General features: G+C 39.2%; 12 protein-coding genes and 1 long non-coding RNA gene across 21 annotated transcripts; 4 read left to right on the top strand and 9 right to left on the bottom strand.

Moving 5' to 3' along the window:
• Nucleotides 1-281: 281 nt before the first annotated feature.
• Nucleotides 282-3550, bottom strand: LOC108024837 (cell cycle control protein 50A). Of its 3 annotated transcripts, XR_001768185.3 has the most exons (7): nt 3367-3550; nt 2863-3131; nt 1639-1834; nt 1250-1585; nt 1025-1190; nt 840-930; nt 282-707 (listed from the first exon to the last, which is right to left on the bottom strand). XR_001768185.3 is itself a non-coding variant. In XM_017094973.3 (6 exons), exons 1-6 carry the CDS (start codon nt 3425-3427, stop codon nt 662-664), a joined length of 1074 nt encoding a protein of 357 aa, XP_016950462.1. In that variant the 5' UTR covers nt 3428-3549; the 3' UTR covers nt 282-661. The 3 variants fall into 3 exon arrangements, 2 of the variants coding, with proteins under 2 accessions (XP_016950462.1, XP_016950460.1); XM_017094973.3 differs by lacking the exon at nt 840-930 and having other exon boundaries at nt 3367-3549; XM_017094971.3 differs by lacking the exon at nt 840-930 and having other exon boundaries at nt 282-710; nt 3367-3548.
• Nucleotides 3551-4374: 824 nt separating this feature from the next.
• LOC108024610 (integrin alpha-PS2) lies at nt 4375-41291 on the bottom strand. 4 transcript variants are annotated; one of them, XM_050884881.1, is made up of 12 exons: nt 41124-41291; nt 37452-37800; nt 26406-26536; nt 24793-24890; nt 19082-19208; nt 15210-15271; nt 14605-14653; nt 12833-12907; nt 9758-11036; nt 9455-9698; nt 6252-8138; nt 4375-5872 (listed from the first exon to the last, which is right to left on the bottom strand). In XM_050884881.1, exons 2-12 carry the CDS (start codon nt 37652-37654, stop codon nt 5783-5785), a joined length of 4245 nt encoding a protein of 1414 aa, XP_050740838.1. In that variant the 5' UTR covers nt 37655-37800; nt 41124-41291; the 3' UTR covers nt 4375-5782. The 4 variants fall into 4 exon arrangements, with proteins under 4 accessions (XP_050740838.1, XP_050740855.1, XP_050740849.1 ...); XM_050884898.1 differs by lacking the exon at nt 41124-41291 and adding an exon at nt 40102-40480; XM_050884892.1 differs by lacking the exon at nt 41124-41291 and adding an exon at nt 40150-40480.
• A 615-nt stretch (nt 41292-41906) lies between these two features.
• On the top strand, nt 41907-43382 carry LOC108024827 (39S ribosomal protein L22, mitochondrial). Its single transcript, XM_017094958.3, has 3 exons — nt 41907-42280; nt 42344-42557; nt 43020-43382. The coding sequence occupies exons 1-3, from the start codon at nt 42017-42019 to the stop codon at nt 43235-43237; spliced, it is 696 nt and encodes a 231-aa protein (XP_016950447.1). The 5' UTR covers nt 41907-42016; the 3' UTR covers nt 43238-43382.
• A 55-nt stretch (nt 43383-43437) lies between these two features.
• On the bottom strand, nt 43438-49639 carry LOC108024826 (zinc finger protein 184). Of its 2 annotated transcripts, XM_050888321.1 has the most exons (3): nt 49510-49639; nt 45016-45273; nt 43438-44957 (listed from the first exon to the last, which is right to left on the bottom strand). In XM_050888321.1, the coding sequence occupies exons 2-3, from the start codon at nt 45199-45201 to the stop codon at nt 43971-43973; spliced, it is 1173 nt and encodes a 390-aa protein (XP_050744278.1). In that variant the 5' UTR covers nt 45202-45273; nt 49510-49639; the 3' UTR covers nt 43438-43970. The 2 variants fall into 2 exon arrangements, with proteins under 2 accessions (XP_050744278.1, XP_016950446.1); XM_017094957.3 differs by lacking the exon at nt 49510-49639 and having other exon boundaries at nt 45016-45276.
• LOC108024287 (zinc finger protein 177) lies at nt 45959-47790 on the top strand. The gene is made up of 2 exons (XM_017094186.3): nt 45959-46041; nt 46100-47790. The coding sequence occupies exon 2, from the start codon at nt 46104-46106 to the stop codon at nt 47343-47345; it is 1242 nt and encodes a 413-aa protein (XP_016949675.1). The 5' UTR covers nt 45959-46041; nt 46100-46103; the 3' UTR covers nt 47346-47790.
• Nucleotides 49640-52518: 2879 nt separating the features above from the next.
• Nucleotides 52519-72307, bottom strand: LOC108024841 (uncharacterized). The gene is made up of 6 exons (XM_017094977.2): nt 71494-72307; nt 57399-57697; nt 56573-56751; nt 54954-55917; nt 53437-54060; nt 52519-53136 (listed from the first exon to the last, which is right to left on the bottom strand). The coding sequence occupies exons 1-6, from the start codon at nt 71870-71872 to the stop codon at nt 53008-53010; spliced, it is 2574 nt and encodes an 857-aa protein (XP_016950466.1). The 5' UTR covers nt 71873-72307; the 3' UTR covers nt 52519-53007.
• Nucleotides 64155-71540, top strand: LOC122818628 (uncharacterized). Its single transcript, XR_006368107.2, has 3 exons — nt 64155-65277; nt 70310-70375; nt 71486-71540. It is a non-coding gene; the product is annotated as an uncharacterized LOC122818628 (long non-coding RNA).
• Nucleotides 72308-78852: 6545 nt separating the features above from the next.
• On the bottom strand, nt 78853-84540 carry LOC108024802 (putative inorganic phosphate cotransporter). Its single transcript, XM_017094922.3, has 2 exons — nt 83901-84540; nt 78853-80747 (listed from the first exon to the last, which is right to left on the bottom strand). Exons 1-2 carry the CDS (start codon nt 84100-84102, stop codon nt 79225-79227), a joined length of 1725 nt encoding a protein of 574 aa, XP_016950411.1. The 5' UTR covers nt 84103-84540; the 3' UTR covers nt 78853-79224.
• On the bottom strand, nt 82020-82726 carry LOC108024803 (mpv17-like protein). Its single transcript, XM_017094925.3, has one exon. The coding sequence runs from the start codon at nt 82600-82602 to the stop codon at nt 82096-82098; it is 507 nt and encodes a 168-aa protein (XP_016950414.1). The 5' UTR covers nt 82603-82726; the 3' UTR covers nt 82020-82095.
• Nucleotides 84541-86094: 1554 nt separating the features above from the next.
• Nucleotides 86095-87753, bottom strand: LOC108024355 (uncharacterized). Its single transcript, XM_017094258.3, has 2 exons — nt 87493-87753; nt 86095-87125 (listed from the first exon to the last, which is right to left on the bottom strand). The coding sequence occupies exons 1-2, from the start codon at nt 87586-87588 to the stop codon at nt 86454-86456; spliced, it is 768 nt and encodes a 255-aa protein (XP_016949747.1). The 5' UTR covers nt 87589-87753; the 3' UTR covers nt 86095-86453.
• Nucleotides 87754-88488: 735 nt separating this feature from the next.
• LOC108024351 (uncharacterized) lies at nt 88489-89934 on the bottom strand. Its single transcript, XM_017094253.3, has one exon. It carries the CDS (start codon nt 89843-89845, stop codon nt 88688-88690), a length of 1158 nt encoding a protein of 385 aa, XP_016949742.1. The 5' UTR covers nt 89846-89934; the 3' UTR covers nt 88489-88687.
• Nucleotides 89935-90019: 85 nt separating this feature from the next.
• Nucleotides 90020-93329, top strand: LOC108024744 (ras-related protein Rab-35). The gene is made up of 3 exons (XM_017094844.3): nt 90020-90973; nt 92285-92584; nt 92668-93329. Exons 1-3 carry the CDS (start codon nt 90922-90924, stop codon nt 92919-92921), a joined length of 606 nt encoding a protein of 201 aa, XP_016950333.1. The 5' UTR covers nt 90020-90921; the 3' UTR covers nt 92922-93329.
• A 1673-nt stretch (nt 93330-95002) lies between these two features.
• Nucleotides 95003-105427, bottom strand: LOC108024761 (protein jagged-1). 3 transcript variants are annotated; one of them, XM_017094870.3, is made up of 6 exons: nt 105314-105427; nt 102597-102771; nt 102118-102356; nt 101933-102014; nt 96062-96678; nt 95003-95472 (listed from the first exon to the last, which is right to left on the bottom strand). In XM_017094870.3, the coding sequence occupies exons 1-6, from the start codon at nt 105314-105316 to the stop codon at nt 95263-95265; spliced, it is 1326 nt and encodes a 441-aa protein (XP_016950359.1). In that variant the 5' UTR covers nt 105317-105427; the 3' UTR covers nt 95003-95262. The 3 variants fall into 3 exon arrangements, with proteins under 3 accessions (XP_016950359.1, XP_016950363.1, XP_016950361.1); XM_017094874.3 differs by having other exon boundaries at nt 102708-102771; XM_017094872.3 differs by having other exon boundaries at nt 102597-102768; nt 105314-105424.
• Nucleotides 105428-108186: the final 2759 nt, after the last annotated feature.

Raw genomic sequence — 108186 nt, 5'->3', positions numbered from 1 at the left:
AATTCCTTAATAAACAAAGAATATATAGTGTTGCTTACAGCACTGTTTTAATATTTAACCAGTAAATTCCTGATTGAAGAAATAATTTAGTACTGAGTTCTGGTTTTCAGTTACCCAAAACAGTAAAACAAGATGGTTCTGCCATTAACAGTGTTGTTAATAACACTAATTTAATATTTTTTCAAAAAAGCTATGATTTAATATAGAATATGGTAATGAGTTCTGGCTTTCGGTTCTCCAAAACACCAAATAGACGCAGAGTTTCCAGTAAAACAAGGCGGTTCTGCCATTAACAGTGTTTATTTGCACGTATAAACGTAGTAAAAGGCAATACAGATTAGGTCAGGCACAAAGTACTATACTTCTTTGCGGTTTGTAAAGCGATGGTGGAATTTCGTGTGGCTCTACGCAGGGCGCCCCACTCGGTGTCGGATGTGCAGAATAAGTTATACAAAAAACAATCACAAGTCACAAGCAAATAGAATCAACCAGAGGCATGGGGCCGAGGCCTGCGCTCGCCCGGCCAAATGCACACAGCTAGGTAACACAAAGAGCAGAGCAGTCGATAACACAGAGCCAGTTGGTCGATAGAAACTATTTTATGCTGATAAGGCTTAAACAGATGGATCTACTAGAGCTAAGTGAAGCAGCCCGGCCCGGCCTAGGAGTACTGCGTGTGCGGGTTCACATTGATCATCTCCATGTTGCTGCTGGGGGAACAGAAATAAAACGTTGATTAGTTCGAGGGCCCTTAAGACAGTCAATCACATCCCCCGATAAGGACTACGGCTACCACTACCATCAATCGCTACTTTAAATGTGAAATACTTATCGCGCACCGAGCAAAGCTAAATTGGCCATGGGAGGGAATGCTGCTTCAATGGGCTATGAGGTATTCCCGGCACTTAGCGCACCTAGTGCACTACTATGCTGTGGAGGCGGAAGTGGATAAGGCGGGAAGGTATCGATGGTAATGAGGGTGAAATGGGGTTGGGCCAATGGGCTCTCGGCGAGCGGAGCTCACCTGCGGTTGCATCGCATGTGGATGAAGAGCAGGGCCAGGCCCAGGGTGATGCAAATGGCGCCGACCACAATGTACGCGATGCCCAGGAAGGGATTCTTGCCGCCGAGCACCGAGGTGGTGGACAGGATCATGCGCTTGGTGCCGTCGAACGAGACCACCGGATACTCTGCAAGGTCAGAGACAGGAATGATGGAAGGCACTAACCACAATGTCATCCCAACTCACGGTAGGTGATGTTCAGCGTGTAGTTTCCGGCCTTCAGGCCATTCGCATATTGGGTGTTCGTCTGGTCAAGACGACGATAGAGCTTCCGGAAGCTGGGCAGAGCGGCGGTGCGCATCCACACGATCAGATCCTCGTTCTGGAAGCCGTTGTTCTCCGGATTCTCCGGGTCCAGCTCGGCCAAGCTCTTCTGCCAGAAGATTGGCTTGGCAAAGTCCTCGAGGGAGACGTTGAGGTTGCCCTCCGGGTTGCGGAACTTCACCCGCTTGTCCGACGGCCAGGCGATGCCCGTCTTCAGCAGCTTGATCTCGTTGCCCGCCTGCAGCAGGGTGAGCGTGTCTGGAAGGGATCAGGGTTAGTGGGGGTTCAAGCGAGTTGGCGAGTTGCCGTACCATTGAACAGTGAGTTGGCGATGGCGCCGCAGGGCGCAATGGGCTTCCGCGACTCCGGATCGTAGGAGAAGGGGTCGCAGTCCGAGCTGGGCGTTTGCGACAGGTGACCCAGCAGCTGCTCGTCGTCCCGTGACTTCACATAGCGCCGATGGTTCTGGTAGTAGTTGGTGAGCCCGTAGTACATGTACACCACGCCCTGCGGAAGTCAGGAGAATAGTGGAATTATTAATGCTACTGCGTATGTTGTTTGTGGCAGTAAAACTTAGTAGGATTAGCTTACGATTTATAAAATTATTACAGTTTAACAATGAAATAGGTTATAATCAAATCAAAATAATATTAAAAAAAAATATTTATTTTTTATATTTACAAGATTAATTCAATTAAACTTAAAATTGGCCTAAAATTAAAATCTAGAGGACAAATTGCTTACTGAGTTTGAGTTTGATAAACCATTTATTTTACCTTTTATTATTTTTATTATTATTATTATGATCAAAAGCTGTTTCTGATTTATTATAGTAAACACAAATAATGGTATTGAAACCCATTTTAAAGGGTGTTGCCTAAAAAACGCAAATTTGTTGCAATGTGAAACTTTGTAGGAAAGTCTTTTAGATAAGAATTTGTATGCATAATTTTTGTAGCACATAAAAAACTTCAAAATAAAGTATACAAAAGATTGTTATCAAACATTAAAAATTAGAAATTGGGCACATATCGCTCTGTATGTATTGCATATTATACAAATTTTACAAATTTGATGTTGTAAAAGGTAAGAACAGGTTGTTAAAAACTTTATAGATTGTAAAACTAACTATGGTGTATGGAAAAAAGTCTAGCTGATCAGGATAGTTGAGTAATAAATAGGTGACATATCTGGGCTCAAAATCCCTTTTAATAATAGAAGCTATAAAGATATTATTTAAAGAAGTACAAGGCTACCTTTTCTGGATTATAGCGTATGAAAAACTGGTCTAAAAGATCAGGATATTTCAGTTAGGATAGGTTATATACTTGGACTGTAAAATCGCTTTTAAGTAAGTGATAGCCATGAAGCCATGATTATATTATTAGTTTTATGGAATATGCTGCATGGAAGTGATCTAACTTAGGATATTCAAGGAATGAAGAATCCCTTTGCTATGATGAAAGCCATGATGATACTATTGGACAAACTGCTGGGTTAGCTGCTCAAACTACTTCCGGCTACCCCCAACTCACATTGAAGTCCTTGGGGAGGACGAAGGGCACCTGGCAGGTGCACTTGCCGCCGGCGTTGGCCTCCAGGTACTCCGCGCAGGTGGCGTTCCCGCCCGTCGGCCGGCACTTGGTGTAGTCGATGATCAGCTCGTTGGCGGTGTTGCTCAGGTGCAGCAGGACGACGCCGATGGGTATGAAGAGCACCCCGATCACGAAGAAGGTGGGCAGGACGGTGCGGGCGGTGAGGACGGGCTGCCAGGCGGGCAGGCGCTGCTGCTTGAAGGCCGAATCTGTGGACGGCAGTGGGTGGTGGGAGCAGGCGGAGAGTGTCAGTGCTAGGGCGGGCAGGCGTGACCTCATGGCCTGTGCAGGGCCCCCAGGATGGGCCCCGCAATCGATTGGCCCCTCATTGGACATTAGTCACTCCCCTTATCACTTGTTACGCTCGCCAGTGTGCGTGCGCGCGAGTGCGCGCTGGCGAGGGAGTGGGCGGGGGAGTGTACTCGAGTCAAACTGGGTTTTCACCTGAAGGTCGCTTGGACTTGGCCGCCGCGCTCTCCTCGTTCTCCGCTGGCTGCGTGGACATGGCGGCTGCTCTGGTTTCTCTCTGGGATCGGCTGGCTCCTTGGAAAGCTCTCTTGCTCGTCCACTCGCTGCAGGTACGTCCAATTGAATAAAGTAAATACAATAAATTTTCGGATCAGCGATGGCACCACATGAGTCATCGATACACATCGATAGGTGGTATCGGTGGAATATTCGCAGTTCTTATCAATATTTTATTTACTTACAAAAACGGCTATTAAAAGCTTACAACTATAATCTAATTGGCAAATAGCGCACTTATGTAAGTAAATTTTAATATTTTTAATTTTTTAATTTTTTTTATAATTTAATTGAGATGGGTAATCGCTCGATAGCTTTTTAAATTATCGATTATATTTGGTGTTGCCAGATCATTTTCAAACGACCGTTACAAAGCCACAGTTTCATTCATTTATTTATTTTACAACATTTTCCTTAAAAAGTTAATTTTTTTGTAAAAGTCATGGTACATGTTGGAAGTTAATAACAAAAATATATGCAACTTATAATGGTGCTCAATGGACATTTTATTGTAAGAACGAATCGGACAAAAGCAACTCGTAGTTAGAGCCTAAAAATATAAAAGTATCCGGAATATTCTTAAATTATAGGAAGTCGAGTTCTTTATCCTTTTTTGTTGCTAAAATTTATATTTTTAATTTAGAAAGGTTTTAAGCACTATTAAAAAGGAAATACTTTTGGGAACCAGTTGGTTGGTTGCGAACTTCGGTGAAATCTAGCAATGTTAAGAACCGGAAACAGAGCTGCCAGATAAGAAGATTTTGAATTATTTGTTCTTTTCTTACCTAAAAGAAATATTTCAGGAACAACCATTTTAAGGTGTCTGATTTAAATTTATAGCAAAAATATAGCAATTCAAGTGGAAACAGAAAAACAAACATTTTTCCAGGTCCTCCATCCAAAGCTTTAAAACACAAGCCACAGCGGTTTTATTTTTACAACTCGATCGTCATTTTTATTTGTAATTTTATGGTAAATCATTAAATGTAATACAGAAATTAGCAAAAAAAAAAATATATAGGCTGCAATCAATATTTAATAAGTACAGTTAATAAATTAATCAGTAGCGTATAATTGAACTAAACTAAATGTGAACTGCGGGGGAGACTAATTTTTAGTAGGGGGATTACGTGGTACAGACAGGGGTTTTATTTCAAGAGTACACTGCAAGAAGTCGGTGAGCGCTTCTCCCACTGTAATTAGGAAATAAATGCATTATTAATTTAAATATAACAATTTAACTTTTCTCCTCTTAACGTTGCTTCTTTTTTTTAATTTTTAGTATTTACACAGAGTTTACATTCAAGAATTACATAGATTATTATGTTTTTAATAATTTCTTTTGCATTTTTCAACACATTTTGGCGTTGTAACTTTTCCTCCAACCGGCAAACTTTGAGTTTGGCAAACAATTGTCCACAACATAAAATAAATGGGGTTTCGCTGTAGGAAAACGCCAGATATTCCGCGGAGACTTTATAATAGATTTAAAAAAAAATTTGAGTAGCACCTAATAAGTGTGGATTTTCTCTGTATTTATTTCCATGCCTCGGCTGCTGCCCAAAATGGGGGTGTGGCAGTATGGGGCAGCATTTGCTTCACTTTCTCTCCGTTTCGCGTCTCGATTCTGAACTTATAACTTTGATATTTCCATACTGGCTATCACTCACATTCGCTCATCGTCTGCATTCAGTCAATATATTTCCATACATTCGGCTCATTCACTCACTTAGCCTAGGTTCCTTTCGACTCCGCTCATTCGCTCCCTTCTTTAGTACAGATTAATATAGCACTTGTTCAACTTTCCTCGACATTTTTGCAATAAAACAAAAACACAAAAGTCTAAAAAATTGCAAAAAAAAAAATATAGGTTTTGGGGTTGCCACCGAAATCGCCAGGCGCTGAATTCGGGTGGGGTTTTTATAGTAGTTATTTAGTAACGCTTAGCGATTTCCGTAGCATCCCCGAATATGTTTGTTAAAGTTAAAAAACCTTTACGCGTTAGAAAGTTCTTCGTGACGTGACTAGGCAAGTTTAAATGTATTGTTGTTTTGTTTTAACAATGTTGTCCCTCTTGTTCTCCAGATTTGTAGCTCTCAAGCAGCAGGAATATCACTTGAAAGTGATATATTTTTAGGGAATTATCATCCACTGGCACCTCCCGTCGACATCGCCTCAACTAAGCGCTCGATTTTAGTACGTCTTAGAGCCGTTTCGTTGTTTTAGTACGTTTGAATTTGGTTTAGTGCGATGTTAGAAGTATTTCGCGGTTTTGTTAATTCTCTGGATGTTTTCGCTGCGTTTTCGTGTTAAACTCGAGGACTTCGTGGGTCGTCTACAGATGCTCGTCGCCGTGGTATCCGTTCCGAAGAGGCTGCCGCTCCTGCGAGTGATCCGTGGGTCGGTTGCGGTTGAAGAAGCCGCACTGTAGTGGTTAAAAAATGGGAGATTTTTAATTAGAAAAGTGTGTATTATTTTTTTTGAATTTTCAGAAATGTAATAATTAAAAAAAAAATAGGGTTTAGAAATTAAAATCAAACTCAGTCTTTAAAATAAAAAAAATATATTAATGGTTTTTTTCGCTTTTAAAAATTTTTCTTTGAGGAAAGTAATTCAGAAATATAGATTTTAATATAATTTATAAGAACTGACAATTTGATGAGGTTTAGTATCTTTCTAAGTTAATATCAGTTGATAAACAGGAAAAATTGTTTCATTATCACTCTAATATTATTCAATGTTCAACTTTTACAAGTAAATTTAACTATGAATATCAATTTAATAAGCAAGCGTCTATAACCCACCTTGTAGAGCAGCCAGACGAGCAGCAGGAAGATGAGTGCTCCCGCGCAGGCGGCCAGGACGACGACCCACAGGGGCACCAATTCGGGCTGCTGCAGGGGCTCCGGCTCCGCCTTGTAGAAGATCTCGTGCGTCTTGACGATCGGATCCTTCGGGGCTCCGATGAAGGGCAGCAGCACGACATTGGCCACCGCCAAGGTGGACACATTGAGTGGCACATTCGAGGCCAGCTTCTCCATGGTCTTGGCCACCATGCGCGCCCGGATGGCCACGAAGGCGGCGTCGCCGTCCTCGGTGCCCAGGTTGGTGACCACACACCGGATGGTCTTGCACTTGGCCGACTTGCACGGCGAGTTCAGATCGATCTGCTGGCGCTGGCCCTCTTCGGCCTCCTCGGCCGCCTCATTGGATCTCCGCAGGCGACGTTGACCACCGGAGCTGCTCGAACTGGAGCTACTGCTGCTGCTGCTGCTGCTCCACTGGCCCGGGGTGGCCTGCTGCAGGTTGTCCTCGTCGTAGAAGTCCTCGTTCTCGCGGCCATAGTAGGGCTTGCTGCCCGAGGAAAAGGTCACATGGTGGGTCTGATAGCCACCGGGTGCTCCACTGCCGCTGTACTGGGTCTGGCCCTGGTAGGATGTCTGCAGCGGGTGTCCCGCTTGGAACTGGGCCTGGTTCTGACCCTGGTAGTGCCCCTGGCTGCCGCTGGCGAACTGGCCCTGGCTTTGGCCCAGACTCTGGCTGGGATTCTGGTACTGCTGCTGACTCCTGTACAGCTCGTTGTCCACATTGCCCCGGTTGAGGGTGCCCAGATCGAAGCCACCGGCATGGAAGTTGCCATTGCGACCGCCAAACTGGGACTTATCACTGAAGGTAACGGGGGAACCCAGTCCGCCAGAGCCGCCGGAACCCGCCAAGAGGATCTGCTGGCGCTGCTGCTGCTGTTGCTGCTGCTGCTGACTTGGCCAAGTGCGGTAGTTGGAGGAGCCGCTGGAGCTGCTGGAGCTACTGGACTGCTCCACGGGTCTGGCCATCTGGATGTGGCCCTGGGTGCTGTGACCACGCAGTTGAGCGGATGGAGCACCCAATCCGGAAGAGGAGCTGCTGGTGGAGAAGGTGGTGAAGCTGCTCTGATTCATCCTGGGCTCCTGCACCGCCTGACTGGCGCGATCTCGATGAATGATGGAGGCATCTCCAATCGACTCCAGCTTATCCTCATCCAAACGCTCCTGCACCTGTTTGGGTGTCAATCTGTTGCCCGCATCCGTGGTGTTGCCAACAATGACACCCTGCACGAATCCCTGGCCCTGGGCCTTCTCCACATGACCGCCAGCGGCTTCAGATTCGGCGCTGGCCCATCCCGATGAGTTGACAGATTGCCCAGACACCTGAACCGAATTCGAAATGGCACCCTGGGCCTGCAGATACGATTTCCTTACCAGCTTCTCGTCCAGCTGCAGATTGTACTCGTTGACCGCCACCTGTTCGCATTGGATCTTGCCACCGGTCTCCGGCTGATTTAGCAGGTACATCAGGGCGTCGCCATTGATGGTCTCGTAGGGCAGATGGATGTTGACCTCCGCCTCCTCGATGATCGAGGGGCGATTGTTGCGGATCTCGTAGATGTGCACCACCTGTGGTCCGATATCGTCCTCCTTGGTGGCGTTGCTCAGCACCTTGTAGTCGTCGGCCTTGTACAGCTGGTAGTCGGGCAGCGAGGTGCCCTTGATGTCCAGGTCGGTGTCCACCCAGATGCCCACGCTCTGGCGGATCTTGTTGTCGTAGTCGGAGCCGGGCTTTTCCAGATTCGTGGAGTTGGCCTCCCAGTAGAAGTCGTAACTGGAGGAGCTGCCATATTTTTTCTCCGGCGCCAAAATTATCTTGAAATTTGCCTAAAAGGGAATGAAAAATAAGGATTAGATGGGTTTTATAAATTGGAATGTGTCACAGAAAGCGAAAGGGATCTTAAAATACTTTTGAAGGTGTTTAAAAATAAGCTTTTTAGTTCTTTGGAAATTTTTCATCATTTGTTGCACCCTTTTGGGCACCTTATTTAAATTTTATAAAAGGTGTCTAATAGTATACTTTCTCATGTTTTTTGTCTAATGCGTCTTTGGTATATAAATTATTTTTAAATTATTTTAATTTTACTGGAAACTCAACCTACGACAACAGCAAAATGCTGCTGGCCAGCTTCGCTGACGACGTCTGCTTTCTCAGCTCCTCGAACAGTGAGACCGAGTCTTCACAAACGCTGCAAACCTACCTCAACGAATTCGAGAAATGGGCCACGGCGAACAATATCAAAATCAACGAAAGCAAATGCGTAAACGTTTGCTTTACGTTACGCCGAAAAACAACTCCGGTGGTCCACATTAATAATGTGGACATAGAGCAAGCGACTAAGGCGAAATACCTAGGCCTCACACTGGACAAACGCCTAACCTTCCGAGAACATATTGCCAGAGTCGTCAAAATGTGCAACCTAAAGCGGAACCAATTATTCTGGATGCTAAACAAGAAAAGCAAACTATCTCTAAGATGCAAGCGGCACATTTATCAACAAATCATCGCACCAACTTGGAGATATGGAATCCAAATTTGGGGAGTGGCGGCTGCGTCCCACCGAAAACGTTTCCAAACCGTCCAGAACAAAACATTAAGACAAATCACTGGCTGTGAGTGGTTCGTTAGCGGCCAAACGCTTCACAATGACCTAAACCTGAGTCTTGTTGAAGACCAAATATCGTTCTTCTCAAGCAGGTACAACGACCGTCTAACTGCCCACCGTAATCGTCTAGCCCGGAGATTACAGGGGGCTATCCCAATTCGCAGGCTCAAAAGAAGACATTTTGGGCTGCTCCTAAGAGACTAATATGAATATATTATTTACTTGAAACTAGTCGTAATTTGATCTACTCCTATATACCAAGTTGAAAACTAATTATAATTTATAATTAAGAGATTATTTACTTAAGAAAACATTTAGGTTAAAGGCTTTAATTAGATCTGTTCCTGGATTATATTAAATAAAGATGTTAATTAAAAAAAAAAAAAAAAAAAAAAAAAAACTGGAAACTCAGAAAGGTGTCTAAAAGTATGCTTTGTCACTTTTGCTGCCTACTTTTAAGCACACCAATAAGTGATTTCAAAGCCCTAGAGGTTTTTAAGTCTAAACATATTTTTATTTCACTAAAGCTTCACTCACAATTTTGTTCGACTCCAGGGGATTTCCAATGTCGCACTTGAGCGTGTGGTTGTTCTCCGGAGTGGGGGCTGAGCAGGAGATGGGCGTGTCCTTCTTCTCGCCCAGCTGCTCCACCTTCCTGTACTGAAGATCCGGCGGGGTGACCATGTAGAAGGCGGCCTCGAAGGCATCCTCGTTGGTGTTCGAGATGAGGACTTCGATGACCAAGGGTTCGAGTGATCCAAAGAGATACTTGTCCACGGTTCTGGAAATCAGATCAGAAAATTAACGAGGAATTCTAGAGGAGATCAAAATAATACCCACTTGACTTCGAGCTTGAGATCTGGTTCGCAGATGTTGTCGGGGCCACAGTTCTTCTGAATGTTGATGGCATCCCTGAGGACGATCTCCCGGTTCTGATCGATAACGGGTTCCAGAAGGCTGCGCCTTTGCCGGACCATGGGATTCAAGGGACGACTGCTGCGCAGATTGTAGCGGGCCTCGACCTCCAGCGGGGTCAACTTATCCTGCACCTTGTCCAGCAGATAGACGGTCTCATTCAGGCAGTACCTCTGGCCATAGTTTAGCCGGATGGTTTGATTCCTGATATTCTTGCCCTCGTCCCGCAGGAAGAACATGCGCGGATTGGGCAGCTTCTTGGCGTCCAGCAGCCAGGACACATCGAAGTCCAGTTGCTCGGGGAGATAGCGACCGGTGTAGCTCCAGCAGGTGGTCAGGAGCATGCAAGGCACCTTCTTGTGGTCCCTGAACAGCTGGCAGCTCCGATCGTCCAGGCTGATCAACTTGGAGTTGCTGGCAAAACTGGTCTCGGCATTGACGGCGGCCACTGGCCGGGATTTGAAGATGAACACCTGGCCGGAACTGTAGGCACCGACGGCCAGATCTGGATAGGTATTGCCGTCCATGTCAAGGCCACCGGAGAGGGCGAATCCAAAGGTTTTCGGGTAGGGAGCTCCCTCCACAATCTCTTCCGATCTGATGATCTGCGATGGCTTGGCCAGCGGACCCAGTGGCGACCCGTGGAAGATGTAGACCACGCCGCGGCCCTCGGGTCCGTCGTAGGGAGCACCCACTGCAAAGTCCCCGTAGCCATCGCCATTCACATCGCCCAGGGTGGTCAGGGCCAGGCCGAATCTTCCCTTGCTGTGCAGACCATCGCGAATGTGCTCCGTGGTCCAGCGCTTCTCCTCGCTGGGTCCTCCCTGCAGCAGGATGTACACCCTGCCCACATCGTACTTGCCCTCCACATTGTCGGGATCCGTGTACATGGGTGCGCCGATGAGCAGATCGTCCAGGCCATCGCCATCCACATCGCTGGTGGCCAGGGAGTAGCCAAAGTATTCGCCAATCTGGCGACCCGTGATATTGAAGATATTCGCCATGTTCCAGCGATTCACGACGATCCGTCCCACGAGATTACCACCTCGGGGCATGCCGATGGCCACATCCTCGCTGCGATCCCCATCGAAATCGCCGGTGACCATGGAGTAACCCAAGTAGGAGTCGTCATTCTTCGAGGCGCTTTCCGAGGTGGAGAACACCTGGTTCTCCGGCCTGGTCACATCGTGGGAACTGGCCATACCTGGGGATGTGGTAAAGAACTAGGGTTACAAACACTGGCCAGGGCGTCGGGATATCATCTCTATTGAAACGTTTGTTTTATTTTTTGGGTGAGTTTGGTTTGCTTCAGTTGCGGTGGAAAAATAGGGCTACACATAGTTTTTAAATATAAATTCTTATTAAAAGAATACCAGAATAACAATCAAATCACTATGTTTAAGAAATCTCTTTAAAATGTAATTTTTGGTGTCTAAAAGTAGGCAGTGCTAAGTTTTAAATATTTTGCTGCCTACTTTTAGACACCTATAATGGTTTTTATAATAATTTGACTATTCTTGTGATTCGCGTAGTATCTGAATATCATTTTTAATTTTTAAAAAATAGTTTTAAATTTGTGTTCTTAAACTCCTATTTTTCTGACCGCAACTGTTCTGGCGCATATGGCTAAATGGGCATGCTGGGCAAGAACAAACAACGATATCAACGATGATGGGCACATGGTGAGATGGCACATGGAACTATTAACTACTCCCAGCCAAGGAAGCCACAACAACAATTACCACAAGATACTACACTACGTTTTTGGATGATTACGTGTATATGTCTGATTACAGGGGCACTACAACAAACATGCTGGGGAAACGAGCTGAGATTATGATTAGTTTGCATTCCAGTTAGTACAGTCAAGGCCCGAAATAAGCGACATGCTCTTAAGAATATAAACTAAGCAGATTTTGAGGGCAGACGAAAGGTACGGTACAACTGGGGCAGCAAGAGAAAATTTATGTATTTCATTTTATTCAAAAATATTTCACTTCCTATAATTAGTTAAAAAAAATGTTGGCTAACTCCCTAATACTCCCCAAAAAACCATTGCCCTTTAGCCTTATCAATTTTATAAATAGCTGAACTATAAATGTAGAGAATAGACATTTTACAGCTTGTTAGTAAAATTATATTGTAACTTCTATAATTCTTGTAATTCTTGTAATTCTTGAAATGTAAAACAAATTGTTTAGAAATTTGTTTACTCTTCTTAAGAACAGAAAATATAAAATCCCTTAATATTTCCGAATTTTGTTCCAATTTTCATAATAGTAAAACCGTGTTCCGAACTAAGAACCCCTCTTTTGAATAGTTCAGCTTTTTGAAATAAAATATATTGTTGCATACTTTGTGACAGCTTTCAAAAGAAAGTAAAATATTTTGAATACAACCATAAGATCTCTCTCTCTGCCGTTCCGTGACACCTTTGTCAAAGCCACCCCTTTGGGGATAACCCAGGATCAGACGAAGAAGAAATCAATTACATACATAGCATTCTTAAAACCATTTCTTTTTCATCGAGTTGATCCTAAAATGAGAAAAGCGGTTAGGCCAACAACCATTAAAGCACATTTTGGCAAAGCGGGAGGTACGTAGTTTTTTTTTAACCCTCTGTAACCATAGATATTAATAGGCAAAGCTTTCTAGAGACTTCTGTTGGGCCCCATCGAACAAATCTATATAGTTTGCTTTTTTTCGATGGGTGGTCCAGGGTGTTTTCTTATATCGATGGATGATGTTGGATAGAGTTTTCATGAGGTTTGATTTGATGTTTTATTTTTGATCGTCAGACACCGTTAATGGGACTCTCAATGGCGTTTGTGTTTATGTGGGTGGGTGTTGGTGTTTAGGTACTTTTTTTGAGCTGGGTTAATTTTCGTAGGTACAGTTTCGGTTGAGTTTTGATTTTTGAGGCAGTGGGTGAGAAGCATAGTTGCTGTTTCTTTTTTGTTTATTTTAATTTACGTTTTTTTGCGTTTTTATTATTATTACCTCCAGTGCCGAAGGGCTGATAAAGAGGCGGCTTAAATGGAAACTCGGCATCGGGCGGTATCGAGTAGGTTTGTCCTTTTTATGGTTTTTGTTTTCGGTATATCGGGGTTTTCGATTTTTTTTGATAGCAACAAAAGTTGTAGGGAAGAATGTTGATTGGGATTCGGTATTGGTTTTCGGGTTCGGGTGATCGAGTGGTGCGGTTCGGTTTTTTGGGAATCGGTACAGAATGCATTACACATTTTCATTTGAAGTTCGGTACAAAATCACATGCATTTTGCCCCGACACACGGGATATTGATTGAGTGTAGAGTGAGACAGAAGGTGGAGGAGGGAGCAAAAAATATAAAGAGAAAGAGAGAACATAATTTTGATTAATCAGATCAGGAAGAACATTACGCGTTATACGGTACAGGTACAGTTACGATTACAGTTAAAGATACGATTACAGTTACAGTTAACGTTACAGTTACAGTAGAAAGTCGTGTATCAGGTACGGTACAGTAAATGCAGCTAACTTCAATAGGGTTAACATTAACATTAAGTTACGATTAACAAAAGTCACGATTTACGGTTATATTGCTGACTCCTGCTGTCGAGTTGTGAATGATATTGGAGTTAGCAAAATACAGTATTTTTTTAATTTTAATTTTCTGTGTACTACTCAGGTATTGGGTACAATTTTGAAAGGTACAATATTGTTAGCTTTTGGCAGCGACAATGGTGCGACGTTAGGCCAATTGGGGTTAAACGATTCGGAGACAACAACTCGACAACACAATATATATAAATCGACGTCACGAAACTTAGTCAACTCTACTTATTCGATAACTGTGCATTTGGAAATTGTAGCTTTGGGATACAAAATTGTACCTAACTTTTAAAATTGTATATCTTTGTTTATAATAAAAAACACAATTATCGATTTTTAAAAATATTTTTCATGTAAGAAAACAACTTTACAAATGTACCTTAAAATTGGTAGATTTTAGTGTAAAATTGCTTTGACTCCACTTTTCAAGTGTTTCTACAATCTACCTAAGAATTTTTTATCGACTAGACGAAGTTACAATGCGACATGCACTCTAAATACTTCTTAGTTTTTAGCTTAATCTAGCATTCCATCTTCTACAGATGCATATTCTATGATACCCACTTAGAACTACCGATTAAGTGTTAGAGACTGGAAAACCTTATTGTAGAGGATCGGTATTACGATACAAACATATAACTAGACCCATATTATGTGGATTATATCCACTGAATTACGTATCCATTAAGTTACTTAGGTTAAGGACTATCAATGGAGAAAAAAATTAAACACACGAGGGGATAAATAAGATAAACTTAGCTAGGGAAAACTAGGTTAATGCAATCACTTTGATTTTGTACATCGGAGGGCAATCAAAATTCAATATTTTCGTGGGCTTTATAGCTAGAGGAAGGACGAGGACAAATGCTAAATGAAAACGGGGATAACGAAATTCAAATTTCAAACCAGACTACGTGTGCGTGGGTGTGTGTTCTTGTGTTCGATCGGGATCGTCTAGGGTTTAAGGATATTACTTATAGTTCTAGCTATGACTAAATACATTGGATAAATTTCGATGGTCTCGATGAGACACGAGGTACTAGAAAGAGCAGCAACTTCAAAATACATACAGTAAAAGTAACTCGTCTCAAGAGACAAAAAGGTATTGAGGTACGGATAAATAAATAAATCAGAAGTAGAACAACGGTACACGGTACATGTGGGAAAAACGTGCACTTACCTTGCCAGTACCAACTGCCAGGTGCGCCAATAAACAAGCGCGATCCATTCTGCAACGGGAGAAAAAAAGGTTACAGACATATAAACATGTGTAGGTATATAATAGTCAAATCGAATGCTGGGGATGCAATTGTGAATGCAAATGTTATGCCACGATCCCAACGAGGTGCCAACTAAACGTGCCCATGTCTGTCCACCCGTCTGCCTCTTCCGAGCCATTCCATGCATATAATAACTCAATGAAACCCAAAAAAAGAGAGGAAAAAAGGGGACCTTTTGGAGGTCTAGAGATCGGATTTTAGTCTTCTCGACGCAGATAGAACTTGGAATGCTCTTGGTTTGATTGAGCATATGTAGTAGAGTCAAGCTTTTCCTTGAAATAATTTGAACTTTTAAAAATTTTTAAGCATAAAATGACATTTTACCACATTCTAAATTCCTCAATAGTTATAAATAGAGTTCCGAAATCACTTGAAAAATAATCTAAAAGTATGCTGCAGTATATTTCTTGTTTCATAGTTTTTCACTTCATACTTTTCGACGTTTTACCCACTCATGAATATCCATAGTCCCCTATTTTATAGGGTATACCCACTGAGTACTTACCCCGTTGATCGCTGCACTAAATCCAGCCTGACACGAGCCCTGGCGATGATAACCCCAGTTGTCTGCAAAGAGAGATGGAAATGCATAGCATAAGTGAGTGATTGGGCAAAAAAAAGAATGTAAAAGGGAGGCTGAGGCGAGGGAATGTCAGTCACACACAGTAGACCATTTAGGCATTGTGCGACTGGGATTGCGTTTGCGACTGCGATTTCATCATAAATGTTCGCAGGGCCCCGGGGTTTACGAAAAGGGAACGGTGTGTGGGACAATAAATTGCAAATAATTACCGATGCAATGCAATAAATTGCGCTGCTATTTGTCAGTCTAGAGCTGGACGAGAGTTGGACGAGCGTTGGAGCAACATAAAAGGATTAGAGCGCGCCTTTGGGGCAAGATCTTCGCCTGCCAAAGCGATGGACATTGAAATGAAAACACAACAATAAAAGCAGCCCCAACTGCCGAGCGGCAAACAAAAAGATCAAGACGAGGCCCAAAGTGGAGACGGCATCCGCAACTACATATATCCACATCCACATCCACGACCATTGCCGCACATCCTTTTGTTGGCCCCGCCTTTTGTTTGTTTGTTTGTTTGTCCGGCAAAGTGTCTGGCGAATGTTGCCTTGCTACCAAATACGAAATCACGTAACATCAGCTAAGAGATCAACAAAAAAGAGAGGAAGTCGAGCCCTAAGATACCCTTTTAGAACACTAACTTAGTCAAAAGTACTTTAATAAAGCAAAGTCTATTTGCGATTCAAGATATAATACGGCGAAAAGTATAGAACACAACCAAGGGAATTTAAGTGATTGATGTACAAAGTTTATGGCGCCCCCGGTGGGGCTTTTAGTTATATATTTGTTTTCGGCACCCCCGGTTGGACCCAAGATTTTTTTAAGCTATAATTTGCTAAACTGATGATGTCCTCTACCAAAGAAAAGGGTATTACCCGCGACAACAACAACTTTATGTCGCATGTGCGGATAAAAGCCAGGCCTCCAGTACAGAAAAAAAAGGAGTAGGAAAAGGGGGACTTGGACTTGGAGCAAAAACAACAGAGAAATCAACAGGCAGATCGTGCGTTTGATCAAATTAAACGATAACAATTTGTCTCGAAGTGTTTCAATTTGAGCGCAGCGACAGCAGCGACGGCAGCAACATGTTGCTGCTGGCACCGGCAATCGCATAAGTCAACTCTTTTACTCGGTTTTTTCTTCTTTTTTGATTTTTTCGTAACTCGTAACTCGCACACAGGTCCTCCTCTCGTACGTGAGCATACCCATGGCATTGTCTTCGCAGTTGTGTGTAGTAATTCCCATAATAAAATCGCCCCGTCTTGAATTACAATTAGTTTTTAGCAAGGGCACGCCGAGATCTCCGCTCCTTTGTCGACATTTCAACTTGGCTGTTGGTCACTCGATTGTTTTGTACTCTTCTTTGATTTACCCATGCCTTTTTTATGCCCCGTCCTGTGTTTCCTTTAACTATTTACTTTGGCATTTTGTGCGTTAAGTTGGTATTTATTGCTTTCAGTGATGTCGGAATGTGCTGAGCGGACTGTCAGGATGAGTTGCTGCCGATGTTGCTGCTAATCATTTCACAACAACAGCACTATGTCAGCATTAATAACGCAACAACGAGACCACTGGGAATCGAGTTGGCCCATTCGAATGTGCTTAGAATATATAAGTCGCCAGGTGGATTGAGCAATCGCCTCATAAAAGGGGCCTAAACTAACATCAAAATGCAACTAGTTCGACGAAACCGTCAGAAAAGGTTAGAGAAATATAATAAATTATTTAAATGGGTAACATCTTAAGATTTTTAAATATGACAAATGTTAATAAAAATATAAATTTAACTAGGTCAATATAATATATAATATTTTACATATTGTCTCACATAGCTCTGTGTTTATTTTATACAAAACGTGTTCTATCCGTAGAACAAAAATCCCATTACAATTTAATTACCCAAAAAGTTTGAAATATTTTCCAGAATGAATCAGTTCATTACAGCCACTTCAATTGACTCAGAGTTTTAGGCAAATCCAACGTACATCGCCATAATTTCCTTAGTCATTCCACGAACCAATAAGCAAACAAGTAATAAAAGAGCAAAAGCAAAAGCAAAAGCAAGAGCAATTCTTCCGTATGATAAACTAGTTCAAGAGTCACAACCCCAACTAATGGCCATATGCCAGCCCCCATGGAGAAAGACTCATACGTAAACACACATCTCTACGGATATAGCTCCTTAAAAATCCGAAAGATATATGCAGATGTACAGCCACTACATACGTAAGCTGAATGCTTTGCATCTGCGAGGCGAGGCTAAAAATAATCACACCTTCTCCCAACTTTGCGGAGGAGAAGGACGCGAATGCCCCATGTGTGCTCGATTTTATATGTACGCCCATTTATATAGACCTAGATATAGTCGGTATAAAGCGATGACTAACCAAACAAATTTGGCAGGCTGTCCCAAAGGCAAAAAAAAAAATGAAAAAGAAAAACACTGAATAATCGGAAAAGCAGGGAAAGTAATGTGAGGTAAAAGCGGGAAAAACAAATGCATCACAACGAAGAAAATAAAACTTTGAACATCGTATTAAATATTTTTAAATACACAAACATCGGAGGAGCAGCACTACAAACTACACAGAATGGATATGTTTTTCAAGTTTTCGTCGGCCCGTATTTGTCGGCTGTCAAGTCGCATAAATCTCTCATTCGATCCAGGTGGGTGGAGATCTTCTGGGTTGCAAAGGTTTACGATATAATCTGCCGCTGTTGGTTTATGCTTCCAAATTAATCACTTAGGGCTGAGATGGGTTGGGAAAATGAGCGAACATCAAAAACGGACAACTAAGTGGAATGTGTTCTTTCGAACAGCTGCAGAGTAAGATTTTACAGGAAGCTCTATTTCCATCGCGACCGAGCAATAAACTTTTCACGCCAAATAGGGTCTTGAGAAACTGTTCGAAATTCAAATTCTATTAAAAAGTAGGTGTGTCCGAGGTTAAATCTAGGGCTTAAGAAACATTTGTTTCTAATTCAAACTGATTTTGATGTTCCTTATTTCGAAAGGACGAAAATTAAATTTCTTGCCTACTAGATACAAATATATATCGAAAAAGTTAGGTTTTCCCGAATTCAAATCGCAGATATGGAATTTTTTTCTTATTTTAAATATTAATTGAATTTTTTTCTTTCTGAAAGCATTTTAATAACCGGCCCAAATTTATTTCTTTAAGCAAATACGTTCGAGTTCAAATCCTGTCCAAATCTAATAAAAAATGAATATGTCCGAGTTCAAATCCAGGGCTTAAGAAATATTTTTTTCTAATTCAAACTGATTTTGATTAATCTTAGAGTGAAGAAATAATAACACCACTTTTTTTTGCTACATACAAATTTTGGTTTGTTTGGTTCAAATCAAAGATATGTAATTTTTTTTGTAAGAAATATTGAAATTTTTTTAAATTTTTCTTAAAACGAAAATATTTGTAATCTGCCCAAAAAATCAGATCTTGTGCCGTAACTTGTACCATTCACCTCAATTGCTCCCCCACCGATTGTGGAGCGTTCTTGACACTTTTCACTTTCCCTCAAGTTGCCGTTATTCGATACTGGGGCACTACCAAAAAAATGAAAGAAAATAAAGCTAAGGAGAAAAAAGTGAAGCAACAAAAGCCGAAGGAATGCCAGCGACTGACAGTTTGAATTTCGCTTTTCAAGGGATTCCCTGCCGCTCGAATTACAGAATCACACCGAATCGGAGGTCGAATTAGGCCTGTGGTGTGGGTTAATGTTAATGTTAATCCCGGCCAGGGATTCCCGGTCCCTGCGATGCACGAATGGGTACTCACTTGTCCGGCAGGGGGAGACCTCGTAGAACTGCTCGAAGTTGTGCGAGGTGAAGCAGGTGCCCACGGGATCAATGCGGAACGCCTTCGATGGCGTCATCGTGTGGAACACATAGCGCGGTGCACAGGCCTGCAATGAGAAATGGAAATGGAAATCAATGGAGATGCAGTCAAGTGCACGTTGAGAAAATGTTTTAGCCCTCCCACGACATATACAACCATATATTTCAAGCTAAAAACTGCAATGAATTCATGTAGGAATACGAGTTTTCTGTTTTTACTGCATACTTTTGGACACCTTATTCTTTTTATATCATATATCTTATTTTTGAAAATGGTTTAAATTATTTTATATTTAAAAAACAGAGTCATATGTATAATTATTTATTTTTAAATTTCAAATATTTATTTTGATATTATTATAGCCTTAAATATTTTTTTCAGGTGCAAATGAAAGAGGCAGGGGCAGGCATGGAAATTATTTGGTGAAGATGTGAGACAATGGCAGGCCAGCAGCAACGGCAAAGTCATGGAGCTCTGCGGCCCTCCTAAAATGGCCAAAGCGAATTAACAGACCCCATATCCACCAAGCACAGTGGGGCTAAACAACTGGAAAAATTCTCAGCCCTTGGTTAAAGGTAATGTCCTAAAAAATCAGCAGTACTTTTAAGTTTAAATAAATGTTATGAAGAGAAGGGAATTTTCAAAATTTTCATTTCTAATTCTCATTCTTTTATATATTATAATTATTATATATAAATATATTTATTTTAAAAAAATATTTTTTAATAATTTATAAATAATATTTGTATACCAAGTAATAAAGTTACACTTTTTAAGAATAAACAACGATTTCTCTGAAACAAATAACCTTAGGTACCGACCCACTGTGCGTGGGGAGTGAGTTAGCCTCGTCGCATTGGATCGCCTCGCATCCCAGCCGATCTGTGTGTTTATATAGTTTTATAATGTATAAATGGCTGGCAGTTGGACATAAAACACGCACGGGACTCGGGGTCTCAGCCATCTCTGTCGCAGTGCCGTTCCAAATATGGTCAGCGGTTGGAGTTTTGTGGCATGAGGCATGGGGCATGGGGCAGGAACAGCCGAAGCGGCCGCAGCAGCAGGCATCAGCATCAGCGTCAAGATCTTAGGCCGGGCCATTGTCTCCGCACTGCAATTACTTTTACAAATTTATACATATTGTGCCATTTATGGCAACCAGTGGCTCTCTGTATCTGTCGCTTTTCCGCCCAGCCCCCATCCTTTTGGCAACTCTGACATAAACTCAAAATGACGCGCTATCGCCAAAAATGCATGCTGATCGGATATCGGATGGGAGCGGATGGCGGGGCCGTACCATTCAAATGCCCCATTGAATCACAAATCTATGGGCCAGGCCATATTATGCAAGCTGGCGCAGAATCGGGCAACGAAAATCACAGTCCAGCTAGCCCTACACTCTAAGAAACATAAGACCATATATGAAACCCACTTAAAGCTAAAGTGAACACATATATCATCACTGAATTCACGGAAAATATAAAGGATTTTACAAGTACTTATAAAAATGTCTAAAAGTATGCATCTATATATTTATAAAAATATTATTGCATACTTTTGAACACCTTGATAGATTTTTAATAGATTTCTAAAACATCTCTCTATACAAGCCATTATTATTTGATTTCTAAGATATATGATCCAGTAAAAATCAGTTAAAGAAACGGTTTAAAAACTGTGTTTTATAATGCCTAGAAAATGTTTATAATTCCCAAGTCGTTTTTTCACTACCACTGTTAGAATGAATCTTTGTATGTTTAGCCTTATGGCTCATATCTAAATAAACTACCTTCCAATACCTTGATGTTTTCCCTAGTGTATCCCCAAGAAATGGATAAATAATAAAAACAAGAGCCTGAGAGTGGGTCCAGACAATCGACTTGCCGCTGGGCACTCGGGGGAGCGATGAACAATTCAATTGAAATTCCCAACAATTGCCCGCGTGGACCATTGTCCATGCCATGATCAATAAGTTAATAGCAATTTCCTATTAAAAACTTTATTATCAGTTGCCCGGCAGACAGATTCTTTTGCGGACTTTGCGGCCCACAGTCTGCAGTTCGCGGTAAAATAGTTAGATATGCAAATGAGGAGCGGCCTGAGGAGAATGGATCCCGAAAACAGGTCCGCAGTTGCTCCTCACACCGAGCATTGAAATCAAAAATTATGGTTATGAATATGGGCTTTGACCAAGAGTGGGGAGTGATGTATACCAAAGCGCTACCATTTCGAGATGTACTTTTTATAGTTCAGGCATTTTAAACAAGATTGGAAAGTTATTTACCGGGTAGATTTATAGGATTCATTGGACAACCTACTTTAAAAGTTGTTAGCATTCACAATCTTTTCCTGCCTTCAACCCAAATGAAAAGTAATAAACAAATAAAGGAATTATTTATAAATCAACCCCGGCAAGATACGACTTCAACGATTGTGAAAGTATTTATGATATTGGGTCAGCCTTTATTGCCGCGAATTTGGGCCAAGGATCAGACAACAATTGGATGCTGTGATCAAAAAAGTTGGTGTGAGATCACAGAGCGACTGTAGCCCCAATCAACAACTTGTCGCCGAGTGGGCGGGGTGGTCATCGCCACCGCCCACAATGGCCATGATCGGCAATCAGCGGCACAACACCAAGGTGACATCACTGTGAACTCACTCACTCACTCACTCACTCACTCACTCACTAGCGCCTCACCCGTCTCTTTCTGCCCGCATATAGCCGTCTCTTTCGCAGCTGCCCTCGCCCGGGGGCATGTGCCGCATGTCGTGCGGTCTCGTTTCGCTACGTTTTTATTTCCATACCCAGTAATTGTAAGTTATGGGGTATACCAGAGTGGGTCAGGTGCATATGGGCGTACAAATTTATAAACAATGGTGTGGTAAGACAGAACAAGGGTTTCGAAATCTTTTGAGGAAGGTGTCAAAAAGTATGCAATAAAACCTGAAAAGTTTGTTTTTATGAATGAATCCGTAGAAGTTTCGGATATAAAAGTTATTTCTGCATAATTTTGGCTGGACTTCTAAACAAAATTGGTAACTAGGGTTCTGAAATCACTTATCAAGGTGCCAAAAAGTATGCAATAAAATCAGAAACTTTGTTTTGATTTTGAAATAATTCCCCATTAAAAACCAAATTAGTTTATTTAGGTATCTCGGTGTCGGTTAAGATGCATATTCTCTTCGAGAGATGCTGTTTGGTTTGCAGTGCTTCGATTGCGACATGATCATCGACACGATCTACGAAATTGCCAGCGCTATTGAACTCAAATATGGCCTGGGCACCCGCACACAGATATATATCGCTATATATATAAAGTATATATGGGGATGGAAGGCATCCGGAGTTGGCCATGGGCCTAGCCGATTCGGCATCTGCATCTGCATTCGGCTCGGGGGCCCCCAGATATTCCTCGGCATTCGCAATGGTAACGTCTGCATGTCGACCATGTCAAACGTGTTGACTTCTGACTTCAGCTGTTGTTTTGCCTTTTTACTCCATTGCTCCCACAACAACAAGGAAAAGAACAGGAGGAACCGACGGCGTCTGCAAAAGTGCAGTTTAATGTCTCAAAAATTTATCGTTGGCGTTTTGGTATGCACTCTGCTCCAAACATGGGCAATAAACCACATAAACAAAAAAAAAAGAACAAGAAAATCGGCCAAAAACAAAAGACCAAATACAGACAGAGAGCTCAAAACTACTAAAACCAAGCGAGAAGAAAGCCCAAACAAAGCCAACGAAAATCGTTCAAAATATGTTAAGCTCCGAGGAAATAAGCCGGGAACACGACAAAACAATTTGGCTTCAAAGAATGGAAACGGTTGACATGCCTAAAAAATGAGCCGGGCCAAAGGTGACTTCGAGGCACTTAGGGTTATGAAATTGATTACGATTGTTATTTGTCTTTAGTTACCTCATAGCTTAGTAAAATATTATTAAAATGCATTTAAATTAACATTTAATTTCATTCAAAACATTCGAAACAATTCTCTTATAAAAGAGTTCAAAAGTATGCAATGATTTTTTGAACTAAAAATATTAATGCATACTTCTAGACACCGTGAACCCCATTAAAATACTAAAAATCACGTAAGTAAGAATGACTAACAGTAAATTTTAAAGCCACCTGATGATATAATTCCTTTAAGCCCACGGCAATAACCAACAGACTGATGTAATGCGGATTGATGAGGTGGCCCAGTAATTCTGTAGGGCACTTGGCGCAGCCAAAACCAATCGATGGATAACCTGCTCCCCCCAACCGGATCCGGTTAATGGGCATTTGAAGGCCAGTCCCAGTCCCAGACCCAGATCCAGGTTCCCATTTCACGCTTCCAGCTCGGCGGAAGTGACCTGACCTGGCCACAACAACAACGAAAAGGAGGAAGACATACGAGAGTAGGACGCACTGGCCATCAATGTTAACGGCTCTTGGTGCGCCAGGGCCAAAATCAAATGGGCCAAATCAAAGTTAATTGAGAACTAAAGTGAAAATCAAATGTTTATGGTGGGTGGGCGGTCAACAAGCGGGCAACAAAAGAAGCCAACGCCAACGCAATTAACAAAAGTTGCGAGACATGGCGCACCTTAAAGACTCCGCGCTGCCAAAGCAGAAAAGCATGCAAGCACTGTGGCAGCAAAGCGCAAAGCACACTTGCACAAAGAAAAATTTGTCATCATACGACACAATATATAAAAGGCAATGATTTCTTAAAAATCTTTATAAAAGGGGTATTGTTATGGTTTAAATAAAATGAGCAAAATATAAAACAAAAAAAATGTATAAATTTAGAATTTTTTTTTAAATATCTGTTACAAAAATTAATTTATAATTTTATTTCTGTAGTAGCAATGCAATTCGTGTATTTTAAAAGGCACAAATAAATTTATTTAACCAAAAGAAAAATATATTTTTTAATAAATTCACAAAATACCTTGATGATTTCTCTCTGTGCATGGCACTGTATGTGAGCATTGGTATCTTATTATAGTTTTCTATCTGCCTCGGTTTTCTTTTGTGGTTTACTTGACGCAATCCGCCGGTGAACCGCAATGATGACAAAATCATAGAAATCGAAAACCAAACCAAAGCCCAAACACAAATCCAAATCCCAAAGCCCATTGAGAACACAGTCTTTCCAAACACCCACTGACATCTAACGGTAAGACACAGTGAATACCCAGAGACAGCCATAAAAAAGGCAATTTTCCTCACAGATTTTCTTGGCATATGATGGAAAAGGTGTCGGTTACACGGCGAGGTGGGCGAATGCCATTAGTTCCCTTGCACTTTCAATGCAATTTGACATTTTAACGAGCGGATGATGATGCCATCATCGATGAACTATAAAATCGGAACGGCTAGTAGGTCGTCTTGGGGTCCGGGGAAAATGAAAGTATCTCAGTGTTTGGTCCTCACCTTGTGGGCCCCATAAAACAGGGTTCTAAAGGGCTGCGTACTTTCTAAAGCTCACTAAAAGGCAACCATTAAAACCTTAACCAAAACCAAAAATGAAAGTAAAGCTTGCTTTCTTATAGCCATGATCTAGTTAGTTTCAAGGTAAAAATGATTTCCTTTTGTAATTAAATTGGAATTCCCTTATTTCTTGTATAAAATATTCTTATTTCTTAACTTAAAACTTACCACAACCAAGTCACTGTCCCGGCCAGTGGCCACCGTAGCGCCCAACCACTGGTAGGATTTCCTGTCCACGACCTCCTTGTCCACATTCCGATTGTTGCCTGGTTTAAATAAAAGAAACACATTATTAACTCTGCAAATAAACAACCTACATCTTTATTTCGCAAATCAAAACTGAGATGGCAGATAATAAAACTAATTTCCAAATATACACCGAAAGCGGTTTAAAATTAAGATGTGGGGATGGCGAAGGCAAAGACGAAGAAATAATTCAGAGAAAATGTGGACGGAAATGAACAATTTAGTGAAATTAATATGTATTATGTGTTTTTTGAGGGGGAGAAAGGCAAACTAATTAAGCCACACCGAGAACACAAGACACTTGAGCACAACGTGGACAACGATGACGGCCACTTCCTTCTGTCGGTGATTTATGGCATGATTTCAGGGGTGCAGTGAGGTGCTTTAGGATTTTTGCAATAGGGGTGTGCGGACTGTACAAATTTCGGGCGGGCGCCTAATGAGGGATCAGGGGCCCAAGGCTGATGGTAATCAAAGGTGATGGATGATGGGAAACGGTGGAAAATAAGGGAAACTACAATTGAACGGTAGGTAAGCATGAGGTCGAAAAAAGGATCTTTGATGTATCATATTATTGCTCCTTATAGAGCTGAATCACCAGTAAATATTCAAATAATAACCATTAATCACTGCGTATGGAGGCAAAACGGATTTCCTTCCGCTGTATTTATGAATATGTGGTCATGAAGACCGAGATAAAGGTGACTAAGATCTAACAACTAATGGATGGGTGAATCACGGGGCTGAAACACTTAAGTAGATGACCAAACCCAACGAACCTGCGAGCTGAATGAAGCACCTGTTACCTCCTTTTTGTGTTATTTGTTATGTTTTTTTAGCCACATTAAGCATGAGTTTGAGCAGAGATTTATATATTATTTTAGCGGCATTGAAGGGGGGCTGGGGATCAGCGTATATTTATGGGACACACCCCCCGTGAGCTGTGCGGTTCGCCAACATCCATTATCGAGTCTGCCGCCTGATGGGGCACGTGTCAATAACTTTTACCCGAGGTGTATTCCTTTTTTCCCCTCGTCTGGCGTTGCAAAATCAAATTGCAAATTTATGGCAGACAAACGCAGAGTGCAGGGCCGTCGGTTAATGGGAAAAATATGCAAAAACTTTGCAGCCACAGGAGGAAGTGCACTGGGGAGGTTGGCTGAGTAAGTTTATCATTTCCGTTTTATGCCCAGGATGTTGCCGGCAATTGTCTAAAAATATATTATTGCACTTTTGCATTTTTCGCATGTGTTTTCTTCTGTTTTTGTTCTCTGTCTCTGTTTTTTGCCACTGCACATTGCGCATTCCGCGCATTTTGCATACTAAAAGGTTGCGCATGCGCGTAGGCCATAAATAAACTAATTGCGATTTGTGCTTCCCTGGCGCCAGTTTCTGGCGGGGATTGGCGCCGAGTGCGCCGCTAGAGAGCTCCCAACTTCTCACGAGGAGCCCACAGACACAGACTCGACAAGGGTACCCGAATTAAGTGTTATTTTTTGTGGATTTTTGTTTTTCTTTCGCCTCGATTAACTTACCTTTGGAGTCGAATGGCACCAATTTGCAGTCGTCATCGTTCAGGCTGCATTTGAAAACACCGCCGGCCTCCGACACGCCCTGCTGGTAATGGGATGTATCGAATTTGGGGGCTCCAACGATCAAACTGACACTGAAAGGGGAAAAAAAGGATCAAAATTGGTTAGAGATGTGGCTTAAATTATGATAATTACCTAGCATGATCGATATAAAAGCCATCGATTTTAAGTGAATTAAATTGGAATGTAATGTTTATAAAAAGCCTCAAAAAATGCTAACGAATATATTATATTTAAATATATTTTCTTTTATAAAAGATTTAGATTTCGGTCGGAAGTAAAAATTAATTTGTTATCGATGTTATAGATGTTGAATAGCCTCAACATTGAAACTGTTATCGATCTTGTAGATGTTGAACACCCATAATATTGATGCAAGTGCTTGTCTTAATTAGAAACTGAGCAATTTGTTTAATCATCTTCTTCAGAGCTCACCCCTGCCCAAGGTCTTTTATGATCCATCAATGTGTTCCTCCTTTAACACTTTAAATTGAATTCTTGAAATGCCCCTGGCTAAGCCGATAAAACCTCCCTATTTGCCTTTTGGCAACCCTCTTCTTAGGGCCCGCACCCTCGATCCGTTCCTCCCCCGTGACTCCGATTTCCCGGGAGTCAGTGGCTCTGGTATTTCTGGTGGTTCTAGTGGTTCCCCATGCGATCTGCTCCAGGGCCGGCAGTTCATCATGGCACACACATTGACAGCTGTCATTAGCTTCGAATGCGGAAGTGCGGCGAGCAGAAAAGAAAAGGGTGCCCAGCCAGCCGCTGGTCGTCGGCTTTACTTTAACCCTAGGGTGCACTAAATGGGCCTTCATAAAAATTGAAAATAATAAAACGGAAAGTGAATGTGTGCACAGCAAAAATTAAGCCATCAGGTTGGCTTTCAATTGCATACAAAAAATATTTAAAATATTAAATTTTTCCGCCTTAAAAAATCAGTTTTTTGGATGACAAAATAAAATTAAAAGGCGAAATTAAAAATGTTATACCTCGTCAGACTCGTAGTTTAATTTTCAATCCAATGGCATTCACACTAAAAAATGTTTAATTTTGGCAATTTTTCACATAATGGAAAAATTTCAAAAAATGCGAAAATGGGTCAAAAAATAAATGTTCCTTAAAGTGATGGGAATCGTTAGCAATGGAAGCCAGCTGTTGGTCTTTTGGCTATGCGACTTAATTTGGCTAAACTACGCTTAAATAACCAAATTCGGAGTTAGAAAAAATCATAAAATTTTTTTTCAAATTTGCAAATATATATATTCCTTATTTTTCTCTGTGCAGACCAACTTCTGCGGATGCTACACGAGGCACGCCGCAAACGGTCCAAATCAAACACTTGAGAGTTGATTAAACAACCCCATCCCTGACCTGCCCCGCCCCTGCGCCACCCCCTTATTGGCCGACCTGCTCGGCCCACATGCAACAATTTGACGCTAAAGCAAAAATTGCACAGATGCGTGAAACTTGAGAGGGAGCGACCCAAAGAAGATGGAACTTCCTATGAATGAACGAGCCGTGCACTGGGCGAAAAGTCCGCAGCAGAAACTTATTTGCAACATTTTTACAGGCTTTTGGAACTAGTCTGGCAAAGGTAGCAGTATCTCATTCTGACTCATTCATCTTCTTTATTCATTAATTAAGATACAGATACTTAAGATACTGAAAAGGCCATTAATTGTAATTCGATTGTAATTATTTTAGTATTGCCTTAAATTTTATTTCATCTGATTTTGCTTTGATATTTAAGAATGTAATATATTTTAATGATAAATCCATTAAATCTATCTATTCAACTTTTTTTTAAATTGATTTTTACAATATTACATAATTATTTCTCCCACTGCACCTCAATAATGGGAGGGTTCGAACGACTGAATGAAGCGGGTCTTTGGAAGTTGGCAAGCTGTTGTTTTGGCATTTGCAACGTATTTAAAAAAGATTTAAATTACACAAATAGGCAGCTGCACTTTTTTACTGGGCGAGGCAAGTACGTTGGGTTTTTACTACTACTAAAAAAAAGCTCTATTTAGTGCCCTGGCTAGACTTTTCTCTCTCAACCCCAAGTCGAGTATCTTTGTATCTTTGTAGCTTGTAAGCGAGTGCTGTTCTCAGTGCTGACATCATTGGCATTCATCGATCGGCGTCGATTCGATCATTCTCTCGCTCCCCCTTGAAAATAATTAATATTAATTTATGGACAGACAGCAGAAGTGACACAAAACTCAAACAGGTTCCCCCGGCCGCCACGTCCAATCTCCGTTTGAGGGGGCGCCTGGCCGAACGCATTTGCATCTCATTTAAATGAATCAATGAATAACCAAAATTCTCAATAAGAAACCTTTCTCCACCCGATGATTAATGCATATTGGTTTATTTGCCTCATTTCAATTGATCTCCCAGTATGGCACAACCACAAATTCTCTAGAGTAAATAAATAAATATTTTTGAACGAAATCTAGTTATTGACCCATATTCATTGGTTATTTTTATATGTTATAATAGACACTATTAATGGTTATTCCCCCGATTTTATGATATCATATGCTGCCAGTCAGGCGTTGTGGCTTACGTAATTCAATTTTGTTTTTTAATTCCCAAATTGTAGAGCACGCGTCAGCCCGGAATGCGACGACATTGTTCTGGTGGCCAGTGGACCTTAGCAAGATCAAAACCCCCGACCAGCCTCAAAATCGATCGAAATCAAAGCGAGTCAATTGAAAAGGGAAAAAAACAGAAATAGAAAAATGAAAACACGGCACCAGGCGCCGAACCAACAAAGGCGATTGTTCGATTTTTAATTTCGATGCAGTTCAATGTCTCAATTGGTGGAAAGGCTAGATCCAAAACCAATTTTCCGCACACATGTCTTGAACACAAAATTCAGGGAAGAAAGGAGGGACAACACGATACAATACAATACAATAAAATAAAATAAAAACCTTCTGTTGCTTCGCGCCTTGAATGCCAAATTGAGATGGCCCGGCGCGGGCCCGGCGAAGACCCGTCTTCAATTACATACCTTCGACGTCGCGTGCAGCAGCCGCAATAAAAATAATGTTTTAAAAATAACATTTTCGAAAATTGCCGCCTCTCCCGAGCCCCCGACTTCCGAGTCATCCGCCGAACACATGCTCGCAGGATGTGGCTGCCGCACGGGCATACACATGAGTGCGCACCAATGTCTGGGCAGATTCGCTGGCAGGGCCGTTTCTAGACCTTCTCCAGTTCACTCCTCGAGTGACGTGGGTGCGGGGCTCGTGTGAAGCTGCGCATGCTTCCTGCCACACATCCTCCTCGCCTCTTGAATGAATTGACTGCCCTACAGTCCCGCGGGAAAGTCAGCGGACCAGGGCCTAATATCCCCACAGACAGCTGCGGGAACGGCTATATTTAGGATCCTCTATGGTCATGAAATGGTTCAATTTGGCTGACCGTCAGTCTGCTCTAGATGCCAACAGCAACATTACTTATTGAAAATAAATGTGACAACTTCCACTTAGTTATTTTATAAAATGAAATAAAAAACATTAAAACATTTCAAACCTATTTTTAATATTAAGTAAAGGATCCTTATTCTTAAAAAAATACATTCCATATCAAAACAAGATATATTTTAACTTTAACAACATTTTTTCTATATTAAGGAAATCAGAAAATTGTTGAAAAAAATAGCAAAAAATATTTGTTGATCTAATGGAAACCTAAATGGACAACGTACCCTCAATGTAACAGCAATTTTATCATTTAAAATACTTAAATATTTCATAAAATGAAAGAAAAATTATTTTTAATATTGTTGAATACAAAAGGTAAACGGATTCTTACTCTTAAAAAAAATACCATGGCGTAAGAAAATATATTTTTAGCTAAGCAAATAATGTTTTACATTAGGAAACTTTTTTTTTGCTTTGTTTTTTCAAAAAAAAAAAAAAAAAAAAACAATTATAATACCCAATGAATTTCCCAATTTAAAGGTCTTGCACTTTTCAAGTCTTTCCCTTGGTCTTTCAACTCTGAACCCAACTTCCGCTGATCGAGACTGACTTTTGGGGGACACTGTGGCCAGCCACCTTTGAGTAATGCACATTGTGGATAAAAGAGAACCCATTTCGTTTCGGAAAACAGCCAACTCACTTGCGGAGTCAGGCCGCGTTAAGGAACCGAAACGATCGGCTCGGCGAGCTGCGACATGAGGGTGTGAGGTTCGAGGCCGAGGATTCGGGGAAAATTGGAAAAAGTGGGCTGCGGCGAGGGCGTGTCGGCGCTAAACATGTGTGCGCCCCCCGGAGGCAGGGGAAAAGTGGGAAAACTGAAACCCTTGCACACGTGACAGGCCCCGGCGTTTGTTTTGTCCATTGAGCGATTTAGTATTTACCATCTACCATTTATCAGCTTTCCATTTTCAATTTTCCATTTCCATTTCCACGTACCTAAGTGCGTGTGTGCGCCCGTGCGGTTTCCCAGCACCTTTTTTACACATTGACACTTCCGTTTTTCCCCGAGGGCCCCGTATGGCCAGCTGATCGGCGATCACCATTCAAAGATCTCCGATCTGCGATGGGTATCTACTTCAGCACTCGAGGCCTGCAATCAAGCGGCAATTAAGGGGCTTCGACCAAAACAAACGAAAATGCCAAAGTAAAAACGTACAGAGAGAAAAATATAATCACTGAAAGACTTTCTTAACCACCAAAACGTTAAAAAAATATTTTCGAAAATTTTAATTAATCCCATTGAACCCAAGAATCATAATATATCAACTATGGTAATACATCAAACATACTCTTCTTGCAAAAATGTTGTTAACTTGGTTAATTGACTGGGGATACAAAATAGACCCTTAAAGATAAGTCTTAATATTAAGAAAATGTATATAATATTTTTATAAACCCTTAAATAACTCAATGAAGTCTAAAGACGTGGAATATATAAAATTTAATATTTAGAAACTTTCCCATTTTGTAAAAATATTTTATTTTAGAAGCTAGTAACCGCTTAGAAAAAACTCACAAAGGCTATTTTTAATTTTTTAACAAATAAAATATTAAGTTTGAGCATTTTAAACTAGTTCTCTGAATCCTAAAAACTTTAAATATATGAAATATATCCATTCGCTTTTTATAATTATACAAAAGATATTTTTATTTTACTTTAAAAGCTACTAAATTGTGTTGTAATTGTATTATGCTGTAAGAAAATGGAAATATTTTTCTCGGTGCACGCACGACATAAATATTTGAAATCAATTACAGTTCTCATTGCCCGCCGCCGTTTTTGCCATTTCATAACCACAACAAAAAGGCCGAGAGACAAGCGATCGATACGATCTCAGCTGCAGCTGACAGTAGTTTATTTGAGTTTATGCAATAGATAGATTGCCCAGACCCACTTACTGGCCTGCCGAGGGAGGACTGAATAGACTCCGAGACGAGAGACGAGAGACGCAATGGAGACCAGACCCTAAATGAACTCCTCAAGTGATCTGCCGTCGATGTTGGTGGGCTACCGGAGAAGTGGCTAAAAATAGTCCAGGGGTGACTTTAGAGATGCTATCTTCAAGATTCGATTACTAAATGTCTGTGGAATAAGGTTGCACAAATATTTGATTCAGTTAAGTTAATAACTTGTCCGAAAAAATCTTAAAAAAGTCACAAACTGAATTGAATTTAGTTTTTTTATAAAACAATTCCATATATTGGCAACGGGCGGTCTTACCTACTATAAAAATATTTAACAGATAAGCTTTGCAATTTATTTATAATATATATTAGGTACATTTTAATTTATAATCTTCTGTCTATTTATAACTCCGAAAAACTATTAAAAGACTAAAGCTGAAACAGTCACTTATCTGTGAATAATAAATTCTTTGAACTATAAAATATTTGTAAAACACTTGTCATATAAATATTTAACAGATAGCGTTTATAAAGATTTTCAGACAAAACTTTTTGAATAAGACATTACAAAACAAAATCTCAATAAAAACATATATTAGACAGAAAAACCATTTAAAAGATTACAGCTTGGCCGATTACTAATCTTAACAAGACAGACAGTTCTATGTTTAATATGTATTTAATCAATAATAAATTCCTTCAACTATTAAATAAGTATAGAACCTATAAAGTATATATATAAAACAAATGAAACAGTGCAATAAAGGGAAATTCTGGTAAAAAAAATCAAGAGTTCACAAGGAAATAGCAGCACAATTTCGGACTAAAACATTAGAGTATCACTTTTTGAATTTAAAAAAATTTATAGAAATTATAAAAATATTTTAGAAATATTTTAGTCAAGGGAAATATAGCAGCTACAACTAGAGATCAGTATAAAAAGATGAAATGACCATTCTTTAAATTCTAAAATATGTATGGAATTTATGGTAATATTTAGGATTATACTACTTTTTAGAATTATTTTAGTTAAGGAAAACACAGCGGCTACACCTAGAGCTCATTACTTGGAAAATGTGCTATGTTCTCCACGATTTCACCTCGCATTCAGGCTGGGCGGCTGAGCCAGATGGAACATTAAAGGATCCCCAAAGCAGGCAAGGCACGAGGAACGGGGTCAGGCTAATGAGTTGGCCCGGCCATTATCCGTCTATAAGGAAACTTGCGGCCAGTGGTCGACTCTCGTTCTGGATAACGGACGAAACGACTTTATTTGGCCAATTGGGTGAAGCGCGACAACAACCTTGCCGCTGGCCAGCACACTCATAGATCTCAGAACACTTGACCGTAAATAGAACGCGCATAGAAAACGGTGTCGCACCGCGAGATACTGTGCTGCACGTACATTTAAAGAGATACAGCAGCAGAAACAGATACAGATACTGTTGGCATCCACGAGATACAGGTATGAAGTGCCTGCGCAGATACGGATACAGTGTATTAATTGCCGACGAAGCGACGATTCTGCCGTTCTCAGGGCAAACCACATATTGGCCAACGACGTTGCCTTATAAACAATAACCACAACGTGTTACTTACTTAGCCACCTTGTGTTTACCACTTTCATCACTTCGTTGTCTTGTGTCGCTTTTGTCTTCTGAGTTTAGCACACAATTATCTCATGGGTCCGCAGAATGGAGCCGGGTAATTTTAAGCTTTTAACGTAGGGGCAGAGCCCCTGGCCATGGAGCCCAAAAGCAATGCCCTTCGGCAGTGGGTAGCACTCTATTCGGAGAGCCAAGATCGTAGTTATAAGATTGGCGACTCTTCGGAACGGACTCCCTGAGGCGGTGGTTACCACAAAACCAACCTAATTAATATATAAAAAGTGCTTTCTTTTAAACAGATTTAGTTTTTTAAAGTTGTCATACAAGCAATCAATTTATACCTTTTAAAGATGCAGCACGTGTTAAAAACTTTGAGATACTTTTCAGAGATACTTTCCGAAGAGCATTCAGAGTTGAGCCAACGATTTATTTTTTTTATGGGATATCGTACCCTAAAAATGTATATAATACATATAAAAAGTGTTTTCTTTTTAATAGATTTTGTTTCAGAAAGTTGTCATAGTCAACCTAAAGATCTTTTTCTCTTAACTCTCTACAAGCATTCAATATATATATATATTCTTTAAAGATGCAGCACGTCCTAAACACTTGGAGATTCTTTTCAGATATACTTTACAGAGATACTTTTCACAGATACTTTTCTTAGAGCATTCAGAGTTCAGGCAGCGCGGGTCAAAAGTCGCTTGGTGCTAACTTATTGTTCTATTTTCCCTATCTACGTATCTGTATCTTCGGTTGTCGCCTCTTCTGGGGCAGGGTCTAACCAAATTCCGTGTGTGTTTGCGTCTGTTTATTGAATTGTAAACATTTTTAACGCTGCATTTAAATAATTTTCGTTGCTCTTAAGTGCACTTAGCGCTGGGCATCTAGTTTTTTTTTTGCTTTTGTATTGTTTTTTGTATCTTCAGCCCGGCGTGTGTTGTGTGTATATGGATTATAGAGACTTATGGCGAGGAAAGAAGTGCAAACGGCTAAAAAGGCCATTCACACACGTAGCCAGATGCTGTTGCCCCGATAGCCTGTGGCCTGGTCGCCACTCTTTCACCCAGCCACTCTCTCTATCGAGGGTACGTATCTTCGGTTCTCTAGCGACTTCGTCTCGGGCACCCGGTCCTCGAACGCTCCCTGGAAGACCCCAAAAGCAGCTCCTCTTCTATGCGGATTGTCCGAAGAGCTAACGTGCGAAAAGTCTAAGGAGACTGGCGCGGAACCCCACTCTACACGGAAATTATAGCCCACTTATCTTTGAATATTTAAAATATATATATATATAATAATAATAATCTACTTAACTCACCATTTTCATGGAAAGAAAAATAAGAATACGAAATACTTTCATAACAACAATGATTTTCGATTTTAAAAATCAAATTTTTTTAGAATTTTAGTTTTTGTAAAATAGGAAATTGTAAAATGTATTTATATTTATATTTTGAAACTGTCTACATCGAATAATATCGCCCCGAATATTTAGAATAACAATAATCTATTTAATTCACTGTATTCATGGAAAGGAAATTAAAAATTCTTTATTATTTTACAACAACAACGACTTTAATTTAAAACATTAAATTTTTAACAGGGGTTAAAACAAAATTTTAAATATATATTCAATATATTATAAATCTGTCTACATCGAAAATGAAAATAAAATATATAAAATTTTAAGTTTTAATTTTAAAGTTTAAAAGTATATACTATATATAGGTTTTAAAATGCCTTTTAGAATCTAAAGATTTACTTTAAATATTAATACGCTTTTAATAAAATAAGTCATTTACTGTAAGCAAAAAATGTATAAATCTCCCACATATTTTGAAATTTATTTCAAAGCCCTTCCTATGCAAATTTACTTTTCTCCCAGTGCAGAGCTGGGACCATGCGATTAACACGGTCCATCAAGCTGAACTTTGTGGGTTCAGAAAGGCTATCGCGCCAATCGAACGGCTCACATGAATAGCTGGAGAGTTATTGGGTGAATTGTATGGGCGGGAAATATGTTTTCGCCATTTGTCAAGGGGTCAGGCTCTCGGGAAGACCCCAAATAAACTTTCCGCTCGAAAGGCGCGGAGTCAAGAGTGTCCCAGATAGATTTAGATGGCACTGGGATGCCGTGGGGACACCCTGCGCCACACTCGTAAATTTATCAATGGATCTCCTCCGACTGCGGATGCTATCTGGGGGCGATTGAAACTAATGGGCGTTTAGCATTCTGGATGCATATTTTCACGCTCGTCGAGATAGGAGAAGTCGTTGCGTGCTGGGATGCAGATAGCGGGAATCTCTGCCCACAGATTAACATGTCACTGGATTATCTCCACCAACGACCGGCTGCGAAAAAAAGAATAATCTAGTGGTCCGTCAAGACCAAAGTTTTGCCAATTGATAGCACTTACAGTTGATGGAATCTTGAAGCCCTAAAAGAGCTATTTAATATTTTCTGGGAGAAAATACATTTTATTATTCCTTTAAATCCTATAAAAAATATTAAATAATTTTGCGATTAATGAGTAATATTTTTTCAAGGCAAATACATTTGCTTCTCATTTGAATTCTATAACAAATAATACAAATTGCTTTCCTTTTTTTTAACGAAATCTTTGTTTGCCTAGCGCCTAAGAAACTCATTCGTTTTTAGGCATGATGCAGCAATTACAACATTTTTCAAAGGAGATACATTTTTTATACATTTTAATTCTAAAAAAAATAAAATAATCATTTTTGAAATATTTTTAAAAATACAGTCCCAGTTTGCAAAATGCCCGAGCAACTCATTCGATTTCTCTAGACTTTTAATAAAATATTACGACGTGAATCACTTCTGTAAAAGGAAATGAAAGCGTAAAAGCCCAGAAATATTAAGACATTTAATGAATTCTTTTATCTCTCGGAAACGACGTATTTCCGATTTTAACACTGCACTGTGCTCTCTTTTTTCGTTTCCACCATATCGTAAAATGATTTTGGGAACTATGAAATTATCATAAAAGAGCTCTAATTGCAGAGAGAACAAAAGTTGGCTCTAGTTCCCATATTTAAAAACAATAAGAAAATAATAATTAATGGTACATTTATGATCTCATTTTAAAAATGCAACAGCTCCTAAGCAAGTTCTTAAAATGCTATTTATCATAATGTAAGTGCACCAGCATCTTTTAAGTATTTTAGTGAGGAAGAAGAAAAGAGTATCCGATAGCAGCTCTCTTCCGATAATATGCCTACAGACTGCATAAAATATAAAGCGTGCTTAACTCTCGTACGATTTACTTATCTTATGTGAGGCATGAGTTTAAAGCCCATTGCTACAAATGGAGATAGTCCGGAGAAAAGAAATGTCAAGAGGGTCGTTTAGAGATAGAGGCAAATAAATGACCCTATTCGGATGTTGTAATGCACGTAGCATGATTAAGGGATCATAAGATCTATGTAACCTTAGTCATTAAGTGTTGCTAGATATAATAGTTTGGGATCTGCTTGTATAATATTAAAAGGTAATGATATAAATTGAATTTTGCATCATGATTTTGGGATCACAAGATCTATGTAAACTATGTTCATTAAGTGTTACTAGACATAAAACTTTAGGATCCGAATATACTACATTAAGTGGAATTGAAATAAACCAAATTTTGCATCAAGGTTTAGAGATCACAAGATCTATGTAAACTATACTCCTCAAGCGTTGTTAGATATAATAGCTTGGGATCTGCATGTATTCTATTAAAAGGTAATGATATAGACCGAATTTTGAATTATAATTTAGGGATCAGAAGATAATAGTTTGGGATCTGAATATACTTCATCGAGTGCTTATGATATAGACCGAATATTGCATCCTGATTTAGGGATCCCAAGATCTGTGTAAACTATAGTAGCCAAGTGTTGCTAGACATAATAGTTTGGGATCTGCATGTATTCTGCTAAGTGCTAATGATATAGATTGAATTTTGATGACTTACTTGTTCTGATTGCCGTAGAATACACTCCGAGCCTTGTGCATCGCAATGCTGAAGCCGAACATCGAGTTGGGGGACTGTCGGAATCGCACGTAGCTGGGCAGGTCGATGTTATATCCTTGGGTGGACATGGCGATGGTGATCAGGATCAGGATCGTTATCAGGGACTGACCCATCCATCTTCGGTGGAATAGGTTTCCACTCATCTTGCACTATTTTCTTCTTGCTTTCTATCGGAGCTTTCTTTTCTTTTCGTCGGTGAGTTCTTTTTGCTGAATTTTACACTCTTTCTAATCGATTTCGTTGGTCTGGCATCCAAGAAGTTGGCACTTTCACGCTTGCATCTTCACAGCTGTCGATCGAGATCGAGAATTATTATAACATATGGTCAAAAGAGACAAACACACACGCACACTCGCGGGCTTTTTTTATTTGTAGTCTAAAACCTTGGCCCGAAATGAGTTAAGATTCCAAAAGTAAAAAAAAACACAAAAAATAAAAGAGAGCATAAAACACGAAAGATACATAAAAGTACTATGGAACCCAGTGTTTTCCTCGACTCAGCAAATAGCGAGTGTCTCCACATCTTTATCACTCTATGGTCGTCTTGTCTGCGCTCTCGCTCAACACACTAAAAATCAAGATCTCTGGCCTTGGGGAATCGCGAGGTGGGCGGAGTGGTTCGGGCTGGCTGGGTATCTAATATCTAATCTCGGATGTCGGGGCAACTACGGGCACTCCAAATAGGTCTTTATTACACGGTTCAGTTTGGGTTTTCAATGCCAAAAACTGAATATACTACATTTCGAGTTTATTTGGTTAGGTATTTTATAGATTTTAAATTATATTTAATAATGTGAAGACTTCCATAAGTTATAAATTATATTTTCATTATTTTAGGTCTTCCAATAAGTATTAATTATATTTATTTATGTTCCATTTCATTATTTTTTATTGAAAATATTTGTTTATGTATTTATACATTTTTATATTTATTTATTTATTAATTTTTAACAAATTTGTATTATTTTTTTATGTATTTGGTTCAATTCATTCTATATTTTTTTTAGTTTTCAATGTAAGTTTAAATAACTATCTAACTATTTATTATATTTTTTATAAATACACTTTTATTTTTATATTTTTTGTTTTTACTTGTATTTATTTCTTTTTCAAAATTATTTATCTTTATCACTTTATATTTTTAATTTTCCACTAGTTTACAAATCTATCTTCCATATTTTTCTTATGTTTTTTTTATGTCCCTGTTAGCCCCTTAGCCAAATTCTAGGGTATCCGTGAGGTCGCTTGTTAATCTCAGGCTAATTTTAAAATCAGATTTGTTGTCTTAAGGCATTTTTGACGGTTTCTCGTTTGAGTTTCGGCGCTGAGCAAAGATCTTTGCGGCTTTTCGTTTGCCTTTCAGCTAGGAGCAGAGATTTTGCCGAGTTCTGCCATCAGCGTTTGGCTGGTGACGTAACTTGCCGTCAAACAGGTTGGCCAAAATAACAAAATAGCCGCAAGAAGCATTGGGAAGGTGGAAACCAGGCAGCCCTTCCCACACAAATTAAATTTAATAAGCCACTTTTTGAAAATTACTTTCAAAGAAATATGAAAAGTTCTACATAACAAAAGAGACGGGAAAGCAGCACCCATTTTTCTACATGTATTTCAGTGACCAAGAAAAAAACAGAGTTGTGGGCGTTGTGCAGGTGACATTTGAAACATTTTTCACTACACATAATGCCCTGTTTTTCCGCCGAGTGTGGGCGACTCGAGTTCATTGATGGGCGGCTGCCATTCATAGACAAGCAAATGAATTATAATTAAAAGTAAAACAAAAAAAACGAAGGAAAATTCGCTGTAGAACGCCATATGGTGTAAGCAGTTTAACGTTCTACAAATTGATCATGCCGCTCACACCCGCAAATGTGCCAATATAAATACGTCGTCGGTTAATTTACAGTCTAAAAATGTATATTCGCTGCCGGGCCAACTCCATTGTAAGCCGAAAGTTGGCCACTTTGCATTAAGGCAGAGGCAAATAAAGTAGTGCTAAGCAATTTTTAACAGCACTTTTGTGAAAGTTTCCAAAAATATGTGGCCAAAATTTGTGAAATTTTATTTCTAGCACATTTTGAAAGCATTCTGTAAGCACTTTTCCGTTTTTTGCTCATCATTTGTAGCTAACTAGTGGCAGTCCTACAGTCCCTATAATATTGCCCAGATGGTGGAGATATGAATTCGAAAAAAACACATCAAATTAGTGGAAAAAAAACGCACACACCCGATCATTTATCTAAAAATAAATCTAAAAAGTTGGATGCTGGGCGCTACACCAATCAGAGTCCGCCTATATCTGGGTATATATGCACATGTATATATAGACGTGCATATACAGATCGTCTACACTGCACAAAAATGCGGCAAACACAGCTGGCACGCCGTCAGTGCGCTGCTTCACTTTATTGATTTTGGCTATTTGCGTTTTTGTTTTTTCCTTTTTTATATTTATAAAGTATATTTATTTTGTGAGTGCACTTTTCACTGGTGCTGCATCACTTGAAAAAAATGTTAAAACAAATTTAGCGCGTCGCGTGTTTCTATTGTATCTTCTTCGCTGACAACTAACGTAGTTCACTTTTATTTTTACTTGTTATTTGTTATTTTTTTATAGGTTTTTTGTTGATTTTTGCTCTACCTCGGCAGCGATCGATGCAAGATTTAAACCACGACTATCTGCTAAATACACCTCGGCACAGCAATAGTCGTGTAAGATCGCCTACTCAGGGGAGACTCTGGGCACAGGTCTCTAGCCTCGGGAGAGCAGCTCGCAGCTCTCTAACAACCGAAATGATAGCATAGGTTTATTTTTTCATTATCTATGAGCGAGCATCCCACTCGAAAAAATGTTCATAGGTGAGTTTCGTGTGGGAAGACTGTAATTTCCGTTAGCAAAAGTTTCGACCAGTGGATTTTGGTTGCTTTAAATGCGAGAAAGGTCGGTCAAGGGTTACTTTGGACCTGGTTAAAATTCTAACAACTGAGTAACTGTAAGATTTTTCTTAAATTTTAAATTTTTTAGCCTTTAAAAATCTACACAATAAAATTTATTGAATATTATTTACATTTTAAACTAAAATTTATTATAATTCCAATGCTGTTTACATTTTTAAGAATAATATTTACCTAACAAATAATATCTTTTTTAAAAGGATACCCAAAAAAGTCAAAAAAATTTACAATGATTACCATAAAAAATTCTTTTAGATAATTAAATTTTTTCAAGCTCAGTTGGGTGAATTTTAACCTTTCCTTTGTACAATTTTTTTTTTTTTTTAAACTTTGCGGTATTTTAAAAAATTCTGTTTTAATATTATTTCAAAATAACCCGATTTTCCAGTGCGCTTTGAGCCTATTTATTTATTTTTCCTCGAAACTAGAACGCTGGAGTGAAAATAGGTTCCACTCATTTATCCAGATGGTTTAGATTTGCAATCACGAGATCTCGGAATGCCTGGCAATCCGACTATTCATGCATTTTGTGTCGGCCATCGGAGGCAGAGCAAAGCGGCAATGCAAATTGATATAAACAAACGCCGAGCCCTCGGACTCCACCGCATTAGATAGCCAGCTGTATCGGGTGTCACACAAACAGTTTCGCCTCTCAATTACCATCAATTGACCGTGCATACGCGAATTTGTATCTTCGAAATTTTAATTTTAAACCGAATCGAGTCTGGCGCCCTTCAGGTTTCCGTTTCGACCGCTGGCGCTCCGCACACCACAATCACATCAGCCAAGAACCGCTTCACGCGACCGAATGCAGTGAGTGGTTGGCCGGCAATCTTTCAGATACAATTTCAAACCCGCTGGAAAGCGCCGGTGATACCGGACAGTCGTGGGATTTGAACGTGGGCGCGAAATGAGTTTTGGTATCGAATGAGTATTCAGTATTCAGTTCTACTGTTTTATATTTAACTCTATGTATATTAAAAACCTTAAACCAACATGTTAAGGAAAATTATCGATTTTTATTACTCTAAACCAAAGAATAATAAATAATTTTTAACTAGCATTTATATTTTAAATATGAATAAGAATAAGAAAGATACGTTAAGGCAAACCTTTAGGGAATACATCTCCGATATTAGATTTAAGTTGATAATAAATAAATAAATACATTTTTTTCATATTCGTTCATATTTGTATATTCAATATATATACAATTTCAACTCAATTCTTTTTATAAACTAACTGAATAATGAATTTTTAATAAAAATAAATTTGCTAACAGTACTGAAAGGGATGCCAGATGGAGTTGCGAACTGAACAGGTGCTGCCGGACCTCCCGCAAGTCAGCTGGTCGTTCGTAGCACACGTTACATATCGATATTCAAAGTGTTCCAATTGGAATGCGACCACTTCCCAAAAGCCAGACAATCGATAGCTCGAAGCTATCGGATATCGATACACAGCTGGCAGATTACGCGACCGAACGAGAAGTCTGCGTTTTCCTTTCCCCATCGAAATTGCCTGGTTTTTTGTGATAGAACAACAGACCTACCATGCACAAGGTGATCCGGCAGATGGGCCAGCTGCGCCTGCAGGCGTCGCAGGGAGCCGCGCTCCTCAGATCGGGGGAAACCGGCCAGCCGGCCGTCGCATCAACAGCACCACCTGCCCTCCAAGCGAAATCCCTGCACACGGGCGCCTCCGCCGGACCCTTGTGTGCCAAGTGGAACAAGTACAACTACGGACCACGGAAGTGGCTGGAGTACAACAAGACGGTGCATCCGCCGCAGGAAGCGGACGAGGAGCCCAGGAAGGCGGTAGGAGGGCCGTGATACCATCCTGGTAGCCCGGTAGTAATCCCCAATCTCAACCACTTTCAGTACGTCTGCCATATGCGCAACCACATCAAATACAGTCCGGACAAGATGTGGTACATCGCCGCCTTCGTGCGCGGCATGTCCGTCGATGAGGCCCTCAAGCAGCTGAACTTCGTGCTCAAAAAGGGAGCCACCGACGTCAAGGAGACCATCCTGGAGGCCCAGCAAATGGCCGTGGAGCGTCACAACGTGGAGTACAAGAGCAATCTGTGGATCGGTGAGTGGGGGAACCGGAACTTGGTTGAAAGTATGGCATTCTTTCAGTGGATAGGGCATTAGAAGTGGATTTTACCCGCAAAAATATTAAATATTTCCACAAATGGTCTATTTTAACTGATGTTCTGTATAAGCTAAAAACATCCTAACTATAAAGAATTTTTATAAATTTCTTTCCTACTTTTACCTATTTTTGAATACCAACTTCTTTCCAAAACAGAGTGATTAATAGTTTTATAAATTAAAAATAAATTAATATGCTCACTTTTTCTTTGACAATGAGTAAAAAAAAAAGAGATAAGTTCTATAAAAACATGAAAACCTGGTAAAGCTTCAATTTGTAACTTATAAAATGAGCAAGGGCCGTAAAAATAGTTTTTAATACATGTTCTAAAATACTTACTGCCATATTCTCCCAGTCATATTGAAGTCTTATTATATTCCTGCTCCTTTTGCCCTCCAGCCGAATCCTTTGTGGGCAAGGGACGCGTCTACAAGGGCGTGAGGCGCCACGCCCGCGGGCGCTTCGGCAAGGTGGAGTACAAGCACTGCCACTACTTCGTGAGGCTGGAGGAGGGCGAGCCGCCGCAGCACTACTACCAGGAGCCGCAGACGCCGGAGCAGCAGTACGAGCACTGGCTGGAGCAGATGCGCAGCCGGAAGGTCATCAACTCTCTGTAGCCCCCCCTGACGACGCTCTTCCACTTCCAATCCTCCTCTGCCATCGCGTCCACACATTAAGCATTTTGTTTTGTTTTTAGAATATTGTTTAATAAAAAACAAAAGAAAATATCTAAATAATACGGACACCGTATGACTGCTTAAATCACCAGTGATTGATTTTGTTAAACTAAGTCATGGAAACATAGGTAAGGTTTAAATATATCTCATAAATTATATTAACTTAGTTCCACGTGTGCGGCTCTTACTTCGCATATTTACAAAGACGTTTGGTTGTCAAAGATTTAAAAAAATACTTAAAAATCAATATTATCCGCTCCAGGCGGCGACAAAAGATAATTTTAGATAAAGAGCTAAACTGAAGCTTAATTTAAACGATTGACTAATAAGGAAAGCGAAGTCTTAATATATTTTCTTTACTTTTTATAGTCTGCTTTTGATAATTACATTTAAAAATATGTAAAAGGTAGTTTCATTCGCTTACTGATCTTCTGAAGTTTCTTGTTATTTATCATATAGCAGTTTCTTGACTTGAAATCAGGGAGAATTCTGGTGGGTTTAAGTGGTAAGTTTTACATAGCTAGCATTTACCTTGGTATTTCAGTGGCCTAACGTCTTTTCTGCTCCATTTTCTTCTTGATTTGTAGAATCAGTGTCCTTTTTTGAAAGTACTCTTAATTATTCCAAATTTTCATAGTGTTGATCTTCCTTCCCCTTCTCTGAAGTGTTTGTCTCACTCGTTATCCATTTCCTCCATATCTTGAAGGGCGCGTGCCAGCAGCTCCTCGACGGGATCCTCCGCCAGCGATTGTTTGACCTTCTCCAGGGCCAAGGGCTTTCGTTCCCGCACCGCCTCCTCGTCGTCCTTGTCCAGTTGCAGGCAGGCCAGCTTGGAGAGCTGCGAGTGCTTGCTGCGCCCGGCGTCGCGCCTCCTCTTGCGGGGATTGGCCTCTTTGGCCTTCGGTTTCTTGTCCTTCTTCACCTTACCATCCTTGTGATCCCTGAGCAGATGTTTCGCCAGATTCTGGGCACTGCTGAAGCAGCGTCCGCAGTCCGCGGTCTGGCACTCGAAACGCCTGCCCGAATGGGCGGTCAGCATGTGCTGGCGGAGATTCCTCAGGTACGCGTAGCTCTTGCCGCAGCCCTCCTCTGTGCAGGTGAAGGCGTGCTCCTCCTTCTGGCTCGCCTCCTTGTGCTTCACCTCGATGTGCTGCTTCAGGTCGCTGGGCTTGTCGAAGGCGCACTCACAGCGCTCGCATTTGTGGCGATTCTTGCCGTGCAACGTGTCACGACAGTGTTTCGTGTAGAGCGACCACTTGTCGAACTTCTGCGGACAGCCGGGACACTCGTACTGCTTGCAGCTGGGCTCGTGGCTCTGGCACTGCCACTCCTGGTAGAAGCCGCGCGAGCACTTCGAGCAGCTGAAGGGGTACTCCTGCGTGTGCTCCCTGATCTCGTGGCGCTTCAGCTTGAGTTTCTGCGAGAACTTGGCGCTGCAGTGGCTGCACGGATAGACGCGCGGGCTCTCGTGCGTTTCGCGCATGTGGCGCGTCATGTTGCTGACCGATATGAACATCTTGCTGCACTCCTCGAGGGCGCACTTCACGGTCTTCTTGACCGCCGACTCCGGGCGCTCGTGGGTGCTACGCAGGTGCCGCTTCAAGTGCGTCACTATGGAGTAGGTTTTGTCGCAGCCCTCGTAGGCACAGGCGTGCTTCTTCTGCAGGGTTTGGGCGTTATTATCGGTGGTTTATAGTATGTTAGGGCAATATAATTACGATTCCCGTGTGGTGATATTCATGCCGGTCCAACTGGTCAAGGCGCTTGAAGGTGGCGCCGCATTCGGGCACGCTGCAGGCGTACTTGGCGGATCCCGTGCTGTTCCGGCGCTCATGGCGCTGCTTGAACTCCTCCAGAACGGTCTCCATGTCGCTGTCGCTCGTAATTTGCGTACCAGGCGGCATTTTTAAATTAATTTCTTAAAAACTCCAAGCTCGCTTGGACACAGGGTTGCCAGATGGTATAGTGGAACTAGACTGAAATCGATTGGCTGTCAACTGATAGTGGGTATCGATAGCAGATACCGATAGACCCACAATTCACTTATGCCTGGTTCTTACTAAATATAACCAATTACTTAAAACTTATAATGTTGTTCAACAGTCAACTAAAAATGTTCTACTAAACATAATATAATTTTTTAATACATTAGAAGGCATAAGTATTTTGACTACACAAAAGTTAAATATACTCGTAACTTAACTTTTGGCATCAATGGAAAGGTAATTTACCCATTCTTTCTTCTTAATCATTTCTTAACCCATTATTGAAAATTACAAATTTGTGTAAAAATATACTTTTGAATTTTTTTTTTTGTCTTGAAAACTTAAATTTCTTGATTCAAAATGTTTTTCCAAACCAAAATAATAGTAATGGCAAAAACAATTTTTCAAAAATTTTGATGCCAAAAGTTAAATGAAGCAAGTTCAAGTTGCGAGTATTTTTAACTTTTGTTCCGTCAAAAAATATATATATATATATAGTATATATATATAGTATATATATATAGTATATATATATAGTATATATATATAGTATATATATATAGTATATATATACAGTATATATATATACTGTACAAAAAAACAATTAAAATAATATTCCGATGACACAAGGCATTTGCAAGAATCCCCCTAGCACACTGCTACAAACGCGATCGTTATCGATAGCGCGCACACAATTCCCGGTTCTTCTATCTGTAAACAAACTATCAAACTATCTAGTTGCCGTAGAAAAAGACGCCAGTGAGCAAGTGTATCTGCTATAACTTGGCTTCCTCTCACCGAAGTTGTTCCTTTTCAGAGCCATGGAGGCGGCCATATGTCGTGTTTGCCTGGATAACAACGAGAGCATGCTCAATATCTTCGGACGGTCGCACGAGTCTGGGACTTGCATTGCGAACATACTCTCCCAGTGGAGTGGCTATCCCGTCGAGATGCACGATCCCTTCCCCAAGACCATTTGCACGTCCTGCCTGCAGGACGCAGAGAATGCCTACAACCTAGATATGGAACAAAAATTTGATCAGATCACGACGCCCCTGTTGGAGAACCTGGACAAGGACAAGGAGCAGGTGTCCAAAGCGAAGGAATCCGAGCTGGCAGAAACAGTCCACCAGGAGATCCACATCAAGGAAGAAGTCCCCGACTTCTGGGCCACAAAGGAACCCGAAGTGATCAACGAGCCTCTGGTAGAGGACATTTTCGAGGAAGAACCGTGCCATAATATCTCACACCTGGACTCTGGCCCAGCGATTAAGGAAAATGTACAGAGGAAATTCCATGGCCCTAACGATAGAGATGTTGGAATGCAGGATGATGCTTCTTACTATAATTTCTTGGGCTTGGGCTCTGGCCCAGAGACTAAGGAAAATGTACAGGGGAAATTCCATGGGCCCAACGATAGAGATGTTAGAGTACATGATGAAGATCTTTTGCATAGCATCTCTGACTCGGATTTTGGATCAGTGACAAAGGAAGATGCACAGGGGAAATTCTATGGCCCCAACGATAGAGCTGTTGAATTGCGGGATGATGCTCCTTACCATATAACCACAGACTCGGACTCTGAACTGGTGAATAGGGAAAATGCACAGGGGAAATTCTATGGCCCCAACGATAGAGATGTTGAGACACATGATGATGCTCCATGCCATAACCTCTCTGACTCGGGTTTTGCACCTGTGACAAAGAAAAATGTACAGGGAAAATTCAGTGGCCCTAAGGATAAAGCTGTCAAAGAGCAGGATGAGGCTCCTTTCAAGTGTTCGCAGTGTCCAAAGACCTTTTCGGCGAAGGCAAGTTACCAACAACACTTGAGGGTGCACAAGGGGCGAACCTTCAAGTGTCACCTCTGTATGGCCACCTTCAAAGTGGCCAATATCCTCAAGGTTCACATGCGCATCCACACCGGAGAACGGCCGTACCACTGTGGCCTCTGCAACATGACCTTTACAACCAATTCCAATCTCAATCGGCACATGCGAACGGTCCATTCCACAACCGAGCGCAGGCGTTACAGACTGCGAATGCCGCCAACGACCGCCTAAACTCCTGGCAAGCTTCCCAATGCATACAGAAGTAAGTGTCAAATTTAAGGACGACTCCCACTCAAAGACTTTCAACGTGATATCGAAATAAGACAAATTACCGGCTAAGGAACTCTTATAAGAAAGGAAAACGTACCTTTACATATTAGTTTAGCATCAAGATTATTTTATAAATGATATTTATATTAATGTTACACCAAATTACTACATTGTAGCTAATGTAGACAGAAAAGAATGGGTTTCCATATTATTTTTTTTTTTACTAAGGGTTGACTGGAGACGGGACAACCGACAGAATAATTTATATAGTACCTTTATGTAATATGTATTAATTAATCATTCAAGTAAATAAATAAAAATAAATTCAAGTAAATATATTTATAAAAGGAGGAAGTGAAAGAGCAAACCGTTTTTGTATGAAATATATTGATATTTTGAAAGACAAGACTTCGGCAACAACTTGTAATTAATTGTATCATGTATTTTATGGTGTGTTTAGGCTTAGATATCTTAAAGAATCAAAAGGAATACAATTGTTTGAAGATCTCGAAAAAAAGTGTATGTAATCCCATAAAAATATCATTACAAACCATATACCTGAAATATTTGAACTCATCTAAAAAGTACAAAATGTAGTTAGAATATTTTATATTTTATTTAATTAAATACCAAGTAAAGGCAGATATAACTCTTCGACGCCCTTCGCCTTTGTGTAAAAACCATGAAAAAATATTTAATATCATCTAAAAAATCCAAAAATATAGGTAGTGTATCTTATATATGAAATTAAGACTCTAAATACCAAGAAAAGAAAGAAATAAAAAAATAATATGGAGACAGGAAAAATGTGGGGATCGAAGCGGTTAGTACAGGTTGTCTTAGGAATCCCCCTAATATTAAATTTGTTAGTAGAGCCAAGACATAATTATTTAAATTTAGAGCCATGTCGTGTTTGCACGTTGAGTGACGACAACATGCTCCACATCTTCGCCGACGAGGAATCGCCTGCCAAAATTTCCAAGTGGAGGTGGGCCGACCCTGTCTGCAGGATGCCCAAGAGGCAGACGAAAGGAGTCCCGAGGTTATGGCTGACTTAAGAGGGAACTAGTTGGAGATGAGGAGGAGCCACCGGAAAACCAGTACTGCTTTCGAATGCGACTTTAACCGACAGTTCGATATCCAGGTAAGGAAGGAGATCAGCCGGCTGCCAATGATGGTGATAATGACGAAGACTAGGCCTATGAACCGGCTATCAATAACTGTCATGATGAGGACCACGATCCTGGTACCCATGAGGACTCCGAGCCGAGTGGTGATAATGATCAAATCCGTCCGCACAAGTGTCCCCATTGTCCAAAGAGTTCCACAACTAAATGAGGACTGCGGCCACACCTGAAGACCCACACTCATTGCCCATCAACTTTCACACACAGTACCAACCTACGACGCCATCTGCTAACGCACTCCGCAGAACGATCCTTCAGGTTTTCGCTCTGCTTGAAGAGATCTTAGGGATCATATTCGAATCCACTCGGATTAACGACCCCACCAGTGTGAAAAGCTCCAGAGACATTTAGTACTCTATTTTTATAAAAATAACTGAATTTCTTTATTTAGCATGTTAGAAAAAATAAGAGTTATAAAAATCGAAGGGGAATCATCAGATCTGGATAGTCCAGAACAATCATCTTTATTTTAAGCTTAAAATATATATATATTTATTATTGTTAATTTTTTATAAATATTATATGTTTTTAAACATATCTTTATAATATTAACTGTGTCTGACTTGTTAAGATTTAAATAAAAGATTTTATAAAATATAAAAAAATGCTATTATATTATATTTAAGTATGTCTTAAGTTTTTTTAAATTTTGCTAATAGACGCCCTTTTGTGCTTTTTTGTTTGTATATATTTAATACTTTTACAAAATCTAAATCTAAAATATATACTACTAAAACACATCCTAAGCTAAATGTATTATATATAACTATATATATTATATATAATATATAATTATCTCCCCAAAGACAACAAAAAATAAGCCAGTATATATAAGGATTTTCAACTGAAATTGTTCTGATTTAAGGCTCTTCTGATTCAAAACACTTGGCTTATCTTACTAAACTAACTCAGAATACTTAATTCACTAAGGTACATACCTGAAGAAGTTTTCGATGCTCTGGAGTCTTGAATGACCACATCTCCATTTATATAAATCCAGAAACCAATGCAAAATCTGCATACCTATCCATACATATCCAGTGATCTGTCCACAATCGCCAATACACACACACAATCATTCAATGGAACTTCCGGTCAACTCGTTCTTCGATTGACCATAGCATTCATTCTTAGCTAGAAGTAGAAGAAGAGATCACTTTGTTATTAAAGTTTTCAATGACGTGGCCAATTGTAAAATGCATTAGTATTACACAATAATTACATGTTGAAGGTTATTTATACAACATACAACATTCAACATGTCTTAAGTTGTTAGTTGGATGTTTCATGTTGGATGTTACATGTTGATTATAGATTTATGAATTGAAAGTCGCTTAAGAACACCTTAACTAACACCTAAATAAGGTTCATACCTGGTGATGCACTGCATCCTGGAGTCCAGGTCCACCTCCATATACATCCAGTGATCTGTCTAAGAGCACTAACACACACACACAAACACTCGGCGGAACTTCCGGTCAACTGATTTTGGGAGTGACCATGCCCATAGGTCATGCATTTTTGAGCTAGAACCAATTGGGAATTATAAGCTCCCACAGAAAAAATTAATTTGTAATCAACATTTTCGATGACGTGGTAAAATTTAAATATTACTTAATAATTGAATAATTTAATGTTATTTTTACAACAGACAACATTCAACATGTTGAAGTTGTTAGTTGAATGTTTTATGTTGGATGTTACATGTTGAAAATAAATTATTGAATTTTGCATGTAAAAATTACCTAATATTTGCATAATTTAAGGTTTTTTTCATCATCAAACATTTAACATGTCCTCAGTTGTAAGTTGGATGTTTTTTGTTGAATGTTACATGTTGAATATAAATTTTTGAAATACTAATTTTTTGGGGTATTTCGTTCGTAGCTTGGCGAAATCAAGTCGTACAGTGAAAAGACCGACTGTCCCGAGCTGCTGGCGACGTCTGCTATCAATCCTAATCACTTTTAGAAAAAATTATTAAGGGGTGCATCATATTTTTTAAAAATCCAAATGTAGAAAAAGTACAGCAGCTATGGCTGTCATCACTACTGTAGCTTAGTTTTTATAAGTAAGCCTACAGTGTACAAATAATAATAATAATAATAATAATAATAAAATTAATAAATATTTCATAAGAAATAGATGTTAAAGGTATTTATACAACGTAAAACATTGAACATGTCTTAAGTTGTTAGTTGGATGTTATATGTGGGATATTGTTTGTTGAATGTTGATTAAAGATTTATGAAGTTTTGTAGATTTAATGTTTCTTAAGTACACTATAAGAGGTGACTGTAAATATTTAATAAACACCTAAATAAGGTACACACCTGGAAAGGTCTTCGATGCACTGCATCCTGGACTCCAGTTCCAACTCCTTCCAGTGATCTGTCCAAGAGCACCAACACACACACACACACACAATCACTCGCCGGAACTTCCGATCAACTCATTTTTCGAGTGACCATAGCCCATAGGTCATGCATTTCGAGCTAGAACTAGTTGGGAATTATAAGCGCCCACAGAAGAAATTCATTTATAATTAACGTTACCAATGACGTGACCAAGAATAAAATGCATAAATATGACATAATTATTATCAATATAAAACATTCAACATGTCTTACGTCGATAGTTGGATTTTTTACGTTGAATGTTGCACATTAGAAGTTGATTGAGTCTATCTTAAGTGCTGCCTACAAATATGTAATTAACATATAAATAATTAAGTACAGTCCTAGAAAGGTTTTCGATGCGTCCTGATGCATCCTGACGTATAGATCCTTCTCTATGTATATCCGGTGATCTGTGCACAAGCACCAAAACACACACACAATCACTCGCCGGAACTTCCGGTCAACTCATTTTTCGAGTGACCATAGCCCATAGGTCATGCATTTCGAGCTAGAACTAGTTGGGAATTATAAGCACCCACATAAGAAATTAATTTATAATTAACGTTACCAATGACGTGGCCAAGAATAAAATGCATAAATATGACATAATTATTATCAATATCAATATCAAACATTCAACATGTCTTACGTCGATAGTTGGATTTTTTACGTTGAATGTTGCATGTTGGTTAAACATTTTTTAATGTTGCACATTAGAAGTTGATTGAGTCTATCTTAAGTGCTGCCTACAAATATGTAATTAACATATAAATATTTAAGTACAGTCCTAGACAGGTTTTCGATGCGTCCTGATGCATCCTGACGTATAGATCCTTCTCCATGTATATCCGGTGATCTGTGCACAAGCACCAACACACACACACACAATCACTCGCCGGAACTTCCGGTAAACACATTTTTCGAGTGACCATAGCCCATAGGTCATGCATTTCGAGCTAGAACTAGTTGGGAATTATAAGCACCCACAGAATAAATTAATTTGTAATTACCATTTTCAATGACGTGGCCATTGTAAAATCTAAATAATACTTTTTAATTGTATAATTTAAGGTTATTTTTACAACTTCAAACACTTAACATGTCTTAAGTAGGTAGTTGGATGATTTATGTTGAGTTTTACATGTTGAATGTCACATTTGACTGAAATCTGAATATCGTACTTTGACTAAAATATTTCGACCTAAAAATCAGTTATTTCGCTGCTGTAAAAATTTAAAAGAGATCAATAAATGTCATACCTCGTTGCGTTCATTACTTAATTTTCATCCTATTGGCATTCAAACCTTAAAATTTTTAATATTTCACAAAAAACCGAAAAAATTTCTCAAAAAATAAATTTTCCTAAAAATGATTAGGATTGATTAGCAGACGAAGCTAGCTGCTCAGAACAGTCGGTCAATATTATTATATTCTTCAACAATAATTTTGAAATTAAGCGAATATAGCTTTTTTATTTTCTATTATTTTCTGAAAACAATCTCTTTTTAAAAATGACTTAAAATCCCATTTAAACTCCCTCACTTTGTATTTGGTAGCAGTTTTTATTTAAAGATTTATGTATAACAATATACAGCATATAGTATATACAACATGATTTCATAAAATTAGGTACTAGAGTTTCATATAATTATAACTATTAAGTACTATGTATAACTCTTTCTCTTCGTCACGCGCAAATTTCCAAACCTTTGGAATAAATTAAAGGACTAAAATGTACACATTATGAAACAAAAATATGACAAAAAATAGTTTGAATTGATTTGCACGCTTCAAGTTGCACGTCGTGATTTCCTCGTTTTTGATTTTTAATTTGTTGTTTTTTAACTGGAACACATGTGAGTGGAAAATGTGGTGCAGAGTAAGAAGAATATAGATATGTAAACGATCGAGGGGAGTCGTGTGTGCAGATGAGTCGATGCTATAAATATGTGGGCATTGCCTGGTAGACAAGAAATAGATAACATGACAAAATGGGGGTATAAATAATCGGAAATGGGCGGATCGGGGGCGTGGGACTTAGGCGAGACGTTTCTTTCGACTGGGGGACAGGATCTTCAGCATTGTGACGACGGGCGCCTCGAAGGACATGGACACCACGAAGGACAGGAAGTAGGAGGCCACCGTGAGGCCGAAGAACATGACAACCTGTAAGTAGAAGAAAAATATTCAATTAGCCTTAAAAAGAAAGAAACCTTTGTGGGTGTCTAAAAGTATGCAACATTTTATAGTTAACTTATTAGTACAATAAATTCATAAAGAGGGGAAAATAGGGGGTACCTACAAAACATTTTTAAAGAGATTTTAGAAAAGAGGGGTCAAAGAAAAATAAATTTTTAAAAATATAAAACCTGCAGTAAATCATTGCATACTTTTGGACACTACAAAAAAAGACCTTTCTGTAGCTCTGATTTTTCTAGTTTCTCGGGGAGCAATTTCCCAACTCACCATCAGATCCCCACCCAGATGCAGTGGCGCGTCCGAGTTGAGCGCCATGGAGCGGATGACGATCGGGTGGACGAGGTAGGCGCAGTAGGTGACGCGGGAGAAGGGATAGAGGCAGGGCGCCGAGAGCAGCGAGTTGATGTAGCCGCCGTAGCCCGTGGAGCAGGCGATGGTGATCCAGGCGAGGGACAGCGCCCAGGCCGAGTGGCTCAGCGAGCTGTAGGCGGCGGCGGTGAACTGCGACAGGTCGGCCTTGTACAGTCCAAAGACCAGGACGAACAGGTTGAGCATGGCCAGGGTCCAGGCGGTGGCCACCGTCAGCTTGGGCAGCCGTATCTTGCAGTTGGTCCTGAACAGGATCCAGCCCACGGCCATGCCGATGAGGTAGGGTCCCAGTCGGGTCCACGGCTTGTCGTAGATCTTGTCGAACAGCGCCAGAGGATCGTCCGTGTTGGGTCGATGGTTGTTGGTGAAGGCAATCACCGCCGTGGTGATCCATGAGAGAACCAGGAATACCAGGGTCGTGATCGCCGACAGCTTGAAGTGGCGCACGCCCACGATGAGGATGATGGCGCCAATCATGTAGAACTGAGTGTCATTCGCCAGGTACCAACTCCAGAGCATGCACTGCGCATTGGAAAGATTGGATTGATATGGTAAGCATTATTTATATAGACCAAGCAACACACAAAAATAAAAAAAAACTAAAAATTAAAATACTTTAAAGTTAAAAGTAAAAAAGTCCTAGGTTATAAATCTTTTTATTAGTTTCTCTATCGACGTATAAATAATACAAAAAAGCCCTAAAGTATATTATAATAACCTACAAATCTGTTAAGTTAGGGAAAATCCTGTAAAACTGTATATTAACATTTTATTTCTTTTTAAATAAACAAAATAGTTAAAATTATAGAACTCTTTCTATAGATTTTTCAAGCATTTTATTAGGTTCAAAATATGATTTGGTTAACACTGCATATGAGTTATATAAATATAAAATGATTAATATAAAAATCTATACAAGTTCAAAATTAAAATTTAAAATGTTCCTTAGAGAGCTTTTATAAACCTACTATATTTTTCACATTTCAATACTTTTTACTTTCCTATTATTTTGCATTTAAACAGAGATCCTAAGCCTAAGTTATTAATTTTAAGAGAAGAATAGCTTACAAAACTTTATATCACAATTTTCTTTTTAAATATAATCAAAACAGTAGTAATTATAGATCTCTATCTATAGTTTTTTAAATCATTTCTTAATGTTCAAAATATGCATTGGTTAACACTGCGTATGAGTAATATAAATCAAAATGAAATATGAAATGCAAAATTAAATTTTAGATTATTTTCAAGAGAATATATAGCCCCTATCCTAAGCCTAAGTTATCATTTTCAAGAGATCCATTTTTTGATGATCTTAAAAAAATGCTGTAAATTATTTATAATAATTATACAATTAAATAGTATATAATTTTATATTTTTATATTTTATGTTCATATTTTTTTGAACCACTCACCATCTCATCCACAGGGAACAGCGTGTTGATGTAGAGGATGTTGCGCCACCAGTAGTCCGGGCAGGTGATGTGGTCCATGGTCGGGGGGTCGAAGATCGAGTAGGTGGCCAGGTACTTCATGGTCACCTGGACCACGCCCAGGACGAACAGATAGGGGGCGGTGAGGCGCATGAATCGGTAGGCGACCAGGCCGAGGAAGTGGGCGGTGCCGGCGGTGAACTCATTGGCTCCCTTGCTCAGCTTGTTCAGCTTGCCCTTGGCATTGGTCCGGAAGTAGATGTACGAGATGAGGAAGCCGCTGATGAAGAAGAACGTGTCCACACTGAAGGGGCCATTGGTGATGGCCTGGAAGAAGAAGTTCTGCTCCACCTCCTTGCGCATCTCCATGTTGTCCGAGTACTTGAAGACCACGATGCACGTGTGGCCCAGGATCACCCAGGCCATGCTGAAGGCGCGCAGGCCATGGATACACGGTATGGTATCGGCGCCCACATTCCGATCGCAGATCGCATTGAAGTTCGTTATCGCCGAGAAGGAGAGCAGCAGTTCCGAGTAGATGCTCAGCTTCTCCGGCTCGTGCAGATGCCCCTCCAGGTGCTCATCCGAGTTGCTGTTGTTGCTGCCACCCCGATGATGATCATGATGGTCATGGTGATCCGCATCGTGGTCGTGGTGGTGGCCATTGCCGCTGTCGTTGTCGTTGGGCGGCAGGTTCAGCACCAAGGCGTCCAGTTGCTTCAGCGAACCGGAGGACTGCGAGTGACTCGATTGCTTGAGGGGATCATCGTGGGCCGTCATCGTGTCGCTGTAGTCCGACGAGGCACAGCCAATGCCCGAGCTCGTCTCGCTGTTGTTCATCATCTCCTTGTCCTGGCGACGCAGTGCCTCCTTCAGCTTGCCCCGCAGGTAGATCTCGTACAGGGTGCCACAGCAAATCAGAGCCAGCACAATGCTGGATACCACGCTATAAGATGAGTAAATAAATTCCATTAGTGACGAGATCTTAAACTGTTGAAAACATAAATAATTAGGGATTTGAAATCACTTTAATACGTGTCTAGAAGTATGCAACAGTATTTTTAGAGCTTCTTAAAGTTTCAAATAAAAGTTACTTCAAATCCGTAACCTGGTTAAATTTCGAAAATAATATATTTAAGTTTTTTAATGGGTTACATTTTAAAAAACATTTTACTTTTAGTACTCAAATACAAATTAAATAATTAATAAAAAACATAATTGTTTGGTAAACATATAAAACTTTGCCTAAATCAAAATTCAAAAAATCTATATTAAAACATAAAATAAAAAATACCCATGAAATAAATGCATTTTTTTTTAGTAATTATTCTCCGTGTACTTTCTGCAGCTATGGGGAAGCTTATAATCATATTACCCGCTAATATTCCGAGCAAACAAAGGGAATTTCGCTTTTTATTATAATTCGATTTGGGGGAAACAAAATTTCACACAAATCGTCTGACTCAACGCTAATGGCCAAAACCAACTGGCCAAAAGCTCCGCATTATGTTTGATCAATTGTTTAACGCACTCTGGCATTTTTGAAAGTGAACTTTTGATTGGATTTTTGTTTGCGCATTGTTTCTTCTTCAACCACTTACAGCAGCAGGCAGAAGGTCTTATCCGCCCAGATGTTGAACTCCTTGTCGGTGGGCACACGAATGTCCAGCACTCGAAGATCCCGCGAAGGCAGCTCCACGTGAGCCTTGGAGCTCATCTGACCAATGTCCGCGATGGAACAGCTGGAGGGCAGGCACATGCCCACGTAAATGGTGCGAAGCTGGGGTAAAAGTAATTTTTAATAAATTAATAAGTAAATAATAATTTATAATTCAATCGTTTTATTCTGGCTATATAAACTTGGTAACGCATTTCAAAATATATCTTATTAATTTTTAGTATTATTTATGAATAATATTCAATTTTTGAAAGTGAGAAAAATGTATATCTCTATAAATTTGTTTATCATCTTCATGTATACATAGATAAAAAGTTATACGGAATTATTTGATATTTTTTTATTTGATATATTTAAGATATTATCAATTTTAACAATAAATTGTGTAAACTTGGTATAATGAAATGGTATTTATGGTATTTTCTCTCTTTAAAAACTCTCTCAAAACAAAAATGAGTAGGTAAGAGAGAGAAAGTCATACAGAAAACTCTCCGAAATAGAAAAAGAGAGCAAAAAGCAAGATGGCAAAAACATGTAGTGATAATTTATACTGCATTTCCATTTCACACCTTTCATCAATGTTTCTCTCTGTGTATACACTATAAAAAGCTCATCTTTTTGAATATTATTTTAAACAAAAAAATTTTTATAAGCTAACAACCAATCACATGACCTATTTTTCACAGTATTATACATTTATTACAGCCCAGTTTTAATTTTCTTTACATTTTGTCACTCCCTTTTCTTACCACTTGGGTTGGTATCGTCTCGTTGAGCTGCATCTTGATCACGTAGAATCCGGGCAGAAAGGGCGGCGGGGCGTTGTACACACTGCTGTACCCTTGGGTGTGAGCCGCGGCGAAGGGCAGCCCGCTGTTCTTGGTCTCGATTTCTGGCTGGGATGCGGAGGCGGAGGACGAGGAGCTGTTGTCCTTGCCGGGAGCGGCGATCAGGCCATCGTCAATGGCATCGCAGAGGGCCAACGAACCCATCCAGTAGTTGTTGCCGTAGAAGAAACCGGATGTGTAGTGACCGGAAGCATCGTCCACTGCGCGAAACAGGAAAAAGGGGAAGAAAAGGGAAGAAAAGAGAAGGGAAGGGCATCAGAAGCGTTCGAAATGCAACATACCGACTGCACAGCGGACAGTGTATGCAATATATAAAAAACTGGCCATTATGCAATTGCAGCGCAGCCGTCGAGCTGCCAAGTTAAAAATGCAGCCATCATCTTGATGATATTACGGCTGAGCGACACATGAAATGCCCTACAAAGTTTGAAATTAATTTTTAAATTAAAAAATATACAAAAATACTATTTTCCTTCAGTTTGAGAGAATAAATGTGGTATTTTGTGTACCATTACATTTATGTTTTTTAGGTAAAGATTTCAAAATATGGTTTCATTTGTTATTAAAATTAAATGTATATAAATGAGGAATGCTTAACTTTGTAAGATTTAATTTTTTTATTTTTATATTTGATGTTTTCAAAAATGTTATCATTATTATTTTGGTATAAAACACAGTTACATGAACTATTTAAAGCCATATTGATCTATATTTTAAAGACTCCACCCTAAACATTTTACATTATTATTAAAACTATTCTAAACTTTTTAAAATAATAAATCTTAAAAAAGTATAATAAATAAAATCCAGTTTCTGATTACTTTCTTGGTTTATTTATAGGCTTAAGAAATGCATATACCTACATATTTTACTTTAAAGTCTTTTAAACTACAATGAATATCTCAATGTCCAGGTGACTGAAGTATTTCAGAGCCCATTCCTTTCAAATTTAAAGTGCCTGCCATCTCAGATCAATGGAATGGCATTAATGGGTGAAATATCCACCCAAAAAGAAACTGCAGTGGACTCAGATTCAATCCGTGGCCGATGTAAGTCTTCTGATTTATTTGCACAAAGCTGAGGCTGTTATGCTATTTCGTTTTCGTTTTCTTGCAACCAGTTGCCAAAGAGATCGGGGACCTGAGGCGGCGACTGGAACTGGGACTGTGTCCAACCAGTTTTTGTTTTTCTCTTCTTTTTGGGTTGGAAATGGAAACAAAAGTCATGCAATGGTCTTTTGTTCGGTTGCGTGGTGACACGAGGAAAATGGCAACTCTTACATGAGCATCCAGCAGCCACCATCCACCATCCACCACTTCCACTTCCCCGAAGCCTTGGCCAAAAGCAGGAACTATCCGGTAATCTCTGGGTTACACAAGACCCGGCCATGACCGTGAGGTGCCGTCAAACGGAAATGTTTGCCAGCATTTGCATGTGCCGAAATCAGAAGTGTTAACCAATTTTAACAGCGTTTAACAAGAGTCAACTCTGCAGAGTTGTTGAATGCGGAAGGAAAATGGCTTTTAATTGCTTGGCTCTAGGGGTAAGTTTTTTTTTAATTAAAAAAATGGCTAAGAAATGAACTAAGATAACATGTAAAAATACCCACTTATTTCTCTTAAAACATTGAAAACCAAAGACTGTAGTGTTGGAAAAACACAAAATATGCATTTTGATGTTGTTCTCCAACACTGTTTACCACGATATACAACCCTGTTTTGAAATCACTTCTTTAAAAAACCTTCATTTAATCAGTTTGCAATGGTTTTTTTTATTTTACTGGGCATATAACAAAATTTACTGCACAAAATTCCTGAACTAATCGCCAAAAAGATACATTTGCCAACACAAAATGCAGCCGTGATAAAATCTTTATCTCCTCCACACTCCCTCATCCGATCTGTGTGTAATGTTTAAACATGTTTTCAATTTAATTTAGCGATTGAGGTCATTTGATTGGCTGGTAGTCAGCATTTCATCACCAAAAACCTCCATCGATACGCCAGTACATGGCAAATGGGTCGGCATTTAAACACGCCGATGTGATATATGTACTTCTTCAATTGAACGTGTCATTCAGGCGTTCAACGCTCTTGGTAAATGGTAGATTTTAAATGGAAGCTGAATCTGAAGCCAGAGCCGATGTCGAACTCAAGCGAAGTCGGAGCCCCAAACAAGATCAACAGATGGGACAGACAATGGGGGTTATCAAGGTGACATGACCACCAAAAGCTCACCCAATCCCCGAGTCAGATGAACTTGGTAGCGGCTACCGAAAGTCGATTCAAAGCAGATTTCATCGGGTATTCTTGTCCGGCGCTTGGGAAGGTCGTTCGGCATGTGATCGTGCATATAGGTCGGGGGAAAGCGGTCCAGCAGGTAGGGAAATCAATATTCACGAGAGTGCACCCTAAAGGCACAGCCAATTTTCCATATATTTTTAAAAACTGCCTTAAAAGTATGTCAAAAATAATTGAAATGCTCGAATTCCAATTAAAGTTTATAGTAAATAATAAAGTTTATGGTAATGACTTGAGTTCTCATTCGTTTCCATTAGCTAGATGTTGAGTTAAAATATATAAAAAAAAATCTGGAAAAACTATTTAATATTTATTTATCAATATTTTTATATTTTAAGCATAAATATCATTGAACGTTTATAATAAATATTCAAGTTTATGGCAATGTTCTCATTTGTTTCCATTAGCTAGATTTTGAGTTGAAATTAAAAAAAAAAACTGAAAAAATTATTTAATATTTATTTAAGTAAATTTTAAATACGAAATCAATTTTTGTTATATTTTAAGCATAAACATAATTAAAAGTAATGGACTTCAGATGTCATTCGTTTCCATTAGCTAGATGTTAAGTTTATGGTTATTATTGCAAGCTAATACGTTTAAATTAGAAAAAAAAAATCTGGAAAAATTATTTAATATTTATTGAGGCAAATTTAAACTAAGAAATCAAGTTTTCAAGCATAATTATCATTAAAAGCCCACACAAAATGTATAATACCCCCGAGCTCATTAACTTATCCAATTAAACACCAGCCCGCAAAGGTTATTTACAATTTCGCTTAATTTCATTGAAAGCCTGGCCAAGATCAAACTGTGCTCTTGAATCGCACAAAGTGTTTGCAAGAAGATCGAGATACATGTGTGTTCAGCCGAAGGTAAGGACATGGGCGGGGCAGGCAAATGTGTTAACACACTGAAAACCGATTGCAGTCGACCATAATGAGTGGCGAAAAAACAATGAGGGCGGGGCCCGAAGAGCCGGGCCAAAACCCGGTGACAAAGCTGTTGAAATCCATTTGATTGATGAAACGATTGTATAAATATAATGGCAATAAATAATGTGCTCTGCGCCGTCAAATAGTTGCCATTATACAAAGGTATCTTTGTTTGCCTCGCTATTTTCATAAACATTTTTTCGCCACTCTCCAGTTGCGAAACGACGCCAAATCAAAAGCTGGTAAAATGAATAAAACAAAAACGAAATGAGATGGCAGCAACGCGTCTCAACTGCTAACAGTTCAATTAGGGCCGGGAAGGCAATAAAAATATTAAATCAAATGACCTGCGTCACAAGAACCAAAAATATGAGCCATTGCAATTCATAAAAAATAAATAAATAACATTGCAAAGTTTCAAACTACAAAAAATAAAATGGAAATCGTAAAAAAAATAAGATACTTTAAGTCTTAAGTATGAATAACTTTTCTGAAGTTAGACCAAATAGCTTTTTGTTTAAGGAGTAGATTTTCGCTTTAAAAACTTTCACTAAAAATGTTTTTTTTTTTTAAATATAAATCGGTCCAAATTTTTTAAGAAATGAAAATAGTGATATATATATTATAAAAGTCATTTTTACAGGTGCATTAATTACTTTCTATTTATGTAACAAAGCATTTAAAACGTTTATTAAATATTTTTTCAACAAAGCATTTAAAACTCATTTTTAATATATATTTTTTTTTTGTTTTAGAACTTAGCTTAATTTGTTGTTATGTTTAAAGAATTATATTTTTGATTTAATGGCAATGTCTACATGAGTTATGTTTGGCCTGCTCTTGAAACGTATATAAATCAATCTCTTAAAACTGGGTTCTGTGTATTGTTTTGTCCCAGAAAATGTAGTTTTCAGTGCAGACAAGCGTCTAAATTCTACCTGCTTCAAATGACTGTGTCAAAGGTTTGAATCTGCGAGTTCAAACAAGCGTTTTGGGCGGCTAAATTTGGCAATGGCTCGGTACTGTTTGGCTCCGTCATTAGAACCCCGCAGTCAAGACTCAGGTAATGTGGGGACATTAGAGGCGTGTGTTGTGGATTTAAGGTCCACTCGTTTGTCTTGGCCAAATAAATTTCCTGTCATTTTACACGCAGCTTGGCCATAAAGCTGGCGAAGTCTTTGAACTTGGGTGAAGCGCTCTGTGTACTTGTTGCCGAGGTGTGTCTACTAGATCGCCGAAGGAATTTTTGGTTATTATTAACATTAAATTGGCTTGTGGTGGTGCTAATTCCACGTTTTTGTTCTAGAGATGCTTATCTATTCATCTTCAATATTTTATTAAATAATATTAGGAAAAATTAGATTTGGCTATATTTTATTAAAAATGTTTAGATATATATTTACTTTAGCTTAATGTAAAAAATAGAAAGTTTTAGATATTGTCAATTAATAAATAACTCAAAAAATAAATTTATTTATTAGAAAATTGATTAAGAATTTAGGAAATATTGTACTATTTTATAACTATACATTTAATATGATTTTATGAATTTTATATTGCACCCTTTTTAAAATGATATATACTTTTAAACGAAACTCCTGTAATTTCCCTTAATATTTCATAATTAATTTGAAATTTACAAGAACTCAGTTAAAATAAAGCATTTATTTATAGTTTAGTTACACTACCAAATAAAAGGTATTTTTATAACCACATTTTAATTCGCTATAAACATTACTTATATTTTTGTGCAAATATTTATATATTCCTATATGAATGCTTATTATTTTGCCTATTTTGTTGTTTTAAAAGTGTCTATTTTGTTTTTCTTGCTCAAGATACCCAATATTTCCCTGAAAACACAACTATGAAACGCACTTTTAACTGCCTGCTGTCACAGAGATGATCACAGTTTATGGGCTGGCTAAGTTCTCCGTCGTCAGTCGGCTTATAGTGCATAATTACCCGTACCATTTCTGCGTTTTTCTGCCGTGTAATAATTACACCTTGCCGTTGCCTAATTGAGTCACATAATAAAACGCGATTCGTTTGGCAATTTATGCTCGCAGATGCGCGAAGCGAGATGCCCCAGGGCAGCTGATCCCCTCGAGCGCCTCGGATTCGGTCCTATAAACTGGGGCTCAGACACTTCCTGAGTGCCTGGCACTATGTGCCCATACCCACCGCCCGAGGCTACTGAGGTATCACATCGTATTCGTATTCAGGTCTCGTTGGCCCACAGCCAAAGTCTTTCTTTCTTTCCTCTCTTTTCAATGTCAATGCTGTGGGACCGGGGGCCCCACACACTCGTATATCTTATCAAAGACCTCCCCTCGGGGCCTTTCGACGCCCACGAAGAGGAGGTAGCGAAGCACACAGCCAGACGAAAGTGAGAGTCCAAATAAAAAATTGGTAAGAAAAATAAACGAAAAAGAGCCAAAGAGTTGGCCTGTCTTTTTGGGGCTTGGGTTTTTTCTCGGCGCAGATTCGGCACAAGGTCAGCTGCATCTTCGGCTGTGGCTATTTCGCCTGACTAACTGGTATTCCAATAGTCCGATATTTCGGATTTCGGATCTCGGATCTCGAACTTTGGGACTTGGTCGATGACACGTGGCAATGCCATCATTTGCGCAATCCATTGAATTATTTCTGCGCATTTCTTTGCCACGGATGGCCGGTGAAACTGGTCTGGGGCCACCAGTTTGGGTCCACAAAAACTCAGGGCCTGCATATTAGTTTTTTCCCCCACAAAATGTGACTCACTTATGGAAATCGTCGTCGCAGCGGAGCGTCATTGCCGAAACGATTATTTGATGGGCAAGTAATTTGGAATATCTGCGGAATAATTAGCTCGAGGAGTGCTCCGTCACGGTGCATCGCCAGCTCATTGGGTCCTAAATTAGCTCGTGTTTCCAGTGACTTATCTGCTATCTAGCAGATACTCAAGTGTAATGATTTGTTTATCTAAGGGGAGATTGATCATAGCAAAAGTCGCAGAACATTCCGTGTTATCCTATTTTTTTTTTAAATTAGTTTTTGTAATTATTTACATTTTTTTTTATAATTTATGCTACACAAATGTAATGATTTGTTTTTCTAAGGGGAGATTGATCATAACTAAAGTTACAGAAAGTTCTGTGTAATCCTATTTTTTTACAATGATTTTTTTTATTATTATTTATGATACTCAAATTTAATGATTTCTTTATCTAAGAGGAGATTAATTATACATTTTTACATGCATTTTATATTTATTTTAATATTTTATTATAATTATTTTATTTGACACTCAGAAAAGATTAAGATTCAAAGTTTTTCAAATTAATATTTGTAATTTATATTTTTAAGCAAACCAAAGTTAAAGAATCTTCCGTGTAGTCATATTCTTTTATAATTCTTTTTAATTTAATTTAATTTTTTATTTTAATTATTCTATTTGACACTCCAAAATATTATCTAAAGTTTTTTTGATTCACTTATTTATTTTTATTTATAACAAAATATATAGATCATTTTGTAATCATATTTTTTACTATTTTTATTTTTATTGATATTTTTATTTTGTGTTGATATCCTAATACATAAATCAAAAGATGACCTACAGGTTATCATTTTTTCAAATTTATTTTCTTTTTTAATTTTTTTATTTATATTTATTTTACTCAAGCCCCCTTTGATTTTCTTAGCACCTAAAGATCTCATCTGGTTTTAGATCTAGTCATTTTTCGCCGCCCCTGCAGTTGCATAACCCCAGTGCGCTATAATCAAATGGATACGACCACCCAAAATTGCAATTATGGTCAATAACCCCAAATTGGGAGCTCGTTCAAATGGCAGTCGGCCGTTTCACAACCGAATCGCTGGGAATTAAAATTAATGCCGGGCACGTCGATCCAGCGATCACCTGCTGATATTGTGCGGCTTCTCTTTCGCCCAATTTCTTCGTGTTTCGTTTTTATTCCTTGTATTACTATTTTATTTGCATTGTGGCTGACTTTTACCCAACGGAAGTGATGTCTGGCTCTTAGCCAGTGTCAAATGCAAATGGATCGATCGAAATCGAAGCGGCCTATCGAGGGGGCCTATCGCGCAGGGCGGACCTTCGATCGAAATGCAACGCGACTAGAAATCGATCGATTAACTATTTGCCATCTTTTTTTCTTTTTCTCTTCCTATTATTTTATTTATTTTGCCCAAGACCGAGTGTCGCATTAAACTTGAAACTACAAATGGATTTGGCAAGCGTCCCGCCATGACGGACACAAAGCGCAGCGATCGAAATCGGCGAATTAGCGCCGTCTCATGATGGAATGTAATTTTTGTCTAATTATCGTCCGCCTGGAAGCTGGTCGTAATAACAATTCAACTCCAAGTCGAAGTCGGAGCCCGGAGTCAGAGTTGCCTAATTGTGGCATTTAGGCATTTGCCCTCGAACAGTCTGCGCGTTAATTGCCTTTGGTCGGCGGTCGTCTAAGTGAATTATTAACCCGGATTCAGTGTAAAAACCTCCCTGCTTTTATTATGATGACACTCGAACATGAAAGTGTAATGGCTTTGTTTACGCATCTTCACTGTGGTCTTAAAGTAGAGTTGCATAAAAAAAATGATTTATAAATGATGTAGTTATCTTAATTTCTTGGCATTTTAAATTACATTTAATTTAAATATTATTTAATTATTTAAATATATTTTAAAATATATATGAACCTATTTTGAGATTCATACATAACAATACTATTTTTAATTACTTTTTATATATTTTAATCGTTAGTATTTTGCCCTTTTAAAATTATTTTTTAATAAGAATTCCCATGAAATAGTATTTTATTTTTTTTAGTTTTATGTAAGTTGAATTTTTATTTTTCTTTAGCAAAGAAATTCAACTAAGCATCCTTTAAGAAATATAAGAAAAAACACAAAATATATTATAATATTGTATTAATTTTAATTCAAAGCCATTGCTAGTTTAAAGCTTCAATTTCCCTTAAATTCTGATAATTATAAATTAATATTTCTTATATGCTTCAAACATGTTTGACTACACATGTTCTTTATTTTATATTCCAAAATTATTCCTATTTAAATTATTTTTTGTAATTTGCCAGAACTTTACCCTGAAAAGTAGGCCATATTTCGCAGCGATCTCTGATCCTAACACTCCCCTATGATAGAGTCGATTATTCCGCTGCAGTTTCTGACGCTTACCAATCGGTATTTGGCCTAGACCTTTTGGCCCCCGGTTCGCGAGTGGCTACCACTTTTTTCGACTTGGCCAATTGCATTGCGTGGCGCGGACTTTAATTACGCACAATTATCCGAAAACGAGTTTGTTGCCTAAGTCATTCGTTTGGCGGCTCGTAAAGTGTGGGGGATATGAGCAAAACGGGCCAAAATCGCGGTCAAAGTTGAAAGTATTTTACATACATGTCTCCACTCCAGTGAACCGTTATTGCTCACAACAACAAAGCAAAGCCCACCGACTTGTTGTCTTGGCCATAATTTAATTTTCGCTGTAGACACCAAAAAACATGGGGAAAAACAAAAAACTGCAAGACATTGCAACAATCAAATTAAAGTTACATTACATAAGCTGAGCTTGTGTCCAGCAAAGAGAGATCGATAGAGACAGAGAGGGGGAGGGAGAGGGGGGGGGGAGAGGGAGAAACTGAGAAGTAGAGATACACTGAGAGACACTAGGGGAGAAACCGAGGGAGACTTGTCGCATGGGGCCGCTGTGCCGATATAGCTGCCGTTTTTATTTGTTGTGCAATTTCGGCGACTGCTGCTTCTTCTGGTTGCAGGCAAACACTCGCACAGCACTGACCAAGAAACTAGCACCCGGTGTTCCAAAATTTATTAAGCCAGTTATTAAAAAAATACCTCATAATAAATATCGCAAATATCACTTACTTTTGTATTTGGTTTATTAAAAGAAATAATATCCCAAATATCATTCAATTTTGTACTCAAATATTCGGCTTATAAAAATAAAAAATTTTTTATTTTTATAAAATTGTTTACCTATATTAAAAAAAAAAAGTATTCAAATGAATTGTTATATAACAAATTTAAAAAAAAGATAAGAACCAATCCATTTATTTATATAAATTTGGAAAACTTTGAAAAATACCTTTAAATTATATTTCATGCATCTTTACACATAAATTTGTTTGATCTTAAGAAATTCTAGTATTTTTTATTACTTGCTTTTCGATTTTCAGTATATTATTGTAATTTAATATTTTTTTACGACCATGTCTTACAAGGCCATGTCAAATTTTTATTTAATTTTATAAAGTTATACAAGTTAAAAAATACTTTAAAAATATACTTTTAATTTTCTTTAATAATTTAATTCAAGTGTTTAGTATTTTTCTTACTTGCTTTCCAATTTCCCGTATAAAATTGTTCAGTATTTCTGTTCGACTATTTCTTACAAGACCCCACTAGAATTCTGGCCCCGGCTGTACCCGTTGGTATTAAGTAAACATGGGAAAGCCGTAGAAATTATGTTGCGTGACGTTTCATTTCGCACAAAGGCTGTAATTGGGCCTGTTACCCCCGCCCCTGCACTCGAATCTCGGCTAAGTATATTGGCCTAAAAATGAAAAGGAAAAAACCGCTGTGCATTGCGACCGACTAATGACCGCGCAGGCTGCAAAGTCCAAGAGCCCAGCCATTTGGTCAACTTGGCTGCGTTTCAATTATGACCAATACCTGCGGGTTATTTTACAGGCGAAATGCAAGACGAGGTCAAAACTGTTTCTTGGAGAGGTGCCGAGAAGAAAAAAACCAACCTTATGATATTTCTTCACCCGGAATACTTGCAAAAAATAAAATAAAGATTACCGCAGATTGTGAAAGCTTTTTTCCCCCCGATTTTCGAGGAAGTTTGCATGATGATGAGCCAATATTTGCACTTCCTCTAAGACTTTTGCCGACTGTTTGCCCTCGACTTGGCAAACAAGTTGTCGAAAAATGAACAAATTAGTGGCGACTCTTTCGATTTCATTGCACAGTGGACCTTCGACTTGACTTCCGAGCGGCAATTGTTGTCACGGCAAGTGCATTTCAGGGCAACCTTCAACCTGCCAATCGAGTTCGGCCAAGCGAAGCTGCCACCCAGCCGCCTCGCAGGGGCCAGAAAAACTGGCAAAAATGTGGAAAAGCACAGAAACAGCCGCGGCAGAACGGCTGAGAAGCAAAAGCATAGGCAACACCGGCCACAATTTATTAGCCATTGATCTTGGCCGAGGATTGGGAGCTCCAGATAGGCGAGACCAGTGCTCCGGCTGGACATTATGCGCGAAGCGTTTGAATAACAATTTCCAGCCAGTGTCCGAGGGGCCGGTTTTCCACGGGGCGGGCGGGAAAAGCTCTGGCCCTGACTCTGCTCGTGTGTGGCCATAAAGTGCACAGCATATAGTGTGTGCAGGGGCAGACATTGACACAGATGCCTGTTGCAGTCCCGGCTTTTGCCTCCCCAAAAAAATAAAACATGCCTAAAAAATGCTTTTACGATCGCTGGAAGGCGGTGGAAAAAATGTCATGTTGCTGGGATAAAATAAAAGTTAAATAGAATGGGATTGATAATGAATTTCCTATATTAATTTTGAATACAATTGGGTTGGCAAAATGAAGAATTATTGCACTGCTTTCAGTAAAAATAAATGAATAAATATATATAAAAATAAATAAATAGCTTTAAAAAGAAATAAATATAAATTAATAAATAAAAATATATAATTCAGGTTGACTAACCCTTTTATCTTATATTTTGTAGGGTTACATTTAATATAAGGTAATTTCTTATTAAGAGATTTAAGTAATACAAATAATATGTAATTTTTAGGAGTACTAATGGTATATATAAAATAGAAGAAAAATACATTTACCTTGCAAAACAATCATATAAGAGTAGAAAATAAGTAAAAAGTAAAAATATTCAATTTATCTTTGAACTTCTACAAAATTAAATACAGCAAACTCATTAAATTAATATTGTTATAAAGTATGAAAACTTAATAAAACCCCCCAAACCAACCCAGCAAAAAATATAAAACGACTCAAAGATGATAATTACTTTCGCTGGGAAAGCTTAATTTTCCGAGATAAAACAAAAGAAAAGATACTTCCCCTGCCTAAAACGAGACCTCTAAGCAGAGCACTTAGTGCGGTAACTGAGATATTTAACTGCCTGTTAATTAAGAAAGAAATTAAGACGGACTTCCGAAAAGCCGTTGGCCTTTCTCCCCGAAAAGGCAGGAAAATGCTTCCGCATGCGGGGCAAGAAAATGCATTTTCTTTTATCGCCTCTCTCTCGCCGCCTTTCTTTGTAGTCTTCCCCAGACTCCATGAACTTGAACCGTGGTCAAGAGGCGGTTTCAATGAATGTGCCCACTTTCCGGTCACTTTGGCCCATGGTGCAACCAGTGAAATAATAATAAAAAAAAAGAAACTCAAACACTTTTATTTCATGGTTTTTTCTTTTTCTTTTTTTTTTCTGGTCGGCTCTCTTTCTCTTTTTCTGGGGTTTTGCGTTAATTGATTACATAACCAGCATCTGGAGAGTGGTTTTAGCCCGGCCAAGTCAGTTGGTCAGTGGTGTTTTCGGGTCTCAGGTTGCCTGGGAATCGATAGGATTGCAACTTGTCCAAGAAACCAAAAAAAAAAAAAGGGGAAAAAATAAAACAAGTCGCTCAACATTTATTCGTAATTCAGGCGCTGGCTCTGGGCCTGTCTCGCTTTCGACTGCAAATACTGCCCGTCGATCCGATTTGATCTGGTCGTGCAATTGAAACGTTCCGTTTCGACGTTATTCAATACCAAGCCCCCTGACATAATGACCAACAAAAGGCGGGGGAAAAAAGGCCAAAAAACACTGAGCACCATTGAAAAAGAAAAACCGAATTTTGGCTAAAACCCATTTGCCCAAATGGGGAACCATTCGGCCAGCAGCCAGCACAAAAATCAGAAAACCGCCCATCAGGCCAAAATTTGATTGAGTTGCTGCTGCTGCTGCTGCGGTGTCTGTGTTGCATGTTGCTGCTGTGCATGTTGCTGCTGTACATGTTGCCGCCGCACTGGCAAGAACTAATTGCGACCTTGGCGATCGCACTCGCCTGCCATCGTGCACTTATGTAGATTGTGTGCTCGCGGGCGAATTCGGTCTATCCGCGAACCCCATAAAGACTCCACAAGATGGCCAAAATCGGCGAATGGCACGTTCAAACGCACTCACAACGGCGGCTGGTCTTGTTTTGCGATCGAATGAGTCGCCAACAAGATCGGTCTCGGGTGGAAAATGTCTGTGGAAACTGCGATAACACGGGGGCCAGTCAGCGGCCACCACATCACGTATCCAATCTTATTTGTCACCCGAGAGATAAGCCATCTGTATCTGTGTCTGGCATCGCTTAAGAGATACAAATTCGTCGTTTTCTTGCAAAAAGCACTCTTGCTTTCTACATGCTTAAAGCTACCTACATGATTTATATTCAAAGCCATTATTTTATTTTTTTAATATATTTTTAATCATTTTAAATTAACATTCTTATTACTTGTTTTTCTCTTGCAGCTCGAACCTTTTGTCTCTGGCAAATTGATTTTTGCGGACAGCCAGTTTAGATGGAGATTATTAAAGGTTGTGGTTTTTCATAATTGAAAGCAATTTTCGTTCAAGCTTGCAAAAGTTTGAAATATAGCAGATTGTTTAAAAAAAATGTAATAAATCTACATAAAGAAACCTATAATCCTAAGATTAAATAACAAAAATAAATTCATCAAATCAAATATAAAAGCCGTAAGTTTCTCATATTAAAAAACAAAATGAAATACATCAAATCAAATATATAAGACCTAAGCTTCTTATATTAAATAAGAAAATAAAATTCATCCGATCTGGTAATTATTAAAAGCTTGTTTTATTTTAAAGATCATATGAGTTGTATATAATCCTAAAAAAAGAAAACCTTATAATAATGCAGAAGATTACTAAGATGAACCTTATACAAATAAGTAATACCTAAAATTTAAAAAATATTTTTAATATATACAAAGATATTTTTAAAATATGATACTATATACCAATAATGTTTTTAAGCAAGACTGAAACATATTTGTTTAAATAAAAAACACTTCACATAATCCTGATCAATACATTTACTGATTAATCTTTTTATAAGTTAAATATAAATTATTTTTCCCAAGCAAATTAATAGCTTCAAAAATGGATCAGAAAATGGATCTATTATAATTTTATCATAAGTTCTGAATAAGATTTCATACTTAATACGTTTGTATAATAATTTAAGCTAGGTTCTGAATAAGTTTTTAATAATATTAAGGATTAAGGGAACACTTATGTATTTTAAGGACATTTTGTAGAATAGGTAAGGGAAAAAAATAAAAAAAGCTTCTAAGGAATGTAATATAATCTTTACCCTTGTCCTAGCAAAAAAAAACCTTAAAAAGGTAAACGTAAAAGACTTTTAAGGATCTATTATATGATCTATTACTTTGTATTTCCAAGCAAAAAAAACTTAAAATAGGTACTAGGTAAACGTAAAAGACTTTTAAGGAATATGATCTATTGCTTTGTATTTCCTGGCAAAAAACCCTTAAAATAGGTATTAGATAAACGAAAAAAATTAAATGATTCTTTTAAGGAATATGGTCTATTACTTTGTATTTCCTACCAAAATATTTCCCTTATAATAGGTAAAACCATTTGATATATCACGTCATATTTTAGGTACTCACTCTTGACGGCCCACATCTTGGCATCGCTGAGGCCGCCGAGGTAGCTGCGCATGTCCCGGCTGCAGTTGGCGGACACTCCGCCGGCGCCCTCCACCTGGCCCCACTGGGCGGCCAGGACGGCCAGGTCGAAGACGTTGAGGGCGTCCCTGAGGCGGCGGGTGCGCGACAGGTCGAAGCTCAGCCCGGGGTCGCCGTGGGGCGGGGCAGCGCCGGCAGCCGCCTCCCCGTGCAGGCTCAGGTTGATCACGTTGTGCTGGTCGGAGGCGGAAGTGAGGTTATGTCTGCCCGGCGGGAACTTGCCGTCGTCCTTGTCGATCGCTGCCCGCGGCGTTGCCAGCAGCGAGAGCAGCATTGCCAGCACCAAGGTCCTGCGCGCCATGTCGCTCCCTTTCGCTTGCGCCCTACAGACGATACGTACAAATTGGCTGGCCACGACGTTCCTGCGGTCTCTTCGGCTTTATCTTTTTCGCCCTGCTTCACTTTCACTCCACACGAAAAAAAAACAACAATAATAAAATCCAATGTGGGTTAACAGCGAATTATTTATATGTTTTGCACCAGCATTTTCACAAGCAAAAAAAAATGATGGTCAACACACTCGGCAGGTCAGAACCGTTAGAATTCGGTATTATGATAATATATTTGTATTTTTTTTTGGCACTTCTCTTGTTATTTTTGGGCTGGGAAATGGGGGGATATATTTGAAACACACGCGCGGCTTTTGTAGAGGCTTTTTTTTTGGGGAGCTGCGACGACCGCTTGGCATGAACGCACGTCTACGAATCGCGACTGCGCGTCTTGAGCAGCTGTAAAAATATGTTAACAATTCGAAAAACGCAGGCCCAAAAAAAAGAAAAAATCTCAGCTCAGCTCGGACTCGAACTCGACTCAATCTGGCGCTCTCTGGCAGCGGCTCCCTCTCTCGCTCTCTCTGCCTTGGCTGAGCCGCTCTCGAAAGCGCAAGTTGTACCGTTAGCAGCAGCACTTTCGTTGGGGGAGAGAGTGCTTCTCGCTCGCTCTCTCTGGGTGATGGGAAAGCAAAAGCCCTGCGTCATCGACTATGTGGTAATATCTTGCAGTGTAGTCGTGCGCGTCTGTGTGCGGGCATTATGTTATGGAATTTCGCGAGAGTGTGAGTGTTGCAAAAGTGGCCGCAAAAATGAAATTAGCCATTGATATTTGAATACGCGGCGAGGTCTAGAGGATCGCCATCGCCATCACTTGGGCCCACTATGGCCATACAGCCGTTCAGGCCCCGGATTCCGGCCAAGTCGGTCAAATCAGTTAAGCCAAGTGGCCCGACTGAGCCAAATGGATTCGCACTCAGGCAAGATGGTCAGAAACACATTTCCGAACGTCTTTTATGGGCCCTTTGAGGGCGGACTTTGGATATACATTAACGCCCTGCATTCACATTACATAAATTATACATTAATATTACTTTAAGATATGTTTTTCAATATTTTGTTAAGGATAAGGAAATAATATATATATTACTTTATTACTTGGGGTATATTGCAATCGATTCAAAAATTGTAAACTTATGAAATTGGAAATATTATATAAATACTATTTTTAGTTATGTATTTTTAAAGATTAGGAAATAATATTATATTATTAAGATTCTTCTTATTATATTGTAATCCTTTTAAACGTTGTATATATGTGAAAATGGAAATAGTACATACTTATTATTACAAGGTTTACTTTTTAATATTTTTTAAGAACTTAAAAATAATAGTGAATTATTAAGATTTCTCAGGGTATACAGTAATTGTTTTAAAAATCGTATATATGTGTATATGAAATTGGAAACTTTCAGCACCTGAATGAGCTGTAAGTGATTCACCCAAGCAAAGAGGTGAATAACTTAAGTGGTTTATTCAATAAGTGAATTATTTAAAAAAGTAAAGCATAAAAACAAAACTATATTGCTTCCAAGAACTACTGAGTATTAACTTAATACATTTAATGGCCTTATGAAAAACATTTAGTTCAAAACAAAAAATGATAAGTAAGTAAATGTAAAATATTAACTAAGTACATTTTGCTGATACTTGAAATACAAACCATGTAAACCAAAAAAATAACGAATTAATATTAATATTTAAAATACAAACCAATAAAACGTATAATTTAGTAGAAGTGAATTATTACCTCTATATATTACTCAAGTACTCAAAGGAATACAATATATTCCAAATGAAATTATTGAAATAATATATATATAATGCAATATCCTAATAAGGTATTATATTTTAAATCTTTTTTATACAATTTAAATTTTTAAAAGTATGTATGCTTTTTTTGTGTGGTATTTTAGGATATCTTTTTAATTGCTGATATTAAAAGTGATTTTTTTTAGTAGTTAGGATGTAAATCATTTTTATAGCTCCTCTGGCTTTCCAGCACGCTCCAATTCCAGGCTTCCAGCTTTTTGGCGGGAATGGCAATGGAGGAATGCGAACGAAAATGTCGCAATAAATGGAATTACCGTTGTTGTTCCACTGGTGACCTGTTTTCCAGCTCTCTCATGCATCCATATTTGCGGGAAAGAGAGAGGGAGTGAGAGATAGTTGCACCTGGTGCAGATTCCCTGGAGCCCCCTGAAGCCCCTCTCCCGACACAATCCCAAAAAAAAGAAGTTGTAAATTACGTCTGTTTGGTTCCCCAACTATATATTGCCGTGCATTGTGCAATATCCCAGCGTCGACGGCGCTCGTGCAATGCTTTTCAATTTTCAATTTTCCACAAAAGCCAAATAAAAAGTTGGGAATCGGAGAGGGACGGCATGATGCTGTGCATTTACCGTTAGCAAACGGAAACCAGTTCTGAGAAGAAGAAGAAGAAGCAGAAAAAGGCAGCAAGAAGAAGCAGAAGAGCTGCCAAAAATTAAATGTTAAGTGGCAAAGTGAAACAAAAGTGCATTTTGTGCATTTTCAAAGTAACGAGACGAAAAATAAGCACAAGCCTGCAGAAGATCTTGCAACGGTAAACTGGTTTGCAGGGCAAAAAAAGGGAAAAAGTGAAATAAAAAAACTGCATCCAGAAGATGGAAGCAAAAAGAGTGAAAGAGAGGGGTGAGTTGGGGCTCGGGGGAGGGCCAGAGCGAGTGAGAGCGAGACAAGGCGATGGGCATGAATGAAGATGCAAATGAAACCTCAAAATATTTAAGGTTAGCCTTAATATTCCAGTTGCACTTAAAAAAAATTGGTTACCATTTTTGTTATCTGTTCAGCTTCAGAGATTTTGAGTTGACAATCAAGTATAAAAGGGTGAATTTGATTTGATGAGTCCAATGCGACAATACAATACAAAAATAATACAGTACAGTTGTGTACAACTTTTATTTATTTTTTTTGCCTTAAAAATTTTGTAGTAAAAATCCAGTAATAAAAAAAGTATATGTATTTATTGATGTCTGGTGACCAATTCAACAATATTTAATATTATATAGAAAATAATACAAAAATTATACAGTACAGTTTCAAAAAATAATTGTATACCAATTTTTTTTAAATTTTCTATGCCTTTCTTTTGAAGTAAAAATCTAGTATCAAAAAAATATATGTATTTCTTGATGTTTGGTGACCAATTCAACTATATTCAATATTACATAGAGAGTAGTAAAAAAAATAATACAGTACAGTAAAATAATACCACAAAATTAAAAAAAATCAAGTTGTCATATTTTCGATTTGCACTTGTTGTTTAAGACTAGACTTTCCTTAGGCTTTCTATATATTTTATACTTGACTAGATTTTTTTTATTTTGGTTAATTTTTTTTTTGTTCAATGTTTTGTTACATTTTTGGATCTGTTAAGAGGAGCTTTAAATGTTTGTAGAATTTTGAATTACAGTTTAAGCTAAGGTTTCTCCTCATCTAAAATATGTTTTTGTGGCTCTCACTTGCTTCGAACACTTTCTTTCAGTGTAAGAGTCTGACGGTCAGTCATTCACGCGGTCGCTGGGTACACGTAAGGTCTGTCAGCGAATGAAAACCTGTCGCCTCGCCTGCCCGATCGCCCGCCCAACGGGGTCGAGCTCATATCTTAATGAGAAAAGTGAAAGTGTCAAGAAATAAGCGAAGCGACGGCCAACAGAGGGCTTCAGTCGGCGGTGAATAAATAAAGACGCTAAAACGCCGCCGAGCCCAGGCAAGAGATACGAAATTCAGTCGGAAATCGAGTCGAATCCGGCCGGGTTATCAATTAGCTAACCGATAACCGAATTGAACCCAATAGCCGGGCTCTGGGAACATGGGAGTAGAAGCGGCAAAAGGGCCACCGATCTTTGGATACCGATTCGATCGATCAAAGGCTGCTCCAAATTAAGGTCTGGAGATATTAATTGGGACTTAAAATGTGAAAATAGCTCGCCTAACAAAGAGTTTCCCCAGAGAAACACTCCATTTGGGTCACTTAAAACCTGGCGATTTCTATCGCAAACGTCTTAATTAATAAATAATTTATGATCCCATTTATTTGACAAGAAAGCCTTGAAAATGGCAAGCTCAGTGGAAAAGTATATGGATTTCTGGATGAGTTTTGGGTCCTAAAATATGAAAGAATTTTTTCCAAATGATATTACCTTTGCGAATTGATTTTCAGTCTGAGAACTGATATATTTCGTAATAAAATGCACTTTTAGTGTGATTTCTTGTGATGCACACTCGACCATCGCTTTTGACACTTCAGAAATCATTCGACCAAATATTTAGTTGCACAAATTTTCACATTTTTTGGATCACTGGTGGCGCTTTGAGGCTGGCTGTATCTTTTCTGTGTTATGCTTTTAATGCCATTGTTGATGCTCGGCGCGGTTATTGTTGATGTTAATTGTTTGTTGCTGTTTGCGCTCGCGCTTGCGTCACGCGTGACACTTTGACCATGAACGCATTTCTTGGCAAGGAAAACCCGAGACGCGCGGAAGATCGCACGGACGAAATTGAACCGCGGTCGCTCGTTACTTTTCCACTTTTATTTTCCACGCCGTCTTTCCCCATCCGCCGTTTTATTTCTTCTTTTATAATTACTTCATTTGCAATCTCTCGTGTGGCAATAGAAGAAACTAGCGTTAATTAAAAACGCAAACGCACGGCCAAATGAGCGCAGGTGAGTGTGCACTGAGAGAAATGCGCCCACAGTCAATAAGTATTTCAAAAGTAATGTGCTTGCACCTGAAGAAAATATGGAAATTTTAAAAATGCATACCCTGAAATTAATATTATTTGTATGTATATGTAACTTTTAACAAAGTTTTAATAATAAAATAAATAATAATAATAAATGTAATAATATATTAAATAACTATAATAATAATAATTAAAATTTTTAATGTATATATAGTTCTTTAAAAAATTGCGCAGTGAAAACACAGACTAAATTATATCTTCAGGTCTTGAAGAATTTTTTCGTATTTTTCCAAAAATATTCTTAAATTTGCTAAAGATTAAATATGATATAATATTATTAAAAAATGTTATGATTTAAACTTAGTTAAAACTGGTAAACAAAAATGTAACCTGAATACAAAATTAAATAATAATAATCAGGCATTTTTCAGAAAACCATTTTAAGACCCTTGTGGACCGAATACCCTATAAAATAATATGTATTTATTATTTCATTAAAAAAATAAAAAAGGTACTGAAGAGCATTTATATCCCAACAAATTAAATAACAAATCAAAGTTTAAATAAATAATTTTCCAAATATTAGGCAAATTAGAAAAGTGTGACCAAAACAACGGGTAAGTTTTTCTCAGTGTGGAGAAGAGAGAGGTTCGCTGTTGTAACCGCGGCGCCAAAATATTTTCACTTGACTTTTGCGGCTATGTTTTTATGGCCCTGCGAAGTTCACCGGGGAACTCAGATCGCAGGCCGGAGGCGAGGAGCAGGCGGGACGGCGCGTTGGGGGCTGCGGATCGTTATGTAATGAGGAGAAAATTGACAATAAGACAAAGCGCAAAATACAAACAAAACCGCGTGAGAGACTGCGACACAAAAACTGCAATGTCACTTACCCATTATTAATGCCCCGGTATTTTGGGGGCACACCGCGGCCCGGGGGGCGTGGCAGCCCAGCCAGAGACGCCTCACGTCACCGGACGGACAGAGTTACGGACGGACAGGGTCGAAACTGTGCCACGGTAATCACACCGCACCGAAACACATCAAACCCCAAATGCGTGCGGAGGCTGCGACGAAACGTCGGATGCACGCAGTTTAAATGCATTACGAAGAGGTACTCCTATAGGCATGAATAAATTGTAGACTAAAAAACACATTTGTCCTTTAAAATATTATAGTTAACCCAAAGGCAACTCTGACTTTTGGCACCAGAGCTTTTTCAATGATTTTTGGCTTGGAAACCACAAAATTGTTTAAATTTGTATTATTTCAATGAATTAAACAGCAAAGTAAATATCTGTTTCATATTATAGGTTTTAGGAAATTTTCAACTCTTCCCTAACCTGAGAATAAATAAATTATTGAAAATATGTGCACTAGGGCTGTCCAAAAAATTAAATCTTATTATCATCCATTTACATTTTAAGTTAATGTGTGCCAAAAAATAAATTATTATAAGCTAATATATATTTTTTTAATTTATCCCCATAAAATTTTATGAAAATGACCATATATGCGTATATCACTCATACGACATGTATTCCACATAGAACATTTTTCAAATAAATCATTTTTCCTGTACCAACATTGTCAAAACTCTGATCTTGGCCAATATAAAAAAAAAAATAAAATGAACTTTAGAAATAAATCCAAGTCAGGGCCATCTATATACATGAAAATAATATATTTGATTAAAAGGCAACAGTGCGTATGAGCTATTAACTGATTAACCAATTCGCAGACCATAGAAGCCATTTATTAAAAAAAAATTATGTTGGTACTTTTTTAAAACCAATGCAATGCAAATTGTGTTGATTTTGAAAAGTAGTACTTAATAAGTAGAGGAAATATCCGCTTTGGAAACAGGAAGACAATGAAGCTGATTAAATTATTGACGTTAAAAATAAATAATATTGTTTTTAAAATTCTTAATTTTGTTTGTTTTTATTTAAAAGAAGTCAAACATGTCCTGAGAAAATTGTAGACGTTTAAATATTCTAATTTATAAATAATAATTGTAGAAATAATTTTTCACACCAAAATGGCGCCTAAAAGTATGCAGGCATTTAAAAAACCTTTTCTAGAAGAAATCAGACGCCTAAAATTGCTCTCTAAAAAATATAATAAATATCGTAGGGAACAAAAATATTATTTCCCAGACAGCTAAACCTACATAGATCCATTTTAGATATAGAGCCATTTTTAAGATTAAAACCTCCTGCAGTCGTTCGATATGTTTGTGCTGTTTATTTCGACAGTTCTATGTAAGTGCCTTCGAGCGTGTATATCTTAGATATATAAATATATATAGTTGGTATCGGTATACTGGTATACAAAAAAGACGCCTAGCAAAACAAAAGTCCGTATAAAAGGACGACACACGTTTGTAATACATTAAAACAGTTAACATCTCCTCGATATCCCCTTTCGATTTGGTAGCACTAGTTTCGTCTTGGTTTTCCTGGAAGCCACGTCTTAACTTTAACTGGGAAACATCGAGCCCACCTGCGTGGGTTTATGTAGGATATACATCCATATCTATATCGGAATTATCACAAATGCTTAGATCTAGCTAAAATAGCGCATAGCTTCGCTTGCCTCAAGCGCGCAGGCTGGGTGAGATGCGTGTGGGCGGTGCCTTCGACCAGCTCTGCTCCTCGGCGCTGGCGAAGATCAGGTAGATGAAGTTCCCGGCTATATTCAGGCCGGCCGCCAGCCAGAAGACCAGATGCCACTGGGTCAGCGTCTCCCGATGATTGATGATCAAACCGATGACATAGGGCGCCAGGAAGCCGCAGATATTGGCCGCCGAGTTGGTGATGCCATACATGGTGCCCGCATATCTGGGACTGAGGGCAATGTGATTCATCTGGTTGCCGGCATAGACGGCGCCACCGAAGGAGCCCACGCCGGCCAGCATGAAGGTGACCCACACCCAGTCGCAGCCCACGTAGATGATGCCGATCAGGCCCAGCGACGGCACCACCGAGGCCACCGTGTTCCACAGCTTGTAGGAGTTCAGCAGAGATATGTACCGCTTGGCCAGCATCCAGTCGGCCAGGGCCGAGCAGGCGATGCCCACGAACCAGGACGTGAGATAGGGCACGGCGTTCAGCAGGGCATTCGACTGGATGTCAAAGTGCAGGATGTTGCTCATGTAGGTGGGCAGCTCGGTGAGCTGCGTGTAGAAGGCCCAGCCCTGGCCGCACTGGGTCAGCAGGATGGCCCACAGCGGCACCGAGGTGAGCAGCGATGTCCAGGGTATGGGGTCGTCCGACGGCCTCCTCCGCACGCCCACTCCATCCTCGCCCTCGCCCTCGCCCTCCTCCTCCTCCTCTGGGTCGCCCAGCTCCTGGTTGATCAGCCTCTGCGCCAGCAGACTCCTCTCGATGTACTCCCGCTCCGAAGTGGCGATGCGCGGATGATCGCTGGGCCTGTCGTACACCAGATACATCCAGGCGATGAACCACAAGATGCCCAGCAGCCCGAAGATGTAGAAGGCCGATGGCCAACCGCCCAGGAAGTCCAGCGAGCACAGCCAACCGGCCAGGGGCATGGAGATGACCGTGCCTATGTTGGAGCCCGCATAGACAATGGCCGCGAACTTGTTCCTCTCCAGCGGCGGTATCCAGTGCGCAAGCATGGCGTGCATGGCCGGATAGGTGACGCCCTCGCCCATGCCCTCCAGGATGCGGACCAGCACCAGCAGCGGCAGATCCCAGTGCGCGGCGAGCGGCGTGATGAGTGTGAATATGGCCGTGACCAGCACGCCATAGCCGTAGATCTTCTTGCCGCCATACAGTTCGGCCATCCGTCCGCCGGGCACTTGGGTGAGTACGTAGCCGTAGAAGAAGCTGCCGAGGACCAATCCCTGGGTGGCCTCGTCCCACACGAACTCGCCCTCCCTCTGCGGATTCGGATCGCTGCCATTGTGATTGGGCTCCGGCAGCGGGCAGGTGTCCGTGTCGATCACCGATGAGTTGCTGTGCGGGATGGCCGTCTGGTTGACCATGGCCACAATGGCCACCGAGAGGTTGACCCTCATCGCGTAGACGACGGCGAATCCCAGGAAGCCCATCAGGCCGAATATGTGACGTGTCTTCGGGCCACAGCCATGGTTCTCTGCGGGAGGAGAGAGGCAGAAAGCTGGATTAGGAGGCGTTTCAGCGGTATCAGTTCCGGCTCTACCACAAACTTTTTAAATTCTCATTGATAAAAAACAATATAGAACTTAAAATGCCTTAAAAACAAGCAAGATGATATCATAACACAGTTGAAATTGGCTAAATCGAACCGTGAAACCTCTTGACTTATGTATATTTTTTATAAATATACTACAAATATTTATAATTTAAAAATGATTTTAAGGGTTCTGCAGGATAGGGAGATTTTTGAAAAACATTTAAAATTAAAAATAATATATACTATTAAAATACCTTCAACGAAATGTATTGCTATGAGATCCATGGCATATTTTTTTTATATATCAGCAAAGAAAATCAAAACTTAAATTCGCCTCGGCAATCAATTTCACATAGGCATACACTACTGTATTGGAGAAACGTGCGAAGTGCTATGAACTCGATAATCTCCGCGAAAATGAAAACCGGAACAGAGAAACAAATGTATTAGTCACTTGTCGATATTCACTTCTTAAATTATTCAAAATTACTAACAAATATAAAAATATGAAACTACTGCCAATGAATTTTAAAAACAAGTACATCAATGCATTGTTTTGGAAAATAAATTATAAAAACAAATATATCAATCATTGGAAAATAAATTAAAAACAACATATATAAATACATAAATTTGGAAAATTGTAGAAATATATATGTTTTTTAGAAAATAATATTAACTAAGAGTATAGAAAAATTAAAACTTAACTTGATCATTTTTAAAGACATAAATAAAATATACGTTTTTATTCCCAGAAATTTTTAAAAAGAAGCAAGTGTCGTGTGTTTTCATTTATTTGGATATAACTTTTATGATCCCTAAGATTTATAAGATCTTACGGAAATGAACAAAATCAATGAACAGGTCAAAAATATCATTAAACAATTATTTTCAAAAATGTGTTAAATAAATATTTTTTAACTGCTTTGAAGTACTGTAATTTTTTTATTACTCTAAGACTTTTCATAAATATATTTTTTAAAGAAAATATATACCAAGAGGACTTTTTGAACTTCCACTTAAAACCATGGCCCAATTATGATAGTCTACATTTATAATGCAATATTATTTATATGCATAATTATTAAAAAAAATCCCTATATTAGTTACAAATTCCTCAAAATATTATGTCTCAAGTTATATTTTTAGTATTTAAAAACTGTGAAGGTTTTCTAGACTTTCCTAACTTCTTAGAAGTAAAATATGTTCTCATTTGCAGTTGAATACTTTATTCCGTCAAATCGATATATGGTCACGGAAACGGACACGGATAGTAATACGGAAGGCCCTATCGGTTGAGGATCAGGGAGAGGTAGCAGTTCCACACGAGGGCGATGGTCTGGGCGTAGAACACCTGGTAGCGCAGCGGCACGAAGCTGAAGTTGATCATCTGGGCGGCGGGCCAGAGCATGTAGTTCCTGGCCATGATGGTGGGGTAGGTCTCCTGGAGGCGCTTGCGGATCTGGTCGGTGGGCTCCCCGTTGACCAGCAGCACCAGGAAGGAGGTGGCCAGCGAGAAGGGGGGCGCGAAGCAGACCTGGTCGATCACCATCTTGGTGACGCCGCGGCGCATCGGCGTGTAGCTCTTGGGCACCCTCGCCTCCAGGAAGAGGTACCACTGCCGCAGCATCGGGCCCACGAACACCAGGCCCAGGGCTCCGAACCGGAGCGTCCGCCCGGTGTCCCAGTCGTTCAGCGGCTTCTTCTCGATGACCAGCTGGGCTATGGTGTCGCCCAGGCCCATGATGCCCGCCACAACCATGCCGTCCTTCAGGAACGCCTTCAGTCCCGACATCCTGATCTCACTTCAGCCCTTTGTCTAACACTTTTCAACGGCCTCGAACATTCTGGCAACTTCGAACACTGTGTGGCTTGACTGGAAACTATCATTACTTTTCAGTTCTAAAGGTCTACTGAGGTTTTTTTTGTTTTCAAAAATTAGCTGATAGAAAAATAAGTTGAACAACGGTATAGTTTAGTTTGCTCTATAATTTTGCAAGAACAAAACTACAAGAAAATTCTTTTTTTTAATTTATAGGTAAAAATTGCCAAAAACATATAATAAATGTTTTCGATCCCTGAATGATATAAGAGATGGTTTGCCCATTTTTTAAAGGTGTATTTAATCACAAAAAAAGATCCCAGATGTTTGGTTCTATTAATATATTGATCATCCCCATAAACATAGTCTTCTAAACCGTTCAGTTCCGACTTATAAGTGTACTACTTCTAAAGTTTAACATTTAATAACTTTAAAAGTGGGAGTCTAGATAGATTCCACTGTTTATAATGATCAAGATATAATGATATTATGGCATCGTTGCTAAATTCTGATCAAAATTATAATGCCCAAAGATAAGGTATATGCCAAAAATACAAGTTGGTTCCATATTTATATAAATTGAACATTTTATAAAACATTTATGTCATAATGATAGAACATTTTTAGCGATTTTTAGTTATTCTTCTGGTAAATATATGCATCTGTATCTGTAATATCTCGTTAACACTTTGATCATTCTTATAAACATAGTCTTCTGATCCATTCTGTCCGCCTTATAAACATACTACCTCTTTAGAAAAATGAGTTCTGCTAATGTGTAATGCATAAAAGCTAAAAACCTGAGGGTTTCCCTAGAAAATTATAGATTCAGATGGGTAGATCGACTATATTGTTAGTGCTGATCAAGAATAAATATAATGCCAACTTCTGACCAAAATTATAATACCCCTGCAAGGGTATATGTTTGGAATACTAGTTTATTCCTGAGTTATATAAATGGAACCTACAAAACAATTATACCAAGTTGATTTGGCATTTTAAAATATCTTTATACTGTTAAAGAGTTCCCCTGGAAAATCATAGATTTAGATGGATAGATCGGCTATTTTGTTACTGTTGATAAAGAATGAATAACATTAGAATACTAGTTTGTTCCCTAGTTATATAAATGGAACCTATTACAAAACAATTATACCAAATAGATTTGGTATTTTAAAATATCTTTAAGTAACTCTGCTCTTACTGATATAGTGCCCGTATCTGTAATATCTCGTTAGTATCTTCCACCTGCGTATCTCCTATTTACTCACCCTCCCCGGCGGCGCTGGAGCGGATTAGCGGTCGTTCGCCGGAGCAAAACGCCTCCCGTTCGTCGTCCGCCTCATCGTCGGAGCGGTCCGCCGTGGCGGAGGAGTTGGAGGAGGAGGAGGGTCGGCGGAAGCGGGAGGCGGCCGCGTCCTCGTAGTAGCACGAGGCGTCCCGCGACTCGTCCGTCCACTTGTGCGGCGGCATCGTGGCGTTCCACTTGGAGTCGTCGCCTCCTACTGGAGATCCCGGGGCGTCTTGGAGCGTTGCTGGAGCGTTTGGAGCTGCCACAACTGCCAGCGCATTTTCTCTGCCGGAGCGGCAGCCTTAGTTGTGGTTGTAGTGGTGCCAGTAGCGCCAGTAGCGCCAGCGGCGGCGGAAGCGGTTTGCGGGGAGAGCAAGAGCGGCGGCAAGAGCGGCGGCAAGAGCAGCGGCCAGAGCGGTACGGGAACGGCAGCGCGAGCGGACACTTCACCACGCCAGCGGGAACCAGCGCAGACTGACGGACTGGCAGCTGGCGGCGGGCAGCGAACGGAGCAACAACAAACCCAAACAAAAGGCAGCGCCAGCAAACGTTGCTTCTAACCACAGGAGGAGCCCCAGGGGCGTAGTCGGGGGCGTGATGAATTCCAAGGGGGGTCTGGACTTGGGTTCAGCAAGTAGTTACTTTTGAAGATTTTGTTAAGTCAATTTAAATTATATTTTACAAATCCTGACCTAAAAAATATATTCCTTATGAAGCAAAGAAATAGTTGCTGTTAAAATATGTACTTTGAAATACCTCTTTGAAAGACCGTAAAAAATGTATATATAGGATTTTGTTTGATAAGAAATGGCTTTTGTTAGAATAATTAATCCACAAAAAAATAAAAATAAAATGTAAAAGATAAAGAAAGTAGGAAGTAAAGTACTTATTTTTTTTATTGTGAAATAAAAACTTTTTTTTTTTTTTCGTTTTATGTTTTTAGGTATTTTAATGGATCCCTGCAAAACAGCTGCTTGCTTATTTGTTTATTTTAATTTAAATTGTTGTATTTCAATTTTAGATTGTGTTTCCCCTAGAAAAACATCTTAAACAAAATAACTGTGTGTAAAGGTTAATTTTTTTTAATTTCAATATTTTTATAATCAATACTAAGTTACCCCCTCAGTACGCCCCTGCACTTGGAGTCACCACAGCTGGCGCTCTCTCTAATGCCTCGCTCCCTGTCTAATTGTTTGGCTCTCGCTCTCTCCCATGTAAAAGTGGAGCACTGAATGGCAGTCTGCGACGTCACAGAAGGGGCTGCAAGAATGCGAGAGCGTGACAGGGAGAGAGCGCCAAAGAGAAAGGGGGCGGTGTGCAAAAGAGATGGCTCGCGAAGAGAGCGCAGCTTAGTATTTATTGTTGTAAAGTGCCCAAGTACGAAATCTTGGTTTAGTTACAGTTAGCTTGTGCGCCACACACACCCGCATGCGAATATGACCACGTACACCCACACCAGCAGCGGCCATATGGCGTATTTGAATTGATTCCAAGGAAATGAAAACAAAACACAAAGCCCAATTCCAGATAGTCGAAATAAAAAAGAGAACTCACACCAAGAACTTGACTGCACTTGCAAAAGGCTGGCAACAACAAAGGCTGCCCAGAGAGAAAGGCACAACAAGCACACACACTCGCACAACTCTGGTCAGCCCAATAGCAACTTTTAAATTCCACCTCAATTGAACAACAAAAGAAATGAGCAAGAAACAGAAATTCACACATGGAAAGGTTTTCCATATTTCCTTGGCCTTACAGCGCGGGCGATAAGATAAAGGGTTCAATTGATCGAGTGCTTCATTTAAGCAAATAACGAAAAAAATTGATAATGACGACAATGATAATTTAAAATGTGTTGCAACTTTTAAGTGCTCTTTAAGGCGTTGTTATTATTGTTTTCTTTAAAAAAAACTCTTTCTTATCATCTTAAAAAACATAATATAAAATTTAAAAATTCTCCTAATGCTATTATTTCGACCTAAACTGTACGTAGGTGTGCCCTTTTACTGCTTTAATGTGCACTGCTTTGCAGGAGGTTGCTTCAAGCAGCGCGTCAGGATTTCCAGGTATTGTATCTGCTGGATAAAGTATCTGCGCATGTGCCAAAAATGCCTGTTGCATTCAGCAATCCACAGACCTACCCCAATTCTCCCAAATGTATAAAACTTTAGAGGTTTTTCAGTGGGCAATTATTGGCAGAGTATAAAAAACAGTTCTGGCTACCGACTTTCAGTTGGAATATTATGATATGATATGATATGATATACAACCAATTATAACAATGTTTTGTTTTAGAAACAAGGATTTTTAAGGTTTACAGCTTCCCTTTTTTATGGCTACCATATGGATAAGTGAAAATTTGTTCGGTATAATTCGAAATTTTGAGGTACCATGCCTAATATTCCAATTGAACTGTGCGAAAAGCCTTTAGATACAAGTAAAATGCTTATGAGAGGTATTGTTAAGTATTGGTGTAAGAGCACCTGGCTATGTGACTGGTTCCTGGTCGCCGCATCGCAGACCTTCCTCACTCCTAGTTGGCGAAGATGGTGCCCACGGGAAACACGACGATCCTCCGCTTGCCGCTGACCACCAGCGACTCGTAGTGGTAGTTCTTTTCCAGCAGGACCTCGTTGCGGTTGCCTTTGAAGGAGTCCCTGATGGGGCTCAGGTCGGGACTGAAGCAGTTGATGGCCACAACGTCGGCTGGCAGGCGGGGAATCAGCTCGTAGGCGCAGGCCAGCTTCTCGTTCCACAGGCTGACCTGGCCATAGGGCAGCGGATCCCTTTTGGCCAACTCGCCGGCTTCCTTGGCCGTGCGGAAGGTGTGCAGTGTGACCACCCCAGTGGCTCCACCTCCCAGGTAGCTGTGCACACAGTCGTACACCAGGATGGGCGACTCGCCAGCCTTGAGGCTTTCGCCCCTCACCACCTTGGCCTTCAGCTGATCGATCTTGGCCAGCGTGCTGATGTAGGTGGGATTCTTGGCCACCTCCTGCGGCAGGGTGCGCAGATCCCGGGCCACCAGGCCCACGAACTGCTCGGCTATGCTCTCCTGGAGCAGCAGCGTGGCCACGGAGCCCTCGGCAAAGGGATTCTGCAGGGAGTGCAGCAACTGCTGGCGGGCCGAGTGCAGGTCGCCGTCCTCGAAGACAATCAGCAGCTGGGGGGAGCGCCACTTGGGGGCACTGGGGATGGCCTCGACCTGTGGACAAGCAATATGGTATAAGTATATCATTCGATTTGATGAAGGCATGATATTACAGGTGTACTTCACTTATGGGTACAAGAAGGTGTAGTAATATCAACTATCTTGATAGAGCTGGTAATAATTTGTATAATTTAGGATGTGGATATATCATATCATCATCTATCCCATCCATGTCTGTATAATCCTATTTCAGAAACCACCTTATACAGCACTATCGATGATGTTTGTCATGTTCTAATCTCGCAAGTAGTATCCCCCATGAGCACTCTTAGTTATGGACCCATCCATAGACGTATCTCCCGCCGAGGGGGGCACTGATCAAGGTTATGTCTGATTCTCGGGGTCGGGAACTGGAACTGACCTTTGCTTGCCCCTCCTTTGGCGACGACTGCGGCGTGAGGACCATGTCGCTGGTGATCCTGGTAGACTGCTGGGACCTGCTGGAGTCGTTAGCCATGCTCTGCTCCCGGATTCCTGTCCAATCGAAACGCTAAAGCCAACACCCAGCACCAAATTCGCTCGATCAGCTGCGTTATCAGCGGCTCACGCACACACACGGCGAAGATCGCTGATAATTTTAAATACCATCTTTGGTATTTTCGTATCTCAAACCTGCATCGTTTTGCAACACTGTCAGAGAGGTATCATTTATTTTCCATTTAATTATAATAATATTTAGTTATTGATTTTTGCAAGAAAACAAACAAACTGTTTGTTATATATTTTTTTACAAACATTTAAATCTCTTTAAAAACTAGCCATTAAAATACTAGACTTTCCAAAGTTAAACAGCACTATTATAAGAGTATTTAAAAAATATTGAAAGCCTAATGAAAATCATCTAAAACCTTGGACATAAGAATACGTTGGTGGTCACACTGAATTTATATTTAAAATAATTTTGATTTGGTTTTACTGAATATACAAGTTGTATTTAAATTATTTCAAGTAAAACCTCATTTTTTTTTTTTAAATATATTGTATGGGTGCTTTCTTATGCACCTTAAAATAAAAAAACCCATAAGTTTGGGGAATTCCCCTTAATATATTGGTGTGGGGAATTATATTTTGAAATTAAAAACAAAAAGCAAAAAAAAATTTATTCATCCATAAATATGATGACATTTGAAATTAATTTTAGAAATAATAAAGGAAAATCATTTAAAGGAACATTACATAAAAAAGATATATATATAAATGGTACTTAAAATTTTCATCAGATAATTTTAAATATTTTTAGAAACCACTTTATATTTTTTTTTTTAAATTTAAAAATGCCTCAAGAAACGGCGTTGCTTTTCTAAAAATCTAAGGGCCCCGAGCAATGGTAAAGAAAATAACTTAACTCATGTTTTCTTTTTTAAATATTATTTCAATTTATTCTAATCAATATTTTACACATCCATACACAACGCAACAATTTTGCATCATTATTGGCAGAACTGGCGTAACAATTTTATCATGTTGTTCTGCAGAACACGGACATTACTAAAATAGAAAAAAACTTTTCCTAATCTACGTAAAAACTAAGTGTTACAGAGGAGCTGACCACTGGTCTATTCTACCGCCTTCTGCTTCTTGCGCTTGCGCGGCGGGGCCTCCGCGTCCTCCTCCGTTTTCACCTCCACGACGTCGTCGTCGATGACAACCACCTCGTTGTCCCTAGCCTTCTTGTGCTTCTTGACGGATGCAGGTTTATCCTCGATCACCACCACTTCGTCCAGGCTATTGGCCGCTCCATTCGCCAGCACTTGCCCATTTGATTTACGCTTCTGTTTCTTTGACGCGACGACTTCTTCCTCCCTGTTCTCCACATCGTCGAAGGCATTTTCTGCTCCATTTTCCAAGATTTTGCCATTTGATTTGCGCTTCTTTTGCTTCTTGGGGGCGATGGCATCTTCTTCCTTGATCTCCACCTGTTCAAAGCCGTTTTCCTCTACCGACCCATTGTTTTTCTTCTTTTTGCTCTTCTTGACGGGCGCCGCCTCTGCGGCTTCCTCTTCCGACTGGTCGTTTAGAGCTATGGACTTCATGAACTGTGGTTTGTGGCCGGTGAGCACCGACTGCCGCACAAGCTGCTCCTTTTGCTCCAGCGTTTGGCTGGAGGCCAGCAGTTTGCTGCGGATCGTGTAGTAGTTGGCGGTGCGCGACAGTTTGGCTTTGGTTTTCAGATTCCTCTTGTCCGCCTGGCGCAGGGTCTTGGCAATCTCCTCGGGCAATTCGATGCGATCCTTGTAGTCGCTGCCGAACAGGGGATGACGATTGCGCACCAGGATCTTGGGTGGCGGCGGCATGGTTGGGAATTCCTGCTCCTCCTCGCCGGCGACCGGTTGCTGGGCCTTCGGACGCTGGCTGACCACCACATAGCCGGCCAGGGGCAGATTGCGGATGGCATACTTGCCCTTGGAGCTGACATAGCCAATGGTTTCCTTCTGGGGCGCCGAGTAGCCGACGGCGCGCACTCGCAGGTTGCCCACGCGCTTCTTGCCGGGCAGCTTGAAGCGCTTGCCGGCCAGCTGGCGGGGATCCGTGCCCTTGGGGCACTGCATCAGCCAGGCCTCATGGGTGTGCTCGTCGAAGTCGCGGAAGGCATCGCCGCAACAGTCGTGCGCCGCCAGGCCGGCGTCCACCTTGTCCAGCTGCTCCTCCTCCAGGAACTTGCGGCGACGCTCCTTGGCCTCGCGGCGAGCCGCCTTCTTGTCAGACTTCTCCATGGGGCGCTAAAGTAAGGGCAAATTAAATGTACTAACGAGGCACAACTGCACGTGCTGCTGCCAGCAATCGGGTATCGATATGCAGGGGCAATCGATTGTCTTTGCATGGTATTTAAATGGTATTTTCCCAAAACTGGTATTTTCTGTGCAGTCCTGCTGGTATTTTGCATCCCATTCGGCGCGGTCACATTGGTTAGTAATAGTTATGGATATTAAGCATAATTAATCCTGAACGCCGACGCCCACAAATCCGTACCGCCCGTCCTTGCAGCGCTGCAACCCAAGATCCGGAAACTGGCTAGCTGGCAAGTTGCAGGCGCCCCAGGAGCAGCAGATAAATTCAACCGACAACCAGAGCCCCGTCTGCGTGTTTGTGTGTGCGTGCTGGGTGCATGTGTGTGAGTGTGCAGCTGCCGTCTGTGTGTGCCACTGCGAGTGTGTGCGAGGGAGTCGAGCTTTGCGAATTTCCAATTTTCGGCCCTTAATCGCAGTCTTATCCGCCAGCGAGCCACTTATTTCGCCCGAAAACCCAGCCACAGAGCATGCTGCTTTATTGCTCTGCAGGAAAGCGCTGATAAACGGCCGAGAGGAAGTAACTGGAGCAACAACAACAACAGCAGCAGCGGAGAGCCGAAAAAAAGTTAATCAAAGGAAATTAAATAACAAGGCGGCGGCAACAACACTTACATAAATTAACTCGCAAGGCAACAACACTAATAACAATAGCTTATCACACACAGCAGCAGCAACAACAACAGCAGACAGCAGCCACAACAACAACAGCGCAGCAGCAGCAGCAGCCAGAAGGAACAACAGTTTATCTCCCATATACAGCCGGCTGCACGAGTGCGAGCGGGCGAGCGCTAGTTGGCCAGCGAGGGAGCGAGAGAGAGGCAGTGAGCCAGCGAGAGGGGTGTGCGTGCGTGTTGGTGTGTGGGAGCGGAGGCAACAACAAGAAAAAACTAAAAAAAAAAAGAAAACAACAAAATATACTTTTACATTGTTCGACGCGCCTAACTGTAAATATATAAGAGCACTCGAAGAAACCAGGAGGAGCTTGAGAGAAGGGCGAAAAAATGGCACGCGGCTTCGATCATCTGTTCAAGCTGCTCATCATCGGCGACAGCGGTGAGTTTCCCAGGGCTTTCCCACATTTTCCCCGCTTTCCCACCGACCAGGTGCTTAAAATAGCCTCGTGTAGGAAGCAGCAGGTGTAATTTTCAGTTTGTCCCAGTTTCCCCAGCGAAAATTCGCTTTCTTCCTCACTCCCAAAATTCCAATCATAATCGCTTGTAATTTTACTGCCTGTAAAGTAAACATTACTCATACGCCATGTTTGCCGTGAAACATACTATATGTCGTGTATTTTACGGCGAGCATGGCGTATGAGTAATGTTGTTTTTAAGGTTTTAATCATTGCACTATTTGTCTGCTTTTTTTTTAAATTAATAACTATGTGGGTTACAATAAAATTATTAAGATTATTCTTTCTATTTTTAATGCTATGGCTTATACAAGTATATTATTTATATTACATACATTGTATTACATCGATCTCAAACTTGGCCTTACAATTGTTATATAGAAATACTTGCATAAAGTATATTTAATAATTATTTTAATAAATTTATAGTTCAGAATTTGGTCTTAAACTAAATTCTGATTTTATCATAGACCTGCCACTCCATACTTTTTTTAAATTTTAAACATAGAACCGATCTTTTCTTTATCAATCTCAAAATAGACTTTACAAGAAACAAATTGGATAAAATATATTAAATGTTTTTTATGAATTCATAGTTCAAGAAATCTGTCAACCTACATATTCCAATCTTATCCTGATCACAAAAAATTAAAAAAAATATTTAAATTATTTTTCCTGTGTATTCTTAAAACACCGTTTAATAAATTAGTTTAATAATGAGTTCAGTTTTCTTATATCTCTACTAATCTGCTCCCAATTTTCTTCAAATATTAAATTTAGATTCCAACTTATTCCCATCGATCTGAAACTTGGCTCTACATACGTCTTTAATATTATGTACAGAGTTTGAGGCATTATTCATAAACTGCTTTCTGGTTATTAGATCCACATTAATCAGTTCAAGATTCTTGTGGTTTTCATGATATTATGACAAATTTTAATAGCACCGTGAAAAAATTTCACAATCGAACCCAAATTAAATACCCCAAAAACGCTGAAATTCCAATCTTAAGATCATCTTTCTGGTCTATAAAAAATAAAGAACGTGATCAATGCCCGCGCACTGGCAGGATATACAGTGTGACATGCGAGCAGGCCAGCTGGGGCGGTAATTGGAGCAGGAGCCCGTTCCCACCCCAGACTTTTCACATGCCACATAGACATGAAACCAATATCAGTTATAGTAATCCGATTCCATCCGCCTCCCTTCTTCTCACCCTCCGAATTCCCCGCAGGCGTGGGCAAGTCGTCGCTGCTCATCCGGTTCTCGGACGACACATTCTCGGGCAGTTACATCACCACCATCGGCGTGGACTTCAAGATCCGCACCGTGGACATCGAGGGCATGCGGGTGAAGCTGCAGATTTGGGATACGGCCGGCCAGGAGCGCTTCCGGACGATCACCAGCACCTACTACCGCGGCACCCACGGCGTCATCGTTGTCTACGATGTGACAAACGGCGATTCCTTCGCGAACGTGCGCCGCTGGCTGGAGGAGATCCAGAACAACTGCGATGTGGTCAAAAAAGTATTAGGTGAGCTTGTGGCTTCGGAAGATCTGCCAAATGCCATTAGGATACCATTTAAACACAATACTAATGCTCTGAATCCTGTGCAGTGGGCAACAAGAACGATGATCCGGACCGGAAGGTGGTCATCACCGAGGACGCGCAGCGATTTGCGAAACAAATGGACATCGAGCTGTACGAGACATCCGCCAAAGACAACATCAACGTGGAGAACATGTTCTTGTCGATCACGCGGCAGGTGCTCGACCACAAGCTGCGCACCTCCCCCAACGAGCAGCAGAAGGACACGCTCCACCTGAAGCCCAATCCCAAGGGCACCAAGGGCGGGAAGTGCTGCAGGTGAAAGCGGCTCCAGGACGGGAGCTGGCATTGTGACTGGACGGGGATCGGAACCGGATTAAGGACCAGGACCTGGATCAACTCCGGGGCGGATGGAATCGTTGTGGGGGCGCGTAGTTTGTAGGGTTCTCGGCGTACGATACGGCACACACTCACTCACATAGACATAGCTTACACCAACAAACAACAAGCAACAAACAAACATGCAAACAACACAACACAACAACACTCACACTCACACCCACTAGAGACGACAATTTTTTTTGTTTTGTTTATTTCCTCCTGTGTTTTTATTCGGAATAATGCCAGATAGCCGTAAATTAAAGTGTAAAAGTGTAAAGCGCAATTAAATGTATTTAGCAATTTATATACATATTAATATATACATAAACGAAAATTTAAACAAATCGCATATTTATATACAAGAATATATTTATATTTCAAACGGAAAATTGTATTTACAATTGCAAAAGCGACAGCAAGAAAATGTATTTGGTCGAAAATTTATCGAACACTAAATGTACGTACATTTCTATATACACATGTAGGTGAGGTAAAACAGCATGAAGGCTTCCGATCGCAATTCTTCACTCCATGCTCCTGTATTTTTAAAACCAAATAAGATATGTCTTTGAAACACCACGAAAATTGAAAAGGCCAAAAACTTATTTTAAATAATTTTCTCTTAAACATTGAGTTTAACTTCCAGTAGAAAAAAATCAACTAAAATTTGTATAATCTATTAATTACAATATCTGGAATCTCAATTTAACTGGGTTGGAATAATGATTCAAGAACATTTATGTTGTTCCCAAAAACTGCCTTACTTTGTTAAGATTTAGTTGGATATTATAACTGCCATTCCATGTTTGGAATCACTTGGTTTACTGAACTCTTGGACATTTTTCTGCACTTTAAAGAAAGGCATACCCATCTTACTATTTGTGTGGTTACAATAAATAAATTATGGGAAGAATCCAAAACTGTCATTAAATATCACTTTCTTGAGCCATTTTTTGCGCAGTACTTGTTTTTAATGTAGAGAAAACAGTGGAACCTGTAATCTGAAATACTAATATTGTGTACTAGATATCAGAAAGAATGCAAACTCTTTCCAAAACCATAGTTTGTTGTGATCGGACTGTAATCCCCTGAAAGCAGCTTCTTATAACCTTTAATTTAAGAGTCAAAAATTATATTGCTTCAATATCTGTCTTTCCGAAAAAAGATCAAGTGATCGAGTATCAAGTGAAGGTAAGATCATTACGTCCTATCAATGATAAAGAAAAACTGTTTAACGTTTAAAAACAAATAGTCAGGATGAATATTCAAATACGTAAGACCTTCAGCTGTACAAAATAGCATACTTTGCGGCGAAATAAGTGGATAAGTCCATAGAATTTATTTTTTGGAGGCTGATACTTAAACTATAATCATCTCAATAATCAACCTGTCAAATTACTTATGTAATCTTGATTTTTACCCTGATTTCTATGAAGATGGAGTCTAGTGTCTAAAGCTAACCACTTTTTCTGACTTTTAACAAGATAACTTGCTTGTGTTTTTCTTTTTTTTTTTTATAAGTTTTCTGAATTATAAAACACATTATATGGTTCTTACAAAATCAATAACCAGCAATTAAAGAAAGAAAATATTTTTGTGTGTTTACTTAGACATTTTAAGGACCATTCGAATATCAAGAAATACTAAATGCATTGTGTTTCAAATCCAAAAATAATTACCTAGTGATTGGTTTTGCTGTAAAGGGCTTTTAGAAAGTGTGGTAAGCTTAAAAAAAGAATATTCATGGTTAAAGAAACGTATATTTCATACCAACCACAAGAAAACTATATATTTATATATTCATGTATATTTTCATCGATTAAAATAAAGAAGATAATATGATTTTCTAAATTTAGCTATGTCTGGGTTGGCATAATAATGGATGTATATATGTTCTTTTTAATTTAATAAAATAAAAGTAAGATTTTATTATACCAAATGCCCAAGTATCTAGGAAGAAAATATGTCAAAGGACAGAAGTCCTGAACCCCTTTGTTTTAGGATTAGGCCAGTAAAACTCACTTTGCTTAATATTATTATATTATATTATATTTTGTATTATTATTTATTGATGTCAACACATTTTTGTTCGTTTCGATTAGAGAGAGCACGAGGTTAAGGCAACGACTAGTATGGGAAACGGCGAATTCGAAGGGACGAACAGATAGACTGGTGCAGATTGCGGCAGGGACGAAGGTGACCACTGGACTGGCAGGCAGTGCGGCTGCGGGGATGACTCTTCCGGACTCCTCCTCCTCCGGACTCATCCTCCTCCTCCCCGCTCAGTGGTACTTGGCCACCGGGAAGGTGCGCGTCTGGCGGCAGGACACCAGGGCGTCGCCCGACTGACCCTGTGGACAGCGGCACACCGCCAGGTGGGCCTTGGGCTCGCAGCTGGCCCCGGTGGCACACTTGCCGATGCAGGGATCGATGCACTGGTAGTTGATGCAGGCGCGGTGGTCGGGACACTCGTTGTTGCTCAGGCACTCACCCTGTGGGGAAGGTATCCGTATATAAATTTCGGTTGCTGTACAATTATTATTATTATTTTTTGTTATTTTATTTTATTATTTTTATTTTGTTTTATTATTATTTTATTTACTATTAATGAAATGTTTTAAAATGATTTAGGTATTCAAACTAGAAAGATTTGCACCTGATCTTAAGGCCTAAAAAAAATTCTTTGGAGTCTAAAAATTGTTTTTCTTTTTAATGAAATTCTGTATCCTTTTTAACTTTATGTGTCAAAGTTGATTCTTAATCTTGTATTCCCTTGAAATTATTGGATTTACCATTTGTTTTTTTTTTTAAGTATCGAGCTCTAACTATTTTTAACCCTAGTTAGTATTGGCTTACTTTTTTTTATCTCCTTTTAATTTTTTTCTTTATCCTAAATATGAATGGTTTTTTCTAATTAAATTTTTTTCTGGGTATAGGCTTAGATGCTGGGCTAAAAATCTTCTTTTTTATATATATTATTATTACTTTTTTATTATATTTATATTTTGTTTAAATATTATTTTGATATATTTTATATTTTTTTTAATTAACAATTGTTTGGTTTCCAGCCTAGAGACTCACCCTGCTGCAGTGGCTCAGCGGATTGCCGGTGTGGCCGGGCAGGCAGTTGCAGACGGGTCGCTCCCGGCCCGTGTTGTCGTGGCCGGGCACGCAGATGGCGTTGGTGCCGCACGGATTGGGGTCGCAGAGGTCCTCCTTGGTGAAGGGCCGGCAGCGGACGAAGGGGTCGCCGGTCATGTCGCGCGGACAGCTGCAGACGGGCGTCAGGCCGCGCAGGTTGCAGTCGGCGCCGATGCCGCAGGCGCCCTCGCAGGTGTTCTTGCAGATGCCGTAGAAGCAGGCCGGTCGTCCGGCGGGGCAGTCCGCGTCCCCGTAGCACTCCGGCCGGCACTCCGTGTACGGACTGCCGATGTAGCCCTTGGGGCACTCGCAGACCGCCCGGTGGTTGCTCACCGTCCGGCAGGTGGCGCCGGTGCCACACTGCCCGCAGGCCGGGACGCACTTGAAGTTGCTGGAGCACATGTCGCGGCTGTTGCAGTCGCCGTCGTGGTCGCACTCGTGGCGGCAGCCGCTCAGGGGATTGCCCACGTAGCCGTGGTTGCACGAACAGGTGGGCACGCCGTTGATGATCTCGCACTTGGTGTTCACGCCGCAGGGACTCGGGTGGCACTGCTCCTCTGTGGAGAAAGGTAGGGTTCAGTAAGAATAGGTATTCCCTAGAAATTTCATCTTTCAATGTATTAAGTATGACTAACTGATTGTATCTTTAAGACACTTAGACGCTAATTGTCTTACAATTCGACATTTTGATATTATTTGGTTTTTGAGAACAAATTTAACTTGATTTAAGAATGTACAACATTTCGTTCTTGTTTTGAGAATTTCTATTGAGATAAAAGGGGGATATTTTAAGTTATAGCTCAAAAATCGCAAGCGATTACGGTAACGCTTCCTTAACTAGATTTGAAGCACCTATTTAACTTGATTCAAGCTAAATAAGAACATTTTGAACTCAAACAATGTCATTTTATTTTCAAGAATATTTTTAACTCAGATGAGCACGTCAGAACTCTCTCTGTGGTATATTTTGTGTTTATTTTTTTTACTTTATTGTTCCCGACTATTCTGAAGATTATTATTTTTAAAAAATATATATATATATTCCTTTAAACATAATTTTTTAAATGTCAATTTAATTGATTGTTTTACACTTTATATTAATTCTTGAAAATATAATTTCCACAATTTTAAAATGTAACTTTTAACGATTTTTTCTTTAGTACCTACCTATCAATTTTATTATAATCTAAAGGAATTATATAGATTTCTTTGGATATTATTTAAACATTTTTCAAGTATGCCTTTTCACCAATAAGTGTTCCTATCTATTCAAAATGTTATTATGTATAAAAACGTTGTAAATTTATTTCATTAGAATATGAAAGGAATGTTTCCATTAAAAGTTTATTTGTTAAATTCTCAAAGATGCCTTTTAATGTTTATGTTTTCAGTTTTGGCGTAAATATATTTATTTTTTAGGCTTTCGATTTTTTTCTTCATAATACTAATTTAATATATTCAAAATAGTTTGATTTCTAAAAATTACGTTACATTTGTGAATAGTACATAAAATACTGAGTTAAACTTGGATAGGTGAAATGCCTTATAAATAAATTCTCAGTTCAGAAAATTATTCCTATATAAGAATAGTATAGGTGATATCTCAAAGCTTCCAAAATCCTTAGATGATCTTTGAAGTAAAGAGTGTTCCTAGCATAAGTGTTCCTAGCACGATTTTAAATAGTTTGTGGCACGAAAATGTGTGTTTACCAAAGACGGAGGTAATGGTTATCACAGAGTGCAAGTCCTGATTTATACATCGGTTTGCTGGGGAGAATCCCTCCCCAAAAAAGTCCACCCAGGCGCCCTTTCACCTTTCACCTTTCACCCCATTTCAAGCCCCTGTCAACAGCCGCTGACGCAGTTGCCGCTGCCGCTGCCCAATTTTTGATTTATGCCGGGTCGCATGACTTATGTTCCGGTCGAAGGTTCGACTCGAAGAGGAAAAACACCTCCATCGGGGCCAATAATTGGGGGCCAAGCACTCGGGCCGGGCAAATAGAAAATCATATTCAAATAGCCGAATAGCGCCCATTTATGCGCATATTTTTGGTTTTTACTTATAGCCTTTTTTATTTTTATGCCAATTGTTGTGCCCGGTGATGGTGATGACGATGCCGATGCCGATGATGATGATGATGATGATGACGCTGGTGCGGTGAGCAAGCCGAGAAATTATTTTCCCTTGTTTTCCGTTCCGATGGCAAAAGTTTCGCCATTATCAGGCCTTTTCTCCTACATTTCCTTTTGACATAATTTGCGAGGAGTTCCAACTTGGCCGCGCCGAGAAAATGTATTGTAATGAAATCTACGGTTTGTTTTGAAAATCGATTGCCAAACGCCTGAAGACCACTGGCGAGGAGTCTCATTTAAGGCAAGGGCTCGCTTTCATTAGCATAAAATTCAGATTTTGGTCATAGGATAAGCAAATTCACTAAATATAGTTCAAGGATACTCAAAAAACACCAGAAAAAATGTTAAAGCACTAAAAAACATAGCTGAAACACAGCCACTTGAACTTGAGTTTGTGAGAAATATTTAAGGTACATATTTTCGCAAGTCTCCGGACATTCTTAGTCTGCGAGGAATTGCATCTGCCAGGACGCTTCCGGTGCTCAGGAAAGGCAGCTCAAACGGAAAGGAAGGAGTCCTGAGAAATGTCCCCCGTCCCCGTAGATTGTTCGTTTACAATTATTGTTTTCAAGTCAGTTGCTAATTGGAAATGCAAATAAATATTGTATTTCGATGGGAATTGCACGCAGGCGAGGGACTTGAATTAAGGCAGCGCAGGACACGCAGGACACAGGACACAGAAAGGGATGCGAGTGAAATCAGGAAAATAAATATCGATGGGCAGTTAAGATGCAGAAATCGCAAAAGGGAGTGGAAGGTGCTGGGGCATAAAGCACAGTCGACGGAGAAATTCAATTTATTAATGCCGACTTTCGGGCAGAAACTTCAATTTGTTTGGGGCAACACATCCCCTTGGTGCTGTTCGCCTTTCCTTTGAATCTGACGTGTGACAAACAAGGAAATTCATGCCAAGAATAAAGTGTTGTGCTGTAAAATGGATTTTAATTTATTTTTCCCCATATTTGCATTTGCATTTTATTTTGACGAGACTTTCAGTTCTAGAATGATTTTGCAATCGCATTAGTTGCAACAAGGTATTGTTTAAAGTTTAAATAAAATAATAAAAGTCTTGAAAGCATAGTACGTACAACAGATTTTCTTCAGAGAATATATACCTTATATATATCTTATATCGTTGAAAATTCGCCTGTAATAATGTCTTTTGGTCACACACTAAAAAAAAATATGTAAATCACCTTTTCATTCTTGTTCAATACTTATAGATTAGATGTATAACATCTAAATAATTTTTAGTTAATTTATAGATTGAAATGAATTGATTTTAATTTAAAATTCGTTCTCATTAAATCAACATTGAATTATTATCCCTTGAGTTTAGTTTTCACTTTAAATATCAAAATTAGAGTAATACAGTTTATTTTTGGTTTTAATTACCTTCAATTTGTTGTTCATAAACCATTATAAATGTACTATTAATTTTTATTTATTTAAAGTACAAATATATTTAAATAAACATTTTTTTTCATTAAAAAAAAATTTAAGATTCCTTTTTATTACATACAAAAAATATTTAGTTAATTGTTAACTAAATTCGTTTTCAATATTTTTTACTTAGACTAAAATATTTGAAAATAACTCAATAAGTTAATTTGTTTTCTATCTTGATTAAAATACTTAAAAATTAACTAATTTAATAAGTAATTTATACTCTTTATAAAAATAATTAATATTATGTTTTAAACTAACGATTGGCGTTAGTTCAAAAATTAAATATAAAGCCTGAACTTTTTTTATTTCAACGTGAATAACTAGAGAAAAATGCTTAAGTTTTTTATTAGGATTTTTTATAGTCGAAAAAACCTGTTTTAAATATCTAAATATAACAAAGGTTCAATAAAAAAATATTTTTGAAAAGTATTGTATTTATTTTTAGTGGTTTTTATCTTGGAGATATCTAATTTTTACGTGTAAAAAAAGTGTTTTTGTTTCTTGGAGTGCAGTTGATCAAGCTGTCTTCTCCCAGAGGAACTAGTATTCCCAAGCCAGCAACTTTCAGTTGACCGACTTCGAGTGGACCGACGCCTGCTACCTGAATTCGTTGGCCTTATGACCATAATCGGAAGTTGGCTCGGGGCCCTGCCTGTCCGCCGGCTCCCAGCTGGTTGGCCTTGGGACTCGCCCACACGGCCGCGTCCTTGATCTTGACAATTATAAAACGAAATGCCCCGCTAATTACCATAAAATTACAAAAGGCCCCGAGTGCGATTCTGGGCCAGTGTTGGGCGGTGGATTATTATTATTATTGTTATTATCATGAAGCGCGAAATATATTATGCAAGCCAGTCCCACATGCTTCGCCGGCCCAGCCCCCTGTTTTCGCCGCTGTTATGTGGCCCGATTTGGCCAAAACCAGTTGGATTTGCGACGTCAGAGCATCGGATTTGCAAATATATTTATAGTGGGCCGAACTAATAACATTCGCATTACAATGTTTGTCTAACTATCTGATGTTCTGTCAATCGTTGCCATGGGCTTCCGGCACAGTCGTGTTCCCACATTATTTTAATTCATTATGAGCAACGATATACAACAGAGTTTTCTGCAGAGAGCTTACTAATTGCTCGGATTTTCTGTCAATAAAATATGCATATTTTTTATATTTCATTTTAAATACCTTTTTTCGACCTTCTTACTCCCTTCAACAAGCTGTTTAAAAACTCTTTAAACGAACAAATCCCAGTGGACCTAAACCTGTTTGCCTCGATCTCATCTGTCCTTTAAAATAATAAGGTTGTCAAGGCTTTTCTGTGGTCATTGTTTTAGCTTATAGAAGCCTTTCATTATTTATATAAAAAAATTCAGCAAGTTTATTTTATATGAAAATTATCAAACTAAAAAGTACAAGCCACATTTATTGTGAAATATAAAAAAGAAATGTGAAAATGTAAGGCCTAAGTTAGATAGAAAAATAAATAGTTAATTTAATTGGTAAAATAAGAATTTAGAAATAAAGCGTAAATATGAAACAGCTTTGATAAACTGAAAATACCGATTTGAGTATATTAAAACATAACATCAAAAAAATGAATTTAAAAAACATGGAAATATCTTAATAAATATAGAATATTAAAAAAATGTATGGTAAAATAATACAACCTTTTTTGAGGAACTAGTAATTACAAAACACATGAAAAATTAAAATACCGAATAAAATATATAATATAATAACAATAAAATACCGAAAAGTATATTTTGAAATATATATGAAAAATAAGTGAGTGTAAAAACCGTCTTAATTTATATGGCCATAAAAATCATGGATTTTTTAAGATAAGTTGTTTATGGTATATTATTTTACACATTCTCTTTTTCGAGACAAGGGTAACTATGAAACACAAGAAATACTGAAAATACCTAATGAAATATACTGAAATATTAACCAAAATAGGGTTTTTTAAATCGTATTAATTTTTGTTTCCCCCAGAAATCATGGATTTATCTTTGTTTATATAAAATATTTAATATATTATTTAATGGCAATATAGTTATATATTTTTTAGATAGGGTAACAAAGAAACTTATGTGAAAACCCGAAAATACCGAAAAGAATATCTGAGGCTATGCCCATCCGATTGACGCGCGGGCCTCGAGCGACTCTTATGACACCCCGGATATTATGCGGCCCCACGGGCCACGCCCACTGACTACTCTACTCACCCGGATCGTTGAGGTGGCAGGCGTGGTAGGGGTCACCATTGTAGCCCGCCGGGCAGCTGCACACGGCCACGTGGTTGCGGGCCTGTAATGGGGCAGAGGCAAGTGAAATGGGCTCGGGTTGGATGGAAATTCCGGTGGTCATGGAGGGGCGAGGAAACCCCTCGGCGGACCCGGCGCGCACTTACGTCACAGTTCGAGCCAATGCCACAGGCACCCACGCAGGGATTAACGCAGCGATTGTCCTTGCACTGCAGGTCGCCGCGGCAGTCGACGTTGTCCAGGCACTCGCCGCGGTTGCAGTGGGTGAGCGGATTACCGCTGAAGCCGGGCGGGCAGGAGCACACAGGACGTCCTCCGGCGGCCTCCTGGCACACGGCATTCACGCCGCACGGGCTCCCGCTGCATCCGCTGCCGTACGACTGGGCTGTAAGGGGCGAGAGGTGAGGTGATGCACAGGTGCGTAGGTGTATCTCGTTGTCTCTAACTAAATCTATCTTTTGTTTGCCATACGCTACGTTCTGCAGTTGGGTTACTTTTGGGTTAGCTACTACGGTTACTAGATACGAGTGACTTTTTAGGGGTGCTGCGCGGTGCTCTCTTATGCTCGGCGTGCTGGTGCGGGCTTACTACGCATAGGACTACGGAAATTGGAGGTTGTAAATACCACGTGTGTAGACCGGATCTCTATAGACAACCCGCTGCAGGGACCGCCCATCGCCGTAAGTGTAGTATGTGCGGTATGTGCAGTTCACACAGCGCTTCTCGAGCTTTTTACCTGCGGCCAGTTGGGGCAGGGAGCCGACGGCCAGCGCCACCAGGGCCACGAGGAGGAGCTGCTGCTGCAAGGGAGGCAGAGGATTAGTCCACTGACGGAAAAGGTATAGTAAATTATATATATTATATAAACATCATAGTTAATACATGACGCATGCACTGCATTGCATGATTTAAATAAAAAAAAAGAATTACCTTTAAAATAATTTCTTAATAAATACAGACTCTCTATATTTCATAATTTATTTTAAAATGTTAAGGTATATAAAATTCTAGTTCTATTTTACTTAAATGTTCCATTTGATGCATACAAAATTTAGATAAATATGTGAGCACCAAAGTGTTTTTTCTTAGTGTAATAAATATTAATAATAATATACGACTAACCGAAAATGTAAATAAAAAATCATAGGACCAGGAATTTATATTGGGTTTCTATTTTTAATAAGTAATATTTTTTAAAGTGATCATAAATTATAAAATTCATAAAAAAATTATAAAGATCGTAAATATATTAGTGTTAAAAGTATGATTATTAATGACTTTTAAGTATATATCATATTTATTATTTATATATTTATACTATTATAAAAATAATAAATATATTTATTTATTTATTATTGTTTGGAAAGACAGCACTGCGTATGAGTAACAATAAATACGAATTTTATTATGGATTATTAAGTATTTCTAAGACATGCATTTGGGAAATTTAAATGCCTTTCTTTTTGGTACGGTTTTGTTCCCAAAAATGTAATATACCTGACTTGAGTTGTCCTTGAGTTTGCCAAAAACTCTCTTTCAAAAATATTAAAAAGCCAATAAATTATAAAAAGATCAAACCATATTTATCAAATACCTATTCAAATGATCAAACCTTATTTATCAAACACCCATTTTAATTATTCGTTTTTAGGGCTTAAATAATAATTCAATTAATATTTTCAGCAAAATTAAATAAACATTTTCTTAGCTTATACTATAAACAAATCGTTTATTTCAAGTTCGTTTACATTTTATTTAAATATCTTTACACATATCAAGAACCTTTCCCCCGGAAGTTATAGGGCATACAAAAGAATATATTTGAGAACGCGAAGCTTTCGAAAAAGCTTAATATAAACAAACAATCCACAGGCCTATGTGTCATCGCAGTTAACTCGAAAAACCCCAATAACAATTGGGTGACCGACCGATCGGTGGCAAACATTAGTTTGGCCCGCCAATGGGATTCTGCTGCCCCAAAGTAACTCGACACCATATTTGGCTGGCCGGGCAACCTGATGAGATAACGATCGACGATGATATGGCCTGGCGTTCAAGGTGCGGATGACACATAGAAGATAAACTCGTTGTCCGCTTCTTTGGAAGTTCAATTCGAGCAAAAAATGAATCAGTTCGGAAAACAATAAGAATATGCAAATGGACCGACCCATATGCGCATTAACTAAGCTGTCGATCAGCTCTATAAGGCTCGAGATTGATCCACTGAGGGAGGAAATGGGATTTCTTTATTTGCATAGTTAGTCGGGTAATTTGCAATCAGACTACAGTGTCGAGGGAAGTGGTTGAGGACCATTTTTGGTTCCGGAATAGTTATGAGTTTAATCATGAAATAAGATCTATAAATGATGAAAAGAACATGATAGTAGCTACCTAACAAAAACAACCTTTTAGGGCTGGTTACTTTCTTAAAAAATCTAAAAAGAACTTGAAGCTACAGCTGATGATATAAGAAATATAACCCAATAGTCAGCAGTACAAATATCCGAAGTGAACTGAAGTGCCAGATATTAATTGGTTTGTTTTTAGCTCTGTTGTCTAGGCAAATGAATAATGGGCTTGTTGTTTGCCTGCATGGCTTAAAAACTTTTGAGTGATTGATCTTCTCCAAAAAAGCATGACAAGACAAAAGGCAAATCAAAACCACCTAAAAATAAATTGATCGTGGGCTTATGTTCCCGCTTTATGTGGGAATGGGGCATACGCTTCTCTTATTTTTAATTAAACAAACAAAAATATGAAGGGGTTTTGTTCTTTAGTAAATTCTTTTTTTTACAAACAAAGGCCTAACAAAATTGCTTTGTTATAATTGGTTACTGACTTTGTTTTGGGCATGTCTGTAGCTTTAATTCACCAAACTTGACTTCCATATTAGATATTCTCCTAGGGTGTTTCGTATTTAAGTCGATGGTTAAGTGCTTGTCAGCTAACCGGAAGTAAACAGTAAGCCCGAAACGCAGGTTCGCAATTATCGGTGGGGCCATCCCGTACTTTACTTTATTTTTTTCCCATGTTTGCTTAGGTTTTACGTGCTCTTAAGTACATCAATATTCCATTCACGTAGCATTACCTGAATGCATTTTTTATGTTTCGTCTTTGTGCGTAATTTTTTTCAGCAGACAAGAAACAGTAAAAAAAAAATAAATTAAACTGACAAATTGAATATTATATTTTATTTTTATTTTTTTTAGGGCGCTAGTATTTGCAAAATAATTTTTAGTTTTATTAAAATAATATATTTTATTTGTAAATTAATTTTACACCAAAATAATAGCCACAATGACAGTGTTGCCTTGAAGGCTGGACTTTCCCACTGCAACTCACCATTTTTAGGTTAAAGTTCTTGGAACACACTCGCACTTTAGCAACTAGGCTAACAAAATAAAAAACAAAAAATATAAATTCGAAAATGGTTCCGTTTTCCACTTCGTAATGTTTGAGTTCAACTGAGGCGGCTTCTAGATGAGCTTGGGCTATTTATAAGGCCGCGGCTCAGGTGAGAAACAGCTGAGCGACGTTGGCGTCATCTCTCAGCTGCTCACCTTACCCCCTCCCCCTCCCAGATCACCTTCCATTCCCTTCCTAAAACACAGAAAAAAATATATAGTTTTATATTATATATATAGTAAAGTATATATTATAGTAAAAAATATAGTTTTTTAAAGATACTTTTAAGTTCCACAGATATTTCTGTACATAAATTTATGTATATTTAAGTGATTTATTTTCCCTATTTTCCCAGCATATTTCTTCAGCAGAAATAATACACTTAAAACAAATGTAATCATAAAATACATGCATATACATAAATACGAATACGAATATAAGAAGTATCTCATGACAAATGGATTTAATTAATCATTCACTTAAAAATGTGTCGGGTAAAAATCTATCATACATATTAAACTTAAAACAAAATCTAGAGCTTAGAAAAAAGGTTATAAAAATATATTTTCTTGTTGGAAATTCAAATTGAAAATTATCTAAAATTCATTTCAGTTATTTTAAATAAATAACTTCTCCCTTAAAATACCCATATATCAAAAGATACCCTTCTTATAATAATTAAAATTTTTTTATAATTAAAATATCAAAGTAAGCATACTAATTATAATTTTTTAAAATCTTTTCCTATTGGTTTATAGAAAACTATATACATTTTCTTCGATGCACCGGCCTTATAGCGAATATTCAGCTGAAAAGCTAGTTTTTTGTGGTTTACTCTCCGCTTTTTTGAGGCACATTGTTGTGCTGCTCGATTTCAGCTAAAATCATTTCAGTCCAAATCATCTCGGAGATTGAGTCAGCCGCTCGCTGGCTCATTCGCATATTTATTTGTTTGGACATGGGGCTATTTATAAGCGCGTACTTGACGACTTGCTTCGCTTTGGCCAGGCCGGCTTTGAAATAGCCCACTTTCTGCGTGGGCCGCTGCATCCGAGTGCCGTGGGATGATTCCTACTGTGTACGACATCTGAATCGGAGGAACTTGATTGGGAACGGAGAAATGCCATCTCAGCAATTGGCAGGTCGCTTGCGCACTATATTTGCCCAGGAGCAGGAACGAGTTCTTCAAATAGCTCAGGTAGAGTGGCTTAAAGTGTCAGGGGTTTTATTTAAAAAAAACGCTTTATAAAATTCAGAAGAAAATACTGTAACGTTCAATATTTTATTTTAGCTTGCTACTACTAAGTAGTTTAATTAAAAATGTAAACTTGCTTGTAGAATAGTATTTAATTATATTTATTAATATATAATTCTAAGAATGACTTACTTAATATTTTCCCACAACAATTCTTATAAATTTCATTACAAACATATTTAAAATTATCTAATTAAAGTAAAATAGCATTTATTAAAAATATTACAAAATATTTGCTACGATCTAATCGCAACGGATGCTTGCTATAATTAAATGGTAAGGTAAATATTGAATATGGTCATTTCGAGTCCAGTTTTTGCTAAGATTACTTTATTCCAATTTGAATATAATACTATTATCATCTTACAAATTTAATTAACTAAAGAAATTTGCATATATTTCAATCTAAAAGCCGACGGAAATTGAGAATAAAATAGGTAATTTCCGTTGGCCCAGCAAGCAAAAAAAAATAAAATAAAAAATGTTAGGTCATAACAAAATTAACTTAAATAAATTTAAGATTTCTTTGTGCCTGAATAAATATCTTCTTGAAAAATATATGTATTTATTACTAATTTCCTTAAAAAAAATAGCTAAATATTGAGTTAATAGTTAGGAAATTTCATTAGCAAATTGCTGGCCAAATCCACGCTTCATTATCTTATAGCCAAAATGCCTTGAATGGAATCGCATTAGCCTCGCATCGAATATTATGGATTAGACTGACAATTGCTGAGTTTCTCAGGGCAGGGAGGGCCTCTTGGCCAAAACCAATTGGCCATAATTGAATGAGAATGGAAATTCACCTGTCGTCCGGTGGCCAATTTAATTATGCCGTCTTGGGCTGCAAATCTGAGGGCTAGCTCTTGTTTTTTTTTTTGGCCTAACCAAGGTCGCGACAGGTTGGCCTGATGGATCAGGTTGGAGCCGGGATCCCAGCCCAATATATAGGTCCAGCTCCCCACTTGTTGTTCATAATTTATACCGCCCGATATCAATCATATTCAATCATCGTGCCTTGTGAGTGTGTGCTTTGCAGGGTCTTCGCCACCCTGGACGGGTCAGTCCCCAGCCGATTGTCATTGACAAATGTTTTATAATCAATTTGGCATTATTAATTTGAATACACACCACCTGCGAGCAATAATTGGGCCTCTCTCCGCCCCGAAATTGGTTCTGGATACCCTTCAAAGGGAAACCGAAGCCAACTAAAATGGGTCTTTTTGCGGTGAGTCGAACAGGTTTCGCAGAAGCGCTACGGTTTGAGGTATATTAAGGGGATGGGTTGAAATTAGGGACCAAAAAGGGGGTACTTTTTATCACTGATATGGAAAAAACAGACCCATTTACAGGCAACTATCTCTGGCTTAGCAGGCAACAAACTTGAGACTTTAAAATAAATAAATTTTTTAAGACACTTTCATATTGGTTTAGGGCTTTCAGACCTTAAAAATATATATTTGATAGGTTTTTAATCGACTTTTGACATGATATATATGATATATTATAAATCTTAAGGGTCAATTTATGTATTTAGATATAAAAAAGTTAAATT

This window comes from Drosophila biarmipes, chromosome X (assembly GCF_025231255.1).
Source record: "Drosophila biarmipes strain raj3 chromosome X, RU_DBia_V1.1, whole genome shotgun sequence".
NCBI classification, from domain to species: Eukaryota; Metazoa; Arthropoda; class Insecta; order Diptera; family Drosophilidae; genus Drosophila; species Drosophila biarmipes.
The sequence above is the reverse complement of the archived record's forward strand: the minus strand, read 5'-3'. Positions and strand labels throughout refer to the sequence as shown.

Bases quoted from the DNA above. Each gene is read 5' to 3' on its own strand.
- LOC108024837 (XM_017094971.3), bottom strand. From the start codon at position 3,427: ATGTCCACGCAGCCAGCGGAGAACGAGGAGAGCGCGGCGGCCAAGTCC. The intron at 1,835-2,862 runs GTGAGTTGGGGG...TGACTTCCGCAG, and splicing joins TCCTCCCCAAGGACTTCAAT to GGCGTGGTGTACATGTACTA. The intron at 1,191-1,249 runs GTGAGTTGGGAT...CTGACCTTGCAG, and splicing joins CACGCTGAACATCACCTACC to AGTATCCGGTGGTCTCGTTC.
- LOC108024610 (XM_050884881.1), bottom strand. From the start codon at position 37,654: ATGAGTGGAAACCTATTCCACCGAAGATGGATGGGTCAGTCCCTGATA. The intron at 24,891-26,405 runs GTAAGTTAATCG...TATTTAAACCAG, and splicing joins GGTGCCATTCGACTCCAAAG to GCAACAATCGGAATGTGGAC. The intron at 9,699-9,757 runs GTGGGTATTATT...TCTGATTTCCAG, and splicing joins GATCTCAAGCTCGAAGTCAA to AACCGTGGACAAGTATCTCT.
- LOC108024827 (XM_017094958.3), top strand. From the start codon at position 42,017: ATGCACAAGGTGATCCGGCAGATGGGCCAGCTGCGCCTGCAGGCGTCG. The intron at 42,281-42,343 runs GTAGGAGGGCCG...AACCACTTTCAG, and splicing joins ACGAGGAGCCCAGGAAGGCG to TACGTCTGCCATATGCGCAA. The intron at 42,558-43,019 runs GTGAGTGGGGGA...TTTGCCCTCCAG, and splicing joins CAAGAGCAATCTGTGGATCG to CCGAATCCTTTGTGGGCAAG.
- LOC108024826 (XM_050888321.1), bottom strand. From the start codon at position 45,201: ATGCCGCCTGGTACGCAAATTACGAGCGACAGCGACATGGAGACCGTT. The intron at 44,958-45,015 runs GTAATTATATTG...CAAACCCTGCAG, and splicing joins AATATCACCACACGGGAATC to AAGAAGCACGCCTGTGCCTA.
- LOC108024287 (XM_017094186.3), top strand. From the start codon at position 46,104: ATGGAGGCGGCCATATGTCGTGTTTGCCTGGATAACAACGAGAGCATG.
- LOC108024841 (XM_017094977.2), bottom strand. From the start codon at position 71,872: ATGGCGCGCAGGACCTTGGTGCTGGCAATGCTGCTCTCGCTGCTGGCA. The intron at 57,698-71,493 runs GTGAGTACCTAA...TGTTTCGCGCAG, and splicing joins CAAGATGTGGGCCGTCAAGA to TGGACGATGCTTCCGGTCAC. The intron at 54,061-54,953 runs GTGAGTGGTTCA...TCCAATGCGCAG, and splicing joins TGTTCCCTGTGGATGAGATG to TGCATGCTCTGGAGTTGGTA.
- LOC108024803 (XM_017094925.3), bottom strand. From the start codon at position 82,602: ATGTCGGGACTGAAGGCGTTCCTGAAGGACGGCATGGTTGTGGCGGGC.
- LOC108024802 (XM_017094922.3), bottom strand. From the start codon at position 84,102: ATGCCGCCGCACAAGTGGACGGACGAGTCGCGGGACGCCTCGTGCTAC. The intron at 80,748-83,900 runs GTGAGTAAATAG...CTCCTCCCGCAG, and splicing joins CTCCAGCGCCGCCGGGGAGG to AGAACCATGGCTGTGGCCCG.
- LOC108024355 (XM_017094258.3), bottom strand. From the start codon at position 87,588: ATGGCTAACGACTCCAGCAGGTCCCAGCAGTCTACCAGGATCACCAGC. The intron at 87,126-87,492 runs GTCAGTTCCAGT...GCTTGTCCACAG, and splicing joins CAAAGGAGGGGCAAGCAAAG to GTCGAGGCCATCCCCAGTGC.
- LOC108024351 (XM_017094253.3), bottom strand. From the start codon at position 89,845: ATGGAGAAGTCTGACAAGAAGGCGGCTCGCCGCGAGGCCAAGGAGCGT.
- LOC108024744 (XM_017094844.3), top strand. From the start codon at position 90,922: ATGGCACGCGGCTTCGATCATCTGTTCAAGCTGCTCATCATCGGCGAC. The intron at 90,974-92,284 runs GTGAGTTTCCCA...AATTCCCCGCAG, and splicing joins GCTCATCATCGGCGACAGCG to GCGTGGGCAAGTCGTCGCTG. The intron at 92,585-92,667 runs GTGAGCTTGTGG...AATCCTGTGCAG, and splicing joins TGTGGTCAAAAAAGTATTAG to TGGGCAACAAGAACGATGAT.
- LOC108024761 (XM_017094870.3), bottom strand. The intron at 102,015-102,117 runs GTAAGTGCGCGC...GCCCCATTACAG, and splicing joins GCATTGGCTCGAACTGTGAC to GCCCGCAACCACGTGGCCGT. The intron at 95,473-96,061 runs GTGAGTCTCTAG...CCTTCCCCACAG, and splicing joins CGCTGAGCCACTGCAGCAGG to GGTGAGTGCCTGAGCAACAA.